At 36.1% G+C, this 144,179-nt stretch overlaps 2 protein-coding genes and 2 pseudogenes across 2 annotated transcripts; all 4 read left to right on the top strand.

Annotated features, from left to right (window-relative positions):
- Positions 1-1,281: 1,281 nt before the first annotated feature.
- On the top strand, positions 1,282-2,016 carry LOC149811855 (calmodulin-like protein 3). Its single transcript, XM_089993576.1, has one exon. The coding sequence runs from the start codon at positions 1,548-1,550 to the stop codon at positions 1,998-2,000; it is 453 nt and encodes a 150-aa protein (XP_089849702.1). The 5' UTR covers positions 1,282-1,547; the 3' UTR covers positions 2,001-2,016.
- A 42,501-nt stretch (positions 2,017-44,517) lies between these two features.
- On the top strand, positions 44,518-46,129 carry LOC149811854 (acyl-CoA hydrolase 2 pseudogene; annotated as a pseudogene).
- Positions 46,130-64,004: 17,875 nt separating this feature from the next.
- LOC149811853 (acyl-CoA hydrolase 2 pseudogene) lies at positions 64,005-65,449 on the top strand (annotated as a pseudogene).
- A 4,089-nt stretch (positions 65,450-69,538) lies between these two features.
- On the top strand, positions 69,539-124,971 carry LOC149811852 (Calcineurin-like metallo-phosphoesterase superfamily protein). The gene is made up of 4 exons (XM_089993357.1): positions 69,539-69,926; positions 104,065-104,306; positions 122,616-124,223; positions 124,663-124,971. Exons 1-4 carry the CDS (start codon positions 69,584-69,586, stop codon positions 124,777-124,779), a joined length of 2,310 nt encoding a protein of 769 aa, XP_089849483.1. The 5' UTR covers positions 69,539-69,583; the 3' UTR covers positions 124,780-124,971.
- Positions 124,972-144,179: the final 19,208 nt, after the last annotated feature.

The raw sequence follows: 144,179 nt of genomic DNA, 5'->3' as shown, positions 1-144,179 counted from the left end.
CATGGACACTTGTTAGGAATAATGACACGACAATTATATTAAATAATAATGATTATTGTAAATGTGTTTCTTTCCGTAAAAAATGCAAATGTAAATGTGCTTCTTTAAAAGTTACTGCTCGAGATTAATTTTCTTACTTATTAATTCTACATGTAAGTGCTGTTTTTTTTTCTTTTTCTTAATTTTCTTTTCTTTTATGATGTGAAGCGAGGAAAACCGTGGGTGAGAGAGACGCTTTTAAGGCACTGATGTCTGTTACGCAGCAAAAGCCTAGCTTAGATCAACGCCCTGAATTTGGCATACCAAGTCTTTGATGAGAATTGAGAACCAACTGTACAATGCTAATGCAGTGATTAAACGAGTAATTTGGTCTTTGTTCCTGTTCTGCAAAACTTTATTGCATAAATTGAGTAGGTATAGATAGGGTACACGTTCACTAGATCATTACTCGTGCTTTTGCTTGCTAAGTTAGAGACAGTGTGGAGTATCTTATGAAACATTTTCTTCTGATAAGTTATTGATCAAAAGCTGTAACAGTGCATACTGTACAGAACAAATTAATTGTTTAACCTTAGTTACAGCTTTCAATTTATTCCTTACAATTGAATAATGATATATTGATGTTCCCAATATACCACTAACCAGTACCACCCCAAATTCTCGTTTTCTTCCTCTCTCATCCACCTGGATTCATATACTTTTTAATGTTAAACCTGTCATTAACTGTTATAACAACATAGCGAATGCTAATTGCAATTAATTATACACTAACCTTCCTATGATGCTAAATTTATTATTAATTGAGGACCATCAGAATACATCTTTGATCTTTCCATGTAAATGATGACCCAAATAACCTTTTATCAAATTCTATATTTGGCAAAAATTATCAACATATCCTTGTGCCATGTTAGACATGGTCTTGAATCGTTCAAGAGCTTAAGCAAAAAAAAAAAAGAACTTGGACAGACTCAGCATTAGGCATCCACACAATTAATGCACAACGTACCGGCAGGATTGAATAAAAAAAACAGCCGTTGGGTCCCGTGCCATCAGAGAGAGAGAGAGAGAGAGAGAGAGAGAGATACTGATTGAAACGGTTAATTAAATTGGGCCCCCGAGATGCGCGGGGACCCTTTCCAAAGGCACACCGCGTCCCTCCTACGCGTCTTTTAACACTTCCCCCTCCCTATATTTAGGGCTAAACAACCAACTCCCCACCCTCCAATTTTGGCCATCCTCATCCCATACCTTCTCCAACTTGGTCATTGAATTGATACCAACCTTGTTTATAGGCCTTTTAGGGAGGTGTCCCCCCCCCCTTTCTCCCTTGGGCCAAATTTGGCCATCTCTAAATTGAGCCCAACTTTGTTTTAGGCACTCCCACTGCTAAATTTGGTGCAAGATGTTAACCATCGCCCATGGTGTTTTCCTTCTTTGCCACCTTCTTAACTCCCTTCTCGACCGCTTCAGTCTAAAGAGTTTTTCCTCTTGGATTTCCTTCTGCTGGTTCCTTTCCTCCGGGAACCCCGGAACACCCTGCACAGATGGACACTGCCGAGCTTCGGCGGGTATTCCAGATGTTTGATAGGAACGGTGACGGCCGGATCACAAAGCAGGAACTGAGCGACTCCCTAGAGAATCTGGGGATCTTCATTCCCGAGAAAGATTTGGTTGCGATGATCGAGAAGATCGATGTTAATGGGGATGGGTGCGTGGATATCGAGGAATTCAAGGAGCTGTACCAAACGATCATGGACGAGAAGGACGAGGAGGAAGATATGAGAGAGGCATTCAATGTTTTTGATCAGAATGGTGACGGGTTCATAACGGTAGATGAGTTGCGGTCTGTCTTGGCATCATTGGGGTTGAAGCAGGGGAGGACCGTGGAGGATTGCAGGAGGATGATAAGGAAGGTGGATGCAGATGGGGATGGGATGGTGAATTATAAAGAGTTTAAGCAGATGATGAAGGGGGGAGGCTTTGCTGCCTTGACTTGAGAAGGGAAGTGGGGGGAGGGGGGGGGGGAGAGATGAGAGATAAAGTTAGGGGTTTTGTAATGGTCTATTACATTATTTGTGGAGATTATTTGAGGATGATTACAATGAGAATGTAAATATTTTTTTAGTACTTTTGGAACTGTTGACAATTTCAAAACTGTTGGCTTAAGAGGGGCTTTGAATGATTGATGCTTTGATTGTGGACGTGGTATCTAGTGCTCTCTCTCTCTCTCTCTCTCTCTCTCTCACACACACATATGCATGGGCGCATGATCCTACAATGGTTCCAGTCTCATAAATCTCGTTCTTGGGCTTCCTTTGCTATACAAATTTTCTCTATATTTGTTTTATATGTTTGAACACAAGGAAAACTAAAACAAAGATACATGTCTCATGCCAACAATCAAACACACTTGTTTTCACAAGAAATGAAAGAGATGACTGCTACAACAATGGGAAGACAAACAAGGGAATACATCTTAAAAAGATAAGAATCCCAAAACTCACCAAAAAAATCATCTAAGATGAACCCAAAAATAACAACAAAAGCCCAAGCTTTTGTGGTTTTCCATTTTTGAAGAACCCCAAAACTCGCATAACTTTGTGATAAGCCCAAAATATAACCAGCTGGAAAAGAAAAACAGTGCTTTTGTGATGTTGCATCCTCCCAATACTCACATAAATTATTTGTGATTTTCCATGTTTTGTTGCAGTATAAAATGAAACCAAAACAAAAGGAGGAATCATAAGATGTCACTGCTTTGCAGTCAGGCACGTATTTAAGACCGTTCAAACTAATTTCCCTAAGAACAAATGCTCGACTGATTGAAGACCACAACCTGAATATGTTGGAATAAATAAAATATCATCCTCCCATTTTCCTCACCTTGGATTGGATATCTGATCAAGCTGAATATATTGTCAGATTTGTTACACATCCACATCCTATTAGTTAATGGAGTCAAGTTCACTTCAAAGGTTTTGCATCAAAATCCGGATGCATGGGGACCAAATCTGACTGGATCCGGACCCTTTTAACGTAAATATAATATCCGATTAGGAAAATCACAGTCTGGATGCTAGGTTTGGTGGTAAAGGTTTTCTTCATTCGTATCCCAATCTGATTAGGCTATATATGCTTAAGTACCCTCCATCTTGAAGATCCCACGGTCCAAGTTCATCACTTGGTTTGCCATTGTTTGTGCAATCATGGGTTCCACCCTTAGGCCTGATGATGACCCTCAAAATTCATGGTGTTGAAATATGGATCAGATCCAACCTAATGTAACCCGGTTTGACATGGGTACATCATGGGGTGGAGGGCAGTTGTTGCAACTGCATGTACATGGCAACCACTAGAAGTAGTAACCACCCACTCCTCCCACTGAAGGCCTTCCTTAGAAGGCTATAAGAAGGGTCTAGTTGCATAATGATAACAACATCCTCTTTTTTGGTATACAGGGTTCAGGGTCCTGCTCACCATCGACTTAAGGTTTGGGCTCATTGTGTGAGCCGATAGGTTGAGGAGAACGCTGAGCACCCACACGTCGCATCCATGACGTCTACTGGTACGTATTTGCATTAGGGTTTATTTTTGCAAATATGCCAACATTGGGTTATGGACCCACATCGCACGCATTCCGTTGCACATGTGGGTGTGCCAGTGTTCTTAGGATACTCATCGATTTTTTTGTTTACTGGATGAGTCGCTTTTGCATGTCGATCGCCCGTTTTGCATTGGGCTGCTGCCATCGGCAACATACAAGATCCGCTGCCGGAGATAGGTCACTGCAGAAACAATGCCTATTTTTGCAGTTTTCCAACCTTAGCCCTGACTCTTCGGCAGAGAGAGACCATCGGCTGTGTGGAGGTCTCCATCGTTGGTGGCATTTCGGCCGGTCGCCGATGTTGGTAACCGCAAGTCAACCAGAGGCAACTTGATGCCCTTCGGTTTCTCTCTAGGAAATCGAAGGTGTTTGGGTTAAAAAAAAATGAACGCAAGTCAGGGTTTCCACTATAGCAATGTACAGTGGAACCCAACAATACAATAGTCGGGCTGGTGGTGGAGCCCTTCTCAATGCCGGTGTCAGTGGTGAGGTCACTCCATCAGTACGCAGTCGCCATGGGGCAACTTTCGCCGGTGGATTCATCGATGCTGGGGGCCTTTTCGGCATCTAGGGTGTCGTTCCCTTGCAACCGCCAGTGGACGGGGGTGGAAGTCGGTGACTGATCGCCATCCACCGACCGTTGTTGATGCAACTTTAGCCGGCTACCGGTGGCGACTGCAGCCCCGATGACCCTCTATATATAAAAAAAAAAGAATATCCCTACCTCTCATCGGTGGCACTGGGTGACATCGGGGGAAGGTGGCCTTCGTAGGCTAGACACCGGTGTCAGTCGTCGTACGACAATGTGGGTCACCATGGGGCGACGTGGGGAGGTTATGGGCCTTTCGGTTTCTTAGAAACCGAATGGTCGGGCCCCCCTTTTTACTGTGCAGGGTATCGGGTCGGATCGACTATACCGATCCAGTGGTGGGACCGATCTAGACCTGTTTTGAGGGGATCAAGTCTGCCTTACCTTTTGGATTAGGCCCAATCCAAGTACCAGATCCATTAAAGAACCGGTTAGATGGGCCCATTTGTGTTTGGGTCTAGATTAGGCCCGATCCAAGTAGATTCTTATGCATTCATAGCATTCTCTTGAACTGTTGTAACTCCTTATGCATTCATAGCATTCCCATGATGTTGTAGCTTCTTATGCATTCATAGCATTCCCTTGATCTACTGTAGCTTCATAGGCATTCACAACATTCCTATGATGTTGTAGCTTCTTATGCATTCATAGCATTCCTTTGATCTGTTGTAGCTTCATATACACTCGCAACATGCCCAGGTTGTACTGTAAGTTTCATTTTGTGCATTTCTTCATTTAGCATAAGCATCACACTTAGGTCGATATATATGCATTTCTTCATTAGCATAAGCATCACACTTGGGTAGATGCATATGCATTTCTCCATTAGCATAAGCATTGCACTTAGGCAAATGCATATGCATTTCTTCATTTAGCATAAGCATTGCACTTAGGCAAAGACATACACATTTTTTTATTAGTATAAGCATTGCACTTAGGCAAATGCATATGCATTTCTTCATTAGCATAAGCATTGCACTTAGGCAAATGCATATGCATCTCATTCAGGCATAGACATTGCATCTTTACATATGCATATACACTTTCATTACAGCATAAGCATAACCATATGTATATTAGTTTTAACATAACATTTTCAATTTCTTTCTGTATTTTGCATTTCTTTTGCCTTGTGCTATCTTGTGTTTGTAGGGAAGCATGGAAAACCCTGATTTCTTTTCCTAGATTAGAGAATTTTCATATTTAAATTTTAATTTAAGATTGTAATAATCTCATATTAATGAGAATTTCTACTTTTCTGTTTAGATTAGAATGTATGAGCATGTAGCTACATTTTAAATTCTCATAATTGTTTGTGGCATTTCATTTTATTTTATTCTTCAAAGAGCACTATGGGATAACACGAACAACACGTGCACCATTCTAATAAGATGTAAATAACCTTAAGTAAATGATTCACATTTATGACCATAGTCAAAATATGAACAATACTTAGGATTTTTATCTTTTATGGAATAAAATTCGACCTGCACTTTAAGTCCTTTCTGAAAATCATCATATTTTCAAAAATACATTTTCTTCTTTTATCAAAATTCAAAGTAAAGATTAAATCAAGATATATTTATGGCCATAGTTATGAATATATAGAAATTTAATCTTTCTCTGATTCTATAAAAGCACAAAAATTTATTTTATTCTTTTTTAGAATTTAAATAAAGATTAAATTAAAATATATTTGTGACCATAGTCATGAGTATATTAAAATTTAATCTTATTTCAATTCCATTAAAGAATGAAATTTGCTTTTAAAATTTTAATTTTAAACAAATTCTATCAATGCATTCATCATTTAAGCTAGAGATGCATCATTATTTGCCATCTTTTCAAATTATTTCAAGACATTTTTAAGATTCCAAGTGATTTTGAAATGAATTTTCAAAAATACAGTTTTCATTTTTAAAATTCAAAGTCAATTTTCAACTTTCATTTATAAATTCAGATTCATCTCTTTTATTTCCAATTTCATTCAGTTTTAAAATTTGTTTCAAAATTCCAAATCCGATTTTCTAAAAACTGCCCATTTTCAAGTTCTTACTTTTAACTTAGAATTCTATTTCAATTTCAGATATTAAGTTCAAAATTCTTTTCGAATTCCTGACTCCATTTCTAAATTCAATTCTGATTTCGAACATCAAATCAAATTTCAGATTTACTTCGAAATCTCAATTTCAAGTTCCATTTCAATTTCAAACTTTCAAAATTCAAACTCTTTACTATAATTCCAAATTTCATTTTCAAAATTCAGAAGTTCAGGTCTCAACTAAATTCTCATTTCAACTTTTTAAATTCCAATTCAGTTTCAATTTACAAGTTCATTTTCTTAAAGATTCAATCTTTCAAAATTCCAAAATTTCAATTCTAAGTTCAAGTTCAAATTTCAATTCTCATTTTAAGGTCTCAAAATCAATTTCTAAGTTCAAATTCTCAATTCAAAATCAATTCACTTTCGATTTTCAATCCATTTCATATTTCAAAGTTCTCAATTTTGAATCCAATTTCAAAATCTTCAATCCAAGACCATTTCAAAAATTTTACCTTTCAATTCAAAAATCAATTTCTGAACTTCAAAGTCATTTCTAAAAAGATATTTTCAAACCTATTTCAAAATCACTTAGAAAAACCAAATTTCTGAAATATTTCCAAAAGCATACGTCACAACACAAGCATGATTCTTTGTGCATTTAGGATTTTAAAATAATCACTTAGACAAATTTAGGCAAAGCAAAAGGCATTGATTCGATTCTTGGTTCAATTACCCCTAGTAAAGGCACCAGGAACAGTTGAACCTCGTACTGACGAGCGAATACCGTCTCTTCATTTTTTCCACAAAATTTTCAAAACGGAGGCGAGTAAATTTCAAAACATCTTTTTCAAAAGGTCAAGTGAGACCTTGCAAAGAGTTTCTCTTCACTTTTTCTCCTCAAGGAGGAAAAGGGATTTTTTTTTGCAACGATCACAGGATTGACGACTGAGATGGGACTCGTCTTCGTTTGATTGAATTAAATGCCTTTGCCTTGTTTAAATTTTTCTAAGTCATTGCTCTTTAAAATGTCAGCTTCATTTCATGCAAACCTTAGGAGCCTAGACTCTAACCTAGCTGGCATTAAGTATATAGGATTAAGTATGGTTTGGTAGGGCTAGATTGAGGAGATTTTTGCATGCTCACTTAGACTTAGGTCTGAAATACAACTCTCATCAATTTAGGGATTGAATGCAAACAATGTATGCAAGTCTGTGCTTCTTTATGATTTTCAAAATTTTATTTCTTTAGGACTTTGCATTAGAGACATCTGATTTCCTACATGTTGATCATATTTTCAAAAACATCCCCACCTATATTGTCCCGGTCTTCACATTGCTAGGTTGTCTCACTGAACCATAGTTGAGAAAAGAGCCTCACAACTAGACCACTTATTTGGGTTAATCTCCCCTTGCCACGTACTAAGGACCACAGTCCAAAGTATATCAGCAGGTACTCAAGGATGTTGGAAAAACCATTACCTTAGAACCGGAGAATTTTTTTATGCCACGTACTTCAAGCTTTGGCTTGGGTATATCGGCATATCTTGATTGAAATCAGATGATTTAGATCTTAGAGTTAGGATTAAGGTCCTACAGACTCTTTTCAAAGTTTGCATATTAGAGTCAACTTTTAGGGAGTGTTGTTCTGTGCATCATTGCTTGTATAGCTTTACTTTTTTTGTGGATATTATCCTGTAATCCTCATTTACTTCACATTTTCAAAACCCTAGATATTTATTTCAAAATTTCCTCTATTTCTCAAAATCTAGGTGTATATCTCTCTTTCTTTATTTCTTCAGAATAATCTTCTTAAACCATGGATATTTTTTTAAGATTTAGCTATATTTCTCAAAATCTAGGTGTATATTTCTCTTTCCATATTTTTCAGAATTATTTTCTAAAACCCTAGATATTTGTTTCAAAATCTTCTTCTATGTTTTAAAATCCAGGCGTATATTTTCTTATTTCTTTATATCGATTTTCTCAAAACCTGGAAACCTTTTTTAAAATACTCCTTCGATTTTTTAAAACTCCAGGTGTATTTTCTTTTTCTTCCTTTTTGGATCTCGATTTCTCTGATCCTGCCTGCTATAATTCAAATTTCAAATCTTGCCATCTATTTGTAAACTCCATATCTTCTAGTATATCTTCCAATTCTATTCAAAATTTATGTCTTCTCACATAAAATCTCTTTCGTCAAGAGATATCCTTTTCAAAATAACATTTTCCTTCATGTTCTAGCTGCTTATTCCCTCTCACAGAGTAATAACGCAATTGTCATAATTTTTATGATGACCCAATCCATGGTAATGGGATATCATTTTTTTCAAAATTGATTCCTTCTTTTGTCAGACTCTTCTTCAAAGTTTTCCTTCTTTTTAATCATACCCTTTGTCCCGTAGAGAGCATTGACATTCTTATATGGTTGATACCGGATTAGGCAAGAAAACAACACCATATCAACACACCAGCTATAGTAGCAGCGATGAAGAGATGGACAAAGGCCAAGGTCAGCATGACAACGACGATATTGATCCCGACATGTACACACTATTCCAAAAAATGATGATAAAGATGATATCAAAACAAGCTGGGGCAGATACAAGGAAGTTTTCATCCAAGAGCAGAGCCAGGGAAAAGCCCGTAAATAAGCCTGTCAAAATTACCAGGAAAAGGGTTCAGCTTGACGAAAATTCAGAAGGGGTGGATTCAACAGAAGAGGACTCAGAGGAAGAACAACCTGAATTTCTCCAAAACCCTCTTCATCAATATAAAAAAATCGTTGAGGAGCCTGAACTAGTGAACAAAACTAAGTTTCAGATCCCGATGGAAGACCCGATCCAACTGCAATTGAAAGAGATGACTCACATGGTCAAAGAACTGCAGGCTCAGAACAAAGGCAAGAGAGTCTACACCAGCGAGGATTTCTATGACGGCCTAGAAAGAGATGACAACCTGAAGGACCTTCCTCATAAATTCATTAAGTTTGACAGAACTAGTAATCCAAAAGCACATTTAGCGATGTTCTTCATAGAGTGCAGTCGGTTCAAAAGGGACAACAAGGCATTATTCATATGCTTTCCGCGTAGTCTGGAGGGAATAGCAACAAAATGGCATGCAGAGCACATCAATCCTATAGAGCTGCGGGAATTTGACAAAGTTGTCAATTTGTTCATTGAGCGATTTCTCTTTAATGCTGAAGCTCTACCCACACTAAACCATCTCTGCAACCTCAGGCAGAAGGAAAATGAAAAGGCCAGAGACTTTATTCATAGGTGGAGATCCACTTGCAATCGAATGAGGGATCCGATATCAGAAGGACATGTATTGTCAATGATCCTGAATAATTTCTCCCAACCTCTGAGGGGCCTGATCTCTACCTCCCCATTGCGATCCTTTGTCGAATTGATAGAACGAGCCGAATGGCTCGAAATGAGGATAGAAAATAGTGTATATGAGAGCCTCACACTCTCAAAGGGGAGCTCAGATTCGAAAAAGAAGACAAATTTTACCTTCTCCACCAACTCTGGCAACAATAACACCAATAACAACAAGGGTGGCAAGAACAAACATGTAGGTCTGCGGGAGAAGTTCTTCAAGCAGAATGATAAGCATTTTCAGTCTAACTTTCAACAAAAAGAAAAGATCAAGCATGACGGTTGGGGTAACGATTGCGAGTTCACTCCTCTGGAACAACCGCTCGAAGAAGTCCTTGAATTCATGCTGACCAAGGGATTAGTAAAGCTCCCAAAAGCCACGGATGCTCCCACCATCATGGGAAGATTCATGAATCAGTTTTGTAAATTCCATCGGGCAGTGGGACATGACACCGATCACTGCTTTGTCTTCAAAAATATCGTTCAAGACTGCATTGACAAAAATCTCCTTATTGAAGAAGAGGATCAGACGGCGGCTCTGACCGAACATTTTCCCAATCATTCAAGAAACTGAAAATGCCAGTGCTTTCTCATTTTGCTTTTGTCGATTTAAAGGGATGATGTAATCTCTTTTCTTTCCTTGACTTATCACTCTTTCTTCAATGCATCAGTAAATTTTTTAATTTTCCTCAGTTTGGCAACATCTTCTTTGCTTCTCCTTCTTTTTGCAAAATGTCTTCTTTTATGAAGAGTAACCTCTTTCAAAGGGCCTCCTGATCAATCCAGTAACTCGTTGCCTTGTTACGTTTAGAGAACATTCTTCAATATCCCTTTCCCCATTTCACTGGGGCACCTTTTAAAAATTTGTCTTTATTTCAAAACGTCTTGTATGCAGGCAGGACCAATCAAAATCTTTCATCATCTTTCAATCATCAAGTATTGTCAAATTTTCACCAAGTTTCATCAAATTTTTATCAACCTTCATTGATTTTTGTCATTTCCCATTCAGGATAAGGGATAATCCTGAACAATGCAATTCTGTTCGAATCATAAACTATCTTGGATCAAGAATTTTCATAAACTTCTCATCATAATCATCGATAATCTACAGAAGATTGGTGATCTTCAGATTCAGTTTACCATCTTTATCAATTTTTCCCAAATTCGATCTCAGATCGAATACTTTTCAAAACCCAATGCTCATATTGGACATTTTCGAAACTCTCTATCTTAGATTGAACCATCTTCTAAACCCAGTCCTCGCACTGGTGACTTTCAAAATTTGATCTTTTGATTAAAGTTTTTCCTTCAAAGATCCGAGTTTTGACTCAAACTTCCTTTTAAAAACCTAGCTTTTGAGTTGGACTGATTTTCCTTAAAGAAACCGAGTTTTGACTCGAACTTCCTTCTTTTCAAAATCCAACGTTTGAGTTGGATAAGTTTTTCTTTGAAGATTCGAGTTTCGGCTCAAACTTCCAATTTTCTTTTGAGATTCGAGTTCTGACTCGAACTTTCAAATTTCCTTTGAGATTTGAGTTCCAACTCAAACTTTCAATTTTCCTTTGAGATTCGAGTTTCGACTTGAACTTCCAATTTTTCTTTGAGATTCAAGTTTCGACTTGAACTTTCAAATTTCCTTTGAGATTCGAGTTCCAACTCGAACTTCCAATTTTCCTTTGAGATTCAAGTTATGACTTGAACTTCCAATTTTCCTTTGAGATTCGAGTTCTGACTCGAACTTCCAATTTTTCTTTGAGATTCAAGTTTCGACTCGAACTTTCAAATTTCCTTTGAGATTCGAATTCAAACTCGAACTTCCAATTTTCCTTTGAGATCCGAGTTATGACTTGAACTTCCAATTTTCCTTTGAGATTCGAGTTCTGACTCGAACTTCCAATTTTCCTTTGAGATTCGAGTTCTGACTCAAACTTCCAATTTTCTTTTGAGATTCAAGTTTCAACTCAAACTTCTAATTTTTCTTTGAGATTTGAGTTTTGACTCGAACTTCTAATTTTTCTTTCAGATTCGAGTTTCAACTCGAACTTTCAATTTTTCTTTAAGATTCGAGTTCTGACTCGAACTTCTAATTTTCCTTTGAGATTTGAGTTTCGACTCGAACTTCCAATTTTCCTTTGAGATTCGAGTTCTGACTCGAACTTCCAATTTTCCTTTGAGATTCGAGTTCTGATTTAAACTTTTAATTTTCCTTTGAGATTCGAGTTCTGACTCGAACTTCCAATTCTCCTTTGAGATTCAAGTTCTGACTCGAACTTCCAATTTTCCTTTGAGATTCGAGTTCTAATTCAAACTTTCAATTTTTCTTTGAGATTCAAGTCAAACTTCTTAATTTTCTTTTGAGATTTGAGTTCCGACTCAAATTTTCAATTTTCTCTTTGAGATTCAAGTTTTTACTCAAACTTCTAATTTTCCTTTGAGATTCAAGTTCTGACTCGTTACCGGTGAGAGAGAATCATTTACGGTGGTTTGGACATATTCGGTGAAAGCCTAATGATGCTCAAGTTAGAAGGATGCAGAAATGGGAAAATATATTAGTTAAAAGAGGTTGGGGTAGGCCTAGGAAGACATGGATGGAGATGATAGGAAAGGATATGAATGCTTTGAACCTCACCGAGGACATGGCATTAGATAGAAATGATTGGAGGAGAAGGATTCATGTGAAAGACCCAGAATGATTTTCTTTTTTTGTTTATATCGCTGACCCTAATTGTTTTGGGATGAAGGCATAGTAGTAGTAGTAGTAGTTGTTGTTGTTATATTCAAGTTTCGACTCAAAATTTTCAGTTTTTTGTTGAAAATTTGAGTTTTGACTCAATTTTTCTTTCCTACAAAATATGAATTGGTCTAGTTTTCCTTTGAAGACTCAAGTTCTGACTCGAATTTTCCAGTTTTCCTTGCAGAATCCGAGTTTCGACTCTAACGTTCTTTCAGAACTAACTTCTGAGTTGGAGTTACCTTAAAAATCCAATATTGTGTCAGGATTTACCTTCAGAATTCTAACTTTGTATTGAATTTACCTTCGAAGTTAAGCCTCATGTTGGACTTTCCTCCAGAACCCCACGGATGTGTCAACTCAAGCGATTTCTTTCATCAAAGATTTTAAGAATATTTTGCCAATTTATCATTAAAAATAGTTGTTAATCTCAAAATTTTATTGCATAAGGAATTAACTCAAATTTCCTTAAGTATTCTTTCCAAAAGGGTAAAACTCTTGCGAAGAAAGGCTCAAAATTCAAATTTTTTGTTGATTAACCAAAGGATGAAGAAAAATCCTCGATATGACTAGTAAATAAAAATTCAATGATGTTAAAAAGGCATAAGTGATTGATATTGATCACAACTATGACACATTTTTAAAGATCATTCTTGTGGTAATAAGGCAGCAAAAATATCTTGGGTAATAAAGAAAAAGGAATCCACTCAATTTCAATATCTCTTCAATTATCAAGCTGCAATTATCTATCTACAAAAGAGATCTCTCAATCATCATCAAGTTGAAGACTGATGGATGAGTCAGACCCCCGGGGCCAAAGAAGACTCGGATCATCTCCAAGTTGAAGGAGCATGTGACGTGTCCTTTCAGGATCAAATCATTGTCAAGTTGAAGGCTAATGTGATGAACCTCCCGCCAATCCCTAAATGATATTTGGTCAATGCTATCATCAAAAGAGATTTTCAATCAAAGAGACAATATTATCAATCTTATTCTCGGGACCAATGAAGACGCAGATCATCTCCAAGTTGAAGGAGTTTGTGACATGTTCTTCTAGAGAAAATCCGAGCATCTCCAAGTTGAAGGTTGATGCGATGAAATTCTCACCAAACCCCAAAGGAGCTCAAATTCTATGTCTCAAAAAGAGTGCAAAAAGATCATCATGGGTAAATCTCAGATATCAAACTGCCAAAACTATCAAGAATCTTCTTTACTTATGTGAAATTCTTTTATCAATATCTTTTCATGATACTAAGAACATTTTTTTATTTCTTGTAATATCAAGGAAATGGATAGCTTTCTTGAAGAAACACAACAGTAATAATTTAATTTTGATTTTGGATTCTACGAAGTTAACCCAATTGGAGATAATACTCTAGGTAGAATAGGGAATATCTTTCAAACAAATATGCCTACTTTTAATTACTTTGAATCAACTACAATTTTTATCATTTTGGCAACATTTTCTAGCTATCCTGACATAAAGTGAGAGCTCGATGCTCATTTTGACACATTCTGGTGTTATTTTATATCTCCAAAAGGATATCCTTATTCGTCTTTTGCATTGACGAAAGAATCACCCTGTTCCTTTCTGAAAGGATTGCCTTATTCGTCTTTCACGTTGTCGAAAGAATCACCTTGCTCCTGTCGAAATGATCGCCTTATTTGTATTTCACGTTGTCGAAAGAATTGTCTTGCTCCTGTTGAAAGGATCTCTTTATTCATCTTTCGCATTGTCAAAAGATTCATCTCTCTCCTGTCCAAAGGATCGCCTTATTCGTCTTTCGCGTTGTCGAAAGAATCACCCTGCTCTTTTCTGAAAGGATTGCCTTATTCATCTTTTGCATTATCAAAAGAATTGGCTCGCTCCTCTCTGAAAGGATCGCCTTATTCGTCTTTCACGTTATCAAAAGAATTGTCTTGCTCTTGTCGAAAGGATCGCCTTATTTGTCTTTCACGTTGTCGAAAGAATTGCCTCGCTCCTCTCTGAAAGGATCGCCTTATTCATCTTTCGCGTTGTCAAAAGAATCACCTCTCTCCTCTCTAAGAGAATCACCTTGTTCATTTTTCGCATTGTCGAAAGAATTGCCATGCTCCTTTTTTAAAGGACTGCCTTATTCGTCTTTCGCCTTGATCGAAAGATTCGTCATGCTCCTCTCTAAAAGGATCGCCTTATTCATCTTTCGCGTTGTCTAAAGAATTGCCTTGCTCCTGTCAAAAGGATCACCTTATTCATCTTTCGTGTTGTCAAAAGAATTGCCTTGCTCCTCTCTGAAAGGATTGTCTTATTCGTCTTTCGCTTTGACCAAAAGAATCGCCTCTCTCCTCTCTGAGAGAATTGCCCTGTTCATCTTTCGCATTGTCAAAAGAATCGTCCTGCTCCTTTCTGAAAGGATTGCCTTATTCGTCTTTCTCTTTGACCGAAAGATTCACTATGCTCCTCTTAGAAAGGATCGCCTTGTTTGTCTTTCACATTGTCGAAAGAATCACCCTGTTTCTCTTAAAAAAGGATCACCTTATTCATATTTTGCATTGATAAAAATTCACCTCATACTTTTTTGAAAGAATTGCCTTATTCATCTTCCAAGATTGCCTCCTACAACCCCATGTTCATTACCTTTTGCAACCCCTTTCAGATTTTTTGTATGAAATTCGGAAGTCCCATCATGGTTTCCCCATTCTGACGAGGAATCCGTATTTTTCATATCCATGTAGGTAAGGATTGTACCTGAACCTCATCTCAAGAGGTATTTTTCAGAAACGTCCCATCATGGTTTCCCCATTCTGATGAGGAATCCATATATTTCTTTTCCATTCAAGTAAGGGTTAAACCTGAACCTCATTTTTTGAGGTATTTCTTTCCCATTCAGGTAAGGGTTAAAACCTGAACCTCAGTTTTTTAAGGTATTTTTGTCCCATCCAGGTCAAGGGCTAAACCTGAATCTTTTCAAGAAGCCTATTTTGTCTCAGCCATGAGACTTCATCAAAATCTCTCTTTGTCGCAATTTTAGGATTTTCATCCAAAGTTTCATCACAATTTTCTCATTTTCTTTTATTCAATTACTTCATTCTGGAGGATTTCATCTTTTTTCAAGCCATTCAGGACAAGGTGCTAAACCTGAGAATCATTTTCACAAAACAAATTCTTCCACACTCAGTTCAGATTTCCTGTCTGGGGCATTTTTGTTTTAAAATTTGGTGTATTTTCTTTGCTACTAAGCTCGGCTTTCAACCGGCTTAGCAACAAAGAGGGGCATCTATGAACACCCCAAATTTTTTAAAATTTCAAAATTTCCCTTTTTGCCCCTAGCCCCCACCTGTTGAGTTAGTCAGAAGGGCAATTGGGTCAAGTTCTAATTATTTCTCAGATTCACTTCCTTGTTGAAGATCTGAAACCCAATTTCATTTTCCATCCTTGATCCAACCTCGGATCCAAATCAGATATACAAATTCAATTCTGAGTCTGGATCTTCTATTTTCAAAAATCCAAAATCAATTCTCTGTATTGGCCTAGGTATTTTATCCAGATCCAATCTTCATTTGGATCCATCCCTCTCATGTTTTCTCAATTCGAGATCTAAATTCGATATTTGCTCAAAACCTCGGATCCAGATCCATTTTTTTAAACTCAATTTTAAATTTAACCCCGTTATTTCATAAAACCTCCTTTCGAAAAATCCTTAAATTTGAAAGCAAAATATTTTACAAAACTCCTTAAAAACTTCATCTGGATCCCCTCCCTTGTATTTTTAGGGTTTTTTTCTTTCAAAAACATAAAAGAAAAAATTTCAGAAAGTAGCTTTACCCTCTTCTTGAAAATCCTTGCAATTAACGCCTCCTTTTTTAAATTCTTTAAAATTGTGAGAGACCATTGTTGAAAAATTTGTAACGGTCTCCTCCGTTATAAACCAATGCAGGGGAAGGAAAGGGGGCATCCATCAAGCACCCACCAAGTTCTCACAACGAGCTCTCCTGGTCTCCCTTTTCCCTTCCTTTTCCCCTTTCTCTCTCCTTCTCCTTCTTCTCTTTCCCCTCTTTCTCTTCCTCATCAGTGAAGAACACCCAACCGACAATGGCGTAAGGAAGAACCCTCTCAGTCCAATCTGGTTCAGGTATGCTTTTTTTCTTCCATTTGCTTCCCTTCTTCTCTTTCTCTATTCCCTTTCTTCTTCTCTCATTCCTCTTTTCCATTGCATTTCTCATAGCATTTTTGCATCATGATTCATTCACGTATTTGTGTTGGATAGCATATTTGGATTTCATTTCCATCTATGTGGCATCCGACCATCCATGATTCAATTAAATTGCATATTGTGATTTATTCATATTGGATGGCATATTTGGACTTCATTTCCATCTGTGCGATATCCAATTGAATCACACATTTTATGTTGATTCTCATTTGTTTCTCTTTCTTTTCATTCTTTGTTTGGTATCGTTTCATTCCAGCATTTATTTCGTGCTTGCATCTGTTCAGCATTGCATGCTTTCATTCTCTGATTTGGTTTTCATTTTGTTTCATTTTTAGTTCCACTTTACTTCATCGCATACGATGTTCATCATTTGTGAATTTTGTGCCTTCAGAGTCACAGCATTTCCCTTGCATATTAGTATGTGTTTCATTATGCATTCCATCATCACCCTCTCCATTGCATCTAACTGCAAATCAGTATGGATCGATGCCTTATATTTTGAATCCAGCATCTCACATAGCTAATTTATGTGGCATCTCATCTTCATCCTGCACTCTGCTTCCATTTACTGCATCACACAACACTATTCCGCATCTGCATTTTATCCTGTGTATCCATCATTTACAGATCTCATCTGAGTTGATCCAGAATTGGTATATATATTCAGGTGTATGTGTCCTGACCTGATGCATTTTCCCCTGCATATGATGTAAATTGACATTCATTGCATTCTATTCATTGATCATTGGCCTTAAAATCTCTTCATTCTGGTGACAAATTCTAGAGACCAATTGAGATAGAGTTGTCAGTCATTGATATGTTGGTAAATCTTTGAGGCACCCATGCACAATGCTCATGACTCTTCCATGAATAGTCTTGAATGCTTTGTTGGATGACAAACCTTCTCTGTGGTACTTGCTCCTAAATTCAAACCGGAGTGTCAATAACCTTGGCAAGGCCTGAAAAAGATGCTTATGACTCCTATGAAGACCTTTTGCATAAAAGAGCAAGACATCAGGAAGATAAGACCACCTTGGTTTTTCATCAAGTTTAGGATGCACAAGTCCATCACCATAAGAAGTCGATGGCATGATTCTTGAACCAGATTGTCCGCCCTTCAATGCGTCTTGGATGTCCTTCTGTCTCTTCTTAGCATCAACAAGTAAATCATCATAATACTTGGCTATAAAAAATATCCCTTTTTCCTATTTAGGTTGGAGTTCCCTTATTCTGAAATAAAGACTTATCACATCTTCTTTCTGCTTCTGACCAGTGTAGTGAATCCATCTAGTGTAGAGCATGATAGTTTTTGCAGCATCTTCACTTTCTTTTGATGGCTGAGTAGACAATACATAATGCAAGTTTGGTGGGAGAAGGGAAAGTTTAGCAATAGATGAACTTGATGTTGCACCCAGAATCTCGATGGGCATATTAAGAAGAGCTTGCTGGAGTTCAACTATTGCACGATATGTTTTCCTAGTACTCCAAAAAAAAAAACTTTGATTTCTCAATGTGGACATTAGGAGAACCAGAAGATTGTGCTTCCAAAATTGCTCGACTGGCAGTCTCATAATGGCCTGCACTACAACAAAGTTTTGCATATTGAAGCCAATAGGTGCCAACTTCAGCACCAAGATTGCTAGCACTGAATACCATCCTGCGTAAAGCTAGCAAAGGTTCTCTGGCCCAAAGAGACGGCTATGTATAATTTAAGTGATTCTCCCATTCTTTAACAAGTTTTGAAAATCGAGGATGATCAAGACTAAACGACCATTCCGAGAATGAGTCATTCAGGAGAGAGTGAAAATCTTCCAGTTTCCTAAGCACATGAAGCTTTACAACAAATGGATAGGCATGTGTATAGGACTCCATTCTAGCCGCAGCCAAAGGAGCCAGCAGTGCTTGCGTAGATTGTGCAATTCTCTCAGAAACCAAGTATTGGTCCCTTTTTTTATTAATGCCTGTAAAATCTTGGCAATGCCCATCTCAAAAGAAGCATCACTCTTAGAGCCACTACAAACTGCACCTTCTTTATTAGCACCATAAAGGTATTCATCCATCAAACCCTAGTGTCCAAGCCTCCAGGCTGCTTGCACACCTTGCATACACCATGTTTTCTTGTACTGGGGTAACCTGGAAATCAACCCATCCACATAGGTGATCATTGCTTGCAAGTGGCACATGTTAAGCAGACAATTGAGAACACCAGAGTGCCATGGTAGCTATGTAAGCTTAAAGAGTATCGCACAGATTAGTACTCCAGACAGTAGTTCTCTCTTTGCCCAGCACTTTCAGTTATTCACCTGCATGTAAGCATAAGCACCTGTATCCACTCCATTCCTTGCATATCTGCACATTACCTATACATGCCAACACATTTATTATCTACCTTTCATAAAATCACAGCATGCCATTTGATCTCTTGCAACATATCACTTGATATTTTCACAAAATGCCACTTGATCTCTCACCGCATATCACTTGATATTTTCACAGCATGCCATCTGGTTTCTTACAGCAGACAATTGAGAACACCAGAGTGCCATGGTAGCTATGTAAGCTTAAAGAGTATCGCACAGATTAGTACGCCAGACAGTAGTTCTCTCCTTGCCCAGCACTTTCAGTTATTCACCTGCATGTAAGCATAAGCACCTGTATCCACTCCATTTCTTGCATATCTGCACATTACCTATACATGCCAACACATTTATTATCTACCTTTCATAAAATCACAGCATGCCATTTGATCTCTTGCAACATATCACTTGATATTTTCACAAAATGCCACTTGATCGCTCACCGCATATCACTTGATATTTTCACAGCATGCCATCTGGTTTCTTACAGCATATCATCAAATTTCTCACCATATGATCTCTTACAGCATATCACTTGATATTTTCATAGCATATCACTTGACTCTTTACAACATATTTCTGGACTCCTTATAGCATATCCCTTGATTCTTTACAGTATATCACTCGATTCTTCACGACTCTTCCATGTTTTGTTGTAGCTTTGTATGCATTTACAGCACTCTCAGCACTTCCATGTTTTGTTGTAGCTTCTTAGGCATTCACAACATTCCCATGATGTTGTGGCTTCTTATGCATTCATAGCATTCCCATGATGTTGTAGCTTCTTATGCATTCATAGCATTCTCTTGATCTGCTGTAACTCCTTATGCATTCATAGCATTCCCATGATGTTGTAGCTTCTTATGCATTCATAGCATTCTCTTGATCTGTTGTAGCTTTTTATGCATTCATAGCATTCCCATGATGTTGTAGCTTCTTATGCATTCATAGCATTTCCTTGATCTACTGTAGCTTCATAGGCATTCACAGCATTCCCATGATGTTGTAGCTTCATATGCATTCATAGCATTCCCTTGATCTGCTGTAGCTCCTTATGCATTAATGGCATTCTCTTGATCTGTTGTAGCTTCATATATATTTGCAACATGCCCAGGTTTTACTGTAAGCTTCATTTTGTGCATTTCTTTATTTAGCATAAGCATCACACTTAGGTAGATGCATATGCACTTCTTCATTAGCATAAGCATCACACTTGGGTAGATGCATATGCATTTCTCCATTAGCATAAGCATTGCACTTAGGCAAAGGCATACATATTTCTTTATTAGCATAAGCATTGCACTTAGGCAAATACATATGCATTTCTTCATTAGCATAAGCAATGAACTTAGGCAAATGCATATGCATCTCATTCAGTCATAGGCATTGCATCTTCACATATGCATATACACTTCTGTTACAGCATAACCATATGTATATTAGTTTTAACATAGCATTTTCAATTTCTTTCTTTATTTTCCATTTCTTTTGCCTTCTGCTATCTTGTGTTTGCGGGAAAGCATGGAAGACTCTGATTTCTTTTCCTAGATTAGGGAATTTTCATATTTGAATTTCAATTTAAGATTATAATAATCTCATATTAATAAAAATTTCTACTTTTTTGTTTAGATTAGAATGTATGAGCATATAGCTGTATTTTAAATTCTCGTAATTGTTTGTGATATTTTATTTTATTTTATTCTTCAAAGCGCACTATGGGATAACACGAATAGCACGTGCACCATTCTAATAAGAGGTAAATAACCTTAAGTAAATTATTCACATCTATGGCCATAGTCAAAATGTGAACAATACTTAGGATTTTTATCTTTTATGGAATAAAATCCAACCTGCACTTTAGGTCCTTTCTGAAAATCATCATATTTTCAAAAATACCTTTGGTTTTTTTATCAAAATTTAAAGTAAAGATTAAATCAAGATATATTTATCGCCATAGTCATGAATATATGGAAATTCAATATTGCTCTAATTCTATAAAAGCACAAAAATCTATTTTACTCTTTCTTGGAATTTAAATAAAGATTAAATTAAAATATATTTGTGACCATAGTCATGAGTATATTAAAATTTAATCTTATTTCAATTATATTAAAGAATGAAATTTGCTTTTAAAATTCCAATTTTAAACAAATTCTTTCAATGTATTCATCATTTAAGATAGAGATGTATCATTATTTGCCATCTTTTCAAATTATTTCAAGACATTTTTAAGATTCTAAGTGATTTTGAAATGAATTTTCAAAAATACAGTTTTCATTTCTAAAATTCAAAGTCAATTTTCAACTTTCATTTACAAATTCAGATTCATCTATTTTATTTCCAATTTCATTCAGTTTTAAAATTTGTTTTAAAATTTGTTTCAAAATTCCAAATCTGATTTTCTAAAAACTGCCCATTTTCAAGTTCTTACTTTTAACTTAGAATTCTATTTCAATTTCAGATATTAAGTTCAAAATTCTTTTCAAATTCCTGACTCCATTTCTAAATTCAATTCTGATTTTGAACATCAAATCAAATTTCAAAATTACTTTGAAATCTCAATTTCAAATCAAAAATCAATTTCAAGTTCCATTTCAATTTCAAACTTTCAAAATTTAAACTCTTTACTATAATTCCAAATTTCATTTTCAAAATTCAGAAGTTCAGGTCTCAACTAAATTCTCATTTTAACTTTTTAAATTCCAATTCAGTTTCAATTTACAAGTTCATTTTCTTAAAAACTGAATCTTTCAGAATTCCAAAATTTCAATTGTAAGTTCAAGTTCAAATTTCAATTCTGATTTCAAGGTCTCAAAATTGATTTCTAAGTTCAAATTCTCAATTCAAAATCAATTCAACTTTGATTTTCAATCAATTTCAGATTTCAAAGTTCTCAATTTTGAATCCAATTTTAAAATTTTTAATACAAGTCCATTTTAAATTTTTTACGTTTCAATTCAAAAATCATTTTCTGAACTTCAAAGTCATTTCTAAAAGATATTTTCAAACCTATTTCAAAATCACTTGGAAAAACCAAATTTTTGAAATATTTCCAAAAGCATACGTCACAACACAAGCATGATTCTCTGTGCATTTAGGATTTCAAAATAATCACTTAGACAAATTTAGGCAAAGCAAAAGGCATTGATTTGATCCTTGGTTCAATTACCTCTGGTAAAGGCGCTAGGAACAGTTGAACCACGTACCAACGAGCGAATCTTGTCTCTCCATTTTGTTACAACAATGAAGCCGTACATGATACTTCAACTACAAGGTTTTGATGATGAACAAGTGAATCAATTGTATTTCAGCTAAGGCAATGAAGAAAGATGACAAAAATTGAAGAGTTCGATGAAGAATCTTTGAAGACTAGTGTGCAAATGTAAAATTCATTAAAAGTCTTAGATTCTTGTAAGAGCCTTACTTAGAGTGTATATTTCGGTTGCATTTCACCTAAAAAGTCTTTAGAAAAACTTTTCTAAAAGAACCCTTCATGAAAATCTTTTTAGAAAACTCTTTATTTAATTTTTCATGTTTATTAGTCGACCAATAGACCCACCAGCCGACTAATCCTTTCGCGCCAAATTTTCTAAGCAAAATGTCATTTTTGTCAAATTAGTCGACCAAAGGTTTTATCAGTCGACTGGACAGAATGTCTGTTTTCTGGAAATTTTAGCAGCAGTCGACTAATGATTTTATCAGTCGACCGGACAAAACATGTATTTTCAGAAAAATTTAGCAGTAGTCGACTTAAAGATTTTTCAGTCTACTGATGATATTATTAGTCGACTAATTTTTTCTCTAGTCGACTAAGTTTCAAAACTTCAGATTTTTAAACAGCTTGATAAACACATTAGTCGACTGAGGATAATTGTCAGTCTACTAATAGTTAATTATCAGTCGACTAACTATTGTTCCAGTCGACTAATTTTACCGTTTTTCCTGAAACTTTTAAAATGCGTGTCTTTTCATTTTTCAAACGTTTTGATCATTCAAAATAAACTGTTTTGACACCCTTTCATACCCTCAACGTATGGAATCTTTCAACTATAAATATGAGTGCATTTCACACTCAAAAGCAATGCAATCAAATCGAATTACATTGAATTACTCTTTTCTTTTCACTCATATTCATTTTCTCACTCACTTAATATTTTTCACTTCAGTTTTTCACTCAAATTCCTTTGAGAGACAGTGAGTTCGTGAGTTGAGTATTTCAACAACCTCAAAAGCCAATTTCATCCCATTTGCATTCATAATAAGGGCTCATAGGTTGTTTGTAAGTTGTTACTTATTTTATTTTTCTGTAAAAGGAAATGACTCCTTGGTTTAAAGGAGTTGTTTGCTTTCAGTAGGTGTGTTACTGAAAGTGGGACCGGATTTGGTCTGTATGATCTTATAGTTGCACAAGGTTGATAGTGGAAATCTCAAGTTGGTTTTGCTTGTGGACTGAATGTAGGTTGGGAAAGACCAAACCAGGATAAATTCGTGTGTTTTTTGTGTGATTGCTTTGTGAATCTCAAAATCCATCAAAATTCTAAAGACACTATTTAAAAGCACTATTCACCCCTCCTCTAGTGCTCGTTGCCTCGATCCTATAGCACTTTCACATTTTTCTCGTAAAATTTTTAAAATGAAGGCGAGTAAATTTCAAAATATCTTTTTCAAAAGGTCAAGTGAGACCTTGCAAATAATTTCTCTTCTATTTTTTCCCTAAAAAAGGGGAAAAGGAAAAGGGAATGTTTTTTGCAATGATCATAATTATTCATCAATCAAAAGCATGTAAAACACATTAAACACTCAGCTAATCATCTTCTTGAAGCTCTCACTCGGTTTCTTGGATGGAAAAAGAAAGAAAAGCATGCATAGGAGGGGGCGGCAATGTTAGAAATAATAATAATAAAAATAAACAAAAGAGGAAGAAGAAGAGGGAGCTCACCTTGGGCTGCAATGGAGGAGGCTACTGGAGGAGAAAGAGAGTTTAGGAGAGAAAGAGAGAGCATGAATAATGCATCCTCAATAGGTCTTACCAAACCATGCCTAAGTCTACATGCAATCCATGTCAGCGGGGTTTGATTCTAGGCTCCTATATTCGCATGAAATAAAATTTTCATTATAGAACATGATTTTGACAAGTTAAATAGAGCAAAGCATTAGATTGATCAAGTAAAGACAGGACCCATCTCGGTCGTCAAACTTGTTATCATTGCAAAATTTTACTTTTGCAAGTCAAACTGACCTTTTGAAAGAGTTTTAAAAATAACTCACCTCTGTTTTAAAATGTGGGAAAATTTTGAGGAATGAGACTCGTCTGTCGGTATGAGGTCCAACCGTTCTTGGTGCTATAACCTAGGGTAATTGAACCAAGGATCAATCTTATGCTTTGCCTTGCTCAACTGTATAAATCGTTATTTTATTCCTAAATGCATGAAGAAGCAGGTATGTGCTATGAACTTTGGAAAATGCAGATTGAAAAAATGATGTATGCTTTGAATATTTTAAAATATATGGAAAAAAGAGATGATTGAAAAATTGTTTTTCCAAACTTGGAAGACACTTTTGAAGAAGGAAAAACTTTGGAAAATTGTGGATTAGGCCTAAAGAAATTTCTGAAGGAAAGAAAACTTGGAAGTTATGAGCCAAACTTGGAAAATATTTGGAAATTTCTTGAAAACTGATGAATTTGAGAAAACCGATTTTGAGGAAAAAGACTTGAAAAATGATGCTAACTAACCTGTATGATGAATGAATTATGTTTTTTATGAAATCATATTTAAAAAAAAGAAATTCAAAAAATCTTTGAGAAATCCTCTTTCTTTTGGAAATTGATTTTGTATAAAATAAAAGGTTTTTTATGTGCCTTATAGAATTTAAATGAAATAGATTCACCACATATCCCTGACTATGACCACGAATATGTATTGAATATATCTTATTTGATTCTAAAAGGAAAAATACTTAAAAAATCTTTTAAAATATGCAATTATTTTTTAAGATAGCCTAAGAGTGTAGGTTGTTTGTAACTTAAAAGAAGACGATAAATCTGGGTTTCATTCATATTCTGACTATAAAAACAAATACAAATTCCACTGAGTTTATTAACTTCTTAGAAGCAGGTGCACGTGTCATTCATGTTGACCATTATGAATTTAAAATATGTATGAATCATCATCCATCACAATTAATATTAAAAATAAAATATATACAGATGCAGCCCTAATCTATGTAGAAAGAAAATTTCTTATTCCAATATTATAATTAAAATTTACAACAATAATTAAAATAAAATAAAGAAAAAAAAAGTAGAAATAAAAGAAAATTTAATCTTGGGATTTCCTACAAAATTAGCAAACATGTTAGTAGAAATATGTCAGCTTTTCTGGATTTATCCAACAATATCTGAAAATTGGGGAATTTATCCAGATATAAGCCTATTTCCATACTTTCTTGAAATAAAAATCATTAAATATCTCTTAAAAAATGATATTATTTGCAAAACAGGGTTAAAATTAGGGTTTTTCAAAAAAGATTTTTGTAATATGTATAATCTGAAGACCAAATGGATTCAAAACAATGCCAAATCGGGTGGAGAGTACCCTAATATGATTATGAACCTAATTAATCCCTAAAAATATAAAACTTTTTATAAAAAAAATAAAATAATAGAAAATTATTATTTTTTTTTCGTATTTCAGTTGAATTAGGACTCTGCGGGCATCTTATTTTTATGAAATAACTAAACAACACATCAAACGAATTACAAAAATTATAAAAATTGACATGGATACTGCTAATAACTTTAAAAATAAAATAAAATCCAAAAACAAATTATTATTATTATTTAAACAATAAATATTAAATAAAAAGGAAAAAATATGTTATTTTACCTATAGTTTTATATATGTCATGATGTCAGATCAGAATAACATGTCAAATAGAGATAAAAAATTATGAAATTTAACACGGTGAAACTAAATAGATCAATGAAAATAACCCTTTTTACAGATCATAAATACGATCTCCGGTTAGAGAGATACAATTCCTGCAAAACGTACCTGATTTTGGCCTATGCATAACGATGCAAGAAAGATTGATTCAGTTTTGGGTTCAAGGAAATATAACAAACAACTATCAAAATTTATAAAAAAATTTAGAGACAAACTAGATATAATGACGAAAAAAACCCTTTTATAGATCAGAAATACTATCTATGGTGAGGGAGAAATCGTTCTGGCAATATGACTCAGGGCTTGAATCACGCCTGACGATTCAAAAAACACAGACTCTAATTTTGGGTTTAAAAAAAATAAAAAATGACCATAAAAATTTATAAAAAATCATACCACAGAAAGTAGACACACAAACGGATTTGTCACTTTTTACAGATTGTCAATACGATCTTTGGTTAGGGAGAAATCATTCCAGCAAGATGAACCTAGCTCTGAACTGGGCCTGTCGGTTCAAGAAACATAGACTCTGCTTTCGAATGAAAATAAAATAGTAATTGACTATAGAAATTTATAAAAATTTCATAGATTTAAGTAGACACTTTGATGAACACGCTTCTTTTAATGGATCTAAAATACAATATTCGGTGAGGGAGATATGATCTGCACAAGCTGTACCTGATTTTGTCCAGCATTTTGCCAGTGTAGAAAATGGGTTCTAATCTTGATTTTTGAAAACAAAGTTATCGAACTCAAAAAAATTCAATTTTTTTATTATAAACCGTAGACATATGCATGATTCTATCATAAAAATCCAGACTTAATCAATGAATATAAATAGGTAAAATAATAGCATTAACAGACGGTTAAAATTCATGATATAGAATCTAAAACCCTAGAACAAAATAAAACTTGATTAAGCATGCTAAAAACAATAAAAATGTGTAATTAATATGATAAATCATGATTAAATGCATGAACAACTAAAAATAAATATAAACATGATGAAACAAAAATAAAAAATCAAGGAATCATGGTCACAAATTTGATTTAGCCATTAAAAGAGGGATTTGATCCATAGAGGGGTCTAATCTTGATCTTTTCTAGGCATTAACAAAATAAACAAATTATAAATATTATTCATGGATCAAAAGCATGTAACTGATCAGCTTTTTGAAGCTCTCACATGGTTTCTTGGATGGAAAAGGAAGGAAAAGCATGCATAGGATGGGGCGACAATGGTAGAAATAATAATAAAAAAAAAATAAACAAAAAAGGAAGAAGAAGAGGGAGCTCACCTTGGGATGCAATGGAGGAGGCTGTTGGAGGAGAAGGAGAGAGAAAAAGAGAGCAATGAGAGAACATGGGCTGGGCGTCTAGCCCATGTGGGTATTTATAGCTTTTTTTGACTTTAGGTTTAGAGAGTTCGGATCTAGTCGAAACTCTCTTAATTAAAAGAGATAAACAAGGGGGGGTGATTTCTCTAGAGGGCTCCTAATGGGGTTTGACTTTGACTAAACTTAATTAAGTCCTAAACAAGCTTGAAAATCCTTAAATGTGGTGCCACCTAAGTGGGCCCCACATTTGGTTTTTAAAGCAAATAAATAAAGGTTTTTTTTTTAAGAAGTTTAAAACAAAAAGATAAATTTGAAAATAAAATCAAAGTCCTAATTGAATTCACGTTTTGGCTTTTGAATTTTCAAACTCCAAACCTAATTAAAACTTTAAGTAAACCTAATGGACTCAAATACCCTCAAATGTGGTGCCATATGTGTGGGCCCCATTTGGTTTTTCAAAAAAATGATTTTAAAAAGGCAAAATAAAGGGGTTAAAAATAAGATTTTCAAAAGCTTTTTAAAAGACACCTAGACCCACTAAAATTTTTGTATTTTTGAAATAAGTAAGACATGAAATAAAATGAATTTGAATAAAAATAGAAAAAATAGGGTTGGCGCCCCTGCAGTAGGGGTGGCAATCGGGTCGGGTTGGCGGGTCGGGTTGGCGTGTCAGCATACCTCAACCCGAACCCGACCCGTTTATTAAACGGGTCGACTGTGGCAAACACAAAACCGACCCGTTTAATAAACGGGTAACCCGACACGACCCGCCAACCCATTTAATAAATGGGTTGGGTCGGGTAAACGAGTTTTCAGGTTCGCGGGTCGGGTTGGCGGGTTGACGGATCGGGTTGGCAGGTTGGCGGGTTGACGGGTCGGGCAGACGGGTTGGCGGGTTGGCGGGTCGGGTTGGCGGTCGGATTGGCGGGTTGACAGGTCGGGCAGACGGGTTGGCGGGTTGACCCACCCGCCTAACCCGTTTATTAAACGGGTCAGCCGGGTTGGTGGGTTGGCATACCCCCAACCCGAACCCGACTTGTTTAATAAACGGGTTACACGGGTCGACCCGTTTATTAAACAGGTTGGCTTAAGCCCAACCCGAACCCGCCTAAGAGGCGGGTTGGCGGGTCGGGTTGGCGGGTCGTGTCAGAAATTGCCACCCCTACCCTGCAGGGTGGGCCCCACTTGAAGAAAATTGGTAAAAATGGAAAGGTGAATTAAAAATCAAGTTTAAAACGAATCCAGATCATTTTCCTAAGGAAAATGCTTTGAAATAAGGGGATATAAAACCCTGGGGGTTGGCCAAATGGCGAAAGTCAGTTTTAAAACCCAGGTTTTCCAAATTAGTTTCGAATAAAAGGTTTTAAAATCGAGTCTGGATTTGATATTTTGAAAATAAGAGTGCTAGATCTCAAAAATGATGTGCAATGACATGAAATACAATGAAATGACATGAAATGATATGAAATGACATACGAAATGCAAACCCTGGATGAGGGATTTGAAGTCCTGGACCCCTGGCAGAGACAAAAAATTGAAAATTCTCGTCTAAGAACGAAAATCGAGTATTTGATATCAGATCCGATATTGGATCCGATCCAAATATGAATTGGATCTTGGATATAACTAAAACTTTAGAAAAGAAATTGATCTGAGCCCAGATTAGCACTTGTACCGGCCTGAAAAATGATAAAATTGATGTTTTGGATAAAAATGACCTGAGAAATGATTTTGCCCCTGCAGGGCAAAGAGTGACACTGGAAAATAAGGTTTGAACTGATTTAAACTGGATTAGGTTGAGTTCTAGGGTTTCTAAACTCAGATGAACTAAAAAGACATTGACTCAACTAAACTCCTAGACTGGATGATCAAGAAATGACACAATTCTCAGATAAATGAATACTGGAGTGAGGTGGATCATGAAAATGCAATTGGTTTGAGCTAAAATGAAGGTTAAAAATACTAAGATGAACTAAATTTGGAGCTTAAACACTAGCTGAACTGAAAGGACTTAGCTCAATTTCAACTGAAATGGGCTAAAGTGAACTCCAAGACTGTGGGAAATGGATTTGAACTGGGACTGGACTACTTGAACTCTTGGCAAGCTCAAGTTAGACTCAAGGGAACATGATTAACTTGGATTAATTGACTTGAAAATAATTGATTGGAACTCAAGCTGAAAATGAGCTCATTTCTCAAAAAATAAACCAATTTTAGCTGAAATGGTCAGAAATGAACAGGATTCACTCATCGTGAGCTCAGGGGAGCTAGAAATGACTGACATTTTAACTATTCTGAACTTAAAATGAGCTTGACTGGGTCTAACTGACAGGGATCTAAGGTGATCTAGGGGTAAAATGATAATTTTACTAATAAAAAAGGGTTTTATTGACACTTATGCTAAGACATACCTAAGGTTAGACTCCTACACTGATATATAGGGTATTGGCATCTGTTGAAAGGAGGTGTTTAAAAATAAATGAGAAAAATTTAGGGTATTTACAGATGCCCCCCTTTGCTACTAAGTTGGCTGAAAGTCAAGCTTAGTGACAAAAAAAAAACATACCACATTTGGGCTATAAAATGCCTCAGCTAGAAGAATCTGACTGGGTATGAAAGAATTAATTCTGGTGATAATGGTAGATATGGAATGAAGAATGGAACAAAAGATTCAAATGAGGCTCAGGCTTAACCCTCACCTGAATGGAAAGAAAAATACCTCATGAAATGAGGCTCAGGTCTAACCCTTAACCTGAATGGGCATGGATATACCTCATAAAATGAGGCTCATGTGTAACCCTTAAGCTAAATGGGTATGGATAATACCTTACAAGGTGAGGCTCAGGTGTAACCATTAACCTGAACGGGTATGGATATACCTCATGAAATAAAGCTCAGGTGTAACCCTTAACCTGAACGGGTATGAATATTATGGAATCCTTGAATGAAAAAACCCTGATGGGGCCATCGAATTTTGCACAATAAATCTAAGAGGGGTTTGTAAAAGGAAGAAAATGGGGTTCCCTAAAGCTTCGAAAAGTGATTGATCTTTGGTGTCTCATTGCTGAGACTAAATAGCTTTTATGGTGACCTTTTGTTGGAAATATAGATATTGGATCGACCTTGAACTGAAAAAAATGAATTAGCTATGGCAGGACAGTGGGGAACACAGGAAAGTGCGCGAATCTGAGAGCCTGGGTGCTTAGATTAAAAAGAAGGGAAAGATCTTGAAAACTCCTGTTATCAAGTTCTAAAGAGGGATAACAACGCTAGGATATATCAAAATAGACATCAAACTCTCACTTCATGTTGGGATAGCTAAAAAATGTTGCAAAAATGATAAAAATTATAGTTGATTTAAAAATAATTTAAAATAAGCACATATGTGCAAAAAATATTTCCTCTTCTACCTAGGGTATTACCTTCGATTGGGCTAACTTCATAGAATCAAGAATCAAAATCAAATTATTGTTGTTGGGTTTCTTCAAGAAAGCTATTCATTTCCTTGATATGAAAAGAAAGGAATTTGCTCTTGGTATCATAAAAGTGAGCTATGAAACGCTATTGATAAAAAAAAATTTACATGAATAAAGATAATTCTTGGCAGTTTGATATTTGGGGTTTACCCATGATGATCTTTTTACACTTTTTTGAGACATATAGATTGAGCTTTCTTGGGGTTTGGCAAGAATTTTATCACATCAGTCTTCAACTTGGCTATGTTCTGATTTTTCCTAGGACACATCACAAGCTCCTTCAACTTGGAGATATTCTGAGTCTTCATTGGTCTCAGAAATAATATTGATAATATTGTCTCTTTGATTAAAATCTCTTGATAATCTTTTGCACTCTTTTGAGACATGAAAATTGAGCTCTTTTGAGATTTGGCGAGAATTTCATCACATCAGCCTTTAACTTGGTGATGATTTGATTTTCTCTGGAAGGACACGTCACATGCTCCTTCAACTTGGAGATATTTTGAGTCTTCTTTGGTCCCAGAAATTAGACTGATTATATTATCTCTTTGGTTGAATTTTTTTTTATGATAACTTGGAGATGTTCTGAGTCTTCTTTGGCCCTGGGGGTCTAGCTCATCCATCAGTTTTCAACTTGATGATGATTGAGAGATCCCTTTTGTAGATAGTTAATTGTAGCTTGATTGATTGATGAGATCGAGTAGATTCTTTTTATCGCTTTGGATATTTTCACTACCTTATTACCAGAAGAATAGTCTTAAAAAATGTGTCATAGCTATGATCAATATCAATTCACTTATGGCTTTTCAACATCATTAAATTTTCTCCTTGCAAGTCATATCGAGGTTTTTTCTTCATCTTTTTGGGTTGACCAACAGAAAAGGCTTGAATTTTGAGTCTTTCTTTGCAAAAGTCTTTGCCCTTTTGGAAAGAATACTGAATGTAATTTGAGGTAAAAAATTTGTGCAATAAAGAATTGAGATCAATAACTATTTTTTATGACAAATTGGCAAAATATTCTTGAAATCCTTGGTGAAAGAAATTACTTGATATCTGATTGACACATGTGTGACTAGATTCTCCTCTCCTTTCTCCAAAGGAGAGACTCAGGCTTGACTCTTACCTAAATGGGTAATAAAAGATACTCCTCTCTTTCTTAAAGATGCGATGTTTGCAAAATAAACTTTCAAAGAGAAATTAAGCTTTCGTCAAAGCTTCCTAATCTTAGGCTTCTCTTATGGAAAGATGGTCGGTTGGATAAGGTCGATAAATTGTCATAGAGGAGCGAGTCCATTACACTCTCCCTGGAAAGAGGGTCCTCGATGATGGGGGTGGCTTAAAAAAAGATATTGGGGGGGGCATAAGAAAAATAAGCTTTCGTCGAAACTCTCCATGGAAAAAGGGTGCCTTGTGTGACAATAAAGATTGTTTTGCATACTGTCTATGAAGAAATGAGTCCCTTCAAACTCTCCCTCGAAAAGGGTTCTTGTGAACGAAGAACTGATTGCATGCAAAAGGAATGAGCTCCCTCGAACTCTCTCTAGAAACAGGGTCCCTCGCAAAAAAGATGATTGATATTTGAAGTAGTGAGCCAATTGGGAACGAGTCTGACACAATAGTCGAATCTTGAAAGACCATGATTGGAAAATGCAACCCGTAGGCCGAAAAAATGATTGACTTTAATAATATTGGTAACCCAAAGGTTTGCTTGTTGAAAATTGGTGACCCGGAGGTCTGACTGATAAAATGGGTGACCCAAAGGTTTGATTGATAAAATTGGGCATTAAGCATGAAGTTGAATTTGGAAGTTCGAACAACTTGAAACTTGGGTTTTGAAGGTAAGTCCAACTCGAAAGTTGGATTTTGAAAGAACGTTCGAGTCGAAACTCAGATCTTACATGGAAAACTGGAAAGTTCGAGTCGAAACTCGTATCTTCAAAGGAAAATTAGAAAGTTTAAGTCAAAACTCGAATCTTCAAAGAAAAATTAGAAAGTTCAAGTCAAAACTCGAATCTTCAAAGGAAAATTAGAAAGTTCGAGTCAAAACTTGAATCTTTCAAGAAAAATTAGAAAGTTTAAGTCGAAACTCAAATCTTTAAAAGGAAAGTTAAAAAGTTTGAGTCGAAACTCGAATCTTTGAAGGAAAATTAGAAAATTCGAGTCGAAACTTGAATCATCAAAAGGAAAGTTCAAATTTTCAAGTCGGAACTCAAATCTTCAAAGGAAAATTAGAAAGTTCAAGTCAAAACTCAAATCTTCAAAAGAAAATAAGAAAGTTTGAGTCAGAACTCTAATCATCAAAAGGTAAGTTAGAAAGTTCAAGTCGAAACCCGAATCTTTGAAGGAAAATTATAAAGTTTAAGTCGAAACTCGAATCTTCGGAGGAAAACTAGAAAGTTTGAGTCAAAACTCAAATCTTCGGAGGAAAACTAGAAAGTTTGAGTCAGAACTCGAATCTTTGAAGAAAAAATAAATTTAAAAGAAAAGTCTGAGTCAGAACTCGGGTTTCGAAGGAAAACTAGACCAACTTGAAAGTTGGATTTGAAATTGGCTTGAAAGCTAAATTTTGAAAGTTCAATTAGTGCAAAGACTGAATTTTGAAATAGTTCGACCAGTGTAAAACTTGATTTAGAATAGTTTGACCAATATGAAACTGGATTTAGAAAATTCGACCAGTGCAAAACTGGATTTGAAAGAAGTTCGACTAGTGTAAAACTGGATTTAGGAAGTTCGACCAGTGCAAAACTAGATTTAGGAAGTTCGACCAGTGTAAAACTGGATTTGGAAAGTTCAACTAGTGTAGAACTGGATTTGGAAGTTTGACCAGTGTTAACTAGATTTGAGAAGTTCAACCATTGTAAAACCGGATTTAGGAAAGTTCGATCAGTGTGAAACTAGATTTAAAAGAAGTTTGACCAATGTGAAACTGGATTTTTGAAGTTCAACCAATAAAAACTAGATTTAGGAAGTTCGACCAGTAAAAACTAGATTTAGGAAGTTCAACTAGTGAAAACTGGATTTAGGACGTTCGACCAGTAAAAACTGAATTTAGGAAGTTCGACCAATAAAACTTGGATTTAGGTAGTTTGACTAGTGAAAACTGGATTTTAGAAGTTCGACCAGTGAAAACTAGATTTATTAGTTTGACCAGTGAAAACTAGATTTTGGAAGTTCGACGAGTGAAAACTGGATTTCAGAAGTTCGACCAGTGAAAAACTGGATTTGGAAAGTTTGACCAGCATAAAACTGGATTTAGAAGTTTGACCAGTGTAAAAACTAGATTTAGAGAAAACTTTGACCAGCGTAAAACTAGATTTGGAAGTTCGACCAGTGAAAACTGGATTTGGAATAGTTCGACCAACATTAACTTGATTTGAGAAGTTCGACCAACATTAACTTGATTTGAGAAGTTTGACCAACGTTAACTGGATTTGAGAAGTTCGACCAACGTGAAAATTGGATTTAGGAAGTTCGACCAGTGAAAACTGGATTTGGGAAGTTCAACCAGTGAAAATTGGATTTGGGAAGTTAGACCAGTGAAAACTGGATTTAGGAAGTTCGACCAGTGAAAACTGGATGTGGGAAGTTTGACCATTGTAAACTGGATTTGGGAGGTTCAGCCAGGGAAATTTGGATTTGGAAGGTTCGACCAGTATAAACTGGATTTGAGAAGTTCGACCAGTGAAGACTGGATTTGGGAGGTTCGACCAGTGTGAACTGGATTTTGGAAGTTCGACCAATGAAAACTGGATTTGAGAAGTTCGACCAGTGTTAACTAGATTTGGGAAGTTCGACCAGTGTAAACTAGATTTAGGAGGTTCAACCAGTGAAAACTTGATTTGGATGGTTCGACCAGTGAAAACTAGATTTAGAAAGCTCGACGAGTGAAAACTGGATTTGAGAAATTCGACCAGTGCAAAACTGGATTTAGGAAGTAGGCTTAACCCGAAGGTTGATTTTGATATGACTCGCAAAAATGGTTTTGATAAAAGACTCGACCCAAAGGTTGAATTCGAAAAGATTGGTGTTTTGAAAGCGCTTGTTGATTATGATGGGAGATTTTCAATCTTCACCTTCATGATGAATTATCATAAATGACTATTGGGGACTCAGGATTTATCCCTTATCCTAAATGGGTAACAAATCGATGCAAAATGATGCTTGATGATAAAAATTAATAAAAGATAATGCTTGATAATGAAAGATGATAAGGATTTTAATTGATCCTGGACAAGACATTTGAAATAAATGATAAATTTTCAAAATATGCCCCAGTGTAACAGGGGAAGAAGATGGATAATTAACATTGACGAATGCTCTCTGAGGGTAACACACTTCTTGATTGATTCAGAAGGTGATCATGCATACATTTTAGCATTTAATTCATATTAAACCATGCATGATCTAGTAGGAAATTGCATAAAAATTCCATGTTTGTCATTAGTTTCGAGAAAATGTGCAAAAAAGATTCGGAAAACACATGAATAACAAGTTTATTTAGTAAATTAAGTAGAGAAATAAAGAGAAAAAAAATTGGTAGAAATAGTTATAGCTTTAGTTTTAATCAAAGAGGTTAAGATTTATTATTTTAGAGGAAGTATTTCTCTTGGAAAGTCTTTGTTTGGAATTTCTTTAAATAAATAAGGGGTTTTTGAAATCTTGTAAAAATACCCTAAAGAAACCCTTTATAATCTCACGTAGAGGGCCAAGAGGGGGGTCTTTTCCCATGCAGCTGATGCCCCTTCTTTTCCTTCCTTCCTTCTCTTCTTCACCTTCTCTTTCTCTCTTCTTCACCTTCTCTTTTCCTTCCTCTATGGTGAAGAAGCTCAATCCGACGACGATGCAAGAAGGAGGCCAACTCTTCTCTCAACCAAATCTGTAGTAAGTAATCCTCCCTCTTTTCCTCTTTCTCTCCTTCTTCCCTCCTCCTCTCTCTCTTCTTCTTCTCTTATCCCATCTCATTTCATGTATTGTTTTGCTATTTTTTTTAGTTGTTCCTCATCTGCTTGCATTCGTTCTTCCCATTCTCAGTAAGATAGGCATTCTCCATTGCACAGCATCAGCATTGCATAGCTCTGGCTCTGCTGGAGATTCAGATCAAATCTGCTGTGAAAGCAGATCTGATCAGAATTATTGTGAATTTCCATTTGCAGCTGGAGTCACTGTGGATGCTTGCTCTTATGTGTTGTAAGTTCACTGCAGCTATCGATCTGCTCTGAAACCGTTGAGCAGCAAGTATCGACCTATTGTGCAACATCTGAGCCGCAAGTAATGATCTGATGTGAACAAAGATTCTGATCAGATCAGTCGGAGCTCCCTCTGATCTGCGGTGACTCTCTGTTCTTCACCGTGAACTCCTCTTCAGACTGGATTTCATAGTAAAAAATCTGAATCGGATCTGCTTATAAAATTCCATTGGTGTTCTTGATCTAGATTCTCCTCTGCTCACCGGTGATTCCAATTGTCGGATTCTCCTCTGCTCTGCCGGATTCATCTGGCCGTGAAAGCATATTTAACCTGCTCTTCTGAAATTATTTGCCGCTGCCGGATTTCCTCCGTGAAATCCTTTGATTTCACGGTGGAGCAGTTACCTTGAATTCCCTATTCACGACACCTAGTTTTTGTTGATTCATGCCTAAACTTCCTTCATCACTGGCTGCATTTCACGACTGAGCCTTCATTAGCATCTACTCCACGCCTGTTCCTATGAATTTCATGGCAGTTTTTAAAAGCTTATTTCATGGCATTTTTGTTAAACTCTATTTCACGGCAGCCACTTCACTGACACATGTTTAGCATTTCACGGCACTTCACGGCTGCACTCGATTTTCACTTCACGACATTGCATTTTACGTATTTTTATTTTAGGCATCGCATTTTAGGCAATTTAGGCATTTTTGCTTTTCACGTTTTGCATATCTTTTATTTTGCACATTTTGTGTATTTTACATTTTTAGCATAGTGTTAGTTTTTCGTCTTTCGTTGCTTGTATGTTCGTGTTTTACAAGATAGTGCGGAGTGAAGGCAAGCGAGTGAGACACGTGGTGGCACGCATTCGATACGCGACACGAGGCGTGAGTGCAGAAGACATTTTTGCTTTTATTTTAGAAATAGGAATTTAATTTTTATTTAATTTTGGGTTTGTAATAAAACCATTTTAAACCCTCTGGTAGGGAAAAATTTGATGTAATAGCTAAGTAGTTTATTTTCTCATACTTTTATAATTTTGGCAATAAAGCATAGTTAGTTGAGTGTTGAATACAAAGTATTACCCGCTCCCTGAGTTCGACCCGGTCTCCACCACTCGTGCGAGCCGGTTTTATATTTGGTGTCTAGCTTTCACGAATTTTTATTTAAAAATTCTTTCAAAAATCATTTTATAAAATAAAAGGACATCAAATTTTGGTGTTGTTGCAGGGGAGCGACAAAATACGAGTATTCACTTTATTGTTATTGTTTGTTCTCATATTTTAGGTTGCTAGTTTAATTCAATTCATTAATTAGGATTGTTTAGTTTACATTCTTGTTGATTAATTGGGATTGCTTAGTTTGCTTTTCGTAATTAGGGTTAGAATCACATGTTTGCACACTGTAGAAACCAATTTACTTTTCTTGCACAACCCACCTATTAGGATACCCTTAGAGGTGACTGCGCACGATTGGTATCGTGCTCATAGTTTGCTTTTCGCAAAAATTCTACTACGTGTAAGTGTATGGTGCTTGTTATTTCTAACTTTCTAGTATTGATTTCCTTTTTACTCGCTTTGTGGTTTGCGTAGTTTGGCCACTTAATGTATTAGTTAGGTAGAAAACCAAAGTCTAGGATGGTTGCCGCACCGGTCTACTTCTTGGTGCATGCAAGGGCGATGATCGCTTGACCCCGAGCTTGTTGAGTCTATTGAGGACCCTGAGTCTCTCATGAAGAGAGCCCATTGATCCATATCCATGGTCGATAATCAGCCTGTTGTCAACCCAAAGGGAAAGGATCCCATGTCATTTGGCCTGCACCCCATAGATTCACATCATGTGCAGGTCAACTCTGTTATATCCTTTCAGAGTGGGAGGGCATGTCATCCCATTCAAGAATCGACTGATGAGCCCATTGTCATACCCACTGACCAGTCGATCTCCTCCACCAGGCCCCACGAGAAGGGGCAAGGCCCGCAGCTCGTATCTTCATCATATATTTTCTGAGCCCATGTTTCTCAGACTTTAGGGCAATTGATTGCTTATAGCAAGCAAGAGGTGTGCATGCACAAGATGCTTGACCTAGTCAAGCAGGATCACATCCATCCCTTGCTTGATGTTGCATACAGTGATAGTTAATCGGTTCTTGACTCTCCTTTTGACTGTAGTTTTCACGAGGAGACTAACCTCCTATCATCCAGTGTCGAGAGTCATGATATCACTTTTAAGGGTAGACTGGGAGGAAACACAGTGCACAGTGTCACAGATGATACTCTTTTTCTTAAAGAGCCCGATTGAGCATGACTTCATATCTATTGATCTTATGGACGATGAAGGGTTTTCCAGAGATCCATCTGGCTAGGGACGGGAAACTTAGCGCTTTATGGGAGGCAACCCATATGTTTGTATATTATTAGATTTGACCTTTAGGGTTTATAGATTTTCTTAGGTTGTATTTCTTTTCTTTTTATTCATGAGTTTCATGTCGTGTCATGTGCACATTACATTCTGTGTAGTCATAGTGCGTGCATTCATATGTCATATCAGATAGATTCTACTATCTTCTCTTATTTATTTAGTTCTCATATGCATTCACTTAGTTTCATACAAGCATGGGGGAGTGCCACTGGGACAATGCCATTCCAGCATGAGGGAAGGTATAGTTGCACATACTGATATTTTTGTCTATGTACTTGCACATTATTACACATCAATCATGAAAAGTAGATTTTTAAAGGAGTTTGAATTTATATGAATGTTGTGCAAAATCTAATATTTTTAGAGGATTTTTTAAGCCCAACAAATTTTTTTTCTGACATGAATCTAGAAATCATGGTTGTTTATGTGGATTTCAAAGAAATGATGATAGATGCATGTTAGAGTTTATTTTGAATCACAAATATGAATATGCACAGTGTTATTTTTGAAAAAACTAAGCAAATGAATAAAATCGCAAATTTGAGCTCAAAAGTGTAAAAGAGCATGTGTCAGTGTGATCGTTTGAAATTTTTTTCCTTTTGTTCCTTTTTAAGGGAAGAAAGAGAAAAACTCTCTCAAGGTCTCACTTGACTTTTTGAAAATAGATTTTTGAAATAACTCGCCTCCGTTTCGAAATTTATGAGAAAATGGGGAGACGGGATTCGCTTGTCGGTACAAGGTTCAATCGTTCCTGGCGCTTTTACTAGGGGTAATCAATACAATGATCAAATTTATGCCTTTGACTTGCTTAAATTTGTCTAAGAAATTATTATAAGTCCTAAATGCACATTTAATCAGGCTTGTGCTATGAATTTGAACTTGGAAATGTGTATGCCTTTTGGAAATGTTTCAGAAATTTGGATTTTTCTGAGTGATTCTGAAATGGATTTGAAAACATCATTTTAAGAAGTAACTTTGAAGTTCAGAAATCGATTTTGAGTTGAAAGCTTAGAACTTAAAATAAACTCGAATTGAAAGCTTGAAATTAAAGACTTTTTAAATTGAATTCAAAGTTAAGAACTTTTAAATCTGAATTGATTGGAAATCGAATTTGAATTGAGAATTGAACTTAGAAATCAAATTTGAGATTTAAAATCAAAATTGAACTTGAAATTTGAATTTGAACTTTCAACTTGAAATTAGAATTAAAGTTTGGAGTTCTGAAAGATTGAGTTTGAAAATTGAAGTTGTAAATTGAAATTGAATTTGAATTTAGAAGTTGAAATGAAAATGTAATTGAGACTTGAATTTGAACTTCTAAAATCGAAAATGGAATTTAAAATTTAGAATAAAGAATTTAGATTTGAAATTAAAATTGAACTTTTAAACTTAATTTATTTGAATTTTGAGAATTTGAAAATCAAAATTGAGTTATTTTGAACTTTGAATTTATCTTGAAAATTGAAGTTGAAATTCAGAATGAAGAATTCAAGTTTAAATTGAATTTGGAATTGGGATCTGAATAAAAGTTAAAATTTGAAATTTGAGAAATGAAATGGAATTTTTGGAAAATGAAATTTAACTAAAATTTTTTTGGAATTTGAAAATTAAAAATTGATTTTAGAATTAAATCGAATTTGGAAATTGAAATGAAATTTGAAAAATTTGAGATTTGAATTTGAAATAGGAATTTGAATTTTGCAAATTGAAATTGAAATGGAAATGGAAATTGAAGTTAAAATTGAAATTATTTTGGATTTTGAAAATAATTTTGAAAATACTTTGAATTTGCAAATGATTTTAAATTTGAAATTGAAATTCAATTTCGAATTAGTTTTGAACTTTACTTTTGAAAATAAAATAGAAAATAAACTTCAAAAATCACTTGAAAAACACTTTGAAATTGAAAATGTTTTGAATAATTTTGAAAAATAGAAAATAATGATGCAATTTTATCTTAAATGACGAATGTATTTGAAAAGAATTTATTTGAAATCGGAATTAAAATCAAATAAAAGAATTTATTTGAAATCAGAATTAAAAACAAATTTCATTCTTTAATAGAATTAAAAAAAGATTAAAACTTTAATATATTCATGACTATGGTCACAAACATATTGTAATTTAATCTTTATTTAAGTTTCAATAAAGAATGAAATAAATTTTTGTGTTTTTATAGAATTGAAATAAGATTAAATTTTCATATATTTATGACTATAGCCACGAATATACTTTGATTTAATATTTATTTTATATTATAATAAAGGAATAAAATGTATTTGAAATATGATGATTTTTAAAAATAAATTATATTTTAATAAAGAATAATAATTCTAAGTATTATTCATATTCCGACTATGGTCATAAATATGAACTTTACTTTGTTTTATTTATCCTTTATTAAATGGTACACGTGTCATTCATGTTTTCTTATAGTGAAATAAAAATAAAAGAAAAATAAATACAATAATTAATTATGAGAAATTAAAACTAATCTATATGCCCATTCATTTTAAACTAAGCATAAAGTAAATTTCTCATTAATTGAATTATTATAACCCTTAAATTGAATTATAATAATTAAAAAAAATTAAAAAGAAAATATTGAAAATGAGCAAACATGTTAAAAATAAATGTAAGCATTTATGGATTTTCCTCAACTATTGAAAAATTGAGAAAATTCATAATTTAGCCTTTTTATGCCCCGAAAAATGAAAACAAAATCTATAAACATATTAGAAATTGATGAAATTTGATTTGAAGGTTACTAATAACCTTAAAAGTATCTTAGAATAAAAAAATCTAGAAAACGTTTGAAGGAAAACCCAAATTTGGGTTTTTTTATCCAAGTAAAACAAGATATTTTAAAATTGAGATATGTAAATCAACCCTATCAGAGTATTTTGAATAAATGGAAACCTAAAACAACTCCGATTGAGCTAAAAAATTATTCCATAGATTTCTAACTCTTCAAGGAAGCATCTTCTTTTTACAGATCTCAAAAATCATTTTTAAAACTCGAGATATGATTAAAACATTGATAAATAAATTTTGAAATCAGAAAATTAAGCTTTGACATACAAGTTTCTGTAATTTTTGTGTTTTAGGGGCTAAACTGATTCAATTTCTCCTTAATTTGTGGGAGAAGTTTTTTAGTTTAACCACAAAACATTTACAAATTTCAGATTTAAAAAATGATCTCCCATTAGGGAGATCTCATCTGATCAAATTGATCAAAAATCTGTAAAATCCTGTGAAAGAAAATTCAATAGGTTTTTTATTTTTTATCCAAATAGCAAATGAAAACTTAATAAAAAAATTTGGAAATTGACATGCATAAACTAGACATTCTAAGGAAAAAACTTTTTTTTACAGATCTTCCATTAGAAAGATACAAATGCAACAAATTGGTTTTAAGTTGGAATAATATCTATAATTACAAACTGACAAGGTTCTAACTTAAAATGCAAAAGAAATAGAAATATTTCATAGAAAATGACGTAAATTTTCATGAAGAAACTAGACATGCATATGAATAAGATTCTTTTTACATATCTTGAAAATGATCTCTCATTAGGGAGAAATGACTCTAATAAAATGGACAAAATCAGAACCATAAAAGTGTCACAATATCATAGGGTTGTGGTTTTTAGCAAAACTTAGATATAAAACCACCATAAAAATTGATGAAAATTTACATGAAGAAACTAGATTCAATGTTGGAAATTTCCCTTTTACAGATTTGAAAGATCATCTCTGGTTAGGGAGAAATCACTCGAACAAATTGGTCTAGTTTTATGAAAAAGCCATATGAGGCTAAACAGCAGGGTTCGAATCTCGATTTTTTTAAGGGATCAAACCAACTCAGATTGAACTATTTTTTGGTGTGGATCCTGAAAACATATAAATAAATATGTGATAAAAAAATTAGATAAAATAAGACCTAATTATATATGAAATAATGAAGGCAAAAATAGACCAAAACTGAAAATATCATCTCAACACAATTGAATGGAATAAAATCTCAAAATTGAATTGATCCAATGATCAAAATGCGAGATCTATCATTCTAGATTATTGATGATAATAAAAAATGATATACAAACATAAATGAAAGCATATACAATGAAATCAAAAGCATTGGAGCATAAATTGAAATTGATTTGGCCCAGAGAATATAGAATTTGATATATTTTAGATCAAATCCTAATTCTAAATGGATAAAATAAAAATACACAATGTAAATAACAATTTGAATGGATCAAAACATAAAAAATAGAAATTTACATGGAATCAAACTAGATCTACATTGCTATTACACAAAATTGAAAGAAAATACAAAAAAGAAGAGAAGAAGGGGGGGGGGCAATTTTTGAGAAATTAAAGAAAATAAAAAGAAAAGAGAGAGAAAATAAAAAAGAAAGGTTAAGAGATGGCCTATCTTTTGCTTCTTCTTTCTTGCTCCAGCCATCAACTCCATTCTTAAGCCACAAATGCAAAGGTGGAGAGTTTTCTTCTTTGAAAAACATGTCAAACCCAAGGGAAAAGAATGGAGAAAGAGAGGAGGAGGAGGTGGGAAGAGAAACAAAGAACTTTTTTTTTGTTCTCTCAATTTCTCAAACTCCAACTTGATGATAAGAGAGACCCCCAATGGGGTCTATTTATAGTTTGAGAATGGGGTTGGCTTTTGCAAAACTTTAGATATGAGATTAAAAATTCTCAACAAAAAGAAGTCAAGCTCATGTGGGCATTTCTTTTTTTTGTAAATGGACAAGAATGCCTTTTTAGAAAACTTTTGACACATGGCACCCAACTTGCACGTGGGTGCCTATGTGGCAAAGGGGGGCTCACATGGGGTTGGCGCCAACCCTATGTGGGTCTTTGTGAACACCCCGAATTTTTCAAAGGTTTACAAAATGACCCTTTTGCCCCTGGTTCCATTTTTTGAGAAAACCAAAGCTAAATTTCAGTCATTCTTCAGATTTTCTGGATTGAATTTCATGTTGATGTATTCAAAATTTAATTCCAGATCTGAATCCAGTGTTTTAAACCCAAATCTGAGCCCCGTTGTCTGATTTCCAAATTAAAATTACAAAAATACCAAAAATGGTTCTAAATGGCTCGGACAATTCATCTGGCACTCTGTTGAATCCCCAACCCTATATTTCTCAATTCGAGGTTGTAAACCTCGAACATTTCCTAAAAATCTAGACATAAATCCACTTTCCGAAGAAATTTTCTCAAAAATTGCCTTGAGTTCTCAGAAAAACTCTCTTTTGTAAATATTTTACAAAAACACAAAAAAAATAGTTTTAATCTTTGGTTTCTCGTAAAACTTTAGGATTTTATTCTAAAAATGCAAAAAAAATGGAAAAATAACATAAAAAACCAAAAAATTGGAAAAACTACAAGAAAAACAAATGATTCTCAAGGTTTTAAAAAGTTTTTTGCTTAAATCCTATATTTTGAACTATTTTATAAAAAAAAATCTTTTAAATGGACCTCCTTTTTAAAAAAGGGAAAATCGCAAACGGTCGCAGGCTCGCCCTTCTCCCGCATATTTTGCCTCTGGAAGCCTCCATCGCAGGAGAGCTCTCTCCACCGTCAATCTTCAACAGCCTGTTCTCCTCTTCACCTTTGATTCTCAACGAATTCCCCTCTCAAACCATATTTTTTTCCTTTAAGAGGAGACCCCCCATCTGATGATCGGATCATCCATCCATTTCTTAGCAATGCATACAACAATCCATCAACTTCATCTGATTCTCCCATTGATCTTTCTTCCAATCGAGGTTTTCCTCTGAAGCATCCTTGACATCGTCCACCTTCATCGGTCTTTCTGCTGAAGCACCCATTCACCCATTATCGATCGAGTTTCTCTGCGAAAGTCCATTAAATCCATCTTCAGGCAGCAATTATCCTCCAGCATCATCGGCTTTTCTTCCCGGAAGGACCCTCTGCCTCTCACATCCATCAACTTTGTCCGATCTTTCGATCGATATCTTTTCTCATCCAGCAATTCCCCTTCAGCACCCTTTGAGGCTCTTCCCCTCTGCAAAAGCTCGCTTGAAGAAGGAAGAGGAAGAAAACTTCTTTCCCACAACACTAGATCACCCGCTTCATCATCTTTGCAATATCCATGCATTGCATATCTTACTGCAATAGGTCCCTTGTGCTCCCTACACCATAACATCTGCCTTCATCAAGCTAATATCAATTTCAGGATCAAGATATAAAAGGTACATAGGTTCTGGAATGGGATTACGGTTTTGTCAAATTGTATAATCAGAATATCATTGTCAATAAGATTATTGTTCATGATTGACTGTATCACTTGAACTTGTTCCGTTGCTGAGTTTCATAAGAGACCCGTCAGGAAAATCTCTCTTCATTTCAATGGTCCAAAAAACCCCAGTGATGTCATGATCACTGTTGTGAGACCATCGCAGGTTACAGAGGCATCTTCTATGCTATGCTACAAAAGGCATAACTTGGTGCTTCAAGAATAGCATCCATGCTCTAGGTTCTCTAACCACTGAAGCAAATCAATCAGAACTTTTATTGAAAAGATATGATTATTTTGGTTACGGTGTTGCTACGTCTGTCCATCAAGCAGATGTTATTGCTCTCTACAAGTTGATCCGCTTGGTCTTATACAATGAGAACACTTACTTGTTACAACCAAAGTCTCTGTGGAATGCAGAGGAGACACCTGAGACATGTTCACTAGTGGAGCGTATATTACATTTGGAGCCTCTAGAAGTGGACATATTCCGTGGATTCACTTTACCTGACACGCCAACCTTTGGGAAGGTTTTTGGAGGACAACTCATTGCTCAGGCTTTGACAGCAGCAACCAAGACTGTAGATTGTCTAAAGCTTGTGAACAGCTTGCATTGCTATTTTACTGTCGGTGGGGATATTAACTTGCCAATTATATATCAAGTTCATCATGCACGTGAAAAGAATAGCTTTGCCACAAGGCGGGTGGATGCAACACAAAAAGGCCGTGCATATTTAGTCTGCTTGCATCATTTCAAAAGCCAGAGCTAGGGTTTGAACAACAAGTTGTTGTCATGCCTTTTGTGCCTGCACCAGAAAAGCTGCATTCTATAGAAATTTTGCGTGAGAGATATCTCACTGATCCACGGCCCCACTTTACCTTAGTTACCCTTGTAGCAGTTACCTACAGTATTCCACCTCCCTTGCTACCTGTGCACTTGCCAATATCCACATTTCCTATACCTTATCACAGGATATATATTAAATCATATCCATTTCCTGCAAGTAGCATAATATTTCCCTGTGCATTTAGGTGTTTTATTTCCTGTGTCCCCTATACATTGTCTGTGCATAACCATTTACTGTTTAAGCTTCCTGCACTACCCATATTCTCCACTCCACAGCCACAGCTACCATTTTTCATTAACATAACACGTAGTTTGTCATACCACCTTCATTTCATTCAGCATTCAATGTGACAGCCTATTCCATTAGCTCTTTCATCCTTCCCACCTTCGCAAGGCACTATTCATTTCATCATCTCCATCAACACATCTCCCAGTTACGGCTATCATGTCACCTTTCACAAACACTTGCCAGCACCCTGTCATCATTGCATCTCATCTCACTTACTGTTACCATCTACATTCACTGCCATACATTCATTCTTCACTATTGTGCACTCACCAGCAACATAGCCCCTTGTATTCACTTATATACCTTTCAGCCCAGCATGTAACACCTTCCATGTTTCCAGCTGCATCATCACAGCATTACCATTATCACAGCTGCTGTAATATTCCATTCACAATGTCCATTTTACCTGTTGCATTCATCTGCGCATAAGCTTCAGCATGTGCTGTGATCATCCATTGCATCAACCCTCTGCCACACTTGTGCTCGAGGTTTGCAACCCACTGGACATACCTTCATTATACATTCCCTGCGGCATCCATTATCAATCATCTTTTTACTTACCCTCAGCCTACCTTAGTGCTCTCTTCATAGTTATTCCCTACCCTTCATTAGCATTATGATCTCTTGCATCTACCTCCTTTCCATGCATCATGTAGGTATGTTCAAATTCTCACATTGAGATTCCGGTCATAAGAATGCATGTACAATCAAATACCCATCCTCGTATACATGTGTTTTTTTTTTAGAACATATATCTTCATATATATATATATATATATATATATATATATATATATATATATATATATATATATATATATATATATATATATATATATATATATATATATCCTCTTGGATATATGCCTCCTCACATATTGGTTGGGTTTCCATATGATATTCTTCATCTCCTCAAAGTGCTTTCCTTTGCATTTTGTATTACACTAACCATGTTTTGCAGGGAATATGTGGAAAAAGGGTCATTACTTTGAGTTGTGAATTCAATTTTGTATATTGTAATAAATTAGATCTTAATGAGAATCTACATTTCCTGCTTTAGGTAGAATGAATGAGCATCGTAAACATCATGAATTACTTGTTTTCATGCATTTTTGCCTTTATTTCTCAAATTCTCACAAATGGAAACACGAATGGCACATGCACCATTTCGTAAGAGGTAATTAATCCTAAGTTGATGATTTACATCAATGGCCATAGTCAGAATGTAAACAAGACTTAGTGTTTTTATCTCTTATAAAATAACACTGGATCCACACTGGATCCTTTTTTCAAAAAAACATCATATTTTCTTTAAATATTTTCCTCTTTTATCAGAATTTAATTTAAAATTAATTCAATACATATACCAATGGCTATAGTCAGGGTATATTGAGAGTTAATTTCATTTCAAATTCTATCAAAGCACCAAAAATATATTTTATTCTTCACTTGAATTTAAATGTGGTTATTATATAATATATTCAATGACCATAGTCAGGGATATATTATATCTTCAACCTCATTCTTAATTCACTTAAAGAATGGAATAGCTCTTTAAAGCCTTATTTCAAAATCATTCAAATTCATTCATCATTTAGGATAGAATTGCATCATATTTTCAAAATTCTTTTTCCCAAGTGAATTTAAACATCTTTCTTCTAACTTCTATTTCAAATTCCAACTCTATCTCAATTTCAAAGTCTAATTCGACTTTGGAATTTCAAAACTATTTTATATTCAAACCTCAAAATTCCAATTCAAATTCAAAATTCAATTTCAAAGTTCAATTTAAACTTTGAAGTTTCTGATTCATCTTCTGATTCAAAATCAAGTTTTCTTCAAATTTCAAAATCAAAGTTGAGATTGATTCTGAATCTCAAAATCTAAATCTTCCTAAGTTTTAAATTCAATCTGGGTTTTCAAAACCCAGATCCATCTTTAGAGGTCCTATTTGGACTTTTCAGAATCCAAATCCAAAGTTAAATCTTAATCCCAACTTGGATCCAGATTTCCAAGTACAAATCTCCACTTTTTGGATCTCAGATTACAGATCCAAACTCCATTTAGGATCCAGAATCCGATTCCACCTTGGATCTCAGACTTCAGATCCAATTCTATTTTAGGATGCAGAATCCAACTTCACTTTGGATCTCAAACTTCAGATCCAAATCCATTCTAGGATCCAAAATCCAATCTCATCTTGGATATCAGATTTCAGATCCAAATCCATTCTAGGATCTAGAATTCAATCTCTACTTTGGATCTCAGACTTCAGATCCAAATCCATTTAGGATTCAGAACCCAATTCTACTTTGGATCTCAGACTTCAGATCCAAATCCATTTTAGGATCCAGAACCCAATTCTACTTTGGATCTCAGACTTCAGATCCAATTCCATTTAGGATATAGTATCCAACTCCATCTCAGATCTCAAAATTCAGGTTCAACTCCCATTTTGAATTCTAAATCCAGAATTCAATTTTAAATCTCAACTCTATTTAGAATCAAGACTTTGAATTCAAATCCCATTTTGAATTCCAGATTTCAAAATCAACTTCTATTCTCAATTCCAATTCTTAAATCCAATTTCATTTCATCCCAGATTTCAAATCCAATTACCATTTTTAGATTCTAAATCCAGAATTCAATTTTGATCTTAATTTAGAATCCAGACTTTGGATTCAAATTCCATCTTGAATTCCAACTTTCAAATCAATCCCATTTCTCAAAATGCTAGATTTCCCACATTTCATTTTGATTTCAAACTTCAAAGTTAGAATTCAATTCCATTTCATCTCTATTCTGATTCAAAGTCCATTTATGACTTTGAAATTTCCTTTCTTCTGCTTTTATCTCAACTTCAGAATCTTTCCTTTCAAAGTCAAGATTTATTCTCAAACTCTGATTATTCTAAAAACTTAGAACTTTAAATCTTAAGTTCTAAAGTTGGAAATCATTTCTTCACACCATTATCAGATTCATCTCTAGAAACACTTGGGAATTTTTTTCAAATCATTTTCAAAAGGAGCATATATCCTTGCATTGCACAAGCATGATTTTTTGTGCATCTAGACTTAGGATAAATTCTTAGATAATTTCTTAGCAAAGCAAAAGGCATGAATTCGACCCTTGGTTTGATTACCCCTGGTAAAGGCGCCAGGAATGGTCAAACCTCGTACCGACGAGCGGATCCTGTCTCCCAGTTTTTCTACAAATATTTCAAAACGAAGGCGAGTTATTTCCTTAAATATTTTTCAAAATTAAGGTCAAGTGAGACCCCGCAAAAGAATTCCTCTTTCTCTTCTTTTCTTTTCTTTTCTTTTCTTTTCTCTTCTCTTCTCTTTTTCTTTCTGTCTTTTATTTTCTCCCTTCAAAAAGGAGAAAATAAAGGTCAGAAAGGAAAAGAGAAGGAAGAGAGAGAATATTACGAGAGGAAAATTTTTGCGATGATCACAGTTTTGGCGACCGTGATGGGACGGGTCTTCGTCCGGTCGAATTTTAATGCCTTTTTCTTTTGCTTTGATATTATCTAAGTCTTTATTCTTCAAATGTCAGCTTCATTTTCATGCAAACCTTAGGAGCCTAGACTCTGTCCTAAGCTGACATCATTGCATATAGGATTTAAGTATGGTTTGGTAGGACCATATTGAGGAGATTATTCCATGCTCATATTAGACTAGATCTGAAATATAACTCTCCTCAATTCTAGGGATTGAATACAAACAATATATGCAAGTGTATGCTTCTATTTCATTTAAATTCTATCTCTTTAGGACTTGCATTAGAGCCATCTGATTTCTTGCATGTTGAACATATTTTTGAAAACCTCCCTACCTATATTGTCCTGGTCTTCACGTTGCTAGGCTGTCTCACTGAACCATAGTTCGGGAGAGAGCCTCACAATTGGACCACTTATTTGGGTTCGCGCCCCCCTACCACGTACCTAAGGGCCATAGTTCAAGGTATATCGGTAGGTGCTCAAGGATGTTGGGAAGCCATTACCTTAGAACCGGAGAAATATTTCTATGCCACGTACTTCGAGCTTCGGCTTGGGTATATCGGCATATCTTGATTGAAATCAGATGATCTGAACCTTAGAGTTAGGATTAAGGTCCTATAAGCCATTTCAAATATTGCATTTAGAGTCAGCCTTTAGGGAGTGTTGTGTGTGCATCCTTGTTTGTACAGCTTTAGTTGTGTGATATTTCTCTTATTCTTTCATATATATGTACCAAACCTTTTTCAAAAACCCTGGGTGTATTATTCAAAATTTTCCCTTACTTTCAAAAACCCCAGGTGTATATTTTCTTCTACCTACATTTTCTTTTCTACTTTTTAGATCAAATTTTCTTCAAAACCCTGGAAAATTCCTTTAAAAATTTCCTCGATCTTTTTAAATTTTTCAGGTTCGTATCTTCAAAAAGTCTGTCCGTAAGTCCTGCATTCTATCTGATTCTCCTCATTTCTTCTTTGCCCCAGTATTATTTCAAATGGCGTTCAATTCTCTCGATGCGGTCTTTCCCCGAGATCATGTCTTCTATCAGATTCAGGATGGATCCCTGGATCAACGGGTCATCCAGTCTCGTCCTTTCCTCCCTTGGTGGTATTATTCTTAGTTCGCCACCTTCTCACGTATGTTCCCAGACCATTTAGATGATTGTGGGTTGGAGATGGCATCATCGACAGGCAAGTGAACCATCAACGGAGCTTTGATTCAGGCTATGGTAGAACGGTGGAATCCACGTACCTGCACATTCTGGTTTCCTTGGGGAGAGATGACTCTACTGATGGACGAATTCAGCAATATCATGGGATTGCCCGAACCAGCTGGTCAGCTAGATGATCCTATCGAGCAGCAGTTTTTGATCAATATCAAAGGAGTAGATGTTCGAGAAGCCTTGGCCAGAGCAACAAGGAGCAGATCCTGGCCCCTTACTGAGATTGGCGGGAATCAATTCATCGACCTGTTCAGACTCTATCGCAAGTATGGGGCCTATGAGGAGGTTGACACTTTGTCTCGAGCAGCAAAAGACAGAATTCAGCATGCCATGATCCTATGCACAGTAGGATTAGCTTTCTTCCAAGATGGCCAGAATTTCATAGATATCAGAGTTGCCCAGCTCTTTCGAAGATGGGGAAGCAAGCAGACCCGTCAGCTATCAGTTTCTATGGCATCCTTGGCTTTTCTTTACCGAGGTTTGGCTCGATTTGCTCTTGAAGAGACTATCTTGGTAGAAGGATGCACTTACGCACTATAGTCGTGGTTCTTGCGACATGTTCTCTCAAAGGCCACTTCTTTCAGATTTAGCGGTAAGCAGCCGAAGTCAGTCATTCAGTGTCGAGCTTTGATCGAGAAACTACATCAGGAGGAGATTGTTTGGGACTTCTTCGACAGAAGAGAGACCATTCCTCGATACACCTATGCTTGCAGCAAGCGCTACAGATTGCTTGGCCCTTTCTTTTGTGTTGATTATCAGCCGGAACGATGTCTCCGGCAGTTTTCGCAGCGGCAGGTTCGTGCCAACACCCGCTTCTCGACAGGCAACATGCCAGAATTCAACCTGCAGTCGGATCAGTGGTCGGGGCATACCATGTCACTAAATATACCTAGGACTCCTTTGTTTCTCTGTCTGTATTTCCTGAGCCAAATGTATCATCTGAATATCAAGAGTGGTGGAAAACTGTCTGCCCACCCTCTCTTTGTCTTTGAATGTTAAAAATATCAATAAAAATTACTTTTTGGCCAAAATTTTATTTCTTGTATTTTGTTTTATAGCACAAATGGTCACAATTTTGGTGACAACCTCATTCCGAGAAAATGGGACATTCCTCCCACATTTCTTCAATATATTTTATCATGGTTGACGACCTCACCTAGGTAACAAGGCATATTTTTCCGTTATCATCAAAATGGTAACACAATTGTCACAAATCTTGTGATGACCCGATCCCGGGTAACGGGATAATCTCTCAAAATTGTCAACCAAAATCCTTCATTCCTTTTCCTCAAAAATTTTGGTTTTCAAAAAGCTTCTCCATATTCTAAACATTCTCATATTCTGCAAGAAAACTTGGGCATCCAAAGATGGTTCAGACAAGGGCTGGTAAGCAGGCTGCTCAGCGGCACAGTGACAGCGAGCCAGAGGAGATGAATTCTCCTAGATTATCCAAGAAGCATGACTCAGGGGATGAAAGTGATGTTGATCCGGCCATGTACCGGGTTTTCCAAAAGATGATGTCCAAAATGATGGTCGAGCAGGCTAAGGCTGGTCCCAAGAAGGCGGCTTCTAAGAGCAAAGTTAAGAAGAAGCCCATAAAAAAAGCGTGTCAAGATCAGTAAGCAGAAGATCCAGCGTGACAGCACCTCGGAAAATTCAGAATCAGCGAAAGAGAACTCCGAAGAAGAAGAGCAGCTGATTTACATTCTGAAACATCTGCGACAATCCAAAAGGCCAGTGGAAGAACCATTGTCAGTGAACAAGCCCAAGTATGGGGCCCCCACAGAGGATTCGATTCAAGCCTTAACCAAGATAATCAAAGACCTGCAAATCCGTGATAAAGGAAAAAAGTCATACACTAGGCAAGACTTCTATCTCGACTTAGAAGGTGACAGCAATCTGGAAAATCTTCCCCAGAAATTTATTAAGTTTGATGGATCCAGAGATCCCAAGGCCCATTTGGCAATGTTTTTCGCCGAATGTGCTCGATTCAGTAAGGACAACCGTGCCCTATTCCTCTGTTTTCCCCACAGTCTAGAGGGAATAGCTGCCAAGTGGTATGCCGAGCACGTCAATCCATTGAATTAAGGGATTTTGACAAAATTGTCAACATGTTTGTTGAGCGCTTCATGTTCAACACGGAAGCCCTACCTACCCTAAACCATTTGTGCAACCTAAAGCAAGAGCCTAATGAGAAGGCCAGGGATTTCATTCACAAATAGAGGAGTGTCTGCAACAAGATGAGAAACCCTATTTCTGAGGAATATGCACTTTAAGTCATCCTCAATAACTTCCCTCAGCCCCTAAAAAGCCTCATTTTCCCATATCCCTCCAAGTCATTTATTAAACTGACAAAGAGAGCAGAATGGCTCGAAATGGGGGTAGATAACGGGATGTATGAAGGTGTTTCCCTGGCCAAAAATATGCAGGATCCAAAGAAGAAGGCACACTTCACTTACTCAGTCGAGGTTCCAGGGGATGACCAGGGCAGTAGCAGCAAGCAGGGCAGCAGCAGTGGCATGAAGTCTGAACAGAGCAGGGGGAGAAAGGGGAAGTTCTTTAAAAACAATGACAAGCCTCTCCCAACCGGTCTGCAACCAAAAGGGGATCTTCAAAAAAAACCCAAACACATAAACTGGAGCAAGGATCAAAAATTCACTCCTTTGGACCAACCTCTAGAAAAGGTCTTGGAGTACCTACTGTCCCACGGGATGGTAAAATTGCCCAAAATTGCAGATCCTCCAGTAATCATGGGGAAGTACAGAGAGCAATATTGCAAATTTCATAGGGCGATGGGGCATGATACAGAGCATTGCTTCGTCTTGAAGCACTTAGTCTAGGACTGTATTGACAAGAGCATCCTCGTAGATGATGAAGAGGAAGGAAAACTGGAAATTTTATCTGCTTCATTCCCAAAACATTCCACATCAACCATTTCAGAACATTCATTCCTTCCACAAATCCATATACATTCATGCTTTAGTGAGGAACTAAATCTCCAACATCAGGTAATGTTTCTACATCAGGATCAACCTGTATCTTAGAAGATGGATATCTTCTCGTTGCTTAACCAAGTGAGTGTACCAGTTGAGAGCGAAAAAATTCAAATTTTCCCGAGAAGATTCCTTAAGAAAGAAGCCTGCGCAGAGGAAGCAGAGACCTCTGAGGCATCAGAAGAGCGGGCCAAAAGCCTCCAAAAGCCAATTACAGCGCTTTCCAACATTTCCATCTTTGAATTAACTCATGATTCTCCCGAGCATCGAGAAAAGTTAGATGATTTATTAAGGAACATCAAGGTGAAGCCGGGCACCAAGCCAGAAGATATGGCGCAGATTGTAAACCAGACAATGACTAATGCGCCTATTACCTTCTTAGATGAGGACCTGCCAAAGCCTCATTCTTTTCACAACAATGCGTTGTATATCGTGGTAAGGACCAGGGGCATGACTGTTCCGCACGTACTTGTCGATGGAGGCAGCAGTTTAAACATTTGCCCAGAAATGACAGCACAAGCCCTAGGATTAAAGGAAGAAGAATATGTGCTTGATCCCATTACCATCTACAGCTTTGACAATCACGGGCAGACTGCAAAGGGCAAGATCTTCCTGGAAATTTTTATCAACTATTCAGTGCACACGGTTTTATTCCATGTTGTCAACGTACCACCGACTTACAATCTTCTGTTGGGACGAACATGGATCCATAATGCCAATGTCGTTCCATCAACCCTCCACTAGTGCATAAAATGGTCCAAGGGAGGAATGATTACCACTGTCTTGGGCAAAGATCCTAAAGAAAGGCTACCATAGCCTATGATTCCTCGTCCGACATTTATAGCTGATATTCCTAGCATCCGAGAAGCAGATGAAATCAATCTCAGTGAGAGCTTAGAGATGTTGAAACTGAAAGATGTCATGGACGAAGAGAATGTTGCAGCCACGATCCAATGGCAGGGACCTTGTTTCTTCAAGTTAGGAGGCCGCATCAATTACACCTCCTTCAAAGATCATCCCTTATTTCCTCAGTTTTCCAAAGCCAAAAAAAGATTCGACCTGCTGATAAAACATGGATACCAGCCATTCCGGGGCATAGAGAAAAATGAGGACGGCATGATAGAGCCTATCATTCCAGTTCAGCATGCGGACAACTCAGGGTTGGGGTTCACCGGCCAGGATTCCAGCAAAAAGGCCATTTTTGTCAGAAAAAAGCCAATGAAAAGATGATGCCTTAGTTTTTCCTACTTTCTATCTTTTCTTTTCTACTGAATCTTATAGGGACGACACAGTCCCATCTTTTTGTCAATCTTGTAAATATTTTACTTTTAATCAATGAAAGATCAATTTTCTCTCCATACTTAAGTATCTATCATTTCTTTCTTATATTTTGTCTATGTCATTTTTCTTTACTTTGTACAAAAATTTGTTTTGGCTTGTACTTTCCCTTAAAAACCTCTTCTTGGCATTTTCAGGACCATTAACTCCTGAATCAATAACGAAATTCGTTATCAATCCCAAGTATCTAAAATTAGCAAGGTTACCTGAGATGAAATACAGAGCAGACCGAAGAGCTAGCATAATTTGATTCCACCATTCAGGAATTGCCGGAATTTGCTCACATTCAGAAGCAGGATGAACCCTCATCTCTGGTTCAAGATCCAACTGATGATATCAACATTGGGTCGGAAGATGATCCGAAAATTCTCAAAATCGGGTCGGGTCTAAACGAAGTTGAAAAAAGCAAGACTCATCCAATTCCTTATGAAGTATCAGGAAGTATTTGCCTGGACTTACGAAGATATGCCAGGATTAGATCCCAAGTTGGTTGAGCATCGACTCAAGTTGAAACCAGAAGCCAGACCAATTAAGCAGAAACTCAGGAAGTTAGACCCTCGAATTGAGCAGCAAGTCAAGGAAGGACTTGAAGATTTATTAAAAGCAGGCTTCATCCGGGCCATTGATTATCCAGATTGGTTAGCAAATATCGTAGCAGTCCCTAAAAAGAATGGAAAAGTTCAGATCTGCATTGATTTCAGGGATCTCAATAAGGCTACCCCGAAAGATGATTATCCACTTCCTAATATTGACCTGTTGATCGATAGCATAGCAGGTCATGCCATGTTTTCCTTCATGGATGAATATTCAGGCTATAATCAGATCAAGTTGGTCGTTCGTGATCAGTCAAAAACTTCATTTACTACCCCATGGGGAACCTTCTGTTATACAGTCATGCCATTCGGGCTCAAAAATGCCGGGGCAACCTATCAAAGGGAGATGGCCGTTATTTTCCATGATCAAATACACAAGAATATGGATGCATATGTGGATGACATTCTGGTTAAGTCTAAAGAAGAAGAGGATCACCTTGATGCTCTTAGTCAAGTTTTTGAAAGACTTATCCTCTACAAGTTAAGACTTAATCCTCAGAAATGTGTTTTTGGAGTTGAGTCTGGCAAATTGCTCGGCTTCATTATCAGCAAGAAAGGAATCGAGGTGGATCCAGCCAAGGCAAAAGCCATTATTGATATGCCACCTCCAACTAATCTCAGGGAACTGCGAAGCCTTCAAGGGCGTATTCAGTCTATTCGCAGGTTCATCTCCAATTTGGCCATGAGATGTGAACTTTTCAATCATTTGCTAAGAAAAGGAGTTAAATTTGAATAGGGATCAGAATGTCAACTCTCGTTTGAGCGTATCAAACAGTATCTCCTTAATCCACCAGTCTTGAAGCCGCCTAAGTTGGGGAAACCTCTTTTACTATATATTTTCGTAAATCAGAATGCATGCGGTGGATTCCTCGCAGAGTATGAAGAAGGCAGCCTGATAGAGCACGCCATCTACTACGTGAGCAAGACTTTCATTGATTATGAAAAGAAGTATTCTCAGATGAAGAAAACTTGTCTAGCTCTGGTTTGGATGTGCCAGAAATTAAGGCATTACTTGTTGGCTTCTGAAATCAAGTTTCTATCGAAACTTAATCCTCTCAGATACATTTTAGAACAACCATTTCTCACTGGACGGATTACAAAGTGGTAGGTTCTCCTAATGCAATATGACTTAGAGTATGTTTCTCAAAAGTCGATTAAAGGTCAAGCGATCGCAGATTAGTTGGCAGATTTTTCTTTGACAGAAGAAATTAAAGCAGAGGATGATTTTCCTGATGAGCACATATGTAATATTCAATAGCCCTCAGTTTGGAACTTGTTCTTCAATGGCTCTAAAAACATGTCTGGCATAAGGATTGGAGTTTTGCTAATCACTCCAGAAAAAGAAATGATCCCTTATTCTCTGAAACTTGGTTTCCAATGCACTCACAATATGGCCGAGTATGAAGCTCTAATACAAGGCCTCAAAATTTTGCAAACTTTCAATGTCAAAAGAGTGCATGCCTTTGGCGATTCTTTACTGGTTGTCAGTCAAGTGAACATTGAATGGTAGGTGAAGGATTCCAAATTGATTCCATATCAAAAGATCGTCCTAGCTCTTATGGACAGCTTCAAAGAATTTCAGCTCAATCACATCAGAAGAGAGCATAATCAGATAGCTGACGGTTTGGCCAGCTTGGGCTCCATTTTATCCTTCAAAAGCAGTGAATTATGTCATTCTTTTGAAGTCGGCAGACTTGAGCAACCTGCTTTCATTTCAAATATGCAAGTAAACCAGGTCAATCAGAAGGAGAAACCTTGGTATCAAAATATCAAGAATTACATTGAGACTGGTGAATTTCCACCAGAAATGCCAAAAAGGGAGCAATGTGCAATTCAGCGTATGTCTACCCGATATTTCATTCTTGCCAATGTCCTCTACCACCGTGGTTTCAGTTCTAAGTATGCAAGATGCTTAGACAAAGAAAAGGCTATAGAAATTGTCCAAGAGGCACATGAAGGAATTTGTGGTGGCCATGTTGGTTATCAAACTCTTGTCAAGCAGATCATCCGAGCAGGGTACTATTGGAATACCATGCAACAGGACTGCCATCGATTCGTGAAGAAGTGTGTCAAGTGCCAAATGCACGCACTTTTCATTCATGCACCAGCCACATATCTACAATTAGTTGTTTCTCCTTAGCCATTTTCTATGTGGGCATTCGATGTCGTAAGCCCGATTACTCCTTCTGCTTCCAACGACCATAAATACTTTCTGGCTACGACAGAGTATTTCACAAAATGGGTTGAAGTTGTTACTCTACGCACAGTAGAAGGCCGCCATGTGGTTTCTTTCATTCACAAGAACATTCTTTGTCACTTCGGCATACCACATGATATTGTCTCAGACAATGAAACCCATTTTAAAAATGAGAGGATGAAAACATTTTGTTCTAAATTTAGAATTTCCCATCATTTCTCAGCTCCTTATTATCCTCAAGGGAACGGCCAAGCAGAGGCTACCAATAAAATCTTAATCCGTATTTTGGAAAGGACTGTGAAGACAGGTCGAGATTGGCATGAGAAAATTCATGATGCACTTTGGGCATACCGAACCACCATTCAGACTCCGACTAATGCCACTCCTTAAGATCTTGTCTACGGAACTGAAGTGGTGTTACCTCTCCATATCCAAAAACTCGCTCTCAAATTTGCTTCCCTTATAGAATTGTCACTTGATCAGTATCAGCAGCAGAGATTGGTGCAGCTAGATTTACTGGATGAAAAGAGACTCAAGGCAGCAGAACACGCTCAAGCTTATCGCCAAAGGATAGCTCGACACTATGCCAAGTCCGTCATTGAGAGAAAATTTCGAGTTAACGATTTGGTGCTCAGATCGACAGCTCATATCAAGCATCGACCACGGGGCAAGTGGTCACCCAATTGGGAAGGCCCTTATGTGGTTAAAGAAGCATTGTCTCGCAATTCGTATCGTTTGATCAATGCAGACGGGGTGGAAATGCCAGATCTCATCAATGCTTTGCACTTGAAGAAGTTTTATACCTGAAATGTTCATTCTAAAACCTTTGTACTCTTCAAAGAGCCATTTTAATAAAATAATGATCTTCTATCAATTCTTACATTCTTCTCCATCATACTGGGGCATTTTATTTTGATCTATAATCATCTTCTTTCATCATATGTAGACAGGATTAGACGAAAGCTTTTTTCCTCAAAATTTAATTAATTCTCAATTGATTTTGTGATCTTTATTGTCATTTCATTTGATTCACTTTTGGTTTGATCAAATTTTCTTCAAGCTATTGCTCATTGCTGTCAAGTTTTAACAAATTTTTCAATCTTATTAAAATTCCATCTACCTTTATCTTTAAAATTTACCCTTTCAGGTTAAGGGATAAACTTGATGCCTCTTGTCAATGAGGCATTCTCTTTATTATTTCCCCTGTTCAAGACTAGGGGACAAAATCCTGAAAGTCGACCACATATAATTAAACTATGATGGTCCATTAATTTTTACCAAAGAATCTTTATTTTCTAAAAAAAAATCACTTTGTTTAGCTCATCTTTACAACCCAGTCTTCGCACTAGGGTATTTTCCAAAATCTTCAATCATATATTGAGCTCATTTGGAGGATCCGATTCTCGCACCAATAACTTTCTACATTCAGTCTTTTGATCAAAATCTTTTCTTCTACAAAATTCAAGTTCTGACTTAAATCTCTCAAATTTTGATGTATATTCAAAAGATCCAACACTCGTTGGGCATGTATTTCAAACGTTCCAGCTTTTTGCTAGTCAGGTATTTCAAACGTTCCAGCTTTTTGCTGGTCAGGTATTTCCAAAAAAGATCCAACACTCGTTGGTCATGTATTTCAAACGTTCCAGCTTCTCGTTGGTCAGGTATTTCAAACGTTTTAGCTTTTGCTGGTCAGGTATTTCAAAAGATCCAACACTCGTTGGGCATGTAGTTCAAACATTTCAGCTTTTTGCTGGTCAGGTATTTCAAACGTTCCAACTTTTTGCTGGTCGTGTATTTCCAAAAAAGATCCAACACTTGTTGGTCATGTATTTCAAACGTTCTAGCTTCTCGCTGGTCAGGTATTTCAAATATTTCAGCTTTTGCTGGTCAGGTATTTCAAAAGATCCAACACTCGTTGGGCATGTATTTCAAACGTTTCAGCTTTTTACTGGTCAGGTATTTCAAACGTTTTAGCTTTTTGCTGGTCAGTTATTTCCAAAAAAAATCCAACACTCGTTGGTCATGTATTTCAAACATTCCAGCTTCTCGCTGGTCAGGTATTTCAAACGTTCCAGCTTTTGCTGGTCAGGTATTTTAAAAGATCCAACACTCGTTGGGCATGTATTTCAAACGTTCCAGCTTTTTGCTGGTCAGGTATTTCAAACGTTCCATCTTTTTGCTGGTCGTGTATTTCCAAAAAGATCCAACACTCGTTGGTCATGTATTTCAAACGTTCCAGCTTTTGCTGGTCAGGTATTTCAAAAGATCCAACACTCGTTGGGCATGTATTTCAAACGTTCCAGCTTTTTGCTGGTCAGGTATTTCAAACGTTCCAACTTTTTGTTGGTCAGGTATTTCAAAAAAAGATCCAACACTCGTTGGTAATGTATTTCAAACGTTCCAGCTTCTCGCTGGTCAGGTATTTCAAACGTTCCAGCCTTTGCCGGTCAAGTATTTCAAAAGATCCAACACTCGTTGGGCATGTATTTCAAACATTCCAGCTGCTGGTCAGGTATTTCAAACGTTCCAGCTTTTTGCTGGTCGTGTATTTCCAAAAAGATCCAACACTCGTTGGACATGTATTTCAAACGTTCCAGCTTTTTGCTGGTCATATATTTCAAATGTTCTAGCTTTCGCTGGTCAGATATTTCAAAGGTTTCAGCTTCTGTTGGTCAGGTATTTCAAACGTTCCAGCTTCCGCTGGTCATGTATTTCAAATGTTCCAGCTTTTGCTGGTCATGTATTTCAAAGGTTCCAGCCTTCGCTGGTCATGTATTTCAAAGGTTCCAGCTTTTGCTGGTCATGTATTTCCGAAATCAAAGATACAGCTAGAGGTCGCATCAAAATCTATATCAAGTGAGTATTTCACACAGAATTCATGAAAACTTTGCCAATTTGCTAAAAGCGTTTGTTGATTCTAAATAGTCTTACTACACAAAAAAGAATTTTCTCAGATTACCTCCAGTATTTCCTTCCAAAAAGGTGAAACTTTTTCGCGAAAAAGGGGTAAAATTCAAGTCTTTTCCTGTTGATCAACCAAAAGGATGTAAGAAATGTCCTCGATATGATCAGTGAAAGAAATCTTCAATGATGTTGAAAAGCCAGAAGCGAATTGATATTGATCATGGCTATGGCGCATGTTTAAAAATGACTATCTGGCAATTAGGCAGTGGAAATATCCTGAGCTATAAAAGAATCCACTCAATCCATATCTCTTTATCCATTTTAAAGCTGCAATTAAATATCTGCAAAAGGGATCTCTCAACTGTCGTCAAGATGAAGACGAATATGCGAGCAGACCCCCGGGGCCAAAAAAGATTTGGATCATCTCCGAGATGAAGGGGTTTGTGAAGGATTCTTCTAGGGAAAGTTCAGATCACTGTCGAGATGAAGGCGAGTGTGATGAACCTACCGACAAACCTTAAAAGATATTTGATTTCTGTTATCATCTAAAGACCTTTTTGAGCCAATATCATCAATAGAATCCCTGAGATAAAAGAAGGATTGGAACATCTCCAAGATGAAGGAGTTTGTGATGTACCCTTCCCTAAAAAAGAGAGAAAAGTCAGGACATCTCCAAAATGAAGGATGATGTAAAAGCTCGAGAAAGTGCAATGACTCAAAAAGAGTGCAAAAGGATCATCATGGGAAAACACCCAGATATCAAACTGCCAAAGTTGCCATAAATCATCTTTTCTCATGCAAAATTCCTTTAACAATATCTTTTCACTACTTGTTTTTATGAAATTAAGAATATTTCTTCTCTTCTCATATCAGGGAAATGGATAGCTTCCTTGAAGAAAATCATCAGCGCTAAAATTTTGAATTTGACTCTTAGAACTGAGGAGTTAACCTCATTGGAGGGAATACTCTAAGTAAAAGAGGGAATATCTTCGCACATACGAGCACATTTCCAAGCATTTGAATCAGCTATAATTTTATCTTATTGGCAAAATTTTCTAGCTATTCCAATAATGAAATAAACATTCAATATCCATTTTGATGCAACCTAGCATTGTTTATATCTTCCAGAAGAGTTGCCTCATTCAGTTGAAGTATCTCTTTCTGTCCCATCGCGGTTTCTTCAGTCAAGGATTCTGTATGGTGGTTCCCACTCCGGTTAAGGGTCAAAACCTGAATTTTCTGTGAGAGGTCATTAATTTCAAAAGCTATTTTAGTCTCAGCAATGAGATGCCCAAAATCATCCCTTTTTAAAAGCTCTAGGGAACCCTATCTTCCTTCTTTCTCAAACCCTTTCGGATTTGTTCGTCCAAATTCTGAAGGTCCCATTATGGTTTCTCCGTTTGAGAAACCCGTATTGTAGATTTCCTATTTTGGCTAAGAATTAACCTGGAACCTCGCTTCGCGAGGTATCTTCCTTTCAGGTTTGGGTTAAACTTGAGTCTCGTTCCAACGAGATCCCTTGTTGTGACGAGGTGTTTTTCTTCCAGTCCTATCATGGCTCTTCCCATCGAAGAATCCATGCTTCATATATCCATCCAAGAAAGGATTTTACTTGAACTTTATCTCACAAGGCATTTTCCAAAAAATGTCCCATCAAAGTCCTCATGTATTCCTTTTCTCATTTCAAATTCATCTTGATATATTTTCGTCTCATCCAGGTTAAGGGCTAAACCTGAATCATTCCAAAAAGAGTATCTCGTCTCACCCATAAGACCTGATCAAAATTCTGATTTTCCACCATTTCGGGATTTACACCCAAAAGTCCCATCATGATTTCCTTATCCTCTATTATTCAGTCATGTCATTTTCGAGGATTTTGTCTCCCCAAAACTATTCAGGATAAGGTTTTAAGCTTGAGAAGTCATATTTTCAAAATAATTCTTCCACACCCAGTTCGGATCTGCTGACTGGGGCATTTTCAAAATTTGGAGTATTATCTTTGCCACTAAGCTCGGCTTTTAACCGGCTTAGTAGCAAAGAGGGGCATCTGTGAACACCCCAAAATTTTCAAAGGTTTACAAAATGACCCTTTTGCCCCTGGTTCCATTTTTTGAGAAAACCAAAGCTAAATTTCAGTCATTCCTCAGATTTTCTGGATTGAATTTCATGTTGATGTATTCCAAATTTAATTCCAGATCCTAATCCAGTGTTTTAAACCCAAATCTGAGCCCGTTGTCCGATTTCCAAATTAAAATTACAAAAATACTAAAAATGGTTCTAAATGGCTCAGGCAATTCATCTGGCACTCTGTTGAATCCCCAACCCTATATTTCTCAGTTCGAGATTGTAAACCTCGAACATTTCCTAAAAATCCGGACATAAATCCACTTTCCGAAAAAAATTTCTCAAAATTGCCTTGAGTTCTCAGAAAAACTCTCTTTTGTAAATATTTTACAAAAACACAAAAAAATAGTTTTAATCTTTGGTTTCTCATAAAACTTTAGGATTTTATTCTAAAAATGCAAAAAAAAATGGAAAAAATAACATAAAAAACCAAAAAATTGGAAAAACTACAAGAAAAACAAATGATTCTCAAGGTTTTAAAAAGCTCTTTGCTTAAAACCTCAATTTTGAACTATTTTATAAAAAAAAAATCTTTTAAATGGACCTCCTTTTTGAAAAAGGGAAAATCGCAAACGGTCGCAGGCTCGCCCTTCTCCCACATATTTTGCCTCTGGAAGCCTCCATCGCAGGAGAGCTCTCTCCATCGTCAATCTTCAACAGCCTCTTCACCTTTGATTCTCAATGAATTCCCCTCTCGAACCATATTTTTTCCCTTTAAGAGGAGACCCCCCATCTGATGATCGGATCATCCATCCATTTCTTAGCATTGCATACAACAATCCATCAACTTCATCTGATTCTCCCATTGATCTTTCTTCCAATCGAGGTTTTCCTCTGAAGCATCCTTGACATCGTCCACCTTTATCGGTCTTTCTGCTGAAGCACCCATTCACCCATTATCGATCGAGTTTCTCTGTGAAAGTCCATTAAATCCATCTTCAGGCAGCAATTATCCTCCAGCATCATCGGCTTTTCTTCCCGGAAGGACCCTCTGCCTCTCACATCCATCAACTTCGTCCGGTCTTTCGATCGATATATCTTCTCATCGAGCGATTCCCCTTCAGCACCCTTCGAGGCTGTTCCCCTCTGCAAAAGCTCGCTTGAAAAAGGAAGAGGAAGAAAACTTCTTTCCCACAACACTAGATCACTCGCTTCATCATCTTTGCAATATCCGTGCATTGCATATCTTACTGCAATAGGTCCCTTGTGCTCCCTACACCATAACATCTACCTTCATCAAGCTAATATCAATTCCAGGATCAAGATATAAAAGGTACAGAGGTTCTGGAATGGGATTACGGTTTTGTCAAATTGTATAATCAGGATATCATTGTCAATAAGATTATTGTTCATGATTGACTGTATCACCTGAACTTGTTCCATTGCTGAGTTTCATAAGAGACCCGTCAAAAAAAAATCTCTTCATTTCAATGGTCCAAAAAACCTGAGCGATGTCATGATCACTGTTGTGAGACCATCGCAGGTTACAGAGGCATCTTTTATGCTATGCTACAAAAGGCATAACTTGGTGCTTCAAGAATAGCATCCATGCTCTTGGTTCTCTAACCACTGAAGCAAATCAATCAGAACTTTTATTGAAAAGATATGATTATTTTGGTTACAGTGTTGCTACGTCTGTCCATCAAGCAGATGTTATTGCTCTCTACAAGTTGATCTCCTTGGTCTTATACCATGAGAACACTTACTTGTTACAACCAAAGTCTCTGTGGAATGCAGAGGAGACACCAGAGACATGTTCACTAGTGGAGCGTATATTACATTTGGAGCCTCTAGAAGTGGACATATTCCGTGGATTCACTTTACCTGACACGCCAACCTTTGGGAAGGTTTTTGGAGGACAACTCATTGCTCAGGCTTTGACAGCAGCAACCAAGATTGTAGATTGTCAGAAGCTTGTGAACAGTTTGCATTGCTATTTTACTGTCGGTGGGGATATTAACTTGCCAATTATATATCAAGTTCATCATGCACGTGAAGGGAATAGCTTTGCCACAAGGCGGGTGGATGCAACACAAAAAGGCCGTGCATATTTAGTCTGCTTGCATCATTTCAAAAGCCAGAGCTAGGGTTTGAACATCAAGTTGTTGTCATGCCTTCTGTGTCTGCACTAGAAAAGCTGCATTCTATAGAAATTTTGCGTGAGAGATATCTCACTGATCCACGGCCTTACTGCACCTTAGTTACCCTTGTAGCAGTTACCTACAATATTTCACCTCCCTTGCTACCTGTGCACTTGCCAATACCCACATTTCCTATACCTTATCACAGGATATATATTAAATCATATCCATTTCCTGCAAGTAGCATAATATTTCCCTGTGCATTTAGGTGTTTTATTTCCTGTGTCCCCTATACATTGTCTGTGCATAACCATTTACTGTTTAAGCTTCCTGCACTACCCATATTCTCCACTCCACAGCCACAGCTACCATTTTTCATTAACATAACACGTAGTTTGTCATACCACCTTCATTTCATTCAGCATTCAATGTGACAGCCTATTCCATTAGCTCTTTCATCCTTCCCACCTTCGCAAGGCACTATTCATTTCATCATCTCCATCAACACATCTCCCAGTTACGGCTATCATGTCACCTTTCACAAACACTTGCCAGCACCCTATCATCATTGCATCTCATTTCACTTACTGTTACCATCTACATTCACTGCCATACATTCATTCTTCACTATTGTGCACTCACCAGCAACATAGCCCCTTGTATTCACTTATATACCTTTCAGCCCAGCATGTAACACCTTCTATGTTTCCAGCTGCATCATCACAACATTACCATCATCACAGCTGCTGTAATAATCCATTCACAGTGTCCATTTTGCCTGTTGCATTCATCTGCGCATAAGCTTCAGCATGTGCTGTGATCATCCATTGCATCAACCCTCTGCCACACTTGTGCTCGAGGTTTGCAACCCACTGGACATACCTTCATTATACATTCCCTATGGCATCCATTATCAATCATCTTTTCACTTACCCTCAGCCTACCTTAGTGCTCTCTTCATAGTTATTCCCTACCCTTCATTAGCATTATGACCTCTTGCATCTACCTCCTTTCCATGCATCATGATGTTCAAATTCTCACATTGAGATTCCGGTCATAAGAATGCATGTACAATCTCATACCCATCCTCGTATACATGTGTTTTTTTTTTAGAACATATATCTTCATATATATATTTCCTCTCGGATATATGCCTCCTCACATATTGGTTTGGTTTCCATATGATATTCTTCATCTCCTCAAAGTGCTTTCCTTTGCATTTTGTATTACACTAAACATGTTTTGCAGGGAATATGTGGAAAAAGGGTCATTACTTTGAGTTGTGAATTCAATTTTGTATATTGTAATAAATTAGATCTTAATGAGAATATACATTTCCTGCTTTAGGTAGAATGAATGAGCATCGTAAACATCATGAATTACTTGTTTTCATCCATTTTTTCCTTTATTTCTCAAATTCTCACAAATGGCAACACGAATGGCACGTGCACCATTTTGTAAGAAGTAATTAATCCTAAGTTGATGATTTACATCAATGGCCATAGTCAGGATGTAAACAAGACTTGGTGTTTTTATCTCTTATAAAATAACACTGGATCCCTTTTTCAAAAAAACATCATATTTTCTTTAAATATTTTCCTCTTTTATCAGAATTTAATTTAAAATTAATTCAATACATGTACCAATGGCCATAGTCAGGGTATATTGAGAGTTAATTTCATTTTAAATTTTATAAAAGCACAAAAAATATATTTTATTCTTCACTTGAATTTAAATATGGTTATTATATAATATATTCAATGACCATAGTCAGGGATATATTATATCTTCAACCTCATTCTTAATTCACTTAAAGAATGGAATAGCTCTTCAAAGTCCTATTTCAAAATCATTCAAATTCATTCATCATTTAGGATAGAATTGCATCATATTTTCAAAATTCTTTTTCCCAAGTGATTTTGAACATCTTTCTTCAAACTTCTATTTCAAATTTCAACTCTATCTCAATTTCAAAGTCCAATTCGACTTTGGAATTTCAAAACTATTTTATATTCAAACCTCAAAATTCCAATTCAAATTCAAAATTCAATTTAAACTTTGAAGTTTCTGATTCATCTTCTGATTCAAAATCAAGTTTTCTTCAAATTTCAAAATCAAAGTTGAGATTGATTCTGAATCTCAAAATCTAAATCTTCCTAAGTTTTAAATTCAATCTTGGTTTTCAAAACCCAGATCCATCTTTAAAGGTCCTATTTGGACTTTTCAGAATCCAAATCCAAAGTTAAATCCTAATCCCAACTTGGATCCAGATTTCCAAGTACAAATCTCCACTTTTTGGATCTCAGATTACAGATCCAAACTCCATTTAGGATCCAGAATCCGATTCCACCTTGGATCTCAGACTTCAGATCCAATTCTATTTTAGGATGCAAAACCCAACTTCACTTTGGATCTCAAACTTCAGATCCAAATCCATTCTAGGATCCAAAATCCAATCTCGTATTGGATATCAGACTTCAGATCCAAATCCATTCTAGGATCCAGAATTCAATCTCTACTTTGGATCTCAGACTTCAGATCCAAATCCATTTAGGATCCAGAACCCAATTCTACTTTGGATCTCAGACTTTAGATCCAAATCCATTTTAGGATCCAGAACCCAATTCTACTTTGGATCTCAGACTTCAGATCTAATTCCATTTAGAATATAGTATCCAACTCCATCTCAGATCTCAAAATTCAGGTTCAACTCCCATTTTGAATTCTAAATCCAGAATTCAATTTTAAATCTCAACTATATTTAGAATCGAGACTTTGAATTCAAATCCCATTTTGAATTCCAGATTTCAAAATCAACTTCTATTCTCAATTCCAATTCTTAAATCGAGAAGGCAAGAGCGACAACGATATGTATTTATTGTATTAATAAACATTATAATATACAAGTTACTTTGAATTCTGTTATCATAAACATTATAATTTTTAATTATTAATTCATATTCTAATTATTACTTTATAAGAGTCATACGAGCAACAAATGATACAGCGATATGGTGATGACTACACTCAGCATTCGACTTTTGATCCTGCAGCATGGGTGACTGCTACAGGTCAACCCAAAAAGAGTCATGTGTTCGGGTTTGGGAGTAACATGAACACCACACCAGTCATTGCCTTCTGCAGCCCGGGCTCACAGAGTTCTCCCGCCAGCATCAACTCCCAACGTTCTATTGGCCCTGCTATGTCTTGGGATGGTGTCTGCCAGCGTCTTGACGACAAAATGTCACACTTTTTAAATGAAGTCATTCTCAACATTGTTCGTAATGAGTTGTACAACTTTTTATAGGACAGAGAAACTTCATCTGCATTCAACTTGATCTAAAGTGCTCGTCAGGTATGCATGATTGAATTACTATAACTTTTTCCTTATAATTTTGTTAATATCCTTCAGTTTATTACTAGTCTATGTGTCATTCATTCTGCAATTTACTTTGTTGCATTAGATTAGGTGGATTGCATATAATTTATTTCATTATGTTTTATTTATAAATACTAACATTTTGGTTCTCTTTTGTAGGATGCTTGAGATGATCAGTGTAGAGGAGCTGATGGAGGCATGGAGTGATGGGCAGATCGAGAAAATGAAGAGGATGATGCCCAAAATCTTGGTGAGGATTATATTTTTTTTGTTTAATTTGTTTGACAAACTTGTAACTAATTATAACTTCGCAAGGACTGTATTTGGTTGTTAAAGTTTGCTTAACTTAGCATTTGTGTTTAATTTGTATGCATTTTTTATGTGTACTATTTTTTATAAGCAGGATATATGAATTGTACGAGAAATTTTTCTCGAGTTTTAAAATATTTAAAAATAAAAATAAAAATTTTTATTACAAATTAGCGACGGAGTAGCGATGGATTTTATCCGTCGCTACTCCGTCGTCAATTTGAAGCAGTATCGATTTGCGATGGAATTTAAATCATCGCTAATGTCTGTCACCACATTTCGACGAAAATTAGCGACAGATACTTATCCGTTGATAAATAGTAGCGACGAAAATAACAACAGATTAAATTCCGGCGCATAACCAAATCGATCTCCATTTAATGATGAATTCACGAAGTACATAATCCGTCGCAACATAGCGACGGATTGGCAACAGATAAATTCTGTCAGAATTTAGCGACTAGGGTTATGCGACGGGTGATATACGTCTCTAGTCCGTCGCAAAGATGTACAATGACGAATTAGCGATGGACTAGCGATGTATAGAATTCGTCGCCAATACGCATTTTCCTTGTAGTGTGTGGATTGAGCTCGTGGCTTGGCTCATGTTAGTGAATAGCCGAGCCGAGCTCGATCTCAGCTCGTCCCTAAATGAGATGAGCTAAACAAAAGCTGGCTCGTGTAAAAACATTTCATGTTATTTATACATAGAACATATATATTTCATATATTACACTTAATATATATATTTGTTATATATTACACTTAATAGTTTAGATTATATATATATATATATATATATATATATATATATATATATATATATATATATATATTTCATTCATCCTACTATTTTTATATGCATTTTGTGCATTCTTCTTTTTATATATTACACTTAAAATATATATTAGATATAAAAATGTATCTTTATCTATAGAAACTCTCTCTAGCCGAGCCGAAACAAGCCAAACACTCTGTGTTCAGGCTCGACTCGTTTAAGCTAAATGAGCTGCTGGTGGCTCGGCTCGCCAGCTATATGAACCGATTACAAACCAGTTGATGACAAGCCGAGCCGAGTAACGAGCTGCTCGGTTCGTTTACCAGCCCTAGCAGGTCCGAGTCCAGAATGAGTTATGCAGGATCCGATTACGTCGAATTCGGTTGACCGGAATTGTTTTCGTCTCTCGCTCTCTCTGGCATCTAAATTTGTATAGAAGACTTGTGCCAATCTGTAGTAATCTTCTGGGATCAAAATCGCCGTCCTAGATGACTTCTCGTGGGTGGGTTTCAGGACAGAGACACCATCTGCGAGTGAGCGATTGCCCAACCAGAAGGCTGCAGCTCTTCCTCCTGTTTGCCCTCTTTTCTGACCCTCTTGCAGCTCAATCTGATGTCCCTCAGCACCACCAATCCATCGGAAGAACACCCAATTCGAGAAGAATCCTGGAGGTTCAGGGTGAACCAAGCGGAGCCGTATGGGTTGTCCAGCTCTCCGACCTCCACTTCAGCGTCCACCACCCTGAAAGAGCCCTGGATTTCTCAAGAATTGTTGGCCCAGCTCTTGCATTGATCAACCCTTCTCTGGTTCTCATAACTGGTGATCTGACAGGTCTTCACTCTCTCAAAATTTGCATAATATCTCGCTTAAAATCGTTCAATTTTGATTGGGGTGTGCTGTTAGTTCTTACCATTGATATGAAAATCTCATGCACATTGGGTATCTGTTTTTGTCATACTTTCTTCATTTCCTTGATTCACGTGAAGGTGTGATTCATGACCACAGGGATGTTGGTTATATGATTTTGTGTCTTATTTCTTGCTTTGCTCATTTGACATGTAGTGATAATACATAGCGGTGAGCCCCTAAAACGACTAGGCGGGCCTAACCGACTAAGAGGTACCCCAAATAAAAAATATATATGCTGAAACACGAGAGGGTGGTGTATGTTGGCCCTAGATGATTTACTGAATCCCACGTCTGTGTTTGGGGGTTTGAATGAGCACCACTTATACAAGCACATGGGGCTCGTATTCCCGTGTATGTTGACATCACTTAGCATTAGAGTCTGGTGTGGTTGCAAAGACTTAAGTACCTTTTCTTGCTATTCTTCTCATAAAGCGATGGTTTGAGAAAATGACAAAAATGCCCTTCATTCAAAAAAGAAAAAACAAATAGTTCAAAAAAAGGACAAACATGTCCTCAATCCAGAAAGTCGAGGATGATGTTGACTCTTCAAAGTCTACACATCGAAACAAACCTTAATCGTTTCGCCGATGGTGATCCGACGAAACAATGGTGAGCCGATGATCCGATGGTGAGCCGGCGATCCGATGGTCATCCGACGAAACAAACCTGAGCCATCAAAAATGTCCGTTTGAACTTTTTATCATCATCTTCTTCTTCCTTCTCCGTAAAACACTGTAAAACTCTCTTTTTCTCTAGAGAAGAAATCAAGGGAGGCAAAGAGTTTCTCCTGGAAAAGGCCATGAACATCAACCCTCTCACTCTCTCTACTTCTGTGCACATCCAACAGACGATCCTACATTGCTCCATCAAACACCGACTGACCTGCACACTGTCTGTAGCATCGTTCAACTTGATGTGTTGTGGAGCCTGATTTAGAGTTTTTATCTTTACAGGAGGGGGGTCCGAGGGCTCCCCCCGACGCGGATCCCGCTGCGCGGTCAGCGGGCAGCGCCCTCTGGACTAAAATTTTTTGGGGCCTTCCAACAGCGATTTGTAGTATTATCGGGCTTTCCTACAACGATTTGTAGTATTTTCGGGTCTCTAACGAGCCCCACAACAATTTATAGTGTTATTCGACTTTTCAACAGCGATTTGCAATGTCTTTTGCAAATCACTATAGCGATTTATAGTGTTTTTGGGTCTTCAACGAGCCCCACATCGATTTATAGTGTTGTTGGATCTCACTATAGCGATTTGTAGTGTCTTCCGCAAATCACTATAGCGATTTGTAGTGTCTTCCGCAAATCACTATAGCGATTTGTAGTGTTATTCAGTAAACAAATCGCTGTAAATCGCTACCCGAATTAGGACCAACTTGTCAGGGCCATATCTCTCTAACCGGAGGTCATATTTCAAATCCGTAAAAAGTGATGTCTTCGTTATTGAGTCTAGTTTATTTCTGTAAATTTTCAGCGATTTCTATTGTCATTTCATTCCCCATTTTAACTAAAAACTAGACCCCTATTATTCTGTATTATTTAAGTTGCACAACACCATTCTCGCTTGACATCCACATCTTGATTCTGACATGCTCCTTATTGGATTTTTCATTGATTTCTTCAAACCTTGCTTGGAACAAACATATGTCTTTCTCACCACGACACCCTGTGCATTTTTCGACCACGACACCCGGGACTCGTGCCGGGGAGAGCCCCAGACCCCTCTTCTGTAAGGGTAAAAACTCTGAATCAGGCTCCACAACGAATCAAGTTGAACGATGCTACCCACGCTGGGAGGAGCCCCCAAACCCCCCTCTTGTAAGGGCAAAAACTCTGAATCAGGCTCCACAATGAATCAAGTTGAACGATGCTATCCACGCTGGGAGGAGCTCCAAACCCTCCTCCTATAAGGGCAAAAACTCTAAATCAAGCTCCACAACTCATCAAGTTGAATGATGCTACCCACGCCGAGAGGAGCCCTCAGACCCCCCTTTTGTAAGGGTAAAAACTTTGAATCAGACTCCATAACTCTTCAAGTTGAATGATGCTACCCATGCTGGGAGGAGCCCCCAGACCCCTCTTCTGTAAGGGTAAAAACTCTGAATCAGGATCTTCAACTCATTTAGTGAATGATGCTACCCACGATGAGAGGAGCCCCTAAACTCTCCTCCTGTAAGGGTAAAAACTCTGAATCAGGCTCCACAACAGTCAATGTGCAGGTCAGTCGGTGTTTGATGGAGCAATGTAGGATCTTCTGTTGGATGTGCACAGAAGCAGAAAGAGAAGGGGCAGAGAGAGTGAGAGGGTTGATGTTCATGGCCTCCTCCAGGAGAGATTTCTTTCTCGGATAATCCTGCAGTGCAGAGACTGGGTCTTAAATAATCATCTTCGGGGCACTTAAGTCTTTACAATCACTCATTTTCTAGAATCGATATTTTTTTTGGCACCAATGGAGGAGAGGGTACTTAAGTCTTTGCAATCACATCAAACTCCAATGCTAATTAATGCTGACAAACATGGGGATACGAGATGCACAGGCTTAAATACGTGGTGCTCTTTGGGAACCCCCGAACATGAGATGGAGCTACCGGCTCTGTTCGGGGGGGGGGGGGGGGACATATAACCTGCTTACCTGAAACACAAAATAATTAACAGGAAGAAAAAGAAAAAAAAGGAAGTGGAAGGGAAAACATGAAGAAGGAAAAATGAAAATAAATGAAAAGAAAAAGAGAAAAAAAAATGTTTGTGAACACACACACACACACAGAGAGAGAGAGAGAGAGAGAGAGAGAGAGAGAGTACCCGGTACCTCCTCGGTGAGAGAGAGACATACCTGCCTTACCTGGTCTTCTTCTTCTTGCCAAAACCCGAGAGAGTGAAAATTGAGAAAGGTGGCGAATTAAGGCCCCTTTTCTCCTTTTATATGGGTTTAAGGTCAACCTAAAAAAATAAAAAAATGACTAACCTCGGTCGAAGCAGGTTATATGTTTTCCCCCGGAACACATAGGTGCGTGTTCTCAATGAGCGCACGAGGGGTGCGTTTCCCCATGTGTGTCGGCATCACTTAGCATCGGAGTTTGGTTTGTTTGCAAAGACTTAATTACCCTTTCCCGCCATTAGTGCCATGAAAAGGACAAAAATGTCCTCCCGCCAGAAGAGAGAAAGGGTTAAAATCATCATCGTTTTCACCCTAAGGAGTAAACGATTTTGCTTTAATAGGAGCTCCTCGCAATATGTCGCCCTAAACGTTCTGGCTCACCCTTTGACGATGCACCATCTGCTGTAACAAGAGCTCCCTTTGATGACATAGCCTTTAACGCCGTTTGCTCCCGTCGGATCACCCATTTTCGTCATCTACTGTCGTTGGGGCGTAGTGGGAGTACTGTTGCCACCATCGACTGCATCTACCTTATAGGTGTTTCTCCTCTACTGTCGGATTAGCAAAACTTGTGTCCTTTGGGTGAGTTTTGTGTAAGGTTTCGTTATGTAAATAAATCGATTTTCGTTATGTAAATTTGAATGCTAAATCTTATAACTGATTATACTATTCATGCTAAATAACACTTATTTTCATACTGAAACAAATCAATTTGTACCTATCCACCTTCTTGGCGTCGAAAAATAGTTAGCACGATTTGTTCTTATGAAGGCCAAACATTTGTAAGTTTGAATTTAACAATGATTTATACATTTAATGCATTAGCGATTTGTTCGATGCAACAACGATTTATACGTTTCAAGCAATAGCGATTTAGCCGATTTATGATTCATGATTTATACATTTAAAGCAGCCACGATTTATACATTTAATGCAGTAGCGATTTATGATTTGCAACGATATGTACTTATGAAGGGTTCGATTTCTACAACGATTTGCGGTTAAATTTATGTCTTGTGCAGGTTAGCAATGACTATAATTCGCAAGACAAGAAAGCCTTTGCCGTTGGAGGGGATGACTCTTGGAGAAATCATCTGCTAATCCGATATATATGAGGGTTATATAAAGTACCAAAATATAATGAACATCGAGGATGAAAAAGACAGGAACAAATTGTTGGATATTTATTATGCGGAGCCTGATCCATCAGATATTAAAGATGAAGAAGAAGAAGGATGACAAAGAGAAGGAAAAACAAAAGAAGAAGGAGGAGAATGAAAACTACGCGCACTTATGAGGCAAAAGGATTTCTTCTTGCCGACCATGCAAAATTAAATCTACATGAACATCATTCTTCATGTTATCTATCATGATCGTCACTTGCATCTTACTATACTATGCATCGAGTTGTTATTTACTTTGCTAATAAAAGAAATAACTTATCGTTATTTACGATAGCGATTCACGTGACATCGATTTGATGACAACTACGATATTGTGAAGCGATTTTAATTTTAATCGCTAAATGAACAACGATTTGCATACACAAATTGCCACCGTAATCGCGCAACAATGTAAATGCCATGCACACACATTTCAATATCATAATACAAATATCTTGCAAATCGACACTAGCAAACACATAATATGTTACAAATCGATATACATATCACATAATATATTACAAATCGATACAAAAATTCAGCATAATAGCTTACAAATCGATATTAACAAACAAAACAATATCTCTCAAATCGATAGTATGTTACTACAACCGCGATTTGCGTTATACTATTCCAATATTTTCTATACAAAGGTAAATTGTTGTGGCTGACATATACATCATTGCGTAAATCGCATAAATCGTCAACCGAAATCCAGGTCTCACAAGGCATATCGATTTTTGACAACGAGCGGGATGTGGAATGACGTTTACTGTTGAAGCCCAAACGTTACAACAATATGTACTTATGAGGAGTGTGATTTCTACATCGATTTGAAGCAACGATTTGTACGTTTGAAGTAGCGATTTGTACGTTTAAAGCAAAAACGATTTATACGTTTGATGAAATAGCGATTTATACTTGTTGACGATAGCGATTCACGTAACAACTATTTAATTATAAGTACGAAGCTTTGAAGCGATTTTCATAGAAATCGCAAATGAGCAACGATTGGAACACGCAAATGGCCACCTCATGTCTCTATAATGTTAATTCCTCACGCACAATTTTTAATTACATATTACAATATGTAACAAATCGATACTAAAAAGCACTTAATATTTTACAAATCAGTACATATATCCCATAATATATTACTATACCTAACCCTATACCCTAAACGCTTAATATCTTCTAAACCCTAATCCTAAACCCATAATATGTTATTAAACCCTAAATATATTACTAAACCCTAAACCCTTAATATATTACCAAACCCTAAACCTTAAACCCTAAAACCTAAACCCTAAACCCTAACCCCTAAACCCTAAACCCTTTAACCCTAAACTCTAAACCCTAATGCCTAAACCCTAAACCCTAAACCCTAAACCTTATACCCTAAACCCTAAACCCTAAACCCGAAACCCTAAACCTAAGCCTAAACCCTAAACCCTTAATATCTTACTAAACTGTAACGCCAAACCTGAAACCCTTAATATATTACTAAACCCTAAAACCTAAACCCTCGATTTATATGTTGATTCTGTATATCGATTTATAAGCTGTCAACAAGAATTTTCATATCGATTTGTATGATTTTTGATCATCGATTTGCGTGATTCTTTGACAATATTTTTCTAACAAAGGCAAATCGACTAAACATTATAACGATTTTTAAGATATCAATAGGAATTGCCATATCGATTTAAGATAATGTTTTGATTCTAAATATCGATGTTTAAGATATCAATACGAATTTCCAAATCGATTTAAGATATTGTTCTGAATGTTAGTATTGATTTCTATGCTGATTCTTAATATCGATTTGCGATATTGTTTTGATTCTTTATATCGATTTAAGATATTGTTTTGATTCTAAATATCGATTTTTAAGATATCAATACGAATCTCCAAATCGATTTAAGATATTGTTCTAAATCTTAATATCGATTTCTATGTTGATTCTGGATATCTATTTAAGATATTGTTTTGATTCTTAATATCGATTTCTATCTTGATTCTGTATATCGATTTATAAGCTATCAACATGAATTTTCATATCGATTTGTGACCGACAAAGACGTCATTACGTAAATCGCCTAAAAAGTGAACCGCTTAAAGGTATATGTTATTTTATTATAAAATCTTTGGCGGGTCCCATAAGCATTAAACTCCTCCGCTATAAAAGGAGATCCTCACAATATTACCCCATAAACGTTCCACAAAAAATCTAACACTTCGCTTTGAATAAATCTAATGCTTCGTCTTCTTTTACGATGTGATCTTAACATAGGAGTCATAAATGAATGAGCTAATTCATGGTTATGATCATTGATTAAAGTACGAACTACATATTTCTCATTCGGAAGTCTTCTTAACACCATTCTCGCTCGACAACTACATCTTGAATCTGACTTGCTCCTTGTTGGATTTCCACTTGACTTCTTCCAACCTTGCTTAGAACAAACATATGCCTTTCTCACCACGACACCCTGTGCATTTTTTGCCCAAGAATACCTTATAACACTGAAGCTAAGTTTTAAGGCATAATCATTATAAAATTTGTATGCAGCTTCCTCATTATTAAACTGAATTCCCTCTACGAGAATAGAGTCAAGTGTACTATCACGTAGACTTGAGGTGCCTGCACCTTTGGTGCACTGTCATGATCGTCTACCTTATTATAGAATTGTATTTCGTCTGATGGAATATCATTATCGAATTGCATTTCGTTTGCTGGAATATTCAAGTCTAGAGTGAATCCAATGCCTGCATCATTCTTATCATGTGCATCATTAATGCACATATTCACTTCTTCAGGTGCGTTGATAGTACGGATGTCCGTTGCTCCATGACTTTTCAGTTATTGAGACACATCATCTTTACTGCAACTAGTTGATATGCTCAACACTATCACGAGTAAAATATCAAATTGCGTTAGCCAGCGCATACGTTTACTACAATTTATTCAAGATGCATATAACAACGACTACTGATTAGTTAAGCAAGTCAAAGAAACGATTGAATGAATCACAGTATCAAAGCAATAACATAATAGCTTACAATTAGATAATAACAAACAAAACCATATCTTATAAATCGACACTAGAAAACACATAATATCTTACAAATCGATATACGACAATTCAGCATAATATATTATAAATCGGTATACATCAATTCAGCATAATATCCTACAAATCGATATACGACAATTCAACACAGTATCTTACAAATCGATATTAACAACCGTTACCATATCTCACAAATCGATACTAGAAAACACATAATATCTTATATATCGATATACGACAATTCAACATAATATATTACAAATCGATATTAACAAACAAAACAATATCTCACAAATCGACACTGGAAAACACATAACATCTTACAAATCGATATACGAAAATTCAACATAATATATCACAAATCGAGATTAACAACCAAAACAATATCTCATAAATCGACACTAGAAAATACATAATATCTTACAAATTGATATACGACAATTCAACATAATATATTACAAATTAATATTAACAAATAAAACAATATCTCACAAATCAACACTAGAAAACACATAATATCTTATAAATCGATATACGACAATTCAGCATAATATATTACAAATCGATATTAACAAATAAAAAATATCTCACAAATTGACATTAGAAAACACATAATATCTTACAAATCGATATACGACAATTCAACATAATATATTACAAATCAATATTAACAAACAAAACAATATCTCACAAATTGACACTAGAAAGCACATAATATCTTATAAATCAATATACAACAATTTAGCATAATATATTACAAATCGATATTCACAAACAAAACAATATCTCACAAATCGACACTAGAAAATACATAATATCTTACAGATCGATATATGACAATTCAACATAATATATTATAAATCGATATTAACAAACAAAACAATATCTCACAAATCGACATTGGAAAACACATAACATCTTACAAATCGATATACGAAAATTTAGCATAATATATTACAAATCGAGATTAACAACCGAAACAATATTTCATAAATCGACACTAGAAATACATAATATCTTACAAATCAATATACGACAATTCAACATAATATATTACAAATCGATATTAGCAAACAAAACAATATCTCACACATCGACACTAGAAAACACATAATATCTTCCAAATCGATATACGACAATTCAGTATAATATATTACAATTCGATATTAACAATCAAAACAATATCTCACAAATTAACACTAGAAAACACATAATATCTTACAAATCGATATACGGCAATTCAACATAATATATTACAAATCGATATTAACAAACACAATAATATCTCACAAATCGACACTAGAAAACACATAATATCTTACAGATCGATATACGACAATTCAACATAATATATTACAAATCGATATTAACAAACAAAATAATATCTCAAAAAACGATATACGTGTTACTACAACCGCGATTTGCGTTACATTGCATATATTAAGTGAATGAACGATACCGGATGGGTTAGAGGCTCTTGCTCGCATCTGTAACCAAGTATTTTTGTCAACAGGTCCCAACGTCTTACAAATATCTTCAAGTTTTCAACCGTCAAAACCATAAAATCTACTTGCAATAACCAAACAACGCCTTAATGACACTCACGACAACATACGTTCTTCAACAATAGCATGATGACATGGAAAGGTACTCACCACGCTTTAATGGTACTTGTTGGAATGTTTGTGCGTCATTATTTTTTTTCATACTGCCTAACAAAAACGAAGAAGAAGAGATGACTGTAAAAAGAGATGGCCGACAAATCCCTCTATGACGCTCACCAATGATCGAACCAGTCGTTCGATTTATAGTTATTTCGACGAGGTAGGAACGAACCCGGGAATGTTTTCTATCTAACACAAGGCAGGAATGAGAAGCCAGGCATGTGTTGTAACACAAGCTAAAAACAAAGGTGAAACGTGCAAATCTATATACGGGGAACGGGAGGACATTTTCGTCCAATGCATATCTATCTTACGGGAGGACATTTCCATCAAAAGCATATCTACCTTTTTTATATGTTATTTTATTATAAAGTCATTGTGGGCAACATTGGCATATGAATTATCGTGGGTCCCAAGATATTCCTCCGTACACACCGGAACACGCGAATGTGTGTTCCGGGGAGAACACACAACACCCTCTCAACCTCGGCTTAAGCCTAGGCTGTCCAAGCCTAGGCAGCCACCTAGGCAAACTAGGCAGTGCCTAGGTGCTAAAATAGGGCCTCACCACCCAGACCTAGTCGCCCAGGCGGTGTGGCTGCACCTAGCTTGCCTAGGCACTTTCTTTGATAACTAAGTACATAATCATGGGGATGTTGGGTTTCTACTTTCATTTGTTTCTCTTGATTCATTGTTGATTATAGTTTATCATGACTCTTTTCTTATCGATTCAACTCAGTTTCAATCTTCCCCATTACAAAATTTCACAAATGAGGCTGCTTACTAATGCATGTTGTGGTTGTACTGTCTTGGTTTTCACCATTCCTGTTGCATATTTGATCATTACTTGATTATAATGATTTCCATTCTGCAGCTGAAAAAATAAATAAACAAAAGTATTTAAGCATATACTAGCTTAGAATCTTATGACGACATTAGCGCTTGTTCGACTTTTTCTTTTTTATGATAAAAAAAAGGATTCTAGTGCCTCTAAGGAGTTTTCTTACAGATGCATGACAATTCTCAATCTATCATTTCATCAACAAACAAATTTCTGCGGTACCTAATTTGCATATCATTTAGAGTTCCTTTTTGATGGTTGACCATATCAAGGAGAAATATGTAGGCTAGTCTGCATGCGATCAGTTTAAGGAAAGCTGGTGCTAATTCATCCATGTTTTGCCAGATCTGTGCAGTTATACACAGTTGGATGTCATTCTTGGAGAATTCGAATTGACCCATTTTTCAGTGATAATGGTGGAAATAGGGTTTTCATTGTATTGTATGGCTGGTTGACTATAGAAAGCAGATTCTTTAACTAATATTGTGCAACTCTTTGTAGTTTCTCTACACTATATATCTGTGAGTATCTCAACACCACAAGGCAAAAGTTTGGATTCAGTGAATCTACATAATATCTGGCATGAATAGGACCTGAAACTTCCAGGATAATCTGGCAGATTGACTTTGGAACTGCTCAAAACTGGAGTAACCTGGTAGTCTGGATTTACTTGCCCGATTTAGTACTTATTATTTTCCCAGTTGGCTAATAGAACTGATTGGGGGATCAAAATGACCTGAGAAGACTGGAGTGATCATAAAAATGTTTCTTTCTATTATCTCAGTTAGGCATTAGACCTTCCGACCCAACAGACCAATGAGACTATCCAATCCAATGGGCTTTGCAGGATGAGAAACTCTCTAGCTTGACAACATTCTTGGGTTGATTAAGTGTTTCAGCATTGGTTTTGCTGCATAAACATTGACTTTCTTGATTTGTATTTTCATTTTCCTGCAGATATGTGTGCATGACATTACTTGGTAGATGCATCCTTCTAAGCAGTCAAGTGGCCTTGAAGCAATCCTTAAATTACCTTGAATGTGTTTCAATAAGTACAGTTAATAGGGATCAACAAGCATTAGCTACCATGATCATTGGCTGTAAATATGCTGGGCTCTTCAGTTTGTCTCTACTACTATTTTTTCATTACTTCATCCATAATGGATTGACATACCTTTATTCTGTTTATATAACTACGTATCACTAGCATGGATCAATGAGCAAAATGTATATCTCAATTCAAACTATCTAATGGACCAACAATATGAATCAGGCCTAACAATATGAATCAGGAATTTCAGCAATCATATCATTCACCATTTTGATGTTGCATTCTTAGGTGCTGGATGAAAAATGAATGAAGCAGCATAATGTTGGAGCCATGAGAGGCTATCAATGTGTGACATTAGTTGCTAGTTGTGATGTTGAACACGTGTTCTCAACTTCTTATAAGCTTTTCTGGAAATGGAATTGGAATTGGAATTGGAATTCAACAAATCTTGTGGCCTCGCTTCATATGATGTGCTTAGAATACTTTAGCGCAAGGTTATAAGTATTGTATGGTAACCCATATCGGTCGGGCCCAAAGTTAGATACATATTGTATCGTAAAAAATCGTAAAGTTTTAATAAAAAAATTCAAACATTTCAAAAAAAATTAGCAAAAACTTGAAAAAATTCTAAAAAATCATAACACATGAAACAATGATGAATTTCACAAGATACAACCATAAAATCACATATAAAGCATTTATGTCTCTATGAGTTGCATAAGACATCATCAAACAACGATGAATTGCATAAGATAAAACTCTAATATTACATATCAAAACAATTATGTGCTATGAATGACATGCATAAGACATCAAACATTAAATAATCAAGATAATATGTTATAAATGGCAATCTCACAAGAAAAATGCAAACTATGAAATAATATGCATATTAAATAACGAATCTAAGCTAATAAGTCACAAGATTCATAATAATGTGTTTATATAAACAAAAAAAGTGTTTTTAATGCTTAAAAATTTTACATAACTATTTTTTTTTTTAAATTTCAAACAAAAATGAATTAGATAATGTCAATGATTTTGTATCATCAACATTATCTTCTTTTTTTTTGAAAAAAAATCTCTTTAAATCACTCTTAAGCTCTTTAGGGATGAATATGAACTAGCCTCAAGGGGCCTTATATGTTTTCGAAAAAGAATTGAAATAAGTGCATTTAAACTGCATTTATAGTGTATCTTAAGATACGCCCCATATCGTAGTGTATCATAAGATACAAGGGCGCATCGTAAGATATGGGGATGTATCATATGATACGCACTCGTGCCGAGATATGGGTGTATTGTATCAGAATACCCCATAGTAACGATATGTATCGTATGATACAATATGATGCGATACTTACAACATTGCTTTAGCCTAATTGGAAGTGCACCATGTCTTTAGATAACAACAGACGATAGAAGGAAGATACTTTAAGTTCCGACTTCACAGATACTAGTATTAAGGAACGATCCTTTGACCTACCGATGGATCGAAAAAACAAGCACGAAAAAAGCAAAAAGAGAAAATAACCACACAAAAAAACAAGAATTTTACATGGTTCGACGAAAATTGCCTACGTCCACGACCACACTGAGCCTTCTTCTTTATTGATTTAGATACACAATATAGAGGAGGATGACTCCTTAAATAGAAGGAGTTTTTGAATTTTACATGGAGTCTAGTAGTATAGTTGAATATAACAAAGAGCCTAGGGTAAAATTACAAAACTACCCTAAACAAAAATTTGCCTCAGGGATACTTGTAATGAAGTGCCAAATGAAAAGAGCAACGTCTCCAAGCGAAAGCATGGAAGCACGCACATACACAAGAGGCCACTAAAGGGCAAAATAAACCACAAAAGTGGTCAAGCACAAAAAGAAGATAAAAAATATATTTCTCTTTATAGAATGCTTCATAAGAAGCTTAACAAATACATGGGGCTGTGCCCCTTATTTATACACAGCAAGGGACCCAAGGAGGGGCTCCCATAGAGTCGTTGGAGCCCCTCCAACGGTCATATTTATGACCGTTGGAGGGGTCCAACGACTCTATGTGGACCCCTTTCAAGTGAATAAAAACAAAAAACTAAAAAAGCAAAAAAAGAAAAAGAATAAAGGAAAAAGAAAAAGAGAAAAGCATATCAATGATATGCGTGTACAGGGTGAAATGACAGAAATACCCCTATCGGGTTTTACAAAATAAATATATATATATTTATATATATAGATAGACACATAGACATATATATATCATATATATGTGTATGTGTCGTAATCTATGTATATATATATATATATATATATATATATATATATATATATATATATATATATATATATATATATATATATATATATAAATATACATCATTTTTTAACACCCCCCCTCAAACACATGGTGAGATCACCGAGAGTTTGCTAAGGAGGAAGTAGAAGCGAGGCGAAGACAAAGCTTTGGTGAAGAAGTCCGCTAACTGATATTCGGTAGGAACATATGGAAGTTGAATGGTGCCTCGTAAAAACTCATCTCGAACATAATGACAGTCCATCTCAATATGCTTCGTTCGTTCGTGAAAAGTGTGATTGCTAGCAATATAAATGGAGCTCTTGTTGTCACAGCACAACTTTGAGGGAGTGGAGAATGAGACACCCATATCTTTAAGTAAGCTTCTTAACCATATAATCTCAGTTGTGGTAGTGGCCATCGCACGATATTCTGCTTCAGTAGATGAGAGAGAAACTTTACGCTGCTTCTTACACCTCCAGGAGATAAGTGACTCCCCAAGAAACACACAATAACCTGTGGTAGAAATACGATCATCGGGGTTACCCCCCCAATCAGAGTCAGTATACGCAAGTAAAGTAAGAGGTGAAGAAGAGGAAAAGAATACTCCCTTAGTTATGGAATCTTTTAAGTATCTGATAATCCTCATTATTGCTGCCATGTGAGTGGTGGTAGGAGCAGTCTGAAATTGGCTTGCACTATGAACTGCATGAGAAATGTCAGGCCTAGTGATAAATAAATATGTTAAGGATCCAATCAATTGACGATAAGGCGTGGGATCTGCTAAAGGAGTGCCATCATTGGCTCTCATCTTGGCATTGATCACTTCTGGAGTCTCCACCCTTTTGTCATCTGTCAGCCCAGACCTAGCAATAATATCAGAGGCAAGCTTCATCTGAGATAGGACATACCCCTTAGGGGAGTATGCAACTTCAATTCCTAAGAAATACCTCAAAAAACCTAGATCAGACATATCAAATTTTTTCTTAAGAATATTTTTAATAAGATCAATACCTTTCTTATCATTACCTGTGATAATCATATCATCAACATATAATAACAAAATTGTTATGTGTTCATTAGAGGATTTAACAAACAAAGCAGTATCAGTGTAACATGAGGAGAAACCATTATCAAGAACTACTTTGCTAAAAAGATCATACCAAGCTTTTGGCGCTTGTTTTAACCCATAAAGAGCTTTGTTTAATTTTAGAATATTACCTTTCCCAATTTCAAGACCCGGCGGAGGGTCCATAAGAACTTCTTCACATAAAGTTCCATTTAAGAAAGCATTTTTAACATCAAGTTGGTATATAGGCCATTGTTTGATGGATGCTAAAGCAATTAAGGTTCGTACACTAGTCATTCTGGCTACGGGAGCAAAAGTTTCTTCATAATCAATCCCATATTCTTGGGCATAGCCTTTTGCAACCAAACGAGCTTTGTATCTTTCAAGAGACCCATCACATTTAGTTTTGACTTTATATACCCATCTACACCCAATTGCCTTCTTCCCTAAAGGTTGAGGAATAATGCTCCAGGTTTGGGCCTTGTTAAGAGCCTCTAATTCGATTTTCATGGCTTCAATCCAATGTGGGTGATCTTTAGCTTCCTTGAAAGAGGTAGGTTCGTGATACGAATGTATTAACATAAGACAAGCCCTATAATTCGGAGAAAAAGATTCATAGGACACAAACTTTTGTGGTGGCCTACTAGTACGAGAAGATCTCCTAGGTAGATTGTTGTCAGTAGATTCTTCTAAAGAGAAGTCTTGAGAGTATCTGTCAATAGCAGGTTGATGTTCATTTCCTATCCGCCGGGTATAGACATTTATATCATTAAGGTTTTCACTTTGGGAGGTATTATCATGTTGTTGTATATTATAATGTGAAATTCCATCACAACTAGTATCACAAGTAATAGCCTCAGGAGACTCAATTCTAGGAGCTAAGTCAAATAGAAAAGAATAATCGATGTCTTCCTTAGATGTGTGGATATCGAAACCATTTTGTTCTTCAATAAAGTTTACATTTCTCGACACATATAATTTATTGTTTCGAATATTATAGCATCTATAGCCTTTTTGATTCTCACCATAGCCAATGAACACACATTCAATAGCTTTAGGTGACAACTTATCTTGTCCTAGACTAAGTACAAAACATTTGCATCCAAAGATTCTTAGTCTATTAAAATCGAGAGTAATTTTAAATAATTTTTCAAAGGGCGAAACATTTTTCAAAGAGGAAGAGGGCATACGATTCACAAGATATGTTGCGGTAAGAAGAGCTTCGGCCCAAAAATTTTTAGGAACACATTTAGACACAAGAAGAGTTCTTGTGGTTTCAATTAAATGCCTATGTTTCCTTTCCGCAAGACCATTTTGTTGCGGAGTTTTAGGACAAGATCGTTGGTGCAAAATTCCATTTGTTTTAAAATAATTTTGGAAGTCTTTAGACATGTATTCTCCTCCTGAGTCGGATCTAAAAATAGCTATATTGTGTTGGAATTGGTTTTGAACAAGAGCGTGAAACTCTTTAAAATTAGTGAAGACATTGGATTTATTCTTGATAATATAAACCCATGTGTATCTAGTAAAATCATCAATAAAAGAAACATAGTAAGAGAAGCCTCCTTTGGACATAACGGCTGCCGGTCCCCATACATCGGAATGCACAAGTTCAAAAGACCTTTTTGACACAAAATTGCTATGAGAATATGGAATAGAGTGAATTTTCCCAAGAATACAATCATTGCATGTAAATGTATTTGTATTACAAAATTTTTCCAAAAATGGAAAAAGGTACAATTTTGAAATACTAGGGTGTCCAAGTCTCTTATGCCAAGTCTCAATATCTTTGGATTGAACATGATTACAAAATGATTTGGATGGCAAAGACAAAAAATCCATATAGTAAAGGTCCCCTCTTCTATGGCCTTGCCCAATCCGCTTCCGGGACCGGAGATCCTGCACATAGCAATGGGTAGGTGAAAAAGAGACATTACATTCAAAATCGGTAATTTGAGAGACGGAAAAAAGATTTAGATTAAGTTTTGGGATGATTCGGATTTTGGGAACAAAAAATTCTTTGTTTTGGTCATAAATTTTCTCAAGGTTTCCAATACCCTCAACATTTAAAGAAGTTCCATCGGCGGTGGACACATATGATTTAAATTTATTGAGACTTGGTTTTGACAAAAGTGATACATTTGGAGTCATATGGAAAGAGGCACCCGAATCAAGAATCCAAGAGGACATACCTGGAAATGAAGAGATGGCGGCACCGGAAGTGGAAGGTGAGGATGATGATGTAGAGGCGTTCATCTTCATAAATTGTTGGAGAGTTTCGGTTAGATGAGCGATGGAATCCTTTATGTCACCATCCTTTTTTGTATCTTCATTGATGATTGGAGGAGTCTCTCCCACGGAAGCTACCTTCTTCTTGAATTTAGGGCAATCGGGACGAATATGGCCCGGTTCATTACAATTATGACAAATGATTTTTCTTCTTCCACCACCATTATTCTTCAAAAAATGTGGTGGTTTATATGATCTTACATTGTTGCCGGGTCTAGACACGGCATGTACTTCATCAACATCCCTTTTTAAGGCCAAACGAGTTTCTTCTTGACATAAATCGGCCAAAATATCGCTTAGAGGAGTAGAGGCTCTATGAAGTAGAGATCCTCTAAGTTGTTCAAATTCGGGACGAAGCCCATGAATAAATTGGAAGAACCTCTCTTTTTCCATTTGCTCTTGTCGCATAGCAATAGCACTTCCTTCCCATTGCGGTTCGAGAAGGACAAGTTCATCCCATAAAGAAGATAGGGCACTATAGTAGTCCCTAATGCTCATATCACCTAGCTCTTACCTTTTCTTGTAGAAAAAATGCCTAGCAAGGTCTCTTTGAGTGTACATACCTTTCATGAAAAACCATGCTTCATTAGCCTTCTTGAATTTTGCAAGATTTGCACAAATCTTTAATTCGACGTTATTCATGAACCATGCTAAGATTTTAGCATGTTCACTTTCCCAATCTTCCATTTTAGAAGAATAATCAAGAATAGCCTTTTCTTTTTCTTCTTCATTCAAAGCTTTTTCTTCACCTCCTTCAAGTTTAGTTAACTTTAGTTGTGGTTCCGGAATGGTTCCACATACATAACCCCAAAGCCTTTTACCTTTGAGATTATTCTCCATAGCGGCCACCCACATGCGATAATTGGTCCCATCCAATTTGAATGAGAGATCGATTTTTGCATCTTTGTTGGCCATTAGAAGAAAAATTTATAAGACAAGAGAGAGGAGAGGTATTACTTGTCAAGGGAGGATCCAATGAAGCCTTCTTAACCAAGGCTCTGATACCATGTAATGAAGTGCCAAATGAAAAGAGCAACGTCTTCAAGCGAAATACACAAGAGGCCACTAAAGGGCAAAATAAACCACAAAAGTGGTCAAGCACAAAAAGAAGATAAAAAATATATTTCTCTTCATAGAATGCTTCATAAGAAGCTTAACAAATACATGGGGCTGTGCCCCTTATTTATACACAGCAAGGGACCCAAGGAGGGGCTCCCATAGAGTCGTTGGAGCCCCTCCAACGGTCATATTTATGACCGTTGGAGGGGTCCAACGACTCTATGTGGACCCCTTTCAAGTGAATAAAAACAAAAAACTAAAAAAGCAAAAAAAGAAAAAGAATAAAGGAAAAAGAAAAAGAGAAAAGCATATCAATGATATGCGTGTACAGGGTGAAATGATAGAAATACCCCTATCGGGTTTTACAAAATAAATATATATATATTTATATATATAGATAGACACATAGACATATATATCTCATATATATGTGTATGTGTCGTAATCTATGTATATATATATATATATATATATATATATATATATATATATATATAAATATACATCATTTTTTAACAATACTGCCCCCGAACACCCACCTTATAAATTTATATCCAGGTAGAAAACAGGCTCCACACTTCTCCAACAATCTCCCACTTGGAGATTGATTTCCTTTCAACAACCACACCTTGTGACTTCTCTCCTCATGCAATCCAAAATCTCAGTGTGATGCCTCTAACTACTGTTAAGATAAGTCGACTACTTTAGAGTTTATCTATTCTTAAGGCTGTTTTGATATTTTATGAATAATGAGGGACCTAAATGTAATTTTATTTCTTTGGCTAATCTCTACTTAAACTAAAGGAGATTAGACCTAATTAGAAACTAAGACGTCTTTCCCTCTCTCTCTCTCGTCTCTTAGTCTTTTACTGTTTTGTTTGCCGTTTCACATGGTATCAAAGCCATCGACCTTGGGAGCGTGATTTCGGGTTCTGCGCCAAAGTTCGCGTGAAGGATATCAGATCTAAGGTGTGTCCATTTTTTTTTGGAGGAACTGAGTGGTACAGATTTGATAACAGATCTGTAGTCTGACAAGAGTCATGACTCAGATCTGTAATCAGATCTAAAAGTCGTGGTGAAGCTATGTGTTTTCTGTCGACCAGATCTGGTGGATACAGGTATGGGTGTTGTGCTGACGTCGTGAAGTGGGTGACAGTCAGATTTGACAGTTGTTATTTTTGTTTGTGTTATGGTGATGATTAAATACAGTCTATAGTCGTGGATCTGCATATTGTGGAGCAGTTTTTCTTAATTTGATCGTATGTTTTGGTTGGTTCAGATCTGATCACCGATCTGGGTGTGGTGAAGATTAAATATATTATATAGTCGTGGACTTGCATTCTGATTTTTTTTCAGATCTGATCGCATGTTGTGGTTGGTTCAGATATGATAACAAATCTGGGTGTTGTGAAGATTAAAAATATCATATAGTCGTGAATTTGTTTTTTTTCCAGATCTGATCATATGTTCTGATTGGTTCAGATCTGATCACAAATCTAGGTGTCGTGGTGAAGACTAATCACCGTAGTGGATCTGCATATTGTGGAGCAGATTGTAAGTTCTTGAAGAACTCAAATCTGATTTCGTAGTGGATTGGAGAGTGGATTTTTTTTTGCTGATAGTCGACCAGATTTACAAACTGTGACATTTTTTTTTTGCTCATGGACATCTATTGCAGCAACGACATTTGTTGTGAATTCTGAGTTAGTGTTATTCATTATGGGTGAAGTTCCCAAATCTGATTACAAGAATGAGGCTATTGGGGAATACAAAGTCTTCGCCAATCCTTTTTCATATGGTTCTTCCGTGAAATTAAATGAAACAAACTATGTAAGGTGAGAACATTTATGATGTCGGTGTCTAGACATCGTAGAAAACATATTCTGTTGGAATCTGAACCAAATGATAAAACAGGAAAATACAATACTTGAGAAGAAAATGACATTGTTATGTCATGGATCATGAATAGCATTGAACCTCATATTGCAGATGGCCTAATTTATTACAATACGGCTAAATAGATGTGGGAGAATCTTCAAGATACATACTCTCAAGAGACTAATGTAAGTCGTATTCTCCAAGTTGAACATGAGATATATAATTTACAGCAAGGTGATCAGACCTTGGCCCAATACTATGCCTTCGTTAAGGCTGCCTTTGAGAGACTTAATACTCATAGGCTTCTGTGTTGCTCAAAACAAAATGATCATCAAGAACAGACTATGGTTGCTCGGTTCCTCATAGGCCTATTGTCAGAGTTCTCAGTTGCTAAAGTCCAAATGTTGACCGGGTCTGATGTTCCTACTCTTGCTGATGCATACAATCGATTGAGTAGACTTGTCATCTCTCTTCCACAATCTCAACCTGCATCTCAGTCATCTGCTTTAGTTATTCCATCTAGTTATGGACGAGGAAATACTCTGAATGTTAGAGGAAGAGGTTGTGGAAGAGGTATGAGAGGTAGAGGTAAACTCCAATGTACCTATTGCGGAAAATCAGGACATTTAGAAGATCGTCGCTGGGATAAACATGGACGACCCTCCTTTTCTCCATTAAAGCCAAATGTTTCAAAAGCTTGTTAAAATAAATGTACTATTATATATATATATCCAAATACATCATAATACCCGATAGGGGTATTATGGTCATTTCACAAGTACCCGATAGGGGTTGCTTGTTTTTTTTCTCCTTTTATTTTTTTTATTCTTTTTTTATTTTTTAAAAACTTTCTTTTTGATCCACTTAGGGGCCCCACCATAGAGTCGTTGGGCCCCCCAACGACTCTATTGGGAGCCCCCAAGTGCCTCCTTGATGTATAAATAGGGGTGCATCCCCTTGTAATTCTCCATGCTTTTGCAAGCTCTTCTTTTATAATAAAGAGTACATTTTATAGTTGTAGCCTTCTTTCAAGGCCTTTTGCATTGTTTCCTTTTGGAATTCTATTCTCTTATGCTTGTGTATTAGTCCGGTGTTGGACATTGTAAATGCATTTGCATTCTTAAATTCTTATGCATACTTCATTACATGGTATCAGAGCCATTCAAATATCTAAGGTGAAATCTTGTCTCTCTCTACTTTCTTCCTTTTTCAATCTTTGTATTGAAGCAATGGAAGCCAAGATCGACCTATCATTCAAGCTCAATGGAAAAAATTACATGATGTGGGCATCCGTAATGGAAAATAATCTCAAAGGAAAGAAGCTTTGGGGTTATGTAATGGGGACCGTTCCGGAACCCCAACTTAAGCTCACAAAGATGGAAGGAGATCAGGAGAAAGCTCTTGAAGGTGATGCTCGTCTTAAAGCAATTGAAGATCATCATCGCCAAATGGAAGATTGGGAGAGCAACCATGCAAAAATCCTAGTATGGTTTATGAATAATGTTGAACTTAAGGTATATGTGCAAGTATTGCTAAATTTCGCTGAGCCAATGAAGCTTGGTTTTTTATGAAGGGTATGTATACCCAAAAGGATCTTGCAAGAGCTTATTTCTTGCAAGAAAAAGTGAGAACCACAAAACAAGGGGATATGAGCATACAAGATTACTATAGTGCTCTAAACCCTTTGTGGGATGAATTGGCTCTTTTAGAGCCTAAATGGGTAGCTATGAAGGATATGGAACTAAGACAAAAACAAATGAAACAAGATAGATTGTTTCAATTTTTATTTGGGTTTCGTCCCGAATTTGAACAAGATCCTCACTCCTCTATAAATCTACTATTCCTCCATTAGAGGATGCTATTGCCGAAATCACTCAAGAAGAGACTAGGCATGGCATGAGTAAAAGCATAGATGAAGTTCTTGCCGTGTCTAAACCCGACAATCATGTTAAAACATACAAGCCACCTCATTTTGGTAAACAAGGGAGTGGTGGAAGGAAGATGATTATATGTCATCATTGTTATGAGCCGGGACATATCAAACCCGTTTGCCCAAAGTTAAATGGGACTTTCAAGCCAAAGGTGGCTTTCGTTGAGGAACCTTCCACCAAAGAAGATGAAGGCAAAAACGGGGATCTTAAGGACACTCTTGGTCAAATTTCCATGGCTCTCCAACAAATTCTAAAGGCCACTTCTTCCACCTCCGGTGCCGCTATTGCCTCATCATCTCCTCCCGGTACGTATTCTTGGATTTTAGATTTTAAAGCTTCTTTTCACATGACTCCCCATGAAAATGCATTAACCAACATGAGCACCAATTCAAAAATATTGTGTCTACGGCCGATGGAACTTTTCTCAAAATAAATGGTATTAGAACTCTTAATCCTAAAAGTATTCAAAATTTCTTTGTTCCAAAAGTAAGCCTTTTTTTCGTTTCCCAAATTGCCGACCATGGATGTGAAATATCTTTCTCATCTCAAGGGTGCTTTATGCAGGATCTCCTGTCCGGGAAGCGATTGGGCAAGGCCATAGAAAAGGAGATCTTTATTTTATGGATCACTTAACGCTCCCTAATACCTCTTTTTGTACTTATGTCCAAGATAAAAATATTGAAACTTGACATAAAAGACTTGGACATCCAAGTTACTCTAAAATGTATCTTTTTTCTTTTGGAAACAAGTTTTGTAAAAACAAAGATATCAATTGCAAAGATTGCATTTTTGCAAAAATAAAGTCTATTCCTTTTCCTATAAAAACCTTTGTGTCAACAAGACCTTTTGAATTGGTGCATTCCGATGTATGAGGACCATCTTCAGTTCTATCTAAAGGTGGTTATTTATATTATGTTACTTTTATTGATGATTATACTAGATATATATGGATCTATTTTCTTAACCTTAAATCAGAAGTTTTTAACTTTTTCAAAGAATTTTATGCAAAAGTTCAAAATCAATTTCAAAGTCGCATATCCATTCTTAGATCCGATTCGGGTGCAGAATACTTATCAAATGAGTTTCAATCATATTTAAAACAAACATGGCATTTGTCATCAAAGATCATGCCCAAGAACTCCTCAACAAAACGGTCTAGCCGAAAGAAAACATAAACATATTTTAGAAACCACTAGATCATTACTTATTTATAAAAATATTCTTAAAATGTTTTGGGTCGAAGCCGTGTTAACCTCCACCTATTTAATCAAGCTTTTTAACCTAACACTCGATTACAATCGTCTTCGTATTTTTGGATATAAATGTTTTGTTCTTTTACATAAAAGAGATAAGTTGTCACCAAAAGCAATTGAATGTGTATTTTTAGGATATGGTGAAAATAAAAAAGGCTATAAATGCTTTGACTATAAAAACAATAAGTTATTTGTCTCCAAAGATGTGACTTTTTTAGAAGATGAAAATGGTTTTGAAATATTAGATAAACCAAATGAAATCGAATATATGTTTCTCAATGATCTTTTAGAAGATCCAAATGATGACTCTTTAAGTCATTCAGAAATCCTAGAAAATACTCATAGTGATGATTCTCATGGTATTGAGGTATCACCAACTAATGGTGACAATCTCCAAGTTGTGAGCAAGAGCAACCTATTAGTGCTTTAGAAAAATTCTTGCGGCTTAATGAACCTCTAGAAGAAATCTCCCTTAGGCGATCCTCTAGCGAATCAATTCCACCTAATAGGTTTGTCTCATATGAATCTCTCACACCTAACTATAGAGCTTGTCTAATAGACTTGCATTCATACTATGAACCTTCTCATTATAATCAAGCAAAAAATACACCTCATTGGGTTGAAGTAACGAGAGTTGAGCTAAATGCTTTAAATAAGGCTAAAACTTGGGAAATAGTTCAACTTCCTCCAAATAAAAAAGCTATTGGATGTTGGTGGGTTTATAAAGTCAAGACAAAAAGTGATGGTTCTCTAGAACGATATAAAGCAAGATTAGTTGCTAAGAGATACTCACAAGAATATGACATTGATTATGAGGAGACTTTTGCCCCCGTGGCTCGCATGACAAGTGTTAGAACTCTAATTGCTGTAGCATCATAAAAGAAATGACCTATATTTCAACTAGATGTTAAAAATGTCTTTCTTAATGGTCAATTAAATAAAGAAGTATATATGGATCCTCCGTCGGGAATTAATCTTAACCAAGGTCAAACTTTTCGATTATTAAAAGCTTTATATGGCCTTAAACAAGCCCCTAAGGCTTGGTATGATAGATTTAGTGCTATCATGATAAAATTGAGATTTCGTTCATGTTATACTGACATTGCTCTCTTTGTTAAAAGTGCAGGTAATAGTATTATCATCCTTCTGCTTTATGTTGATGATATGATCATCACAAGCAATGATGAAAGTGATATTCTTGTTGTTAAAAATATGTTAAAACATAACTTTGATATGTTTGATTTGGGTTTTCTCATGTATTTTCTTAGTATTGAAGTAACGTATTCTCTCCGAGGGTATATTTTGTCACAGATGAAGCTTACTGCAGATATATGTTTCAAATCTGGAATTTCAGATGACAAAAAAGTATAGACTCCCGAGGTTATCAATGCTAAACTATGGTTGGAAGATGGAGTTCTGCTGGATGATCCTACGCTTTACCGGCAACTCATTGGATTTCTCACCTAACTGACTATCACCAGGCCTGATATCGCTCATGTTGTGCACTCCACAAGCCAATTTCAGCATGCCCCTACAACTGTGCATATGAGTGTTGTGCTTCGGATCATTCGCTACATCAAAAATACTTTAACTAAAGGGCTATTCCTATCCTCACTCTCTTCATTAAATTTACTTGCTTATACTAATGCTGATTGGGAAGGTAATCAAAATGATCGAATCTCAACTACTGGCTTTTGTGTCTTTTTAGGAGATTCACTGATCGCCTGGAGATGCAAGAAACAACAGAAAGTCTCATTATTTTCCATTGAGGCTGAGTACCGGGCTATGACAACTAATACAATGAAACTTGTGTGGCTTTGAAGTCTTCTTCAAGATATGGGAGTTGAAATTTCGGGTGCTTCGAAGCTCTGCTGCGACAACAAAAGTGCCATCTATATTGCCAGCAACCACACCTTCCATGAGCGGACTAAACATATAGAAATGGACTGTCACTATGTTCATGATGAGTATCTTCGTGGGACAGTTATACTGCCATATGTCACATCCGAATACCATCTCGCAGATTTTTTTACTAAAGCACTTTCTGCGCCTCGCTTCTTGTTTCTTCTTGGCAAACTTTCGGTCATCTCCCCGTAAAGTTTGAGGGGGGGTGTTAAAATAAATGTACTATTATATATATATATATATATATATATATCCAAATACATCATAATACCCGATAAAGGTATTATGGTCATTTCACAAGTACCCGATAGGGGTACTTGTTTTTCTTCTCCTTTTATTTTCTTTATTCTTTATTTATTTTTTAAAAACTTTCTTTTTGAGCCACTTAGGGGCCCCACCATAGAGTCTTTGGGGTCCCCAACGATTCTATTGGGAGCCCCCAAGTGCCTCCTTGATGTATAAATGGGGGTGCATCCCTTTGTAATTCTTCGCAAACTCCTCTTTTATAATAAAGAGTACATTTTATAGTTGTAGCCTTCTTTGAAGGCCTTTTGCATTGTTTCCTTGTGGAATCCTATTCTCTTATGCTTGTGTATTAGTCCGGTGTTGGACATTATGAATGCATTTGCATTCTTAAATTCTTCTGCATACTTCATTACAAAGCTAATGTTACAAAACTAGAGGTAGAGAATGAAACCAATTCTCCTAGTTATTCTATCACTCTTAGTCGTGCAGAATATGATGAGCTGGTCGCACATCGTCCTTCAAGTTTCTCTTCTCCTGTAGCTGGTGTGACCTACTCAACACTAGACAACCTTTCTCCCCATGATAGTAAGTGGATTATTGACTCTGGTGCATCTAGACATCTATGTGGAAACTTTCAAAAAATTTCAGAGTTAAAGGCTATTACTGCACATCGGAGTGTCTCATTAGCTGATGGGAGTTCCTCCTCTGTTATTGGTCAGGAAAATGTTTCTATATCCTCTTCCTTGCAGTTGAACAATGTCCTTCATGCTCCTTCATTTCTTCAAAGTTTACTCTCAGTTAGTTGCCTTACAAAAGAACTAAATTGTAGAGTGATATTTGATCCTGTGTTGTCATTTTCAGGATTTGCTGACGGGGAAGAAGGTTGGTGGAGGCTATGAAGAAAATGGAGTCTACTATTTACATCACCTAGTGGAAAATATTTATGCTGCAGTCGATTATTCCTCAAGTCCTGTTTAGTGGCATCGTCGTCTCGGACACCCTTCATTATCGAAGCTTTGTCGTGTCATTCCTCAAATTTCTATGTCATTCCAATGTGAAGCATGTCAGTTGGGCAAGCATCATAGGAGTTCGTTTCCTTCTAGTCAGAGTCAATCAAGTCATAAAGTCTTTGAACTTGTTCATGCTGATGTATGGGGTCCTAGTAAGATTCCTACCAGGACCCAATGTCGTTATTATCTTGTTATTGTCGATGATTTTTCTAAGTTGTCTTGGGTATTCTTAATAAAAGAAAGATCTGAAGTTCCTAGTATCCTAAAATCATTGGTTATTGAAATAAAAACTCAGTTTGAGTCCGTTGTTAAGATTATCCGTACTGATAATGCTCTTGAGTTTAAAACTACAGCTCTATTGCAATTTTATCGAGATCATGGCATTCAACCTCAAACCACCTGTGCTTATACTTCCCAACAAAATGGGGTGGCTGAGCGAAAACACATGCATCTCTTTGATGTAGCACGCACTCTTATGATTCAATCCAATGTTCCTGCTTTATATTGGGGTGATGCGGTTACCATAGCCTGCTATTTGATCAACCGCATGCCTTCATCATCCGTGGAAGACCAAATTCCTTTGCAAATCCTGTATCCTAATGCACCTTTCTTATCTCTTTCGCCCAAGGTATTTGAGTGCATTTGTTTTGTGCACAGACTCGGACCTGACCGTGATAAATTAATAACTCAAGCCACTAAGTGTATGTTTATAGGCTATCCAAAAAATCAAAAGAGGTATCGATGTTATGATCTGATTTTTCTTCGGGAGTATGTCAGTGCGGATGTATCTTTCTTGGAGTCCCTTCCATATTATTCCAGTACTGGTGCTAGGTTGTAAGCTGACCAAGATGACTCCTTTCCTCTTCCTGTTCCTCATTTTCCCTTGGAAGCGGTGCCCCTATTATCGAATCCAACTCCACCTACCTCACGGTTTCACAATCCTTCATTGGTGTATGTGCGTAGAGCTCCACCTCCTCCGGTGCCTCCATCTTCTTCTTCTCCTGAGGTAAGTACTTCTGACAGTAATGACATTCCTGTTGATGATGACAGGCCAATCGCTCTGCGAAAGGGGACACGACAATGCACCTTATATCCTATGTCTCAGTTTGTGTCAGATACCAGACTTGGTAATAAGATGAAAGCATTTATTTCAGCCTTATCTGTTGAAACTATTCCTCTGAGTTATCAAAAGGCAGTACTCGATAGCCGGTGGAAGCAGACTATGCAAGATAAAATGGATGCTTTACTGTCTCAACAGACATGAGACCTCGTTGATCCCCCATTGGATGTGGACATTGTTGGATGCAAATAGGTATATACCATTAAGTACAACTCAGATTTATCAATTGAAAGGTACAAGGCCAGGTTAGTAGCAAAAGGTTATACTCAGACATATGGTGTTGATTTCTTTGAGACATTTTCCCCAGTAGCACAGATGGGCACCATTCGTTTTGTTCTCTCTGTAGCCGTTCACCATGGATGGAGTTTGTGTTAGCTAGATGTGAAAAATTCATTCTTATATGGGGATCTGTCTGAGACAGTCTACATGCAACAACCTTCTGCGTTCGAGGTTGAGGGGAGTGTCAGAAGGTGTGCAAATTAAGGCGATATATGGTCTAAAGCAAAGTCCTCCTGCATAGTTTCAAAAGTTGTTTGAGGTGAATTCAAAGTTTGGTTTTAATAGGTGAGCGTCAAACCATACATTATTTATTAAGAAAATTAGCTCAGGCATAGTAGTTATGGCGGTATATGTAGATGGCATCATCCTTACAGGAGATAACATGAACGATATTACAGCTACGAAGGCTCATCTTCAAAAACATTTTGTTACACAAGACCTTGGTTCCCTTAGATACTTTCGGGGCATAAAAGTGGCCAGGAGCAGTGAGGGCGTGGTTTTGCCTCAACGGAAGTATGTTCTTGATTCACTAAAAGAGACATGAGTGTTGGGAGCTAAACCAGCAAATATTCCCATGGATCACAAAGTTCATTTATTGGATGAGGGGTCAAAACCTGTTGATAGCAAGAACTATCGCTCATTGGTAGGGAAGTTACTATATGTGACTAGACCTGATATTGCTCTGGCTGTAAGCAAGGTTAGCCAATTCATGGACAAACCGACTGAGGTACATTGGAATGCTACAATGATGATACTCAGGTACTTAAAATCTTCTCCTGGAAAAGGGTTGTTATTCAAGAAAGGAGACACTCTGGAGGTAGTTGCTTACTCTGATGCTGATTATGCTGGGTCTGTAGAGGATAAGAAATCTACCACAGGATTCTGTGTATTTGTGGGAGGTAACTTAATTTCCTGGAGAAGCAAGAAGTAAACCATGGTTGCTAGGTCAAGTGCTGAATCAAAATATAGGGCTATGGCCCAAACGGCAGTTGAATTAATGTGGGTTCGAACTGTGCTGACTGATCTTCAAGTGAAGGTTTCATCTCCTATGGTGATGATGTGTGATAATAAGGCAGCCACATATATAGCCAATAATTCGGTATTTCATGAGAGGACAAAACATATTGAAGTTGATTGTCACTACATACGAGATATGGTTCAAGATGGACATATCTCTATCAAGCATGTAATCTCTGAGGATCAAGTTGCAGATATTTTTACAAAGCCTCTTGCCAGGTCCAGTTTCTCAAAATGTTGTGGCAAGCTGAGCATGATTGATATCCATGCTCCAGCTTGAGGGGGAGTGTTAAGATAAGTCGACTACTTTAAAGTTTATCTATTCTTAAGGCTGTTTTGATATTTTATGAATAATGAGGGACCTAAATGTAATTTTATTTCTTTGGCTAATCTCTACTTAAACTAAAAGAGATTAGACCTAATTAGAAAATAAGACATCTTTCCCTCTCTCTCTCTCTTGTCTCTTAGTCTTTTACTGTTTTGTTTGTCGTTTCACAACTACTATCCATGAAGGCCAACTGAGGTTGTGCACAACCTCAACGTCTCTGTAGTAACTATCTTGGTCAACATATCTGCCAGGTTTTCTGATCCACGTATCTTCTCAAGTGATAGTGCCCCACGAGCCAACAAATCATGAATAAAGTGATACTTTATTTGAATGTGCTTTGTTCTAGCATGGAATGCTGAATTCTTTGCTAGATGAATCACACTTTGACTGTCCAAAAAAGGACATTATTATTCTTTTTTTTGCCAAACTCTTTTAGAAAATTCTTCAACCAGACCATCTCCTTGTTGGTTTCAGTAACAACAACATATTCAGCTTTAGTGGTGGAGAGAGATGTAATCTTCTGCAATTGAGAGACCCAGCTTATAGCAGTACCACCCAAGGTATAGACATAACCTGTGGTTCTTTTACGATTGTCAACATCACCACCTAAATCTGCATCAACAAAGCCTTGCAAAATCATGCACCTTTGTCAAAACAAGGTGCCATGTCTGTGGTACCTCTCAAGTATCAAAGGATCTATTTCACAACTTTCCAATGTTGCTTCCCTAGATATGTCATGTACCTGCTCACGACTCCCACTGATTGAGTTATGCCTGGCCTGGTATAAACCATAGCATACATCAAGTTGCCAACCGCTGAAGCATATAGAACTTTGGACATATACTCATAGTCCTCATCTGACTTGGGTGGTTACTCTTTCGATAATTTGAAATAACTTGTCAAAGGAGTACTTACGGGTTTTGCATCCTGCATACAAAACTTGCTTAACACCTTTTCAATATAATCTGTCTGAGACAATTTCAAAGAGTCAGCTTTTTTATCTCGAGAAATTCTCATCCCAAGTGTTTTCTTTGCAACTCCTAGATCCTTCATTGCAAACTCTTTTGATAGTTGCTACTTTAACTTGTTGATCTCTTGAATGTTAGATCCTGTAATGAGCATATCATCTACATGCAAAATAATATAGCAGTCATCAAACCCCTTAAGGTAACAATAATGGTCCATCTAACATCTCATGAATCTGTGGTTACACGTGAATCCATCAAACTTCTTATACCACTGTCTGAGGGCTTGCTTTAAACCATACATGCTTTTATTCAGCTTGCACACAAGTTCTTTTTTACCCTGCACTGTAAACCCTTTTGGCTGCATCATGTAAATGTCTTCTTTCAGTTCACCATGAAGAAAAACAGTTTTCACATCTAACTACTCTAAGTGCAAGTTTTCAACTGCGACAATATTCAATACGAGAAAATGTCAGTGTAGTCAATACTTTCTTTCTGTTGAAAACCTTTCACAACCAACCTGACTTTATATCTCTTATTGCCATCAAGTTATTCCTTGATTCGATAAACCCATTTGTTATGAAGTACCCTTTTTTTCCCTTGGCATTTGGGTCAAAACCCATGTTTTATTTACATGTAATGAGTTCATCTCTTCTTCCATGGCTAGCTCTCACCGGAGAAAATCATTAACCTGCATTGCTTCACTAAAGCATTATGGCTCACCGCTATCAGTCAATGCTAAGTAATGCAAAGAAGGAGAATATCGTTGAGTAGGTTTAGACGCTCTAAATGATTTTCTCAGTTCCATCACAGGTTTGTTAGGTTTTGGTTGTGGAATAATGTTTTCAAGATTCTCCTGAACTCTCTTTGCCACATCATACTCAGAGATCCCCTCCAATTCAACATGCTCACCCTTTCCTATGTTATCATATTCTGCAATAGATCTGTCTTTATACAAAACGTTTTCATTGAATATAACATCTCTCTTTATGATTTTTTTGTTTCGATAATCCCATAACCGATATCCAAATTCATCATTACCATATCTAATGAAAAGACACTTCCTAGACTTTGGATCTAGCTTATCACTATGATCAGAATTTACATGTACGTATGAAACACAATAAAAAACTTTCAAGTGTGACAAGTTTACCTCTTTGCCTGTCCACGCCTCCTCTGGTGGTTCAAAGTCCAACGGAACAAAAGACCCTCAATTAATCGAGTAAGTTGTTATGCTTACTACATCAGTCCAAAATGTTTTGGGCAATCCAACATGTATCCTCATGCTTCTGGCTCGTTCATTCAAGACTTTGTTCATGTGTTCAGCAACTCCATTCTGTTGTGGTGTTCCTAGAACTGTCTTTTCCATATGAATCCCACTTACCGCACTGAACTCCTTGAATTCTTTACTATTACAATTGTCCCATTATCTGACCTCAAATGCTTTATTTTTACCCTTGACTCGTTTTCAACTTGATTTTTTCACTTCTTAAAAGTAGAGAATTTATCAGATTTATTTTTGAGCAAATAAATCCATACATTTCAAGTAGAGTTATCAATTAAGATAACGTAGTAGCATGGACCTCCAAGAGATGGTACATGCGAAGGACCTCATACGTCAGTATGCACAAACTCTAGCTTTCCTGTTTTCGATGTCCTTCCAGTGTTTGAGAAACTAACATTTTTCAGTTTTTCGAAATTAGTCTTCACAAAGACCAACACCCACAGACTTCAAGTCAAATAATTTCGCCTTTGATGAAAGTATCTTTATCCCTTTCTCACTCATATGCCTGAGTCTACAGTACTAGATTTTAAAGTCAAAAGATCAATCAGTGACTACCATGGTGTTTTTTGTATCTGTGGTCATGTAAAGGGTACTCATCTTATTGCTTCTTTCCACAACCATAGCACTTTTGATGATTTTTCAAGATCCACTCTCAAAGGTTGTCCCACAGAGATTAGATTTCCCTTTAAGCCTTGAACATGCTTGACGTTATGCAACCTCCACATATTACCATTAGCAGTTTTAATTCGAATATCTCCCGTTCCTACAATATCTAAAGGTTCATCAACATAAACCTTTCCAAAATTTTTAGCAACATAATTATCCATTCCTTCTCTGCATGAGGTCGAATGGAAGGATACACCATAATCCAAGATTCAATGGAGTTGTCAACACTCAGGATTAGGGCATCGAGAACTGTTTCTGTTGTTATTGCATTGGCAGATTCTTCATTTTTCTTCTGATTTTGTTTCTTAAGCATCCTATAATCTCTGTTTAGGTGTCTTTTTTTCCAGTTGTTTTAGCAACTAGGTCCCTCCTGTTTATTTTGGGGTCCAGACCATGGTTGCCAGTTGAGGAAGCGAGAGTGAGAAGCGATACGGGAAGCGAGAGCGGGAAGCGAGGCACTTTCAAAATTTTAGGAAGCGAGAAGCGTGGGACCACTTAGGAGCGAATCAGGAATCGTCTCGGAAGTGACTTAGGAAGCAAACCGGAAGCGACCTAGGAAGCGAGGGGGAAAGCGAAAAAAATAAAAATAAAAAATACAAAAAATTTGAAAAAAAATGGGGGAAGTGCGGGGGGAAGCGAGGGGGAAGCGTGATGGGAAGCGCGCTTCCCATTAAAGGGAAGTGTGTTTCCTATAAAAGGGAAGCACACTTCCCATTTAAAAATAGTGCTTCCCTGCGTGTTTCGGAAGCACGACGTTTCGCGCTTCCGAAGCGCGCTTCCCCACTTACCTAGGTGTTTCCGGTAACTCTGGTCCAGACTGACTCCTTAAAGACTTAAACCTGCCACGATCTTGACCTCATTGATTTGTTCTTTCTCTGCCTTCAATGTTCAAGGCAGAACCCGAGGATTCACCTTATTCTCTTATGCGAATATCTTCACTTAGAATCATATCCCAGACTTCATCTAACTTTAACTTGTTTGAATATGAAGAACTGCTCACAATGGCACCCCAACTCTTTGGCAGAGAGGACAACAAAATCAATGCTCGAACCTCATCTTCAAAGTTTATCCCCACCGATGGATCAAAGAAACAAGCACGAAAAAAGCAAAAGGAGAAAACAATCACATACGAAAACAAGGATTTTATGTGGTTCGATGAAAACTGCTTACGTCTATGACCGCACTAAGCCTTCTTTTTTATTGATTGAGATACACAATACAGAGGAGGATGCCTCCTTAAATAAAAGGAGTTTACAAATTTTACAAGGAGTCTACTAGTGTAGTTAAATATAACAAGGAGTCTTGGGTAAAATTATAGAACTACCCTAAAAAAAATTGCATCGGAGCTACCGCCACCTTACAGATTTATATCCAGGTAGAAAACAGTCTCCACACTCCAACAACTAGGCAGTCCAGTTGTAAGAGGGATTAATGGAGCTCAGTCTTCTAATATGTGAGCAGAGAGATTCCTCGAATTGTGCATTGTAGCTCATCTAGGTGCTATTAGCTTTTCTCCTACTAGGTAGTCTGTAGTTTCTAGTGGTTGTTCTACTTGCATTTTGAATTGGAAAATCATTGCCACTGTTGCAACTATGCACGTGAAAAGAAAGATAAACTCTTTATTAAGATTTAATGGTTTTATGGACACTTGCAGGGTCTTGGACACTGCTTACACAAATATCTCTAGATAAGAAATATTGATATCCTTACTAATAGAAGTACATAATAGAGAGAATCATACTGTTCCTAAATTTTTCATTGAAATTTGCAGAGTTACTGTGCCATGATTTTTTAAAATTTGAATCTCGAGACAAAAGATGAGCTATCTATGTAGTTAAATTTGCACATAGTCCTAGGCACCTAGTTGGCAGATTAGTCTCCTGGCAATTAGTTCCTAGGCCAACTAGTCATCGACTAGTCAGTGCGTAGGCCAACTAGTCTGTCCTAAGCAGGGATCGACTTGCCCTTTTTTTTTAACCATTTTAAAGTGTGTGCATGTGTGTATACTCTTTTTTCTTCATATATCTTCATATATATGTATATATTCTATTGAATCAACTTAATTACACACTGCTGTAAATTCTATGTTTTCTTAACTTTTTTTTCGGTACCGACTAGTTGACTAGTCTTACCTAGGCCCCAACTAGGCCTTTTAAAGGTCTACTGCCTACATGCCGACTAGCATGTTTGAGTTTGACTATATAGGAGCTAGTACTACTGCATGTACAGTCTTGTTATTCTAGAATTCATCACTCAGGCTGCAGCATGATATTTATCATGACAAGTTTGTTGTGATATCTCCTAGTTTTGCCAGTTTTAGCTAGCTGATGTTTGTGGAGGTATATGTAGTGTAACTCTTTGTCATAGTACCCTTAAACAAAATCGACCTTAAGATGCTTGGTTTGATTGCATATTTGATTGTCAGTCACTTCCGTCAGTCCTCCATACCATGTGGCCCAACACATCGTGTGCATGGCAGCTATATGTTCAGCATCATGATTAACTAAGCTGCACACAAGTGTATCTTACTTTTCCACCAACTAATGTTCTATAAGAAAAGCTAGAGAATTTAACCATTCTTGACTCTTGTGGTGAACTGCACAAGATATTTTCGTTATGCAGTCGATACGGTCTTTCTTTTCAAGGAACCAAGTTTATTTTTTAAATACCAATTTAGTGAAATGCCCTGAAGCGTTTAGAGATAGTTGTCAATACATGCACATCAGAGGCAAACTTATAGTTTCTTAGTTTTTGCAGTTGATTGCAAATGGTAATGATAGAGTTTTTCCATTTCATTGCACAGATGGAAAGAGCAGAGACCTATTAACAATGAAGCAAGATGAGCGAGAGTGGATGGAGTATGACAGGGTGATGAAGGATGTTATAGCAAATAGTGGACTTCCAAGAGAGATATTCTATGATCTAAGGGGAAATCATGACAATTTTGGTGTACCTGTAATTGGAGGAAATTATGATTTTTTTCAAAATTATAGCATCAGTGGAGGCCTAAATCGAAGTTCAAAAGTTCAGAGTGTAACTCTACAGGTGAGCGCATGATCTAATGTGGTGATTTTTTTTATTCTGGAATCTTCCACTATCAGTGCAGTTTGCTTTTTTATCTCTTGAACCTCATTTCAAGAAAATTTTAGTAATTTGTTTCACAAAAATTCGAAAAGTTCCATCATGTTGGCTTTCTGTTTTCTTCATGAGTTGATTACTTGAACAATTATTCGTTGCATACACAATTTGATTCTGACCTATTGAACTTTATTTGGTAATCAAATAAATCATAAACCTTTGGCTATTGAATTTATTCTTGATTATTGGCATAAATTGTCATTGTACAGATGACTGTTGCAACAGTTCTATGTTGTCTGTTCAATCCGCACAGAATTCTAACTGCAATTTGTTATTCATGGCACCACAATCTTGGCTTAAAAGTTTTAAGTTTCATATATATATATATATACCACCACCACCTCATGGATTTGATGAAATTATGAATTGTGATGGCAATGTGAATACGTGGAATGGACACTCCACTATTGCAGAATCCTCAGGCATTGTCTTCTTCAATGTATGTTAAATTACACTTCCACCTGGAAATGCAATGCAAGCAGTGCATTTGAAAATAATGATATGTCACAACATACAATAATTGACTGTCACTCTGAAACTAGGGGATGCTTCATAAATACCTTTTGCCATAATCTTTGAAACGAAGAAACTCGAGAAATATGTAGTTCAATTAAAACTATAGATAACATCATAACGCCTTTTTTTAGTGCTTCATAAGTGCAATAATTTTCAATGGTTTATGATGCCGATTTGAACCCAAACTTGGTGTGTATAACAGTGCCTACCTAATGTCATGCATGTGTTTGAGTTTTAGTATGTACTCATTTCAGCTACATCCATCTTTTTGGAACCCAAACACTTTCAAATGGAAAGGCTAGTAATGCTGAATTCAACATCAAATATCAGTGATTTTAACCAAACAATTATAGTCATGTAACATACTATAATCTGCATCTTTCTCATATAGCTCATAATATGGACTCATTCTTCAAAATCTTCATGGGCAACCTGTTTATTATGTATGCTGCAAAATGAAACGTCTCCATCCACAAATACATAGCAACATCACCAGCATGTAACATCGCTAAGGCACTTTCAACCATATGGTGATGCTTCCTCTGAACTGGCCATTTTGTTGTAGGGTTCGAGGATATGACTCTTCAATTCATTCCATTGGTTTTGAGATATTCAATGAACTCCTTCAGAGAATACTCTCCACCATCACATTGAAAATTAATAATGGGTGCAGAAAACTGATTCTTCACTAACGCATGAAACTTCTTTAATATACTAAAAACTTCATATTTATGTTTCATAAAGTATATCTAAGTAAAACAGTAGTAGTCATCAATTAAAAAAATGTGATATTGACTAATAGAAGAAGAAATCAGTGTTGGACCCCATACATCTGAATCTACAATTTCAAAAAAAATTCAAAGTCTTTTATTCAATGAAGTAAAGGGAAATACATGACTCTTGAACGGCTGACTTGGACAAATAACAAACTTGATTTCAGAATTAAATCACTAGAGACATATCTCTCTCAATAAAAGACAAGCTACAATGACCTAAATGATTATGACAAATACTTGGCTTATAAAACACTGATCCATAAAAAAGACATGACGGACTAGACGACCCCAACTCAAACTTCAAAATATGACCACCAGACTTAGATTAAGGATCTTCTCGAAAGACGTACATCTCCATTCATTCTCCTTCAACAAATGTCCTCTTCGTGCAAAGATCCTTGACATATACAAAAGGAGTAAAAGTAACACATGAGTTCGAATAATCAACGAGTTTGGAATAAAAAATAAGATTCTTCTTAATACTGGGAACGAAAGAAACATTAGACAACTCAAGAGAATTGGAATTGGTATAGGGACGAAAGCATTTTCAGTGTGGGTGATGGAATGATGAGTACCACCCCCAGTGATAAAGCTATCTCTACCATGATATGAGATTAATTTAAAAAACTTACCTTCATCGCCAATAATGTGAGTAGCAACACCCAAATCAGTATACTACTCCCCCTGTTTATTTTGCTTCAAGTTGAGACCTGCAAGAGAAGCAAACTATAATTGTTTGTCTCTAGATAGTGCCTGTGTAGTGTCTCCTGTCTAGGTGCTTGTGATTTATTTTGATTTTTCTTTTGGGCTGCCTTTGAATTATACCTGGGATCATTTTTAAACCAACAGTTGGCTTTAACATGACATGTCTTTAACATGACATGTCTTTGAATACCATGGCCTCCCTAATTATTAGCACGACCACATCCCCTTTCTCCTCGAAAAGATCTTCTCCCATCCATGAGACGCACTAGTAACTAACATGCCTTGAGAATCTCCTGACTTTGATGTGTCACTCGTAAGACTGCCAAGAGACATCTTATAATGCAATAATTTTGCTCTAAGCTTCTCAAAGGAAGGAAGAACTGGGAGGCACTGAAGTGTAGTAGAGAGTGTTAGATTTGCAACCTGCGGATCGTTCCACGCGAGAGAGCTGCGAAACAGAGAGAGATAGAGAAAGGGAGAGAGAGGTTTGGGAAAAACCGATACCCTGCTGTGTTAGGGTTGGTTGTTGTGTATTCCTTTATATGAACATGTGATTACAAACAAAATTAGGGTACTAGAATACCCTTATTACAATAATCAATATTACATAATGCCATTAATGAAGAAGTGGATGTCACGGGTCTGGATCTTCAGATCCATGACCCCGTAACCAGAGAAAACACTTCTTTTCACCCTCCCTCAAGTTGTGCATGATCTTGAATCATGAACAACTTGCCTTTTAACGTCCAAAATCTGTTTTTTGTCAATCCTTTCGTAAATATATCCGCCACTTGATCTGTAGTTTGAACAAATTCAGGCTCAATCTCTTTCTCTTCTACCTTTTGTCTCACAAAATGCTGGTCTATTTCAATATGTTTGGCACGACTGTGATGGATTGGATTAAAAGACATACTAATGGCACTCTGGTTGTCACACAAAAGAAGTGATCGAGATATCGATTCTCCGACTTCTGTCAGTATATGTCTAACCCAAGTAGCCTCAGCAGTGGCGGCTGCCATTGACCTGTATTCAGCCTCTGTACTGGATCTGACAACAACCTTTTGTTTCTTACTACTCCAAGAAACCAAATTCATCCCAACAAATACACAATAGTCGGATACTGATCTGCATTCATCTGGATCTCCCGCCCAGTCCGCATCAGAATAAATAGTGATCTCATGTGCACTTTGCCCATTTGTCTTTCGCTTATATATGAGACCATCCCCAACCGTTCCCTTCAGATATCGTAGTATCCGTTTAACTGCTTCCATATGCCCTTCACATGGGCATGCATAAACTGAGAAACTTGATTCACCGAGTAGACTATATCAGGGCGAGTAAAAGTGAGGTATTGTAACATACCCACTATGCTACGGTACTGTGTGGGATTATCAAATGGATCTCCGTCTTGAGGGCTAAGCCTTTGATGAAGAACGCTAGGAGTGCTCAAGGGCTTGCAGTCTTTCATACCCGCTTTATTGAGAACATCAATGGTATACTTATGTTGAGTGAGAGTCATTTCTTCAGAGGAACTGTCGACTTCAACTCCAAGAAAGTACCATAGTTTGCCAAGGTCCTTCATTTTCTGATTCAAGAGATGTTTGACTTCTTCAATGTGCTCATTGGAATTGCCAGTGATGATGATATCATCCACATATATCAACAACAGAGTAATTGTGTCTTGGTTCTTAAATATAAATAAGGAGTGGTCAAGAAGAGATTTCTTAAAACCATATTTTTGTATTTCAAGAGAAAAGCTGTCAAACCAAGATCGAGATGCCTGCTTCAATCCATATATCGCCCTTTTTAGTCTGCAGACATATTTTGTAGGATTACCTTCTGCGTAACCAGTGGGTTGTTCCATGTAAACTTTTTCTCTCAAATCTCCATGAAGAAAAACATTCTTCACATCAAGTTGGCTAATGGTCCATTGGTGTTCAATAGCTAAAGAAAGTATGACTCGGATTGTCCCCATCCTCACCACTGGACTAAAAGTTTCATCATAATCCTGTTCTTGCTCCTGTGTAAAACCTTTGGCTACAAGTCTCGCCTTGTATCGCTCTATAGTCCCATCTGGTTTATACTTTATTTTGTACACCCATTTCGAACCAACAACATTTCTGTCAGGTGGTCTTGATACGACATCCCACGTACCACATTCATGTAGAGCTTCCATCTCATCATTCATTGCTTCAATCCATCTTCGGGAATTTGATGCTTGAGAGAACGTTGTGGGTTCATCTTCTTTATTCAAGGCTGTTAGAAAGAGTTGAAAATCTAATGAGAAATTTTCATAACTGACCCACCTTTCAATTGGATGGCGAGAACGTGTGGATCTTCTAGTATCAACAATGTTGGATGTTGAGGATGTGTCCATGTCTGAATCAACTATGGTGGGTGACTCTCTTTCTCGTCGAGTGTAGACAAAGCCTTTATACCTTCCTGGATTCAAAGTTGAGTCTGTATTTTCATGATCAATCATTCCATCAGTAGACACAGGTATCTTATCCTTTTGAGTGCAATTTGAGCAAGCATCACTAGCTTTTGCGAGAAGTTCATAATTCAACCAAGGATAATAAGCCTGAACTTTATGTTTTGATTCTGAAGAACTAGTACATTGACAATCAAAATTCAATTCATCGAAGATGACATTTCTTGATATTTTGATGCGCTTGCTCACCGGATCATAGCACCTGTACCCTTTATAGTCATCAGCATAACCCACAAACCTGCACTTCAAAGCCTTGTCCTGAAACTTATGTCTCCTTGAACTGTCAATATGAACATAGCATAAACAGCCAAACATATACAAATCATAGTAGTTGGGGTGGATACCAAAAAGAAACAAGTAAGGAGACTTGTTTTCCAAAATAGTCATGGGCAATCGATTTATCACATGAACTGCAGAATGAAAAGCCTCTGTCCATAAAGTGATGGGAAGATTACTATCATGCATCATGCTCATCGCACTCTCAACAATATGGTGATGCTTCATTTCAGCAATCTCATTCTGCTGAGGTGTGTGCGGGCAAGACACCGTTTTCCTTATCCCATTACTTTGAAGAAAGTTAGTAAAGTTAATGGAAGAGAATTCACCTCCTCCGTCACATTGGAAACTTAGGATGTTTTCAGAAAATTGGTTTCTGACAAAGGAATGGAAGTTACGGAACAACATGAAAGTCTCAGATTTATGTTTCATGAAAAATATCCAGGAATATTGAGAATAACTGTCAACAAATAAAAGATAGTATCTAGTTCCAGACATAGAAGCAACTGGAGCAGGCCCCCAAACATCAGAACAGATAGTCTCAAAAGGTCTTGAAGCTCTTTTATTGATAGAATGAAATGGTAAAACATGACTCTTACATAAGAGACAACTAGAACATTTGTTGTCATTTACATTTATTCCTAAACTTGACTTGGGAATGAGGTTATTTGAAACAAGCTTTTCAATGAAATTATTACTGCAGTGACCTAGACGACCATGCCAAAGGTTTGACTTATTGATTTCAGAGACACTAAAAACGCAGGTAGGATTTTCAGAAGACAACGATGATTGGAGCTTCAAGTTTGGGTCTGCAGAGCGAATATGTGCTGAAGGATCTTCTTGAAAAACATACATATTGCCTTGCCGTTTTCCTCTAGCGAACGTCTCCTTCGTGCAGAGATCCTTAACAAGAACAGAAGAGGGAGTAAATTCAACTGAGGCTTTGATATCATCAACAATTTTAGAAACTGAAACAATGTTTTTCTTGATATTAGGGGCATAAAGAACATTTGAAAGATTGATGGAAGATTCAGGCAAGGGTATGATGGAGTTTCCAATATGCGAGACAGAGTGGTGTGATCCATCTCCAGTAACTATACTACTTCTACCAATGTAAGGAACAAGTTTTAGGAGCTTACCTGCATCACCAGTAACGTGAGTCGCTGCGCCAGAGTCCACATACCAAGTACCTTGCTCATTTTGTTTCAGATTCAATTCTGCTAAGGCTGACAACAACAACTCTTTTACTTCTCTGTTGGTCCTTGTATTGTCTGTGCCCCCTTTTATTACACAGAAAGCAAGTAGGAATTGGCCTCTGTCTTTGTGGGTTGGTATATGAGTTGGGTGTAGGCAATAATCCACGACCTCCATGACCACTTCTCCCTTGTGCTCCTTTTCCCTTGATATCATAGCTTCCTCGTCCTCGTGCATAAGTAACCCCTATATCCATAACTTCTTGTGCCCCAGTATGCATAGATGATTCTTCAGAAAATCCCTTTAGATTCATCTCATATTGTAACAATTTTGCGCGCAGATCTTCAAAGTTGGGCAGCTCAGGTAAACATAACAGAGAAGTGACAATCATATGATAGTTGTGTCCCAATCCACTGAGGGTTTGTTGTATCAAATCTTTATCAGAAACTGTACTTCCAACAACTGCTAACTGATCTGTGATAACCTTCATTTTGTTCAAATATTCCATGATGGTCATGAAATCCTTTCTTAACATTTGAAATTCTCTTTTAAGAAACATAATCCTGGCCTGAGAAACCTGTGAGTATGTCTGAACAAGTCTGTTCCGAAGTTGCATGGCAGTGCAGTCATCTGGAATGGCTACAAGAACCTCTTGTGACAGTGTTGATGTAATATAAGCAACAAGCGCTTGGTCTCTTTTCATCCAAGCCACAAATTCAGGATTTCTAACATATACAGTAGTAGATTCCCCTTTGTTGTCCCTTTCTTCTTGTGATATGAACTCAGGAGGAACTTGAATAGATCCATCCAGATGTCCAGAAAGATCCTGACTCCTAATGAAAGGTATGATTTGCCTCTTCCAAGTCAAGAAGTTACCATTATTTAATTTTTCAGACACAAGTTGGCTGAGGAAACTTGAAGAAAGAACTTACTGGCTAGGAAGTGAATTCATGTTTCACAGAATTAAGAATGTATTCAGCACAATCTGCTTACACCTGCAGTTTTTGTAACTCTTTTTTTTTTTTTGCAGGAAATAATTCAGATTGCTGATATGAAACAGAAATTGAATGTCAATCAGATTTCTGATTTGTATATGAAATGGAATATCGGATATGAAAATCCAAAAAAAAAAATATCAATGTGAATATGTATTCCTACTATGTATTGACACAATGAGAATGTATCAGCTTGTTAGTGGTTGAATGAGGAAATCTGGGTTGAGTCACTCAAGAGACAGAAAGAAAACAGTGGAGAAACCAAGGTTCGGCCACCACCGAAGTAAGAGAAAAGGAAACTGTAGGGAGAAAAGGAAGGAATGGATGAGACGTGAACCCCAAAAAAAAAACTGAGTTGGCTGGGTGAGAAAAGGAAAGGATGAATGAGACGTGAACCCCAGAAAAAATCTGAGTTGGTTGGGTCAGTCGTGAACCCAAAAAAAAAAACGAGAAACAGACGTGGGATGAAAAGAATGAGACTGACTGGGTCAGTCGTGATTCCAGAAAGAAACGAGAAACAAACATGGGATGGAAAGAATGAGACTGACTGGGTCAGGCGTGATTCAAAAAAAAAACGAGAAACAGACGTACCTTTTTGGATTTTCAGACTTTAGAAGAGGAAATAGAGGAGAAATAGATCTTCAGACGTGCCTTTTTGGATCGATTCCAGTTTCAATTGAAGCGTGGCTCTGATACCATGTTAGATTTGCAACCTGCAGATCGTTCCACGCGAGAGAGCTCGAAATAGAGAGAGATAGAGAAAGGGAGAGAGAGGTTTGGGAAAAACCGATACCCTGCTGTGTTAGGGTCGGCTGCTGTGTATTCCTTTATATTAACATGTAATTACAAACAAAATTAGGGTACTAGAATACCCTTATTACAATAATCAATATTACATAATGCCATTAATGAAGAAGTGGATGTCACGGGTCTGGATCTTCAGATCCATGACCCGTAACCAGAGAAAACACTTCTTTTCAGAGAGAACATGATGCGCTGAGCCAAGTCCACTAAGTACCTGTTGAATTTTGTTTTTCTCTGGAACCTCATAACTGACCATGGCGAGTTGATTAGTAATGGTCTTCATCGTATGAATCTATGACTGACATAACTCTTGATTCAGATATCTGAGAGTATGTTTGAACCAACCTATGCTATAACTACATAACAGTGTGATTGTTTTGAATCCCTATGAGAACCTCCTAAGATGCATGTATTGAGACGTGATATCGATTCTAGGTTTGGATTCAAATTCAGATTTGGATTGGTTCATGATGATTATGTACTTTTAATTTATTTCAGTTTTACACCCATATATGTTCTTTATACATTAAATCTTGGGTATTTTTGTTATTGTAAGAGTTTGTATAATTGCTGCCTAATACCACATTGTCACGAAATGGTGCGGATTCGAATGCACTCAAAGATGATCTCCAAGACTCAAGAACATTATACAAAACTTAAGAATTGAAAGACACATATCAAAATATAAAAAGATAATTTTATTCATAATGGACATTAAAAGAAATACAAAAGTAAAATTACATTCAAGTGTCACTACAATACACTCAATAAAAAATAATGAAAAACCCTAATACTACCTATCAGTCTCTCACTTTACAAAGGCACACACCCTCCCATATTTATAGACAAGAAAAGAGGGGGTAAGCTCTCAAATGGGAGAGAGAGTTTCCAACTGCTAGAATTCTAGCTATTTGGAGCAAGTCAAACTAGTTTGACTAGCTTCCAACGGCTAGAGTTCTAGCCGTTGGGAGTAAGTCAAAGCTAGTTTGACTTCTTCCATATATATATTAAAAATATATATAACATATATCATTATATTATATATATATATATATATATATATTATATTACAATATATATGTATATATATTAAACAATATATATATATATATATATATATATATATATATATATATATATATATATATATATATATATATGTTGGAGTCGGGTAGGGAGACGACCTGAAGAAAAGAAAAAACAGAGAAAAGAGAGAGAGAGAGAGGAAGAAAAGAATCGTATATTTCATATGATAGTTAGGTCTAATCTCTCTATTAAATAGAGAGATTAGACACACCTTATTTACAATAATGCCTCTGTCACATATGAGTAGTTACTAAACTACCCATATGTGACGACTACTTCTTAACACTCCCCCTCAAGCTGGAGCATATATATCAATAATGCTCAGCTTGTCACAACATTTCGAAAAATTTGAACTCGCTAAAGGTTTTGTGAAGACATCAGCAATTTGGTTTTCTAAAGATATGTGCTTGGTGCAAATGTACCTAGTCTGAACCAGGTCACGTACATAGTGACAATCCACCTCAATATGCTTTGTCCGTTCATGAAATACTGGGTTATTTGCAATATAGGTAGCAACTCTATTATCACATATCATCTCCATAGGTAATGAGTCTTTCACTTAAAGATCAGTCAACACAGATTTAACTCACATCATCTCAGCAGCAGTTTGAGCCATAGCCCAATATTCTGACTCAGCGCTTGACCTGGCAACAACAGTTTGTTTCTTGCTTCTCCAAGTAACCAAATTCCCTCCAACAAACACACAGAATCCAGTTGTGGACTTTCTGTCAACAATCGACCCTGCATAATCTGCATCTGAATAGCAGTAACATCTAAAGACAGATTTTGTTTAAACCATAGTCCTTTACCAGGGAAGAACTTTAGATATTTAAGAATTATCATAGTAGCATCCCAATGAGTCTTTGTAGGTTTGTCCATAAATTGACTTATCTTGCTCACTGCGAAAGATATGTCAGGTCTGGTCACAATCACGAATAATAGCTTGCCAACCAATGAGCGATAACGGCTACAGTCCACGTACTTGGATTGTTCATCAAACAGATGAGACTTAGGATCCATAAGAATTTTTGCAGGTTTGGCACCTAACATCCCTGTCTCCTTCAGTAGGTCCAAGACATATTTCCGCTATGACAGAACTAGTCCATCTTTACTCCTTGCAACCTTTATTCCTAAGAAATATCTGAGTGGTCCCAGATCCTTAGTTACAAAGTGTTTCTGAAGATGGAGCTTTGTGTCAGAAATATCTTTTTCGCTGCTTCCTGTGACTATAATGTCATCAACATATACTATCATGACCACAATCCCTGTGCCGATCTTTTTAATAAAACGAGAGTGATCTGAGGCAGAGCGGACAAACTCAAATGCTGACATGACCTCAGCCAGCTTGGAGAACCACGCATGGGGACTCTGTTTGAGACCATAGATTGCCTTGTTCAACTTGCACACCTTCGCACATTGCCTTGTTCAACTTGCACACCTTCAGACACTCCCCCGGAACCTCAAACCTCAGAGGTTGTTGCATGTAAACGGTCTCCTCCAGGTCTCCATAGAGAAAGACATTTTTCACATCAAGCTGACATGGAGACCAACCATGGTGTACTGCGATGGACAAAACAAGACGAATAGTCTCAAGACGAGCGATAAGAGAGAATGTTTCAAAGAAGTCCACCCCATAAGTTTGAGTGTAGCCTTTCGCAACCAGGCGAGCTTTAAACCTTTCAATCGATCCATCGGAATTATACTTAATAGTATAGACCCATTTACAACCAACAATATCAGCCTCAGGCGGAGGATCAACTAAGTCCCATGTTCTTCGAGAAAGCAGTGCATCTATTTCATCCTGCATGGCCTTCGCCCATTTGGGGTCTAGAAGGGCGTGATGGTGATTGAGAGGAACTGAGGTAGCAGATAATGCTAATACAAAATTCTTCATATTTTTCCCAAGTCTGGCCTCGAAAACAAACTGAGAAATAGGATGAAGTGTACATTGCCTTTTTCCTTTCCGAAAAGCAATAGGTAAATCACCATCAACAAGAGAATCGTCAGTAGGGTCAGGAACACTCACCTCAGGAGAAGCTACTGATGGCATAGGCATAGAATTGGGTGGAGCTCGATGTGTGTACACCATAGGAGGATTTTTGTAACGAGACAAAGTCGGACTAGGAACAAGAGGCTCAAGACGAACAAACTCTAATGGAAAAGGAGGAACAAGAAGAGGGAATGAATCACCTTGACTAGCATGTATTCTCGGAGAAGTACTTGAAAAATATGGGATAGACTCAAAAAATGAAACATCCGCGCTGACATACTCTCTCTGGGATATGGGATCATAACAACGATATCCTTTTTGGTGATTAGGATACCCAACAAAAACACATTTTATAGATTGGGGTGACAATTTATCTCGGTTAGGACCAAGTTTATGAACAAAGCACACACAACCAAACACCTTTGGAGAGAGAGGGAAAAGAGGAGCTTCAGGTCTGAGAATTTGAATGGGAATACGATCCCCCACCGAGGTTGAAGGCATACGGTTTATTAGGTATCCCGCAGTTAGAGTTGCATCTCCCCAATAAGATGCAGGCATATTAGACTGAATCATAAGGCAATGGGCAATATTTAGGATGTGTCTATGCTTGCGCTCCGCTACTCCATTCTGTTGCGAGGTATGAGGACAAGAAGTCTGAGGCTGGATCCCAAGATTTTTGTAAAAATTGTAATAAGTCAGAGGATTTGAATTCAAGAGCATTGTCAGTGCGAACAACTTTGACGCAAGAATTAAACTAAGTTTTTATTTCAATAATCAAAGATTTAAGAATAATGGGGGCTTCAACCCTATCTTTTAACAAGAATAGCCAAGATAATCTGGAAAAACCATCTACAATGACTAAATAATAACGACACTTAGAACGACTAAGAATTCTACTTGGACCCCAAACATCAACATGAAGAAGATCAAACATATTTTGACTCAAAGGACTCTGACTGGACGAAAATGAACTCCTATGATGCTTCCCAAGCTGACATGCTTCACACAGCAGAGTAGTGGACGGCGAGATGTGAGGAATAACTCTACGCAATTTAAGCAACGGAAGATGACCAAGACGATGATGCCAAAGCAGTGGACTAGAAGAGGACTCAAGTGCGGAATGAACAGAGCCAACTGGTTGGTGTAGATAATAGACTCCACCTTCCTCATAGCCTCCACTAATAGTCTTCCCCGTCAGCAAGTCCTGAAAAGTAACAACAGACAGGATCAAATATTACTCGACAATTCAATTCCTTTGCAACACGACTAACAAATAACAAATTTTGAGGGAATGAAGGGGCATGGAGAACATTTGATACCTGCAGAGCATGCCGTATCAACCACGGTAGAACTAGACAAAATATGTGCCAACAAATCATCATACTCAGCACGATTGAGTGTAACCGAATCACTAGGAGGAACAGTGGGGAACTCAGGTTTGGACCGTTGGGGGCTCCCCAATGACTCTTTGGAGGAGCCTTCCTTAGGTGGCACAAACTACGAAAAGAAAAAAAAAGAAAAAAGAAAAATAAAAGAATAAAAAAAATACAATCATATTTCAAATGGAATATGCATAAAATGGGAAATTATAGAAATACCCTTTTTGGGTTATTATGATAAATATATATATATATATATAGATATGTATACATATATACATAGTATATGTATATGTATCTCTCTCTATATATATACATACATATAACATGATTAAGGATTACATTTTAACATATGGTTCATCTTCATTTTTTTAATTAGACCCCACCTGTTGCATATTCTCGTGCATTTCTTTTATCTTCGATAAGACTAGTAAGAAGCTTAACACAAATATCAATAAGAATGCAATGGATACATAATTTCATGGTGGAGTTGCTATGCCTCAAAACATGACATTTAAATCTATACAATCCTCCGTGCATTACAAAACCACAAAAGTTACACTTCACTACTTTTAATGGGGATCTCAAGTCAACTGGTGTATAGTATTTCAATATGGGATCTTTTGGTAGGCATCATCCAATATCATCACCCTCTACCGACCTCTTAGGATACAAATTACTAAATCTAATCACTTCAAATATGTAAAACAATGCTCAATGACACACTTAGGGACATATTGTGAGTTCTAAGGGCAAAAAAATGAGATTAAGGGTAACAATAAAAGAATATCTCCAAAAAACATCACAAAAGAAAGGAGCCTACCCTTCTCCAACTTCAATCATACACAAATGAAGCAAAAAATGAGGATTTTTTATCTGATCTCACTTCCTCGAGTGAAAAATAAGTAAAAATGCACTTTTACACGAGAAAACCGCAAAATCCTTCTTCCTTGCTCAAGAATTGGGCTTCAAAACACTCTCAAACCTCCTAGTATGTGTGGGTTTCCTTCTATGGCCTTTACACAAATGGGGAAGTCGGCCCCCAAGAAGTCTTTAAAACCCAAAAAGTAAAAAATAAGATTTAGCTCTTTTTAAAGTGTGTTGAAGGTGTTGTACGATACGGTACAATACAATATTGTATTGCACGATACAGTTGATATGGATATGATACACACTCGTATCGCGATATGAGTGTGTATCATATTGAGATTGTTAAAAGTAACAATATGTATCATACCGTATCGTACAATGCTTACAACACTAGGTGATGGTACTTATCATTTCCATCACTCACATTGAAAATACATTTATCCCTTTACCTGGTTTTAATTTTCTTAAATTGTCTATTTTCTTTGTCCCCAACATAAAAAAAAGTCTTGTTTCTATTTCAAAGCTTGTTCATGATACCAACTCAAATGTTGTCTTTATTTCTTTTGTCTATGTCAAGCATCTTTGCATGGGGAGGACATTTGCTAAAGGAGATAGAATGGACATCATGTATGTATTTCGTAAAGATCCTTCACTCAAGCCTATACCTACGAGTTGTAACGAAATATGCGGAAAAACAAAAGCAAGAACTACAAAGGGCTTACGATAACATAAACACAACATGCACATGCACAAGTCTACCATGGGATAATACAAACAACCACTATGGGCAAGCAACAATAAAATAAATAATATTTTATTTATAATATACTCACAAAGTGAGTTAGAATCCTTTAGAAGTGCATTGGAGAACAAAAGGGGGGTTCACCCCTAAGTAGTCTCAAATATAATTGTTGGACTGTTTCAACAACTCTATTGACTAGTCAACTCTGTGTTGACTAGTCTAAAAAGAATCCAATAGCTCTATTTGGTCTTTGATTAAATAGTCCATATAAAAACAAAAAAAATGACAAAAAGAACAAAATAAAGTAAAAAAATATTAACACTCGCTGTATTATCTATTACATCATTATAAAAATAAAGAACAAACCCCTAATGGGCACAACCAGTGTTATTAAAAATGCGCCTCAAGGCGCAAAAAGCGCGCTTTGCCTCAAGGAGAGGGCCTTTGTGCCTTGAGGCGCAACATAAAAGCGCAAATGCTCTGAGGCGTACGCTTCATACACTTTGAGGCATACACCTCGAGGCGAGGCGCGCCTCAAGGTGAGGTGTACACGCCTCAAATTTTTAGTCAAATGGGGGTCAAAGTCCCCATTTGACCAAAAAATATGGTTAAATATTAGGGCCCCCGACCCTTATTAGGGTCAGGGGCCCTTAAGGGTCGGGGGCCCTCGTTTTGTCAGCCTCATCTCTCACTCACTCTCTCCCACCTCTCGCTCGTCTTGGTCTCTCACTCACTCTCTCTAACTTCTCGCTCGTCTCCCACATCTTTACAAAGCCCCCATTTATTGCTCTTTCTCGACAGATACAAGAGAGAAAGAAAAAAAAGAATTTATACAAGGCAAGGGCGACAACCCTAAACCTAAACAAATCGGGTCTGATCCATGAGAAACCGGGTCTCAAACATAAGCAAAAAAAAACTCTGAATTAGGCTCCACAACTCATCAGGTACTGGTACTTCAATGGGCATAGGTCAGACCAGTTTTGGATTTGACCAATCAAACCCAGTCTGTTACCTATTTTGATCCATTTTAAGGTGCATAAAGGGTTGTTTTTATTCATTATTGTATGGTGCTTGATGCACACAAACACACATGCATGTATACCTATTTTTTCTCAAACAAAAAAAATACACACATGCGCACATACACACATAGCTGTGTCGTACCCCTATACCCCATACTTTTGTAAATTTTGATGTTGTACCCTATGTGCCCACACCTGCATCCATACCCATAGTTGTACCTATGTGACAGTTTATAGATTCAACGAGATTTCATTAGAAAAAAGTGAACAAGAAGCTCTTTGCAACTTGAATCAACCTTTATCTATTATTTCATATTAATAGATGAATTCTGGCTCTTATGTTGACAAGCTACTTTTAGTGAATGCTAGTGGCAAAAAGTTAACACACTACATTTGAATAATAAAGTTACCCAATTTTTTAATTGTTTGATATTAAGTTTTTTTATTGAATATTCTTATATGTTAGCGTATATCTGTGCTTTACTCTCATTTTGAAGAGTTTTGGACAAATATACTAACGTTTGATTGTTAATGCTAACATGCATTTTCTAATTATGACATGATGTTAATGCTAATATGCATTTCGTTGTTAATTTTTTATTGAATGAATGCTCATATTTTATTTCTTAGATACTTACGTAGATCAACTTGTTGCATTAATGTTACTTTTACATGTTAATCTCATATTCTGTCAATATTTATTTGAGAGTTTTTATTTCTTGTTGGTTGTTGCTTCATCAATAAAGCATTATTTATTTTTTTATAATTTTAGATATTTTCTAGAGTTTTTTTTAAGTTTTCAATTTTTTTTTAGGCTTACGCCTCGCCTCAGATTTTGGTGGAGTGCCTCGCTATGCCTCAACGCTTTTCACAACACTGGGCACAACCTATTACAATGTTGTAAAATGATAAAAATACCCCTAAAGGGTATTATCTATTACATCATTATAAATAATATATATATATATGTGTGTGTGTGTGTGTGTACAACTTATCACTCCCACTTAAACTTACAGTATGATATACCGAAAGTTTGGAAATACAAAAAAGAATCAATGGGAAGGGTCCAAGTCTTCAAGTGTCTTCATTGAGAGTCTCCATATTTATGATGTATCAAAGAATTTTGCAAATGTAAGTCTTTGAATGTCTTCATTGGTGATCATCCCCAAACGCCTTCATCGGCTATCTCCATCTTCATGATATGATGTATCAAAGATATTCCTTTTTCAATCCATCGTATCTTTATGAACCTACAGAGAGAACAAAATACAGATTCTAACTACACAAAAAGAAGATATCCTAATCAAATAGTTATATAGTTTAAAAATAAACTAGTATGTGTAAGGAAATAAGTTCCTTCAAAGATGTTCACTCAATCACCAATAGTGTACACTCAAGAGAGTTCCACCAAAATACCAAAATGAACACTCAAAGAACCACAAATGGGTTCTCTCACAAGCACCCACTAAAGGAAAATAAAAACAAGAGATAAAAAATAATGATTTTATTTATCTCAACATATGCAAGATTCATATATTTGTAGTGGGGCTTTGCCCCATATTTATACACAAGTGAAAGGAGGCCATAAAGAGTCGTTGGGACCTCAACGGTTCCTTATGTTGACTAGTCAACATGCATTGATTAGTTCAAATGCAACCAAAAAAATAAAGAAAAACCTGAAGAGACTATTCCTAGTTACATTACATATGACAATATATATATATATATATATATATATATAATGTACATTTACATTTTTAACACTCCCCCTCAAACTTACGGTTGGATAACCGAAAGTTTGTCCAAGAAAAAGTGAAATCGAGGAGCAACGAGAGGTTTGATGAAGAAATCCGCCAATTGATATTTTAAAGTAACATAGGGAAGATCAAAAGACATCCATCGATGGCCACAACAATACAAAGATACCCACAAGATTGTGTGATATCACTCCTTGTAAAGAAGTGCACTGATGAGATTTAACACAAGTTTCGTTAATAGTCACACTTAAAAGAAGCCAATAAAAGGCTGTTGATGCACTATCCAAAGAGATTCAAACAATCCAAGTAAGAAATATAAAAAAACTCCATTACTCATACCTAACACAAGAACATCGAGTAATCTAGCGAAATACAGAACAAAAGGAACAGATTACCACCTTTTAGTAGAATCACAAATTCATACTAGAACTCGCCAAATATTTCAAAAACCTCCATTAAACTAATTATGAAGCATTCTAATACCAAAAATGACTCAAACTCATCAAATTGCGTCCATTGAAACCCCCCAAAAGAATCAGACCAGGCATATAAAGCAAAACAAGTCCCTATTTACTGCCTTGTATATCACCCTTAAAATCTCAACGAAACTCCATAAAATCAGCATAACTCAGTCCAAGATCACAATCAGAAGTTTACATACTAAAAAATGACCTGAGTGCAGCCTTATAGGATCAACAAAGACTACTGATTTGATCAATATCAATAGATTAAATCATGTCATTGTTCCACCCAAAATCCAGAAGAAAAAAGTCCACAGAAAATTCAGTACTGCTCCGATTGCGCAATTCTTGATTCGTTAGACTCCTAAAATCAAGATCTATCAAAGCTCTAGCTCAGATAAACCAAAACTAACCATCTGTGCTGATGGTGCTGATGTCAGCATGCACAAATCCCAATGCAAAGCATGAGCTTCAAGTGAATGGAGACTCCTTCCTCTCCTGACCTCAATATGGCTCTGATACCATATTAAAACAAAAAGAGAAGAAATAAGGTGAGGGAGTGTGGAAAACTCAAAAGAAACTTCCTCTTGAAATGAAAAGTTACAACAATATAAAGGGCTGACCCCTCTTTCTAGCAACCTATCTAAGAAAGGATAGAATTAATCTTCTTACTTTTACTCTGCAACAATATTACAGAGAAGGACAAGAATGTTCTTATAAATAATGAAAATGGACAAGAGGGGTTTAACCAACAGCAGAGATACACTATATTACATTTGTCAACATCATTGACAGTCTTCGAAAGGAAGCCTAAAAATTCTTTCTCATGGCTACCTGCAGATCAGAATATGTGATCAATGCATATGTATTTATGCGTTTCTAAAACTGAACATCTAGATATTCTTAAAATTTGAAAGTCTAGGTTGCTTATATTGATTTTTTCTTTTATTTTCCTTTTCCGTTTTTTTCATGTCTTCAGCCATCATCCAAATATGATATGCTAAGTGATTCTGTGATGAAAGCACAATTATGGTTGTGTCCTTGCCATATCCAAATGTGATTTTATGCTTGGTTGCATTTGATGAGTTAAATATGAATATATGCAGTTTTAATAGCCATAATCTATATGATCTGTGAGTTACCTTCCTACAGAGTAGAGGATGGAAGCACTTATTTGTTGGGATTGATAGCACAATGGATGGCGGGCTTCGTGGTCCAACAAATCTTTTTGGCCATCCAACAGACCAGCTACTTGCAGATATTGAGGCAGAGCTTTCACAATGGGATGCAGAACCCACAACTTTGGTGACTAAGGTTGCATTTGGCCACTTCCCTCTTTCATTCTCAGCTGCTACAGAATCCAGTACGACACTCAAAGACATTTTCCTCAAGCAATCCTTATCGGTATACCTTTGTGGCCATTTGCATACTAAGTTTGGGAAGAATTTGAAGCGACATCATCAACAGGCAGGTGTGCTAGATAAATATTTTCAGTTGGAAGGTCAATGGGAAACTCCAGAAAATTTAGGGAATGAAGATTGTTCTGATAAAGCTGTACAAACAAAAGAATTTTGGGAATGGGAAATGGGTGACTGGAGAAAGAATAGAATTATGCGTATCTTGGCCATTGACCAAGGCCATGTTTCATTTGTTGATACTGATTACAGATTTGAGGCCAAGAAGACAATTGTTATGCCTACATTTCCACTTGATTCACGGTCCATGCAGAGAATCTCCATGTTCCATGACTATAATTGTCAATCTGTTACGATGTCATCCTATGAAACTATAAGAGCATTGGTATTTTCAGATGTTGAGATTGTTGTGGTTAATGTGAAAATTTATGATTCCAGGCCAGGGGAACTCAGTTTGGTAATGGAATCAAATATGGAAAAGCTTACCAACATGAAATCAAGAGGGAGCCTATATGCCATTACATGGAACTGGAAAGCATTTGCAGATCCATCTCCAAATCGATATTGGTTGCAGATAGAAGCAATTGATACCTTAGGAAGTTCCACTTTGAGCAAACTGCGGCCATTTTCTATAAACGGCCGAGCTGCTAAACTCAGTTGGAAATGGAAGGAGTTTTGGGTCATGGGTTGTGCATGGGACTCCTTATATTATCCCTTATTCTGGTCTATCTCTGCATTTATTTCAGCCCTGCTTATTATTCCAAGAGTCTTTCTCATTTGTGCAAAGGAGTATCACACATTTCAGGCCTTCAAACAAAGCTTCTGCATTGGTAGCATCTGGAAATGCCTTGTCAATGGTGCCTTCTTGATTTTGCTAGAGCTTTCCAGGATCACATCCTTGTGGCTTGCGTTGCTAATTTACTTGGTATACCTGATATTCTTTCCTTGGTTTCATGGGAGAATTTTCTCAGAAAGCAGCAGCTCTGGATACATGGGCCGCAATGGTTGGACAGTCGAGATTCCAGGAACAAGAGGAAAGCTGTCATATGTTGGTGTGCCTGATGTGATGGTTATAGTTTTACCTCATTTTTGCTTTGTGGTGTTGCCGACTCTTCTGGTTGCATCTTGTTTGGCTGCAGAAAAGGTCGCACGCCGTGCACAGTCTCTATCTTTATATGGAAAGAAAAATGAAGACAATGAATCAGATGAAATATCAAAGATGGCTCTTTTAAGATCATCATATGACCAGACTAATTTTTGCAGTTTCTTTTGTTATTCCTGTGGAAGATGGATCAGGAAGCTTTTGCTTGCTGCTTGCTGCATGATCTTATGGTGGCATTGGAAGGTGAATGTTCTTTTTACTATTCTTTTCCATCTGCTTTTTTGGTTTCTTAAGTTACAGCTTACAACTGAGAAAATCATAATCTCTCTCTACTTCTGGAGCTACATTGTGTCTCAATGATGTCTCATATCTTCATTGATTGCAAACAGTACAAATATCTTGGGAGTGGAAAAGATATCCTGGAACATGGTTTCTATTTACAGGCAACAATACAACTTACATTTTTATTTAAAAAAAAGAAACATATGATCTTAAAAGTTCTATGGCAGTTTAGTTGCATAAGATTACTGGCCTGCTTAAAAAAAAGCTTTGCAAACATTTCTCATGATTTCTCTCACTGGAATTTCTTCCTCTGCCACTTGTAATGCTTGATCTTTAATGATAGTCCTTTTTTATGTGAATTTCTTTCTTATGTGTATCTATTTTGTTTTTCATTTTGCAGTACTGCAGGGCTATTATCAAGGCCTATGATTCAAATCCTTTTGTTGATGCTCCTGTTTATTGCTGGTCGATTCCACTATTGCTGGTTTTTGCTGTTTACAGGACCTCAGGAGTTTAACACCTATGGAGGTTATAGATTAAGCAGCTTTACTTTTTGATGGAGATGCTGTTTGTAATTTACATTTTGTTGTGATTGATTTTGCAAGAGCACAAGCTAATATAGTCTGTAGGATGTGAATATTAAAAAAGAAATTGCAAACTTAATACAGGTTAGAACAATAGTCTAATGACATGGATCAAAATTTATCTAGGTGGTATCAGCACCCCTTGTACTGCTAAGTTTCTGCCACTTTACATTTTTAGCAAGCATTTATGTGAAGAGGTAATTATAATATTCATGGTTGAAGAAGAGTGTGTGCATGCATTCAATCACGTACAAAAATAATTGTCATGTTTAGATTATTACCATGCTTTACATGAAACGATCTCTAGCTTAATTACTTGAAACCCAGTCAACTAATACAAGAATACTGATACGGGACATACGAACTAGACTTTGTTTCATTTCAATCTTTTTCTGTAATATCTCATATATTTTTCTATATTTAAAGTTTGTAAATATAATTTTTAATTTAATAATTATATTTGTCTAAAATAAAAAATAATAAATTGTATATGGGCTCACGTCAATGTGGGTATGGACCTGGTTCAGGGCCCACTGATGAGATCCATATATGAAATGAAATCAACTTGAAAGGAAAATAAAAAAAATTCATAGTGATGGAGGTGGTGAATTTATCTGTGGTGCTTTCTTTGAATTTTTTAACAAACATGCAATAAAAACATAGCTCACTTGTCTGTACATGTCTCAACAAAACGACATTGTTGAGTGTAAACATAGACATGTTCATGAGACAGGGATGAGTCTTTTGGTTCAAGCATATTTAGATGTTAAATTCTGGGTTGATGCTTTCAGAACTGTTGTCTATTTGATTAATAGGCTCTCAAGCTCAAATTTGGATGACAAATCACCATATAAGTTTCTATTAAAATGTGTTCCAAGGTATGAGCATCTTAAGTTTTCGGGTGCACATGTTACCCATACTGAGCCTTATTTCAACTCAAAACTGTCACCCAAGTCCAAAGCATGTGTTTATTGGATATGATACAAATTATAAAGATTATATATGTTATGATCCTGTTGCAAGAAGAGTTTTTATTTCTAGGCATGTTTTTGATGAATCCAATTTTTTGTATGCTGAAAAAAATAATGAGTTATGTGGTTTATAAGGAAACCGTCTCTTGGATACAGATTCTAGATCATACCCAACCACCTAAAAAGTCCTCTCCTATCCTGCTTGCTTCTATGATAGTCGGTCACAGTCATGTTCTGCCATAAGAACCGGATCTCAAATGGCAACACACCATAAAGGATGAGATTGGTGCCCTGTACAGAAACCAAACTTGAACTCTTGTTCCACATACTGGTGTCCATAACCTAGTTGGTTGCAAATGAATATACAAAATAAAATATCATGTTGATGGGATAATTGCTATATATAAAGCTCAGTTAGTTGCCAAGGGGTACAATCAACATGACAATGCAGATTATTTTGAGATCTTTAGTCATGTCGTCAAACCCACATCTTTCAGAACTGTTCTTTCTATTACAATGAGTTGTGATTGACATATTCACCAAGTAGATGATAATAATAGGTTCTTGCATGGTTTTCTAAAAAAAAATGTACATGAGCCAAACACTAGGTTTCGAAGATAGGCAACACCCTGACTATATATGCAAACTCAGTCGGGCCTTATACAGTTTAAAACATGCTCCAGATACATGGTTTGAAAGATTAAAGGTGTACTTAGAGAAACTAAAATTTATGGAGTCCCATGCTGATTTGTCCCTCTTCATTCACCACAAACATGGTGTAAAGATGTATATCTTAATATATGTTGATGACATAATTGTCATGGAAAGCTTTCATAAGAAGGTCAGAAATATTATTCAGGCCTTTGGCCAAGAATTTTTTATTAAAGATTTGGGTCCTTTGCACTATTTTCTGGGTGTTGAAGTTGCTCAGGACACGTCATGGGTTGTTCTGACACAAAAAATATATTATAGATCTCCTGATTAAGACAAGCATGATAGACTGCAAAAACGTGGTCACTCCTGCAACAACAAATGTTTCCATTTCAAGATTTTCTGAAGGGCTATTTTCTAGACAAAAGTATTGTGAGAGTTCTTCAATATGCCATATTTACTCGTCTAGACATAACCTTTGTCATAAACAAGGTATGTCATTTTATGCATGTGCCCAAGCAGGATCATTGGATGTCAAATGTGTTCTAAGATATCTCAACTCTTAACTATGATTTACATATCAAGAAGTCCAACAATATTAGGCTTGCAGGGCTTTCTGATGCTGACTGTGTAGGTTTCCCAGACAACATGAAGTCAAATGGTAGGTACTTTACATTTTTAGGACCTAATTTGCTCTCCTGGATTTCTTCCAAACATCAAACCGTTGCTCGCTCAAGTACAAAAGCTAAATAAAAGGTCAGTATTGGGGCAACCTCAAAATTAATATGGCTTAAACAACTCTTGAAGGATTTGGTTATCAATTTTCCTTAAGTCCCAACTTTGGTGTGATAATTTGGGAGCTACATATCTAATGGCTAATCCTGTGTTTCATACTAGAACAAAACACATAGAGATTGACTCACTTTGTTAGAGAAAAGGTTGACTACAATGAAATTAAAGTATAGTTCATCTCATCCAAAAATCGGATAGCAGACATTCTCACTAAGGCTCTACCTTGACCAAAATTCTAATATTTCATAAACAAATTGAATCTTAGAGAGATTAGGTTGCAAAGGCATGCAGAATAAGATCCAGACACGGATCTAAAACATGTTGAGCTGGGTCCTCAGACAGGTCCACACATTAAGGTGGATCCTGACTCACCTCAAAACTCTTATCTAGATGACTTCGCCAAAAAAAGACTCTTCATGTACAAGGCAACTTAGAAATCCTCCATAGCACCAGCCACCTCCATTTTCCATCCTCCATCACCATTTTATCGCACCGAGGAACTTTCCGAGTGTTTCGCCGTCGAGGAGTTTTTCGGCGTCTTCCATTTTCGTCTTTCCATGTCTTTTTGTATATTTTATTTTTTTATCTAGTTTCTACTAACTTTTGATTTTTGTTTTTAGCACTACAACAACCATTGAATGAGCTTTATCTTCGCACTGAGGAGTCTTTTGGGTGCTATACGACCGAGGAGTTTTTTCGGCCCTCAAGCGAGTCGAGGAGTTTTTCGGGCTCGTCCTTCTTTCCCACCCACCATTCTTCGAACCACCGTTCCTTCCATGAGTTGTTGGAAGTTGCAGACCTTCTCAAAGAGTTAGAAGAAGTCGTGGGGGGCCTCAAATCTTGGACCAAGCGCGGATCATCCGGGGTTTACAAAAGACTAAAAACCGATGTTTAACAAAAAAACAAAGCAAATCAAAAATAGATTTTTATATACACTAAACCACTAACTAGACTCGATCTTAGGAGATTGAAAACATAGTTTTAACATACTGCAACTTCTGTAAAAAAATCAGAATAAAAAAAATGTTTGGAAGATAAAAAATGGCTAGACACAGTCCAGCCGATTTTTGTAAAAATGACAAATAAAATAAAGAAAACAAAGAACGAGGATCTTACCGGATGATCCATGCTTGGTCCAAGATTCAAGGCCTCCCACAACTTCTTCTAATCCTCTGAGAAGATCTGTAACTTTCAGCAACTCACGAAAGGAACGGTGGTCGGTGGTCCGAAGGATGGTAGGTGGGAAAGAAGGATGAGCCCGAAAAACTCCTCGGCTCACTTGAGGGACCAAAAAACTTCTCGGCCGGATAGCACTCAGAAAACTCCTCGGTGCGAAGATAAAGTTCCTTCAATGGTTGTTGTAGTGCTGCAAACAAAAATCAGAAGTTAGTAGAAACTAGACACAAAAATAAAACATATAAAAAAACATGAAAAGAAGGAAATGGAAGATGTCTAGAAAACTCCTCGGCGGCGCAACACCTGGAAATCTCCTCAGTACGACGAAACGACGATGGTGGATGAGAAATGGAGATGGCTGGTGCTGTGGAGGATTTCTGAAAGTTCTGGACAAGGATTTAGCCCAAGGCCGTCCCTTTTTGTTTCTTTCTTTTGCTTCTTTTTTCAACATTTCAAAAACACTCTTCTGAAAAGTATATTTTCAAAAATACTCAAAAACTCTAAAAAATTGTTGGGTGCCCCTTTAGAAAAAATGGTAATGGATCCCATGGTTTGGGTCATTGTGATCCAATCTGATCCAAGATTCAAAAATATGTCATGTCTATATGGGTTTGGATCTGGATCTCGACAGGTTTCACTCCATTACACGAAAATGCTCATAACTTCGCTAATTTAACTCAGAATTGGACAAAATTTGAAACATAGCTCTCTATCACTTAGACTAACATAAACATGGGTTTTAACTATAAAAACATGGATAATTACATGCATATGATATTTAATTTATAATACATTTCATGCATTATTAATCATCTTGGTCAAAATAGGTCAAATCAAAACATTTCATCATGCATCATCATGTCATACATAGACAAAGCTCATAAAAACAAATTATGATAGGATAAATCATTTCTGCTTTATGTTTGTGGTTGTATAAATACTGTGATAGGTCAAACGGATTTGGTGGGATGAGATGTATTCGATTGAGAGGATGAGTTTAGGTGGGAGAGTGATTGGATTGGGTTGGTTGTGAGACCCATTTAGCTCTCATCAAATCCAAACTCAATCTAAACTATTATATATATAGAGATACACATTTACATATATATTTTTTAATTAAATTTATTTGGGTCTCAAAGGAACCCAATTTTTATTTATTTAAGTATTATATTTGAATCATTGCACAAAAAGTTGTTCTATAAATAAACTGTATTAAAAGTAAAAATCATTGTCTTATCTAGCCTTCACATATACAAATCGATGTACATATATTGTAGTTGAATTGTTGCGCAAAAAGTTATTCTATGAATAAACTATATTAAAAGTAAAAATCATTGTCTCATCTAGCCTTCACATATACAAATCGTTGTACATATATTGTATTTGAATTGTTATACCATATAGTGTCTTATAGCGATTTACACAATGATGTCTATGTCAGAGACAACGATTTGCCTTTGCTACAAATAATAGTCTAACTTATTGCCGTATTTAGTAAAAGTGATTTATCATGTAGCCCATCAGTGCGATTTACAAACATATCAATTTCCATAGTGTCATTTGTTAAAGGATGAAAAACACAGATCTTTTTATTCTGAAAGTATATATCAGCATTCCTCTTGATATCAACATTTATCAGTATTTATTAGCATTTCTCTTGAAATTAGGGTAATTGTTGAATTTTTATTTCAACCTAGAGAGATTTACATAATTTGTATACACAGTCTTACAAAATTTGTATACACAATCTACAAAATCTGTTACAAATCTCTATACATCATATTACTCCTGAGGGGCTCGCATCGTTCGTTGCCTTCTAGGTATTCTTGTTGTCTGAGTTTTTTTCTTTCCTGTAATTAAAAACTCCATCAATTTTTTGCATAGTTTTGTGCAAAATCCAGGTATATCATCCTACAACAAAAAGGTAATGTGAGACCAATATAAAAATTGAGTCCCCAATAATATAGGATAATAAAACATGTTTAAGTATAGATCATACAACGTCAAAATGAGGTTCTTGTCCATTGTAGATTGTTTCAATATACTTCATTATAAATACGATACAATTGACACCATTATTTTGTAAAGGAGCATCGAGTGCACAGTGAAACCTCCACTCACCAATGTTGACACTTAAGACGTCTTTGAGGAATCTCACCAGTGGTTAATGTAGAAGCAAATAAATTTTAGGGCACCATACAAGATACAATACACTTATAGATAAAAACTTACCAAATGCATAATGTCATATTCTATACCAGTGTAAAAGTCCAATGAGTTGTAGCACTATATTATTGTTTTCGTAAATCCATCACGTATAAGACCCAATGCTCAGACGATCGCCACAATGTAAGAATCAATATCTGCAAATCGATGATAAAATATCTTACAAATCAATATGGAAATTTTTATTAATAGCTTAGAAATCGATATTAAGAATCATCATACAAATCGATATTAAGAATCAAAACAATATCTTAAATCGACAGTAGAAATTGTGTTAGGATTGTTATGCCTCACAAACCTTGGACAATAGGTTTCTTCACTTACCTTTTCACTTGACCAAAAGTCTCTGCATTGATCATCGTTACCCAAACATTGTAGTCCATCTTGAAATCCAATGACGTATGACAGTCAGTGGACGAAACTCTGTTAAACGAAATAGTGATAATAGTAAGGTTAAAACATAAAGCAACAAGAGTAAATCAAAAAGGAAAATAAACATATAAGAGAACCGATATACCATGAAATAAGGGTTGACGATGCATCTAGTATTGGTTATTGCATTGCTTTGAATATACATGACAAAATCGTATATAGTTTGTTTGCAACAAATATGCACATATTAATATACATACCCATGGCATACGTAAATGTATAACAGATAGCGGTTTCATACGTACAAAATTATTGATAGTGTTTCCTTCTACAAATTGATCTCACAGCCGGTTGATGTTCTCTTGGAGCTCTTTGTTGAGTTTTTGGGCACCTTTTTTTGTAGATGTTCCACTGACATTAGCATAATATTTAATAAACGATCTGTCGCATTATATTGCAATTCATTTCTATAGTATACAAAACAAATTGAATATACGACATAAAAGAGACAAACAAATCGTCACAAAGTTTATAAAATATACCACTGATTCGTCTTTGTTGGCTGTGTAGTTGTCATCATCTCCTTTCTCGATATTGATACTCCCTTTACGATGAAGCAAGTTATATGTTTAGCCCTCAAACACGTCGTTTATAAAGGAAATGTTGATTCATTTGTTCCTTACTCACGAAGCAAAATTAAGCAAAACCATTTTGAACTTGTGCGATGTGTCACTCATTTATAAAGGAAACACCGTTTTATATCCTCCTCATTTTTAAAAATCGCATGCAAAGTATATAATAAACAAATAAATTATAATATGCATAAATTAAAAAACATCATTTTATTTGCAAATCACTATAGAAAATAAAATATCGAGATAAGATCTTCATAATACAAATCGTTTCATGGCCAAACCATTGGTCATGATGTATTGCAACTAAATACTCACATTTTTTGTAAATGAATGTGGTTGTACATAACGTTGATTTGTATTTATGAAGTTACCACGACAATGATATGTCTTTGTTTGTCTTTGTGAATGATATTGATATGTAATATTGCGATTTACTCATATTGATTTGCAACTGTTACTAAAATATTGTTTTTATATATTACTTAAATCGATATCAAGTTGTAAATTGATTTGTATTTATGAAGTTACCTCGATTTATATCGTTGAATTTACCTCGATTTATACTTTCCTAAGTCTAAACATTGTGTCAATTTGTTTATTTTTTTTTTCATCTTTTATGAATCAGTCAATGCGTAAATCACAATAGGACGAAATTCAAATTAAATTCAGGTGAGATTCAAGAGTTAAATGGAACTAGGACCTTAGTTAGATCCGTTATGAAACGTAGATTTTGTAAGAGATCTGATTTTGTTTAGAAAATACATTTTTCAAATTAGACCAGCCTCTATTTTCGGTCTTTTTCAATTGAATCGAAGTCGATCGACCTATATACGTATGGGTTGATGTCAATATGGATTTGGACCTAGTCTATGATCCATATTGACTAGTGACCATGAATGGGTTAAAATTCAAATGGATATAGATTTGGATCATAGGTCCAACTTAGACCCATAATCCATTCATAACTTTTTTAAACAAAGAAACTTTAAAATTTTAAGAAACATATATATAGTAATTAAGATGCCCCAAATAAAATGATTTACAAAGGGGGGTGTCACCCCTTAGAGAGTTTTTTTATATAAAGAGAATCAAAACAGTGTGTGTTGATTGCTTTTGAGCAGATTTGCAACATAAAACATATATATGCGAATTGCTACACGACATAATATATATATATATATATATATATATATATATATATATATATATATATATATATATATATATGTGTGTGTGTGTGTGTGTTGTTGGCTGCATTTGAAAATGAAATTTTGGTTATTGTGTGTGTTTCATGTTCACTACAAAATTTTACAATGCTAATTTATTATGGTAATGTTTGATCAACTGAGAAACCATTGAGGGTTGTGAGCATATGTTGCTTATGAAATATTAAATTATGATTTTTGCATTGCAAAATGGTTTTTTTGAAAATTAGTTTTTTTGAATTAATTACATTATTGAATTTGATGGGCCAATGGTCTGAATTGGTTATTGCATGTGGATTTTCATAATTGTTCTTGTGTAAAGAACTCTTAATTAATTAAGATGGTAAAAGAGACCAAACAATGTAATAATTTTTTTTTCTAGTGTTCCTATAAAAGGGTGAGAACTTTGGATAACGGTTATGGGAGACTGTGAGAATACTAAACATCATGTGCATTTGTTGTCTTCAAGAACCCGATATGTGGTTTGTGTTCCCGACCATGGTTGTAGAAAACTTTTAGCCATTTTGCCTAGGAGTGGTATTGTTGACTCAATTGTAGTTATTAGTATACCAAAAAAGTGGCATCAATGGATGATTTTTTTTATGTTCCGGCATTAGCTGATGATTTTTAATGTTTCGATTAATGGTGATGATTTTTAATATCGATCGGGGAACAAGTGTAGAAGTAAAAATTAAATTTATTTGCATTAAATAGGAACATACATGCAAAAACAATTTTGATAATTTAACTTAAAAAGTTATTCATGCATGTTGTATTGATTCTTGCATTTTTAAATATTTAGCATTAATTTCACACACTCCTAAATGTTTGATTTAGTAGGAAATTGTTGAGTGCTTGCTCGAACTACTTAGATGATAAGTTTCTTCTGATATGTTATGAATTCTTTTAAATTTATACTTGGTTTATTTTATGCTATTTTCTTACGGTTAGAAATTTAGAAGGTATCATATGAAAATTTTGGTTCTTGCCAATTCTTTAAAAGTGTTTTTCAAGCATTGAAGCTCCGTGATGATGGGACTGGCTAGCTGAAAGACTCAAGATTTATGGTCTGGTGGCCTGGGTTCTGACGTACACTGGATCAGTTGGATTTGATTTGAACATTATTTGGAACCTCATTTACAATATTTGATTAAATAAATGAAGTTTAGTTTATGGTTTAAATTTAGTCTATGTTTGAAATGGTTGATGGGTTGTGAATATTAAATCTATAACGTGCCCCTGGTTCTTGGGAGGTTTTCTGCAATTGTTTAAATTTTAATTTTTTTTGTATTTTTTGAAGGTTAGTTTGGGGTCGTTACATTTTCGCTTTTGTAGATTCTCTAACAAATCTGTGTGGTCTTGGAGATCCAATCTAGCATCATGGCATCTGATCTCAGTCGAATCAGTGATTGTAGTAGAGACTACCTTTGAGATCCAATGTAGCATCATGGCATCTGGTATGCTTGATTAAGTAAGATCCGGGTGCTCTTTGGATTGAAGAAATGAAGGTTCAAATGATGCTTTTGAACTCCTCTAAATTGTACACGGGAGTAATTTTAATAAGATGTTGGAAGTGGACCTGCTCATCAAGAGGGATATGGATTTATCATCTAAACCTGAAGATTCTTGATTGGGTTAACCATGCTTTGTTTGTTTAGGACATGTATTGACTTTGAGAATGTAATTGATTATCAGGTTAGAGGCAACTTGCACTGTACACTGTCCAAGACGCCTTATGTGCCATTCTCATCATCCGAACCGAGTCTGTCAGATTAGCTTAAATAGTTAAGCAGATCTCGATTCGGTTATATCTGTTCTCGTCTATATCCTAATCCAACTTCAAATCCCATTGGGCTGGATCTGATTGCACTGGACTCGGTAATGCTCACATCTTTTCAAATCTGGCCCTTTACATCCTTGGATCTGATTAGGCCTGGGTCCTAATGACCCACAGGTCGGACATAGGCTGGATCACGATGGTTCTGAATTCCAATGCAAATACTGAGCAACAAGATTGAATCAGAATCCATATCCAAACTAGATCAGATGTACGAGTCTAATGGAATGTTTGCTTGGCCCCAAATAAGAACAGTCATTTCACAATGGTGAGAGAATCGTTCTAATTTACTTCATTTCTCATGTGCAAGCAAACGTGAAAAAATAAAGCAATGAGGTTCGAAATCACATTTGGAGCCATGTTACTCGCTATGTGATTTCAAATCATGTTGCCCACCCTATGATTTGGAATCATAAGTTTTGAATTACATGAGATGCAAGCAAACATGCCTTAATTGGGAGTACAATTGTTATTTTTTTTATGAGTGAATATAGTTTTAAAATGATAATGCTGAATCCAACAAAAAAAAAAACTAGACAAAAAGAGTTTTACATGCAAAAAGGTGCAAAAAGATAGGATTCAATCTTGGTCCGAATGTAGATCCGATGTAAAGTACCGATCTAAACCTAAATCTGAAAAGTCTAATAATGTAAGTCAATATGATCCGCAGCTAAGGATGGCCCTCTTTGTACTAAAATCCTTGCAAATCTTTTTAGTTGAATTTAAAAACATGCCAATTTTGCAAAATTCAGAAATGTATTATTACACTGTCAATGAACACAGTTAACCAGGTAAAACTATTATATACATGTAAAATACATGGGTCTTGATATGATTTCAAGTCAAACTCAAGCCTGCTTTATAAGCCTTCAACTCAAACCCAGGTCCGTCTACTCCTAAGATATATGGGTCTGACCCGATTGGCTAATCAACTTCACTTTTTAGTAGGCCCAGGCAGTAATATTATCAAGTTGGCACACGTGTTTAATATTACGTATTTTTAATATTTTGAATATTTTATTTAATTTTATTGTTACATTTTTTTTATAATACTTGGATATTTAATATTTTTGAGTTTTTTGTTACTATGTATTTAATTTTATTGTTACATTTTGATTTTTTTTTTAATATCCTACCAGTAAGGAGGCATACGATGAAGTACAAACATGAAAATACTTGGAAACCAGTATGATAGCTTACTCTTTTAAATAAGGTCTTAAATGTCCGCATTTTGGTTTATGTGACGTAGCCACCGCTTAGGGCTGGCGAATGAGCTAAAGGAACTGAACACAGGTTCGGGCTGGGCTCACTTAGCGCTAAGCCCACCTCAATTTGGTGCATGTATCTAGTTGAGTGGAGCCCAAGCTTGTGATGAGCCCAAAGCAGATGAGCTAACCTTGAACTGGTTCCTGCAAAAGGCTTTTTATATGTATTTTAAAGAGACAAACTAAACCTCCTTTTTTAAAGACATACTCTAGACGTCCGCACCATATTATTTTGAGAGACAATCAGGTGCAATGTGATTGCACACTTTTAGTGTGCTGCTGCACCTGAACACCCTCCATCTTTGGGATTCAACCTGTAAGTTGTGAGGGACAACAATAGATGATGGGTGATCAGCTGCAGCAGCACACTTAAAATGTGCAATCACATTACAAATTATCTCAGTTATATTATTTTGGGTAATTTAAATGAAAAATGTCATACTTATGACAAAAATGATGTGTTTTCTAAAATGCTCTACAATTTTTGAAATCTTTTCGATGTTCAAATTCTCAAATATATGGCTTTAAAAGAACCATTTTAACCTTCGCACGAGCAAATTTCCTGAAGTTCATGCAATATATTGGTACGTTCTTCATATATCGCAAATTCTCACTAAAATTTAGATTCACACAATTTTTTTTTTCGGGCCTCAAGAAGTTTGCATAACTATATTTGTGAACTTTCTGTAATTAGAACCTAGAAACTTTGTAAATATTCTATTAAATTCACATATATAGTACAAAGCTCACATAACCATATATGTGTATTTCTTGTAACTGAAACATGTAGAAACTTCATAAATATTCTATAAAATTCATATGGATAACACAAAGTTTGCATAACCAAATCTGTGAACTTTCTGTAATTGAAATTAGTCAAAACTTTATAAATATTTTACCAAATTCGCATATAGCTTACGAAGTTTGTATAAATAAATTTGTGAACTTTCTGTCTGATGTTACTTCTCAAATATTCTACTAAATCACATATATAGTACAAAATTTTAATAACCATATATGTGAAGGTTCTGTAACTGAAACCTGTCACATATATGTAGTATGAAGTTTGCATAACCAAATTTACGAACTTCCTATAATTAAAACCTAGAAACTTTATAACTATTCTACTAAAGTCATATATATAGTACGAAGTTTACATTGAACCGTGTGGATCTAATTTAAGTAACTGATTCTTAAGGAGATCTATAAATAAGGGGCAATCTGCGAAAATTTTTAGTGTGCGAATTTTCTTACATTCACATGTTTGTTGAATCATATATAAAGTTATTTTTTTTTATTTTGTTTCTTTTTGTCGTTTGTTTCTTGAAAGAATACTAACTCTTTTTTCTCTAGAACCCTTAGTATTATTCATCTTCCCTTACAATATTTTTTGTAAAAAAATTTGCAACATTTTGACAAGGTTGTAATATCCTTCACATAGACTTCCCAAGTTAGGTCAAAAGGCGAGTTATATACAAACAATATAAATATATATGCATATATTCAATTCTAAACTTTTTTTTGTTTGTATTTATAAGCATTTAATGGCCCCATGTGTATTTGTGTTTTGTTGTTGATATTTTTTTTATGTGTTTCTATATTTTACTTAATATTTTTCATTGAATCTAGCTTTTAGGGTTTACTATGTTTATGGTTATATATATATATATATATATATATATATATATATATATATATATATATATATATATATATATATATATGTTTGTATTGTAGATGATTTATGTTTATTTGCTTGTCCTTTAGTTAATATTCAATGTTTTTTGTTTTGGTATAATGGGGTCAGGATTTACTGTGGACAAGCAATGAATAAGGGTTAGGGGGCTATTGTGGATAGTTGGTTTTCAGAGTGGTTGATGTATGTAATTATATTAATTGAATGTAGAGATCAATCATTTGGCGAACATGCAACTGTCCCAAACAGTGAACGATATCGATGTCCTAAACATTGAGCTCAGGCACGCATAGGGCATGCAGTTGGCCAAACCGATTAGGGATATAGATTTTTGACGTGTAGGCAATGAAGAACTTTCATGAATAATTGATATTGTACATTATCAAAATATCACTACAGAGGATGTTGAATCATGTGAGAAAATTAGTGCCAGTGATCTTGGTCGCACTAATGTAGATGACATCTAGCCTTCTAGGGTAGATGACAAAGCTAGGTATCAGTTGTTAGACTTTGTAATTTAAGCTTGAGATATAGGTATGAAGATGAATGTTATATTTTTATGGTTAATTTTGAAAGTTGAAAATGCAAGAATATTGCATGCATAAAAGCAAAAAAAGAGATAGATACAATAAATTTTGATTTAGTTTGTGCGACAGAGTAATTAATTAGTGGTAATAGCAATGACGTAGACAACAGGGAATCAAATGATATCGATAATGATGACTATATCATATATGCTAAGTCGTACTCAGAAATGATAGAAGATGATCAAGACACTGATAACATTAGACACATAATGACAGTTGAAAACACTACACAAATGACAATTGAAAAATCAAACTCTTTGTATATTGTATAAGCTATATGATTATTTATTGGGCAATAGAACTGTTTTATGTTTTTACAATAATGAGACGTGGTTGAATAAGTTCTCGTTCAATGAATTCTCATATAATGACAAAAATTAAAAATCATCAAAGCGGAGGCATCTCGGTTGTATGACGACTAGAGTAATGAAAAACTTAATTATTGTGAACATTTCTAGTGGCTAACAACAGATTCAAATGATCGAGAAATTGCTTTCAGCAAAATAATTAATGATCTTCAACATTGTCATGAGTTTTTAAAGGATCATGTGATAAAGAATAGCTATAGACCAAAATCTGTGAAGAGTTGCAATAACTAAGTAATTGTCGTATATATGAGAAAGAACTTGTATATTGTATATTGTATATTGTATATTGTATATTGTGGTTGATTGCCCTTGGAAAATCCATTGAACGAAGGTGCACAGAGCAATGTTTTTTCAAGTGAAGAAGTATGAAAGCAAGCATACATGCGGTGGATCATTGGGCAACCTTGTAGTGGAAAAAATGTCTTTCAAATGTATTTCAGGTGTTATTCATAAATGTATGCACAATAACCCGAAGATGACTCTACGAGAAATCATGAATGACATCAGTCACGAGGAAGGTGTGAAGGTTACTTATAAACAAACATGGCATGGACGAAAACAAACGAGGGAGACACTATATGGGTTATTTGAATAGTCCTTCAGGATGTTTCCCATATGTTTGGATAATTTGATGAAGGCTAATCGAGGATTGTTAGGGTACATTCACATTGATCAGAAAGATCCATCTAAGTATATATTCTTATCCTTTCGTCCATACGTCAATGGGTTTTTGAAATAATGCCCTTCAGTTCTTATGGTAGATAACACATCCCTAAAAGAAAGATGCATATGTATATTATTGTCGATCCTATAGTATTGATCCTTGTGTTGAGATATTTTTTATAGTATTTGTAGTTATAGGTAAGGAGTCAAAGGATTTATGGGCGTGATTATTAGAGCATGTGAAGGAAGAGTTCACTGTATTTAATGAATTAAAGAGCGATTACAATTTACAATTATCTCAAATAGGTATGAATGTTTAAAGTATGTTGTCCCCCACACATGGCTTATATGTCATGTTGGATATTGTATAAAGCACTTAATAAAAAAATTTCTGAAAAATTTGATTCACCACTCAGTGCACTTTGATGGAGTGCAGCCCAAGCAACCACGAGATAATAATGAGTCAAAGGATTCATGGGCGCAGTTTTTAGAATATGTGAAAGAAGAGTTTGCTATCTTCGATGAATATAAAGAGAGATTACAATTTATAATTATCTCAAATAGGCATGAAGGTCTAAAGTGTGTCATCCTCCATACATGACTTATATATCATATTGGATATTGCATGAAGCACTTGATGGAGAACGTTTCTAAAAAAATTGGTTTGCCACTAAGTGTGCTCTAGTAGAGCACAACTCAAGCAACCACAAGACGATAATGTAATTATTTTCTTGAAAAATTCCAAGAGTAAGATGAAGTCACATACCATTATATTGCTATCAACGTGGATAAAAAAAAGGGCTAACTGTCACTTTTAAGCAAGAAGATATGATTGCTTAACTTCTAATATAATAGAGAGCTTCAATATGTGGATTTCTGCAAACCTCTAATTCCTCTTATTGAGAGACTTCGTCTCATATTGATGAAACTTTTTAAGAAAAAAAGATAATTAAAAAGTAAATGATAGGAGTTGTGATGCCTAAGGTAGAAGAAAAAATAGAAGAACTGAAGAAAAAGGCACAACAAGTACGTGTGCAAGTAGTACATTTCCACTGACATCGATATGAAGCCCGTGACCGATTTCACGATTACAGTATTGATCTTGACAAAGAAAAATGCTCTTGTGAAAAATGACAGGATTCTATGAGAACATGTGATCACATACATTTTGTATGAGAGAAAGCTATCATAGGTTTACTACGACAAGTTTTTTACAATTAAATCATATTGACGTGCATATAATGTATATCCATTGATTCTGATAATGAATAATGTCCCACACATCGTTCCACCAACATTTATTTCTGTCTATCCACCGAAAGTAGTTCATAAAGCAAGACGACCTAAGGTAAAGAGAAGAGAGCAAAATACAAGGATGTTGTGTCATACAAGTGTAGTATACGTGGTGAGGTTGACCACAATAGGTGAAAGCATGAATAACAATATATATGAGTATTTATGATTTACAAAACATGTATTTGTTAAGAGTTGTTTAATAAATTGCTTCTTGATATTTGTTTAGTTTTTTTCTAATAAAATATTCTAATGTCTTATATCTTCTATTTATATTTTAGCTATTTCGTGATGAATACTTATATACATAAAGAAAAATATAGCAAAAGAAAGAAAATCAAACCCCCACCCACACCCCCGAGCGAGAACCCAATTGTGGTGCTTAAAGTATAATGAATGTCCCAATTCATGTATATAGACAACCAGTGGTACTGACATGTATATGTTTATATTCAATTTCAATTGGTGATGAGAACATGTTAATGAGAAAGAAAAAAATATGCATCAACCAATTGAGACAAAAGAACATAAATTTTACGAAAAACTATGTTGACAAGCAACATAAGTGTTTGGTTTGCATGTTAATTAATTTATTTATTCATTTATTTTGTTTGTATAAAGACTGATTTGAATCTAACATTAATGAATCACACATCTAATGTCTTATGTTACATCTAACAAGATTCATAGAAAGTCTCCAAGCGTCTCAGAACAAGGACATGGCAACAAGAGTGAAACTTTCCACGATCATTTACCTTACCTTATATTTCTCTATGTCTCAAAAGTGATGTTTATATTGTTTTCTATCAACTAAAAAAAGCTAATTGGTAAAAATTAAATGTTTACAACAAATGGTTCAAAATAAAGGGATGGCATACAGTGCTCGTGAATCCTTTCTTTGAATCTGACAAGGTATCTATTTGACAATTTTGCATACTTACAAAACATAAATTTTTATATGCACAACAACATTAAACTTGGTTTATGCTATAAATCTTAATTCCTATCAGCTGGAGCAACCACCACTGGGTTCTTTGAGAAATGGATATGAATGCAGGGGAGTTCAGGTTGTATAATTCGATTGGGTCCATAGCTAATGCAGATAAGAATATCATAGCACTAGTATGATAACATTACTTATTCAATAATGTATTTATTGATCTCTCATACTTAGTAGGTTGAATGTTGTATTGCAGGTTTATTTTTTTACAGGGTGGTTTGGCTTCGACTATTACACACATTGGATGGTCAGGCCTACGGAGGGTATTCCTCAATAAAAAAACATATAATCACTTTGCATATGTTTGTTAACTCAATTCATATATGTTCATATTCTTGACTTGGTATATGATTGTTACATGTTTGATTATGGTATATTGATCCTACTGTACATACAATACTTAGGAAGAAACATAGAATTGAATTTCACACAAATATGTGTTTATATGTGATGTTTTGTTATATTTTTGCAATGTGTATAGTTAGTTATTTGTTAATAACATTCTTTTTCAGAATGATACAACAGACTACGAGAAACGTATAATCAAATTCTATAAATGCATGAGAGAAAAGAAAACTTTAGAGGGTATCGAACAAAAAGATGAGGAAAAGACAAAGAACAAAAAAAGACCACAATAGAAAAAAATAAGTTCAAAGGCTGAATAAAAAGTGGAGGATGAAGAGACATAAGATATTAAGGTGTTGGATGGTAAGATATCGGAGGCTGGGTTATGGATAATTCTGGAGAGTACAAGTTGATTACTATTGTAAAACATTGGATGTAAATTTGATAGAATTATCAAAGATTGTATGTAAATTTGATGAAATATTTATGTAAGTGTACTTTAAATATTCATTCTAGGTTTGATATTTTGTATATTTTATATGTTTAATTTCATTATAGGGAAGATTGCATATTTTGTCTATTTAATTGCATTTAAAGTTTAATATTTTATAATAAGAACATGCACAAAATATAAGAAACCAGCATATTTGTGCAACAGAAGGCTCAGTAAAAAGAAGTTTATACTATATATGTGAATTTAGTAGAATATTTATGAAGTTTCAAGAGGTTACAATAATAACAAGTTTGCATATTTATTTATGCAAATTTCATACTATATATGCAAATATAGTGGAATATTTGTGAAGTTTTAAGAGTTTATAATAGGAAGTTCACATATGTGTTTATGCAAACTTTGTACTGTATATGCAAATTTACTCGACTATTTATGAAGTGTGGTTTCAGTAACAAGAAGTTAGAAGTTCATAAATTTAGTTATGTAAACTGCATACCATATATGTGAATCTAGTCGAATATTTGCAAAGTTAGGTTTCATAGAATTGAACTTCACGGATTATGTGAAGTTCATATATTGATGCAAATTTAGTATAATATTTATGATGTTTTGAGAGGTTATAGTAAGAGAAAGTTCATATATTTATTTATGCAAACTTCGTACTATATATGCAAATTTAGTAGAATATTTATGAAGTTTTGAGAGGTTACAATAACAAAAAATTGCAAAATTTACAATAGATACACAATTCAAATTCAGAAACATTCAAATTCAAACTAGTTATAACAAATACACAATTCAAAAGTCAAACTATAATATGTAGCATTCAAATTCACCTATAACATTCAAACAAAAATTCAATTACAACTGTATTTATAAAATACAGTTTACTTAATTACAATGATTTATAAAACTGAAGTCACTGATGCGGTTAAGTCAAGTGTGCTCATAGCTCCTCGATGACCTTATTATTGTTAGCGATAAAGTTAGCTTGAGTCCGTATAATGGATTCCTTTGCTTGAAGCAACTCCCTCATCATATGGTTTTTAAGCAATGTAAGAAATCATTTACCTTGCACTCCACTTGGAGTCCTTTACTTTAGACTCTTCGCCCCAAGTTCCTCATCTTCCTTAATGCCCCTCTTTACAGAGGGACTTCTTGTAAACTGCAGGTTGTCAACCGCTATATCATCATCATCGTAGGGACGTACCATGGATGACAAGCAGATGTTTCATCGTCATCATATCAGTCTTTAAGTTTGGAGAGGAATATTGTGGGGTAATCCTTCCATCGATTCTTCATAGACATCGATACAATTCTTCTAATTGTATGAGGGCGACAAGGTGGCTGTTGAAACAACCCAAAATGTCGAACCACTAGGCTGGCCATTTGGCGCTTAGCTTTATTCATGCTGTCTAATAAAATGTCCCTCCTCATGATATCCTTCGCTTGCACAACCATATTCTCATCTTTCTCCTCCATGTCTTCATAGGGGCACCACTTTACCTACAAAATGAAGTTTCATTCATTGTTAGTCTTATAAGCATTATTTATAAAAATACAAGAATTTATTTCTAGAATACTTACATGTGCCCTAGTTAGCATGCACAACGCTGCAACACAACATGCCCTTCCCATGTGAGGACCCAACGATCTTCAATCATTTTTCTTCTCTTTATTATATGATAAACTCTATACTATAGTACATGGAAATTTATGGAGATAGTCACATCTCAAGAACCTTTTAATGGATATATACTCCCATATCCAAACTTGCAAGGATCAATACAAGGATTA

Source organism: Nuphar pumila, chromosome 17, assembly GCF_984573655.1.
Source record: "Nuphar pumila chromosome 17, dmNupPumi1.hap1.1, whole genome shotgun sequence".
Lineage (NCBI taxonomy): Eukaryota > Viridiplantae > Streptophyta > Magnoliopsida > Nymphaeales > Nymphaeaceae > Nuphar > Nuphar pumila.
This window is presented reverse-complemented; position numbering and strand designations above follow the sequence as displayed.

What these genes read in the sequence shown, in the direction of transcription:
- LOC149811855 (XM_089993576.1), top strand. Translation starts at nt 1,548, where the DNA reads ATGGACACTGCCGAGCTTCGGCGGGTATTCCAGATGTTTGATAGGAAC.
- LOC149811852 (XM_089993357.1), top strand. Translation starts at nt 69,584, where the DNA reads ATGACTTCTCGTGGGTGGGTTTCAGGACAGAGACACCATCTGCGAGTG. An exon ending in CATAACTGGTGATCTGACAG is followed by an intron (nt 69,927 to 104,064) that starts GTCTTCACTCTC and finishes TTCATTGCACAG; the next exon opens with ATGGAAAGAGCAGAGACCTA. An exon ending in TCTTATGGTGGCATTGGAAG is followed by an intron (nt 124,224 to 124,662) that starts GTGAATGTTCTT and finishes TTCATTTTGCAG; the next exon opens with TACTGCAGGGCTATTATCAA.